This window comes from Melanostigma gelatinosum (genome assembly GCF_949748355.1).
Source record: "Melanostigma gelatinosum genome assembly, chromosome: 9".
In the NCBI taxonomy this organism is placed as follows: domain Eukaryota; kingdom Metazoa; phylum Chordata; class Actinopteri; order Perciformes; family Zoarcidae; genus Melanostigma; species Melanostigma gelatinosum.
The window spans coordinates 5,285,700-5,403,227 of record NC_136642.1 but is presented as its reverse complement, the minus strand read 5'-3'; the positions used below and the strand labels follow the sequence as shown (position 1 = coordinate 5,403,227).

The 117,528-nt window shown below is 42.8% G+C and overlaps 5 protein-coding genes across 6 annotated transcripts in view; 3 read left to right on the top strand and 2 right to left on the bottom strand.

The window, feature by feature from the left end:
* Positions 1 to 15,802: 15,802 nt before the first annotated feature.
* Positions 15,803 to 33,291, top strand: sv2a (synaptic vesicle glycoprotein 2A; the record flags this gene model as incomplete). The annotated part of the gene is made up of 12 exons (XM_079275103.1): positions 15,803 to 16,418; positions 24,171 to 24,351; positions 25,553 to 25,704; positions 26,178 to 26,311; positions 26,644 to 26,733; positions 27,317 to 27,424; positions 28,160 to 28,248; positions 28,751 to 28,915; positions 29,312 to 29,445; positions 31,758 to 31,964; positions 32,355 to 32,514; positions 33,108 to 33,291. 12 exons carry the CDS (start codon positions 15,803 to 15,805, stop codon positions 33,289 to 33,291), a joined length of 2,220 nt encoding a protein of 739 aa, XP_079131229.1.
* An 8,190-nt stretch (positions 33,292 to 41,481) lies between these two features.
* Positions 41,482 to 43,133, top strand: LOC306782036 (uncharacterized protein; the record flags this gene model as incomplete). Its single annotated transcript, XM_079275184.1, has 3 exons — positions 41,482 to 41,533; positions 41,929 to 42,079; positions 42,872 to 43,133. The coding sequence occupies 3 exons, from the start codon at positions 41,482 to 41,484 to the stop codon at positions 43,131 to 43,133; spliced, it is 465 nt and encodes a 154-aa protein (XP_079131310.1).
* Positions 43,134 to 68,312: 25,179 nt separating this feature from the next.
* ntrk1 (neurotrophic tyrosine kinase, receptor, type 1) lies at positions 68,313 to 95,525 on the top strand (the record flags this gene model as incomplete). Its single annotated transcript, XM_079274919.1, has 17 exons — positions 68,313 to 68,509; positions 74,007 to 74,081; positions 75,283 to 75,354; positions 78,370 to 78,438; positions 79,705 to 79,859; positions 80,526 to 80,671; positions 81,019 to 81,157; positions 83,357 to 83,689; positions 84,462 to 84,479; positions 84,571 to 84,629; positions 84,743 to 84,845; positions 86,004 to 86,159; positions 86,765 to 86,895; positions 88,132 to 88,304; positions 91,668 to 91,908; positions 92,598 to 92,756; positions 95,340 to 95,525. 17 exons carry the CDS (start codon positions 68,313 to 68,315, stop codon positions 95,523 to 95,525), a joined length of 2,412 nt encoding a protein of 803 aa, XP_079131045.1.
* Positions 95,526 to 98,940: 3,415 nt separating this feature from the next.
* On the bottom strand, positions 98,941 to 114,275 carry paqr6 (progestin and adipoQ receptor family member VI). 2 transcript variants are annotated; one of them, XM_079274545.1, is made up of 8 exons: positions 114,147 to 114,275; positions 108,106 to 108,377; positions 107,653 to 107,780; positions 106,774 to 106,979; positions 104,663 to 104,789; positions 103,755 to 103,851; positions 103,330 to 103,474; positions 98,941 to 102,324 (listed from the first exon to the last, which is right to left on the bottom strand). In XM_079274545.1, exons 1-8 carry the CDS (start codon positions 114,160 to 114,162, stop codon positions 102,059 to 102,061), a joined length of 1,257 nt encoding a protein of 418 aa, XP_079130671.1. In that variant the 5' UTR covers positions 114,163 to 114,275; the 3' UTR covers positions 98,941 to 102,058. The 2 variants fall into 2 exon arrangements, with proteins under 2 accessions (XP_079130671.1, XP_079130672.1); XM_079274546.1 differs by lacking the exon at positions 114,147 to 114,275 and adding an exon at positions 111,668 to 111,715.
* A 2,753-nt stretch (positions 114,276 to 117,028) lies between these two features.
* smg5 (SMG5 nonsense mediated mRNA decay factor) overlaps positions 117,029 to 117,528 on the bottom strand; it is an 11,636-nt gene continuing 11,136 nt past the window's right edge. The window contains exon 18 of the mRNA XM_079274536.1: positions 117,029 to 117,528. This exon is cut by the window's right edge and continues 867 nt beyond it. The gene's annotated coding sequence lies outside the window, so the exon portion shown is untranslated.

Here is a 117,528-nt window from a genome sequence, read left to right as displayed (position 1 = left end):
ATGTACCAGTGTATTTCACATTTAAGCGCCTGTTTGCTGCTGTGATTCATTACATTACGTTTACAGCTGCAGATGAGGGCTGGCGGAGTCATTCGGCCCTGGCTGCGTTATTGTGTCCAGGAAATTTGATCCACGTCTGGAGAGCAAATTGTGTGTCAACCAGGCGTGACCTTGCTGTTTTGTTAAGGCAGGTAAAGAGGACACAATCAACAACCGATTAAGAGTCAACAGCTGCACACACACACACACACACATGCAGTGTAGAGCTGCAGTTGGTCTCTGGAGGTTTATTTTGGTTGTGTGGAGATGATGATGTGGTGTGTCAGGGCTTCAGCCGCTGCAGGGAGACGCGTGCAGCTGCGTTCATCTGCTGTGTCGCATTACCAACAGGTTCTCTTTCTGCGGTGTAGAATGTCAAATGATGATTGGTTCATTGATCACATGCTGAAATCCTGAAACTGATTCATTGACGAAACGTTTCAGTTCTATACATTCTCCCAGGGGTGGACTCGGGCTGTTTGAGGGGCAGGGCCGAAAAAATATAAAAAGGGCACCGGCAAGCAGAAAGTTGCAACACAGTGTTAAAATGTTAATTGGGGTATATTCAGAACAAATGTACATTTCTAAATATCAAATGGCTCAATAAAGCGTATCATGTTGAGTTATTTTCAAGGCTGTATCCCTCCGTCTTTGTTATCCTTGTGCAGCCAGAAGTGGAGTGTCCCTCTGGGCCACCGTAAGGCTGGACGGGCCTTAATACCTCCGCCGTGTCGATACTCCTGCATGCTGCTGTCGTTCTCTGATCCCGGGCTCGACAGGTTGTGACTGTATGCTGTATGTGAACTGCTGCAGATGTTCATTTTAGCTTTTAGGTTGAGGCACAAATGCTGTGTGTTTTACCCTCTGATTCACAGTCTGGGGTCTCTGCTTCAATGTGACGAGCCATGTGGATGTTTCACAGCATTCAGACATGAGAGGTAAATTGCGTTTGTTTATTTTGTGCATTTGTTCAACAACATGTTCATTCATTAAATCTGCGTTATTTGTGGCTGCTGTTTTTTTGTGGTTGATACAGCTTATGTGTTTGTTTCGTGTTATATTTTCTTTGTCTTTTTGCCTTTATTAGTTGAGACAGAGACTGGAAAGTGGCGGGAGAGGGGACGACATGGAGCAAAGGGTTGGTTCCGATTCTAACCCCGGCCACTGCGTTAAGGACTGCGTTAAGGTTTTCTCAGATCATTTCTTAAAAAAAGCTTTCTTTGCTTTCATGGCTTGTTCTCTTCATATCCCAATAAATACGTTTTTTGTTCTTTCACACTTTTCAAAACATTGTCAGTTATTATTTATCGCACTTTAAAGCAATTAATTTTGTTTACAGCACTTGAACATTTTGGGGAAAGACCTCCACTAAAAAAGCTCTAAACTCACCGTATAGCGACCTCTCCAGCTCCAAATCGCAGTTGACGACATAGTGGAACATTCAGCAACTAAAGATATACTGGTACTCTGCAGCCACTGCCAAGGACAAGGGCAGACTGCAGTGCTCCGCGGAGTTCACCTTATTTATTACGATATCTTACTTTGTTTATTTCATGCACCAATACACAAAAGCAAAAACGTGTATGTGAGAAGGTACTTGGCAATAAGCTGTATTCTGATACTGATTCGTAACCCCTGTTCTTTTGAAATGTACAGCCAATCAATTTAATTTGAAAATCTAAAAATACAAATACGATATCCGACACCACAAAGTCACATTATCAATTTTCACAAATATAATCAAATGTATAATCTACAGTAAATATCACTGCTTATATATCAGCTTTATTTCTGATGCATTGGCTCATTTATTGGTTTTAACTATAGTTTCAGTATTACACGAACATTCAGTATTTGTCTCGATACCTAAATTTAAAAGAATTTCAGTCGTTTTCCACCAGGGGCATCCTTGCAATTTTTTTCTTTTTCTTTTTAACATGGCCAATTATAGGCACGAGCCCAAGCACGTGCAGGGAGAGGCTCGTCTTGCACGGTTCATTGCACCAACCATTTGGTGCATATGGAGCCAGTGGCAGTCGAACCGAGATACACTGAGCGCGAGCGTGCAGAGCGCATTTCCCTCCACCTGGCTGTGTGAATCACCTTTAAACAGTGTCACCTTGCAATATTAACGTTCACCTGTGCTTTGAATCACTGACGGGACAGAAAAATAACTCGCCGGCACCATTTCAGGTTTCATGCCAAGCCAGCAAACCCCCCTCTTCTTTCTGAGGGGAATGGTGTCTGCTGGAGGAGGGATGGGAGTGGAGGAGGAGGAGGAGGAGGAAGAGGAGGAGGGGGCGGTGTCTCCATCCAAGAGGGATGTTGTGTAGTAAGTGAAGGGGGCGGAGGGTGCAGCTCTCTGCTACTACGTCAGTGTACATCACAGGATCTTGCTTCAGGTACTCCGGGGTGACTCCCTGCACGGAAAAAAAAGCGAATCCCGGTCACCCCTGAAACGCGCCGACATTAGCAGCAGCAAAAGGTAAGAAAATGCATAATCCTCCTCAAATGTGCAGTTTAGGCTTAATCTTCAATTTAAAGCGTTAATGGGCCTAATTTCCTCGACTGCTGCCGGGATATCGACCGTGCATCCAGGAGCATGAGATCAGGGAGATTTGCATGTGTTTATGACATGAATCTATCACTAAACACGAGTTTGAAGGCCTTTGCGCTACGCGATGACCCCTAAACTGGTACGCGACGGGATTCAATGAATACAACCGATTTATGGATGAGAAAGTAAACTATATTCGTCCGATTTTTTGCAATTGGGCAGTATTTTAAGATTTCAGATTGGGGATTTTGGCGAAACGCTGCCTTCGTTCTTGCTCTTGCTGGGAGGTCTTGTGCGTTAAGAGCGATCTTTATCATCCATCCGAGCGCACAGGATTGCCTGTAAGGAGGAGGAAGGGCAGGAGGTTACAAGTGTTGTGATTTAATGTCATTAAACAGCACATTAGGTCCGGCTTCCTGTCATCGATCCAGTTCCGTTTAATTGGCGATGGTTTGGGCACCGATGCCCTTGTCCCTTCTCTGTCGCCTGTTCCTCCTCCTCCTCTCTTCAGTACACGGCCATACCTTTTTTTTTAAGTTCTTACTCAATCGTCACTGTCAGATTATTTAAAAAAAAGTTGTCCTTGTTTTGTGTTGTTACATTAAATTAGTACAATCTCAGGGAACGCGCCAGTGGAGCTGGGCGTCCTCTCCTGCGTCGTGCGCCAAAATGACCTTGTAGAAACCCAGCGGGGAGAATGTGATGGAGCAAAAGAGTGATGAGCAATGTTCCCCCCCTGCTTTCCTCTGCGTTGCGGTGGTTTCTGTCAGTGGTGCTGAAAGGACTATGCTCAGAGAGGGACGTTGTTTGATCATGTGATCTGTCCTTTGACTCTTGTTTTGGAAGAGTTGGAACATGATGGATGGATTCATGGTCTATTCCGGGTTGAGAGGCGATGCGTTTTTACAACTTGGCATGTCTGATGCCTTGTCCCTGTGGCAGCCATGATTGCAGCTGAGGCCGTTTCTGAGCTATGTCTGCATCGCCTCACATGATGGGTGGCAGTGAGGGGAGCAGCTCCTGATGCAAACCTGGAGCACTATACTGACCGCTTTGCTTCAAAAACAAATCTGATTTATAATTCAAAACCCGACACACTTTCAGCCTCTTAATTATCTGGAATCAGGTTGTAACAAGAGCAACATCTTAACCATGACATACAGTTTAGCAGCTCCTCTTTAAAGGGCTTCTGTTAGAAAAATTCACTCGAGACTGGTGTACAAATCATTCATCACTGGACATTTATTCTTTGCAAAGAAGGAGACAGGGCTGATTCACATACAGAATGTACATCAAGACCGCTCGAAGATCTGTCTCCGAGTCTCTGGTATTCATACTCAGTAAACAACATGCAGTGGGCTGCACAGGGTAACACACACACACACACACACACACATTTCGCGTTTCACACAGGCGTCTACGTATCTGGACACTTTAACGATTCGTTCTAGTACAAAGGTCACTTTCTATCGCAAATCAGCCCTGCGTAAGTATTGACGCTTTCTACACGCTTTCTACACAATCAACTGCTTCTTAATAGATTAACCATTTGCTGAAGACCTAGTGTCAGTGAAAGTTCACACAAGGACACAGGCCTTAAACACTACAGAGGAGATGAGCTTCTGTTAACCAACAGCTTCACAGAGATCAAACGTATCCTCCTGACAGTTTTTGTTTTGGCTTTTTGCTTTTGGTTGTGACTGGATCTTGAGTTGGTTTCCGATGCACGCTTACGTTCTCCAGGAAAATATCATTTTGTTTGTGTTGTGGTGATTCAGTGCTGGTTCTGGGATCCGTCCTTCAGTCCATTTTCTGCACCTGTGCAGTGTCGTCCTGAGCTGGAGTCGTTGGACGTGTTAGTTCCGGTGCAGGAGGAGAACACGCCCACATAGAAAGGCCCGAGCCAGCCGTGGGATATGAACCCCAGAGCTTCTTAACGGTGCAAATCATTGAAGGTTTTTTGAATATGAATCCTATTGAGCTGCTACTTAACATACAGCAAAAGAGGCCGTAGCTATGAGATGCCTGCTTCAACTTCGCAGTGGTGCAGTAAAACGATTTAGATTGCTGCAAATAGTAAACCCAAATCCATCCTCCAGAACAACGATGAGTCGATTTAGCCATTTGTAGTAAATCAACCAGCAACGATTTTGATAATTATCAATCGTTTGTCACTTTCAAAATGCAGTGTATTTGCTTTCAGCTTCTCAACTGTGAGGATTTGATGTTTTTCTTTCTCATATGGACGTTTGGACCGTTGGTTGAACATAACAAGCTGTCCAATCCCGTCATCCTGAGCTGGTTAATGGCAGACACTCGTCATAATGAATGATGCCACTGAAAACATGCCCATGTTGTTCCACAGTCTGGCTAAAGATTGAAAAGATGTTCGATGATGTTTCTTTGCCCTGAGCCTTCCCTCGGCACAACAAAAGCAGGCCGACTTGACATCAGTCACAAGTTACAGCTCGCCTCTCCCTGCAGCTGGGAGCAGTGGAGCCGGATATATATTAGCATAACAGCTAAAAAGCAAAACAAACTGTCCAGTAGCGCACAGGTATCCTCTTCAACTACCCCATCAGGGTGTTGTCAAGCTCGGCAACAGCAGCTGTTTCAACGTTTCGATCAGCGCTTGGAGGAAACGCGGGTTCATTTGAGCTGCATGGTTTTTGTGACGCTGCCACTGAGATGTTCCTCTTCTGAAGATTGACTGAGCGACTGAGAGACAGTCGATGGCCTTCTCTGTCGTCCCCAGATTGGTGGGTCGAAGCAGCAATTGGTGTCAAGCACATAACTCTCCATTAACAGCTGACGGTGCATTTGTTCCTTATGTAAAATATGAGGTGTCTTCTGCTTTTAAACAAATGCATTCATATTCATTGGCCCGGCCTTTTTTTTGCTTGCTTTTTATATTTGAGAGATTTCTTTATTGCAGTAGTTTTGGATTGTCACCACTCTCGTATCTGTGCGTTAAGTATGGAGCTGGAGGCAGTTAGCTTAGCTTAGCATAGGGACAGCATGTAACTCTCATTAAAACCACAACTTGTTACGGTCCTGTTTGCACAGATTAAACGAACGACCACATGTTAATTGGTGAGCTTCATGTGAGCTGGTAGATATATTGTTTAGCTTTAGAGCGAGAGGTCAGCTGTTTCCCCTGCCTTTCTTTATGCTAGGCTAAGCTAATTGCAGCCATACTTCACACAACACTATGCAAGAAAGCACAAAAGCATATTTCGTAAAAACGTTGTCATTTTTCTTTAATATGTGAACGGTTTCTATTTCCCTGTGTTACCTAATCACAAAATCTTTTCAAGAAACCTTCAAGGAGATTATTTAGAACTCCGACTACCTGTTAAATCGAGCAGCTGCTCTTCTCCACTCCACGACTTTAACGACAAGTGTTCGGTGCAGTGATGAGATGAGACTCGCTCCGGCTGAAACGCAACTGGGTTTGATGCACAGGGAAGCAGGAGCAAAGCTTGTCGTGGCAAGAGTTTAATTGAAACAACCATAAAAGAAACGCAGTGTTCACTGAGAGAGTGTCTGCAGTGGAGGTGATGTCTGCAGAGAGAGTTTGGCCTACATATCCTTTGGTGTCTTGGAAGAATTCACCTCCTCCTCGGAAGTATATGTTGTTGTCTTGCAGTCGATAATTCACTATTGCACAGATCATGTTAATCTGATTTCTTCTTATTGTCACGATTCATTTGTCACATGTTCGTAATGAATTCAGCTTTTAACTTTTTTTTGCAGTGGTGGGATGTAATTAAGTAGGCTACATTTACTCAAGTACTGTTAAGTACACATTTGTGGTACATTTCCTTGTAGTTTTTCCATTTTATGTTAAATTTCTGTCCCACTTCTTAAGCTAAATTAACAATTTCAAAAGCCTCTTGGATCAGCTGAAAAAATGCATCGTCACAGACTCGTAGGAAGTTGACTTTTTAGAAATAAGTAGTTTCAGCACAACCTTGCACATCTACAGCAGTAAATGCATCATAATGCATGAGCGAGTATTTTACTGCACGATCATTACTGTTGGTACTTAAAGTACATTTAGCTGACAATACTTACACACTTTTATTTAAGAGGTCTTGAATGCAGGACTTTTACTTGTAGCGGAGTATTTTCACAATCCTTCTTCCACCACTGGTGATTTTGCGTTTTCTACCAGGTCAGTCCTTTTCTAACAAGCACACCTTCAGTTTGAGACATTTTGAGATGACTGCAGGTCACAACACCATCAACTTGTGGAGACACGTGTGGTGAATGCTAAAGAACGACACATTAGAAATTAAAACTAATGTGAGCAGTGAAAAAAACCCACACGGCTGTATTTCGCACACCGGTTTTTCTCTGCCGTGCTGCAGGCTTTTGAACTGCGCCTCTCCGCTGCCCTCAGTCTGACTCCTCTTTAGTCCATTTTGCAGCGAGCAAAGCCAAAATGGATGCAGAGCTCACCAGGGTGACGGTGCGCGCTGAAAGCTCGAGCAGGGGAACAATGACGTGACTCATGTTAGGCTGCAGATTCTCCCAAAGGGGACTTTGCAGCCGGGGAGGAGCTATGACCCAGTGAGCCTCACAACCAATCATCACACCCTCCTCTCAGGCTGCTGTTATCTCCTCAGCCTGGATGGGCCTGAAGCCATGCAGAAACGTGGTGCAGCTGAGTGAACCTGTCACTTCCTGTGTGACTCTGCGCAGATGTCACACTGTGGTCGGTGCAGATGAGCAGGACTGAGGCTGCTGTGAGGAGAGGGTTGTTGTTGTTTTTTATCGCAAACATTCATCACTGCTGACGGGGGGGAGTTGATAATTGATCCTTCACACAGCCTCAGGAGGACTCCCCTGGAAGCTCAGACCAGAGCAGATAGATGGATGAGGACGGATGAAGAAGGCTGGTTGATGGCTGAAATTCAGAGCTACTACAAGAGGCCTTCGCTGGGTCAACATGATGAAGCCAGACTGTGTGTATGTGTGTGTGTGTGTGTGTGTGCGTTTGTGTGAGAAGTTCAAAAGAATACTAAATTAGTAAAGCTCCACCTCCCCCTGCTTCAGTCTAGAGGACGTTTAAATGACTTCCCCGGTGGGGGGGGGGGGGGGTTAAACCAACTTACACAAAGAGTTTATATGATTTTGATTAGTGTCAGAGGACGATATTGATTTAACCTTTGACCCCGATACAAATCATTTTTAGCAAGAAAATTACTTTTTCAGAACTTTCAAAACACTTGCTTCCACAAAGATCTAAAGGGAACGCTGTTAATTTACACAAAGTACGTCATTAAATATTTAGTTGTGGTGAGTATTATGATTTAGCAGAATTGATCCTTTTTCATGGTTTGGCACAAAGCTTTGTCATGTAATTACTGCACAGCCTTCACGTTCAAAACATCCATAATCCGGTCAAATCAGTTTTGATTCAGTTAAACAAAATGAATGCTAGCAGTATAGAGTAGTGTGTAACTTCCTAAGGGACATTGTTCTTGGGTTTTCACTAATATTCCACAGTCATGATGGTGTGTATGTATGTATATATATATATATATATATATATATGTGTGTGTGTGTGTGTATATATATTTTGTTTTTATTTATATTTATTTATTTATTTATATTTATTTATATTTATATTTATTTATTTATTATATATATATATTTTTTTTATTTTTTTATTTATATTTATATTTATATTTATTTATATTTATTTATATTTATTTATTTATATTTATTTTTATTTATTTTTATTTTTTTCTATTTTTATTTATTTATTTATTATATATATATATATTTCTATTTTTTATTTTTATTTATTTATTTATTAATTAGTTAGTTACTGTATCAGCTAGCTTGTCTCACTCTTTCCACATTGGCGAGCTGTTTGTAAATGAACATACGGCTGAACGTAATCTCCTCCTGCTGTCTGAGCTCGCTTTATTATGAGCGTAGGTGTTTGTTGACTGAGTCTTGTGGGGGTAAGTCTTCAAACAGACCAAGCGAGTGGGCTGTGCTGACCCGACCCAGAATGCAACGCTCCTGAATGCACTCATGAGAGCAGAAAAGACTCTCCAACGGAGATATTAGCGGCCATCCAGTGGATTGAGCACACGGACGAAGCCAGATTTGATCGTTGTGTGCGTCAGGAGTGCATCTCAGTGGGCTGTGAGGAGTAATTAGATGGACGTGTTTTCCGTTGGTCTCAAGTGGCGATTGTGAGGACCAAATGCCCTTTGTTTACGTGGAAAACAAAAACAAGCACGCAAAACTGCTGAAGTTTTGCTGTTAGAAAGAACTTCTCTCACCAAGACGACTGCTGTGCTTTGTTCCTTCCAGCCTGCATCTCGGAAAAATACTGAATGTCAAACTTGAGCTGATTAGTTGTTTTGTCAGAATGGATATGTGCAGTGGCGTTTCAGGAAAGGAACTCGTCACTCGTCTATCGGAGGAGAAAAACTCCCTGCGTGCGTCACGACGAGAAATCATAGATGTCAAGAGAAATGAATTACCAGCCATCTGCAGCTCTGAGGATTCCACTGATCTAATCATCACCATCTCTCTCTCAGACACACACACACGCTGCATTAATCTCTCACTTTTGCATACATGCATTTCTTTTTCACTCTTTGGCACACACATCTATGTGCGCGCACACACACACACAACACTCACAGACACAGACTGTCATCACTCACGCTCCTCTCTGTCACACTCGCCTACTGCAGCGTTTGTGCTGTCAAAGTGAGCATCAAGATTTAATTCAGTCTGCAAATGTGTGAAGGAAAAGTGGAGAAAACACTTCGGCAATGAAACCAAAATTGCATTAAAGACACAGTATGAATGCTGCAGGACCAAGTGACATAATGTGATAATAATTCATATTTATCGACTTTCAGTGGAACTTTATCTTGGTCATATGAGTGTGTCGTGTTATCTTATCACATAAACCTCAACTGCACAGCTTTGTTTCTGTAGATAAGAGCAATTAGTTGATTTATAATAATGACAAAAAAACGATCCCAAAATCCCCGTTGCTTCCTGGTGGAGTTTGTTGCTGCTCCCTGGTGTTGCTGTGCGTGTTTGTTGTTCTCTGTTGAAAAGTCTTTCCACTATTTGACTCGTTACAATATGTTCTTGCCGGAAACTCTGAAGGCTCTCGGGTATTTTACCAGCAGCCTTTCATTTCTGTTCCATGAAGCCGTCTTGCTTCGTGTCAGAAAGAAAGCCAGGAGGTGAATATAAATACAGTTTCGAGGTGTTGTTTGTCACAATGCGATGCTGTATTATTTGGGTGCTGGCCTCTCGGTGGCAGTGTGTTGACATATTATGACCTTATGGAGTTGAAATGGGGGATGTGTTACACGTCTAGCAGACAGGAAGTAACATCAGCATCTATTTGGAGTTGTGTTTAAATCATTTTAGTCCTCCCTCTCTTTCATCTCTATTTTCTCCTGAGGGAAATGTCTGGCTTTTGGGCTGCAAAATGCTCCATTATTTTGACCAGCTATAGTATCTAACTAAGCCAGTCTGCTGGTTGGTGTTGTGCAGGTAGTTTTGCCTTTTTGGTGCTGTCAGACATGAGTAATGTGGTTAAACGACTCTACAAACAGATGCAGTGACAAAACCACAACGTTGACATCGGTTTATGTGAACATGCTCGTTAACAGTCAAACTCAGGGACAGCAATGAGTCGTGATTCATCATCTACACCTCTCTATAGGTCTCATTTCGGCACGAGGGAAGAGACAGAAAGCAGAAGAAAAGATGGTAACACTGTGTAACTCATGCTGTCCAGGAAATCAGTGTGAGTGTGATAGGCTGGTTTATTGCGAGGACGTTGGAGTGTGGTTTAAGGGCGACGGTGGCGGTGCTCTCTATGAACTGCTCACTGGTTTCTTCCTCCTCATCCATCTTCTCGGAGCCCTTAAACGCTTGTCTTTTTCCCTGCCGAAAGCTGTCTGCTGCTAAATGGGGCTTGTATTTCCACTAAATAAAACGTCCCGCTCCTGTCATCGAGTGCATTTTGGACAGTTTATCAGATGCTCTTGACGTTTGAGTTTGAGCAGTGCGGTGAAGAGTAATTGATAAATGCTCAAGGCTATCGGTGACTTGTGACTGGAGGTGATGCGCTGGTGTTGAAAGAACGACTGTCAGAGTCGGCTTCATGTGGTTATAACTCCTCCAGTGGTGCCTGGAGATCTCTCGCGCTTCTCTGAAAGGTAAATAGCTGAAAGGTAAACAGTTGAGAGGTCTATTCACAAATGAAATGTAATATTCCCAATACAATACAGCACTCTACTGAAGAATGAGACGGTGTAGTAGATCTAACAACACTGATGGAATAGGTGAGAATGAACAAATAAAGTGTGAAAGATGCAAGAGAGCTCCATAGAGCTGAGGGTGATAATTCGCTATGAGTGACCCCTCTCTCTTCAGACATACTCATTTGATCCATTGTGAAAATAAGATGATTGAATACAGTGAAACTATAAGTGCAGTTGACTTTGAGGCGTTTACTGCTCATTCCTTTATGCATCCAGGCCTTCGTGTCCGCCAGACAGGACCACGCCCCTCAATGTTTCCATCGCCAGGCGATCGGTAAAACTGTGTGATGATTCGGTGCAGCGTGGACTGCGTGGCGCAGCTCCGAGATGTCACGATTCATTTAGCTCCCCTGGTTTTCCCTGCCATCTTTAGCCGGCCACGTTGTATGTTGCACGTGTGTTGGTGTGTGTGTGTGTGTGTGTGTGTGTGTGTGTGTGTGAGGCTTCCAGTCCCTCTGGCGTCTTCTCTGCTCACTAAAAAGAAAATGGGATTACATAATTAAGTCGTTCAGCATTGGCAAACGACAGCCCACGCTTGACTGATAATTTATTATCAATGTACACTTCATTACAGATGCCAGAACAGTTTGGAAACAGTTTCCACAATATCTTTTTCTATCTATCTTCTCTTGATCCTTTGGGCTAGTTGCATACAAAGACATTATCAACATACAATGTGTTTATTGAGAGCACGCTGACATTTTCCCTGCAGCAATGAAGCAGCCACAGTAACCCTACATGTGCACTCAAGGGTTTGTTATTCATAGGCAGAGAGACCACCAACACCCCCTCTCACCTCAGTTGGTTGGCTGGTGAAAGGCTAATCGGAGGGCGATGGGCTGCCTCACTGCATTCAGATGAGTCTCCTTCTACAGAGGCTGTGAGGAGGACCAACCAATCGGCTGACTCCTCATATAGAAATAGAAATTGTATAGACTGTGCAGAGATGGATGTAGGGGATTTCAGCTGTACAATGTCTAAAGTTAGAGACAGGAAACACAGGTTTATTGTAGGCAGCATACTTCACAATATGAAATGAAGCAGTTGTACTTGCTTGGAGGCAGCAGAGCTCTGGTAGTTCACGTTTCACATCTATACAGAAAATACCATTTACGAGTCATGACGGATCAGATTCAGTAAATATTGCGACCTGTTATTTAAAGCACCATGATAAGTCGTGTTGCATCCCTGATAATGCATGTGCATCTTACAGGTGGCATGATAACGTTATCAGCCATCACACACACACACACACACACACACACACACACACACACACACACACACACACACACACACACACACAGTAATCCTGCTCTCCATGCACAACATATTTACACGGCTGTAAAACCCTCCTCTGTTCCCTTAACATTATGTGTCTTTTATGGGAGCAGTGCAGGCTGGGTAAATGTCAAAACTGGTGAAGATAGAAACTGAACTGATTGATTATTTTAACTGACTGCTGTCATGTACTGAACCACAGTCTGTAGGCTACAGAGTGTGGATTTGAAGCCTGGAGTTTGAGTTCATCACGTGGCAGTTTGTCTTTGAGCCATGATGACGCCCGTACCACCACATTTGTGTTTTTGAGTGACATATCTTCAACGATGATTGGATCAATTGCCATGAAATTTGGTAAAGACATTCACGTTCCCCTACGGATGAATTCTTGCAACTTTAGTTATCACTTTGCATATTGTGCCATCATTAGGTGAACATTTTATTTTGTTTAAAATTGTTTTTAGTTCATGGCCAAATACCTGCAAAACGAATAACTTCCCATCAGCCTTTGCTCTACTGTTGTGTTTAGTGCTAAATAGGAAATGTTAGCGTTCCAGCACAATAATCTAAGAGACCTTACATGATACCCCAGCATGTTTGCTTTGTTATTGTAAGTATGTTAGCATGTAGCGCAGATCTTTCTCAGGTTCTCATTAATAAGCAACTCTGAATATTTGTTCATCTTTAAATAATCAGAAATCGAATTAATGACATTGTCAGTTCAAACTAAAAAGGATGAATTACTCATATTAGTACACTCACGAAATGACCATTTGTATATCAATTACCCTGTCACCTTGAATCTGTGAAGAAAACTTGAACGAAGAACAATAAGTTTTGATCTAAACGATATCAAAACATGCTCAGTACTAATATATGAGACACTGTGCTGACACGCAAAGTTTTCTTCAGGAATTGAAGCCAACATGTTGAGAGTAATTGAGATGCGACTGGTCATTTAGTGGTATTCCCGTTAACATGAATCCTTATTTCTAGAGCTTCATCTGGTTGCATAATGCCAAAGCTGTCGTCATTACACAAACTATACAGCAGTTTTGTGTTCTGTAATCTCGGTATTATAATATCCTGACAAGCCAAGTGAAGGGAGCTCCACAATAAGAGAACCATTACCAAAACGTTCCCCCTCCTTCTTGGGTTTTAGTTTCAGCTGGCGTTTGGTGAACGTGTTCATAGAAACTACTGACTCGGCAGTAGTCCGTGTCTGTTCAGCACCCCGAGGTTACACAGGAAGCGTTCAAAGATTCCTCCCACTGCCTGCTACCCGTCCTCCTCTTTTCCGGGTACATCTGCTGTCGTTTTCTTGCTGTAATAAAATAGTTTTGCTCAAATATTGTTACACTAATAGGTTAAACACATTTTAATGAACAGGAACAACGTAATAATAACAAGTGTCAGCAAGGTTAGTCTGCAGTTTATTGTCACTTATCCGGGGTAATGTAACACCTCCCCTCCATTGTAATTACATGGCTCATTGATTTATTGATAATTACGCTGCCAGTGCAGTCTGATCACTTCCTAGACACGAGACAACAATAAATATTGAGCACTTGGCCCACATTGATACCATGATGTTGTCAAGATTGCCAAGATAAGATTAAAGGTCTGTGTGTCACCCATTAGTACCATCTGCAGTCCGATAGTGTTGTGCTTCTGAGTTTCTTAGATAAACACTTATGTGACGCATCAACCGTTAAATCAGCGTTAAGTCAGCGTTTGCGGTCGTGTTGTTGCGTGCTTCGCTCTCGCTCTCTCTCTCTCTCTCTCTCTCTCGCTCTCTCTCTCTCTCTCGCTCTCTCTACTGGAATGATTTCAGTGTTTGCTGCAGTCGATCCCCAGAGACTCGCTCTGTGGGGACATATCATCTCTGCTTGGTCTCATGAGCACATGCATGTTGGAGATGTGTTACCGTGGCAGGCCCGCTGTCAACAATTTCCTCTCTTGGCTTCAGGAGACCAGGGTGTGCAGCTGGGTATTCACTGGCCAAAATATGTCCTTAACATTGACAGCTCAGCAAAAGCTGTGATTTCCAGAAAGTTGGCAACAGTTGTGTGAATTTAAATGAAAATGTAATGCAACATTAATACAACATTTATTCATGATTAGTACAACAATGTTTGAAGACATATTCCTCAAAGAAAAATATAGAAAAAAATGTGTAAAACACATTTTTGTCTCTGTGCGCCATGCATCACGCACAAGTCTGCCACACAGATAAAACAGTCTGCTTGACCTGCTTAAACACATCAGTGATTTATCTGCTGCTGTTGATGAACACATCTGGGCCGGTGTGTTTCAGTGTAACCGGCTGGAGGGTGATCTGAGTTTCACTCTGCCACTTCTTCCTCATGAGAATTGGGTCTGTGTTTGATTCGTCACTAGATTGTGCCGCTGTGAACCGACCAGGTTATCTTTGCATTCTTTGTCAAAATCAACATTTGTCTGTTTTTCGCAGACAAATGTTTGTGTCAAAGCTACATTTTAAACGATGTATAGTGCTCACTGAAACACATATGCTGCTGGTGTTTTCCCCGATTGCATTTGTTTTGCCCATTTGTAGTGCTGGCGGCCTTTTCTTTGGCGCAGCCAGTGAGACAAACAAGGGCAGCACCACAGTGACATAAGTGTCATGGAAACTAGCAGGGTGGCCTGCTGATAGATTTACAATCGCTCTTGTTTTGCTCTATTCTGTTTTCTTTTCTCTTCTCAACTTGATGCGTACTAAGATAATGGAGACAGGAAATTAAAAGTAGCGATGAAAGGGTGTGTGTGTGTGTGTGTGTGTATGTGTGTGTGTGTGTGTGAGAGAGAGAGAGTGGGAGGATGACACGGGATGGACGAGCAAAGGGAAGGAAGATGCATTTAAAGGTGTTGAGATGTAGACATTATGTTCTGACTCCCCAGTAATAGATGTGTGGTTTTAAGTCAGAGTTCACAGATTGTAATCACGAGTGTCCACAGCGGGAGCTTCAATCTGACCTGTAGTACCTTCTATGTGCATGGTCCTATACAGCACCGCCCTGCTTGGTAATCACAGATGTCTGTGTCACAGCATGGATCCATCTTGTGAAGGCTCTGCCGTGTGCCACAACGTAAATGCCACACTGTGATTTGAGCCGGTCTGAGGAGAGAGAGCCGTGAAACGACTGCTGTTCAACGAGCTCCAAGACTCAGACGTCAGCACCTTAAAGCTGTTGTGTCCTTCTTTTTCTTTCCTGGCATTAGTGCTGAGATAAGCAGGATGATGAGTCCTGCAAATGTCAACGCGATGTGAATGCCAGCGGTCCTTCAGTATGAATTGGCTCTGATCTAGATTGCGCTAACAACGGATGTCTCTCCCTCACGTGCACCAGTGTGATCAATCGTGCTGACACAACCCCTTTTTCTTTGCTTTTCCACAGGATTTGGTATCCGAGTGCACGCTGGCCACAGACCACCAGCAGCAGTGCAGTGGAGCAGGGAGCTGTCCGCGGTGCTGAATTCATCAGCTAACAGAAAATCCCCCAGTGCACACTCATGTGCTTGGGCCGCTCCTGATAGCTCCCATTCCTAGCAGTAACTGACCACCACCTCCGCATCCAAGATGGACGACGACGCGCGCTACAGAGACGGGCGCTCGGACTTTGTCCGCGGCGCCAAGGACATCGCCAAAGTGGCCAAGAAACAGGTCGGCAAGAAGATGGGGCGCGGTGCGGACAAAGTGGCCGACGAGTACACCAAGCGCTCCTACAAACGCTTTGAGGAGGAAGATGATGATGATGACGAAGACTACGCCGGCGTGCCAGGCAACGCCGGCGGGTATTATCGCAACGACAGCCGGGCCAATGACGACGAAGGCCACAGCGACTCCACTGAGGGACACGACGAGGACGACGAGATCTATGAAGGAGAGTACCAGGGGATCCCGAGGGCTGACTCGGGCAAGGCCGGCGGCATGGACGGGGTGACGGACGCCCAGGCGCCGCAGTTCAGGGATCCGTCGGCCTACGAGGCCGAGAGGAGGAAAGACCAGGAGGAGCTGGCCCAGCAGTACGAGACCATCCTGCAGGAGTGTGGCCACGGGAAGTTCCAGTGGACGCTCTACTTTGTCCTGGGGCTGGCGTTGATGGCGGATGGCGTGGAGATCTTTGTGGTCGGCTTCGTGCTGCCCAGCGCAGAGAAGGACATGTGTCTATCTGAGCCCAACAAGGGCATGCTGGGTAAGACTTCCACATATTTTGTTTCTTATTTGAATGGAAAACTTTAAGATGGTAGTCATAGCGGTACCAACATTGTCTGGTGTTTCTGTCCACTCAGCAACTGTTTCCAACTCATCTGCTGTCTTCTGTGCCCTTTCTCTAACATACATACAAACATACATATAAATCTAACATACAAAGTTCCCCCTGGGGATAAATAAAGTACATATCTGTCTATCTATCTGTTTGTTTTTGACTCAGTGCCTCCTTTGGGAGTTTATGCCACCGCTTCACATTTCATCTCTGCCTTATCTTAAGTTACCTTTGCAGTTTATCCCCCAGTAATTGCTTTTCTACAGCCATAGTTGGCAGAGGAGCTGCAGCTATTTAAGATTCAACTGCCCGTGCAGACTCTGAACAGCCGTAGAATTCTAATCGAACCCTTCAGCCTCTCCGTTCTCTGCTTCAGTGTGTATTATGTCTGTGGATCTCAGGTTGTGAAGGTGATTGTGGGTATTTTTAATTACATTTCTTTAAATGCCAATGTACTCTATTTGTCTTCCTCCTGTTTGCCTCTTCATAGTTTGTGCGGCATGTCTTTGGCTTTGCCCACTTCACAGCATACAGAAACACAGAGCTCGTCGTGGTCGTTTTCCTATCCTCAGCGCCAATGTCCAATCAGAGTCCACACCCTGCCTCGCCATCTGTCATTGGCTGCCCAGCAAGGACACCATGAACAAGGGCCAGAGGTCTTCCAGAGATGACAAATTCAAACGCACTGTTCAGTTTCCATAAAGAACTTGTAAAATATGTATTTGATCAAACGTGTCAGGAGATACAAAGAGAAACATCTTCCCCATAGAGACACCCAGAGAGAGACTTAGTTCCAGTGGATGAAATATCGATCGACATCAGTGAGATATTCTTGTCCAGATTTGTTGGACATGAAATATTAACGCGACATTTTCACAGCATGCGAAGCTCACACCCATTCTTTGGTGTGTTGTTGAAAGAAGAAAGGATTCAGTAAATGTCCTGACATGCTAAACGTAGCAGCAGGCTAATACAAGCTGACATCTGCAAATACATTGACTTTGATCGTCTCATTCAGAGGCTGCTGAATCCACATCATCCAACTTAAAAAAAGGATTGCAGTCGACCTGGTCTCAAAACTGCGTTTGCGTTATTTCGTTTTGATGAGATCTGATGACGTCATTTCCAGTGCTCTCACGGGGTTTCGACTGTCCAGCTGTGCTGCTGCTGCTACGTGCCTGAACATTGTCCGCCTGCAGCTGGGGATGCCTGTGTATTGAGCGTCCGTGCTGTTGGATAATGGAACATCACGAAAGTGCACTTGTGCTAACGGTGGCCCTCATGCAACCCTAACTATCGTCATCCTCTGACGGATCGATTCAGAATGATTTCTTTCTTTTCTCAAAAGGTCACAAGTTTAGATTTTCTTTTGCTGATCAAGTACAGACAGTGTGCTTGTTTTCAGCTCGAGCACAAGCTGGTCAGTGAGCTGCTGCTGAGTTACAATGCCAACGTGGGCATTAGATCTTCTATTTTCCAGTCTGACCTTTAACTGGGCTATACTCCTATAACTGTGATACGTACTGTGCAGTGTTCTATTTTTTTAAGTGAACTGAAGTAGAGTTTTACGTAAGCACGCAAACATTTGGCAGGCATCCATGCCTTTAATTGGTTATTGGGATGTGTGGTTTTCCCGGTGGTCCATGCACGGCACGAGGTATGGATTGCAGTGCCGACATGTTCGGTGACCAGCCTGTGTGTGTGTGTCTGGTCGTACATCCATAACAATGTTGACTGTGTGTGCATGTGCGCCATCTTTGTGACATGTGTTTGTCCATTACAATGGGGACAAAATAAAGCAACAGAGGCAGCAAGAATAGCACTGTGCAAAGACGCTCCAGTAAAAGTCCATTCAGGAAGGAATAAATGAAGCAAAGACAGAAAAAAAATAGTTTTTTTATGAAACAGTTTTTATAAAAAGTAACTATTTGCCTCTGTAATGTAGCAGAGTATAGAATGACTAATTCCTATAAAATGGAAACATTTTATACTTGGTTACTTCCAGCTTCTCTCCCTCCCTCCCTCCTATCTCGCTCCCTCCTTTCTATCTCTCGCCCTCCCATCTCGCCCTCCCCTCTCTCTGCTGGTTTTGTGTCATGCCAGTAGGGAGACACGACCGGCCCCCTGATTCCCTCCCCTCTCTCTGTTACGCAACACGCCTGACTCATTCTACAGAGCCTCCTTTGCTCATGCCTCTCTGCATCCCACGATTCCTAGTGTCCTCTTCCCCCAACCCCCCACCCTCACCTTCTTCTTCTTCCTCTTCCTCACGAGGTCCATAGTGCCTGTCACTTTAACCAGACGCACTGTGGTGGAATCATGTATTGTGTGTGTGTGTGCGTCTGTACTGTAGTGTGTGTGCGGTGTGGGACAGATAGCGCCTGCACATGTGTGAGGGTTAATCGCCTGCAGAATATTAACTCCCTCACAGCAGAGAGAAGGATTCAGAGGCAAGTTCAACAAAAAAAACCTTCATCCACATAAAGTAATTTCCTCTCATGGCCTTTTTGACTTTCTTAGATGTGATGTGTCACAGATCCCGTATTCATTGCATGTTTTCACCATCGCAGAAAGGAAGGAAATAAAAAGCAGAACAAGCGGAGAGAGGCTTTGAAATGGCAGCAGTGATGCCTGTGTGGTGCAGCAGTTTTTTTTCCACAATGAGCTGGAGGAGACGCTTTCCCAGGCAGCAGAGAAGCGCCGAGTGGTTGTCCATTGATTTGTCCTTGTTGTGAAGCTGCAGAGGTTGCATCTGCAGCGTTGTTGTTTTGCCATAATGGGAAAAAGAAAGTGTGGTTTGTTCCATGCAGCAGCTCTGGAGGGAGGTTTCTAGAAAAGCGCTGGAAAAAGTACTTTAATGTCACGATTATTTCACACTGTTGAGCCTTCGGGGTGCTCTGCCTGTGACTACTTTGTTGACAAAGGGAAAGATGTCTGTGTACCGTCATCCTGTTTGATATTCTGCTGTAGATTGCAGCTGTGATATTTGATCTCTGCATTGCGCCTGCATGCACTATTAGCTTGTTTCTTTGACAAAGCTATATTTGTGTATCATAATGTCTCCTTGGCATTTTAATGAACATGGAATAGAGAGCTGAGATCAATGAAGACGGATGTGATGAAGAGAAGATGGGAGAGGAGGACTGCTTGTGTCAGTTTGATTTATTAGCAGCTGGGAGACGCTGGCAGAGGAAAATGTAAACATTTAGTCAAATTTCATTTTGATGGAAATGAATTAAGCTTTGATATTAGCATTCAGCTAAGATCTGAAAAGAAATATGCAAGCCATCAGTTGACAGCTGGATTCATTTTTCCCCCTGTGTGTTGGAAGTAATGTTCTGAAAATATACAACTTTAGAATTCTGAGCTTTTTCTCTGAACATGAAACGGCTCCATAATAAAAAAACAACTGACGACTCACAGATACTCTTATCCAGAGTAACTATAATAAAGCCTGTTCATAGAATACAAACCTAGATTCTCCTCTAAAATGAGGACAAACAGTGACGTGAGTGTTGCACTCCCATTGAAGGTGTCATTTCTCACCATGTGCTAAATAGAGCTGTATGTACGTATATGCAGGTGATTTGAAGGTGTGTTGTAAAACCTGCATTCACGTCACATGGTAGTGCAGCCCTCACTGTCACAGGGCGAGGCATCCGCTGCTTTCAGCGGTGAGGAGTGTGATGGCTGACTGGCCAAGTCAACTGATGAGTGCGTGTGTTCTCCTCTGGTGCTGACCAGCCTCGGCCTCCCGGCTCATTCAAAAAGCCCTGTGCGCTCTGGCAGAAAGGGAAAAGTGGCTATTAATAGTGCCCCCCCCCCCTGCCCCCTCCCTCGCTCATGAACACAGACACACACTTTCTCTTTCCATGTTCATGCACACACACACACACACACTGCCCAGCATCCTTTGGGAGCTCTGTCACAGGGCAGACTGGCCACCGTCCTCCTCCTTTCTTTCTTTTTTCTCTCTCTCTCTCTCTCTCTCTCTCTCTCTCTCTCTCTCTCTCTCTCTCTCTCTCTCTCTCTCTCTCTCTCTCTCCACATCCTCCCCTCCCCCCGCTTCCTCCCCAGAGTGATGAGGTGCTCAGCTGACTGAAGACTCCTGCTTCTCCTCTCTCTCTCTCTTTTGAATACCACAACATGCACATCCCCAACCCCTTCAATGTGAAGCAAACACTGCAACGAACGCCTCGCGGGCTTAACAAACATCCACCAACAGGAAACATATTTAACTGAACAAAATGCACAATCTAAGGAGTCTAATAAATACAACATGAATCAGTGGTTGACAGCATCACTGCTGCTGGATGTTTGAAAGTGCAGAAATCCTCATTGTCGGCAGAATAAATATGTCTCCCTCAAACCTCATTATGGGCTTTGAACACTCATAACAAATGCCAGATGTACACTGTACACTCCAAATACAGCAGCTTCGTACTCTGGAGTACTGTAAGAAATTTGAGCATAGAACTGTGTGTTTAGTAGCTGTAATAAAAGTGTTCAATGATTCATATTTAAGAATTCATAATTTGTCATAATCATAAGTGTTTTGGAAATGCATAATTAAGATAAGCATAAAGTGTTTTAGGATTAGTAGCTAGATGGAGAATTTGAGACATGAAGCTTTTGCCAAAAGTTGCAAAGTCTAATCTATTATATGGAATGTTTGTCATAGAGGGATTAAACCATAACTGACAGTCATTGAATGTGTTCGTAAACTCAGGGACAGAAAGGCAGACAGGCGAATACACTCCTGGAGTTAGCCAATAGGAATCGGGATAAACGGAAGAGGAGGTGTTTCGAACGGATGTGGGTGGTTTCATTTCAAGTCTTTTTCTCTCTCACGTGATGGCTCTCAGAGGACGGACGGGTTTTATACCCGAGGAGCTGAGTTGAGTTTTTTGCAAACGGGGTTTCATTGATTTAATATTTCATGGAAATAGTGTACTTCACTGTAAATACTGTACTTGCATCAGTGGGATTAAATTCCTGTTAATTGTAAAGCAGTCTTGGTAGATTTCTTATTGCAGCGTGTCGACTGTGAACAGCAGCGGGACACGCGCTCTGGCCTCCTCGCTGTGGGACAGACTCAAACTTCCACAGTACAGAAGGTTGTGCTGTTGCTCAGATGTTAGCGACCGTTGCTTTCTTAAGCATCCAGCAGTTAGGGGACCACAACAGAGTTACTAACTGTTCCGTCTGCTGTTTGGTGCTGAGCAGTACAGTTTTAATGGAGTGAACTAAAACAATGGGCTGAAAGCCGATGAAGCCCACAGAGTTAAAGGGAAACTGCAGAGTTGGGTGATAATTCTTTGTGGGTTCATCAAGTGGCCTACTGCCGCCTACAAGTTAGTTTCTAAGACTACAGAAACTGCTCGGTACCTTTTTTTTTTTTTAATGGTGATCATTCGGTACAAGTCTCAAGAGATCCCATTTTGTTCCTGCGTAGGACGTCTGTGTAAAATGTACAAACTGTAAAGTCACAAACTGCTTTGCCTTTGTATCTTAATAACGGCACGCTTTTGCTTTTGTACAAGCTTTGCACTTAAGTTCATCTCCTGATGAATAAAGAACAGTCTCTGGACAGTTTCCGTTGTCTTACAAGACGGTACTTACTACGGTCTGCTAGATAACGCCTCCTACTCGCACCCATGAGAACAAGGCCACAAAGAGGGGTGTGTGTGGCTCTTCTCTGGCTATCTTCTCCAAACACCAGAATCCAGTCAGAAACAATTACCAACAAGCATACACCCCAAGCTGTATGCTGTTCTCTGCTACAACTCCCAATCAATTATTTTGCCCCTCAGTTAAATGAGATAAATTGGGACATGTTCTGTCCTTGAGCCAGATGCAGCTGCTATCAAGCCACGCAGATGGAGAGACCTGAGCCGGCTGTTTGTGATGACAGAGGGAGATTGGGGGGGGGGGGGGGGGGGGGGTTGTGATTCTGTTGCAGTGAGTGCTGAAAAGGGTGACCGGTCATCCCAGCAGATTCCCGGACCTCAGACTTTAGAAGATGCACTTTAAGGCCCATCCTGGTCACCGTTGCTGTTTTTCTGTCTGCCTGATCGTCACCAAATGTTGCTGCATTGCGACGACGGCTATTGAGCCCAGTCGTCATCACCGTCAGCCTGCCAGGGTGAAGCGCGTGCAGACACAGTAGGAGCACACACTTGCACTACATGAGAACATGGGAGTATTGACACAGACTCGCAGGAGCAAACACGCAGATGTGGGACTACACACCTGCTTTGCCCTGCAATCAATCAAACAAGGGAATGAAAGTCGCCTTCTTCCCCGATTCAGCACTGCAGTGTTGACACAGAAACAGACAGAGGAGAGCCAGAGGGAACGAGAGAATGAGTCACAAACACACACTGCTGTGAATGCATTCAAAGGTCTTTTCATCCAAAATAGAAGGGAAAGCCCTCTTCATATTCTACCAAGAACATCCGTCCTCAGTGCTATCCTCTGCTTTTCCCCCTCAATATTTTAATTATGTGTTCGATTTCATCATCCCAGCAGTTGGCTTGTTCGACTGCGTGATGGATGATCTTAGCTGAACCAGCTGATCAGCTTAAAGCCCACGTAGGCGTCCTCTTTTGTTTTCTCTCTTAATGATGGCTTATCTGTCGGGTTCATTCACACCATTTAGTGGTAAAGAAGCATCTTGTGCCCTCATTGTCGCGGCTCGTCTCCTTGAATGTTGGTGCGTTTAAGCAAAAGGCAAGCTGGTCGACATGTCACTACTTGATACACTGCAATAGCTTCAAATCCGTTGTCCCTCTGCAGGTCAAAACACTAACGGCACACGGCTGTTAAGGTCAGGGAAAGATCTTGGTCCCCTCCATCCACCCCGACCTCCTTAGTCACTCAATAATAACGCCACCGTACTTATAACTTACCAATTACTACGACTTCAGTGTAAACGTATATCTTTTTGGGGCATTTATTAAAACAACTCTGTGTATCGCAGATATTGTAGATGGCGAGAATAAAAAAAATGTCAAAAAGAGCATTGGTATCTGACGTTAAAGACTTTGTAACTGAAGATAATCCATGGTTTTGCAGAATCAACCAACATTGGTGCTCCTGTTCAGTTCAACAGTTCGTCATTTTAGGCTTTTTAAAACAACAGTTGAGAAAACAATCTCCAAGCAATTGAAAGCCGTGGAACAAGTGTACATTGAGTTGAGATTGCTTTGTCAATTTGATCAGCCGTTTGTTTGCCCGCAGTGATGAGGTGCTGTTGTCTTATTGGCAGAGGACAATGATCGTCAAGCTGATTGTAAATCCACAGAATCGACTTGTGGCCTTGACTTTGGTACAGTATGATGAGCCGTGAAACAGTGTGTTGATTATCCAATCAGAATGAAGTATTTGACAAAGCTGTGGGAGATGCATGCTGGACACACTGGGTTGTGTCCAATGCAGTCCAATGGAGTCAAATGAGCTAATTTACTCGACATTGGAAATCTATTGAGAGTGGAAGTGAGGACTGGAAGTAATATCAATGAGTTTACTGATGAATAATAACTCATTATCATGCCCTTTGTCTCTTCACTTCCTTGTTATCTCTTCCCATCACGCTGCCCTGCCATTGCTCTCTCCTCTTTCTTATCCATCGCCTCTTCCCTCTCTTCCGCTGCTTTGCTTCCCTCCTCCTCCCTCCAGGTCTGATCGTGTACCTGGGGATGATGGTCGGGGCCTTCGTGTGGGGCGGCCTGGCCGATCGGATTGGCCGACGGCAGACCCTCCTCATCTCCCTCTCCATCAACAGCGTGTTTGCCTTCTTCTCGTCCTTCGTCCAGGGCTACGTCTCCTTCCTCTTCTGCCGCCTGGCCTCTGGTGTGGGGTAAGAAGGCCGATGAGTCAAAATAAGGGCCCTTGCTTTTTGCAGGGGGTCCGACTTTAAAGCACGACCGTCACCGGGTTTAAGATGTTATCGATTCAGTAAATATTAGCATATGTTTTAGTTTTAGCTTCCTAATAAATATGTCTTTACGACATCATGTTGTTTAGGTTTTGTCTGTTATTTATAGAAGAACTGAAAACACCAAAAAAGGGAACCTAGAATACACTGCACTTTGTACATGTACTATTTAGTTTACTGTGTGTGGTGTTGATTTAGGGACGGCAATATCAGCTGGTCCACCAATTTGGATCAGACTGAAATGTCTCAACTGATATTGGATGTATTTCCATGACATTTTGTTCAGACATTTTTCCCCCTAAGAGAATGAATCGTAGCGCCTTTGTTGATCCTCTTGAAACCAAGTTTTTCTTTTTTAGATTTTCCAACTGCGTACAATTGGGCTTCTTTTAATAATATTTGATTGAAATAGCTTTATTTTCTTCAGCTACACTATGACTTCTCTTCCCACCCTGCCTTCCAGTTAAAAAGAATCTGCAGACCGTGAAACTGTAAGTGTCTGTCATTCTGGTGAAATGTGCATCGTGCCCTCTTCATTGTGGATATTCCTGCCATTTGCAGTGTGGTGAACTTTGGGCTTTTTCTAAATCGAGTCACGGTACTAACAATCTCTGCCCGTTTGACTGCAGAGCTCTGAGTCTGGCATCTGTTCCCATCGGATTGTATGATGTTGTGATGGAACATGTACAGAGGCCATACATATGGTGCTATTGATTGCAGTCAGCTAGGCCATCATCGGTGTGTGTGTGTGTTTTTTTTAATACTTTTAATCTTCATCCTCAAAGCTGCTCTATTGTCTCTCATATCTCCTGCTGTTTTTTGTTTTTTTGTAGAACCCTCTCTTTCAATTCATTGTGTTTTTCTCTCCACTATCCGCGCCTCCCTCCCTTTGTTGTATTGTTTTTCTTTCAACTCTTTTCTTTCTTCACCTCATTTATTTTATTTTCCTCTTTGCCAGCTTTTTAAATGACCATTGTCCTCTTGCTTTTGTCCTCCCTCTGTTCTTGCTTCTCTCTCTTTTCTCTCCCACCATTTTGCTTCTCCTCCATGCGGATCCCTTCTCATGCTCTTCCTTTAATTGTCTTTCCCTTTTTTAATTCCCGCCTCCCTCTTTACTCCACAGCATCGGCGGCTCCATCCCCATTGTGTTTTCCTATTACTCTGAGTTCCTGGCCCAGGAGAAGCGAGGAGAGCATCTGAGCTGGCTCTGCATGTTCTGGATGATCGGTGGTATCTACGCCTCCGCCATGGCCTGGGCCATCATCCCACACTACGGTATGAAAAACAAACGGATCACTCGGTCAGGAAATCATTTCCCAAGGCAATATGTGCGCTGAATGCCTGTTGGTTCATGTGTCACTTAGCTAAACAGTCATTTAAACTCTTTTCTGCAGAGATGAGATGCCATGTTTGTTTCCATTTGACAGTGGTGGGAAGTAACTAAATACAGGAAATGGAAAATGGATGTAATAACTTTATTTTTGTGTCAAGCCCAGCATTTTGACATTCCTCAATCTTTTTCAACCAAAAGTAAAATAGTGTTTGAAAGAAGAGCAACGTAGCCAACCAAATGGAGCACCTGTGGTAAATCACTGCAATGCTCCAGCCAGAGCAGTACAGTATCAATGGAGGAAGCTTCTTGTGCACACAATTCAAGTCCTGCAGCTGCTTGTAGACCTCCCCTCCCCCGCTCACCATCTCTTTCTGGCTCTCTCTCTCTCTCTCTCTCTCTCTCTCGCGCCATTCAGGCTGGAGTTTCCAGATGGGCTCGGCCTACCAATTCCACAGCTGGCGCGTCTTTGTGATGGTGTGTGCCTTACCCTCTGTGGCGGCCATCTCTGCCCTCACCACCATGCCCGAGAGCCCTCGCTTCTACCTGGAGGTCAGCCCGTCAGTGCTCCCCACGTTCAGTGGATATATATATATATATATATATATATATATATATATATATATCTCATTTAAATAAATGTTGACATACTGAATGCATAAACGGCCTGAAACAGAAAGCATTCTTGCACTTGCAAAGTGGAAGATGCCGTGCTGGAGACAAAGTGCTGCTTACACACTTTTCTGGAATAATTTGAACAAGTAAATAAATATGTGCATATATACATACTGAAGCAGGCTGAACAGCGAGGTGCTGTATGATCCCTGTTGCTTCAGTACAACATGAGCGCTGAATGTAAATATGCTTTTGTTTCTCTCCTCCAGAATGGGAAACATGACGAGGCATGGATGATTCTGAAGCAGGTCCACGACACCAACATGAGGGCCAAGGGTTACCCAGAGAGGGTCTTCTCTGTAAGTCGCACTCAAGAATGATATGCGTTCCACTTTTGTCTGTAAGCAGGAGAAAATGTCTTCACACAGTGTGTCTGTCTGTCTGCAGGATAACGCAGTGCAGCAGGTTTTAAGCTCTGCGCTGCATAAATTAGCATATTAATTACGTTAAAACAGATTTTCTTTAAACTACTGTAATCTCTGAAGGCTTCAAGCCACACAGTACATATTAATACGTAATGGAATATGGTGACAAAAAGACTTTATAACCTCTTCCTACTCCATTATTATTACCATAACCAGTCATGTTTGATATATATCAGTGTTGATGGTGAGGCAGGCAGATCAGGTGCCTCTTATATTGCGTAGAGCCTTTTCATCATCTCAAAGGTTGTGTAATGATACGGAAAGAAGATTAATTCTACGGAGCATCTGTGATGTTTCAAAGCAAATGTTTGAGAATGAAATGGTGTTGTGTGTCTGTCGCATGCAGGGTATAAAGAAAAGCATGTGTTGAGTTTGTGCCATCTAGAAGAACACCTTTAACAATCATTAAACGCATGAATGAAATCCAAATATTGGTTGATTGTGCTGTTGCTTCCAGGTGACCACCATCAAAACAGTGAAGCCGATGGATGACCTGGTGAACTTGGGAGACGGTGCCGCCTGGCATCAGAAATGGAGGATCAAGCTCACGACACTTTTCCATCAGGTGACCGTTTCTTTTTTCTTTTACTGCTTTTTATTTCGGAATCTTTGGTAATCTTCTAAGACATTTTATGCCTCCGTGCCCGCAGCAGCCGTGGCCATAGCCTTCCACAAAGCTTGAATGCTTTCATTGGAAAGAACTCAGCAGCTTATTTCTTCTTTCTGACGTAAAAATAACCAGGAATCCAGAATATGTCCCATCTTAAAGGAAAGAAATACTTTTGATGAATTAGATGAGAAGATCGATACCATTCTTGTATCTTAAATAAATATTAATATGGTAACTAAGCCAGGAAGCAATAAGCCCTGTCTTAGCCTAAAATCTAGAATCATTGGGGACAACAGCTAGTCTGGCTGTACCAAAACGGGGCGTGTCATCACGGTGCACCATCAAGAACAGGCATCATGATGAAGGGAATCAGCGTTATTATTTTAAGCAGTGTTAAATAAAATGTAATTTATAAGCGCATTCAAAAAAAACAAAATACATATCAGTCAGAATTTATTGCTGTTATATTCTTGTTTGTGTTTCTCAGCTTGTGCTGCCGAGGTTTGTTTACTCGAAGCGTGGAAAGGGATTCTGGGACATGGTGTTTATTTCCTGCAGCCGATTGAAAGAAACTAGTTTTCAGAGACGTCCGGTGTATATGTATTTATCTGATTGTACAATATGTTTATTATTATCTGTGTTTCCCCCTTGTCTCCGTGTGTGTGTGTGTGTGTGGGTGTGTTCCTTCAGGTGTGGCATAATTTCCAGGCTGTTTTCTCCCCCGAGTACCGCCGCACCACCTACATGATGATGGCCGTGTGGTTCTCTATGTCCTTCAGGTAAGATGAGGTTGAAGAACGGCGCTCTTCTGCAGGTATTTCTGGGACTTATTGAGACATTCACCAGCTAGTGGCGAGAGTCGTACTCTGCAGTATTGTGTCGTTGTCTGTTGGCCAAACAGCTTGCTGTCATGCAGCTGTGGGCCATCTGAATGCAGAGGAAGCGCGCATTTGTCCAACATTATCTCAAGCCCAAATGACATGAGCAGGTGTCAATACAGCTGATACACAGCGTCTGTCTTGGTAGGTCAGAATAACATAAGGAAAGAGAAGCAAAAGCACAAAAGATTCAAATAGAAGCTTTTGAAACTTGCAGTGGGGGAAGATAAGTTTATATCCCAAATTGTTGACCGATTCCTTTAAATACAGTACATGAGTAAATGTACTGAGTTCAGTACCCTAGAAGACAATTTCAGTTTGATACAGTATTGCTGAAGGGAAAACACAACATTATTGGATTTCCCTCTGCACTCTCACTTTCTCCGTCTCTCTCCTCGTCCAGCTACTACGGTCTGACGGTGTGGTTCCCCGACATGATCAAGTACCTGCAGAAGCAGGAGTACGCCTCGCGCACCAAGTTTTTTGCCAAGGAGAAAGTCAACCACGTCACCTTTAACTTCACCCTGGAAAACCAGGTCCACCGGCAGGGAGAGTACTTCAACGACAAGTGAGTCAGCCGCATCCTCCCGTGAGCGTCGGCCTGTCCAATGAGGGCAGAATTACACGATGGTCGGTTGCCTTTTATTCCAAGGTTGATTTTTATATTTGATATATCCAATACCTGGTGGATGAATTTATTCACAAAGTGTAAATACTTTGTGGCGGATAAAAACAAACCAATATGAATGCGGCTTCATGTTTAACAAGCCGGACTACGATGTTTCCTCGGACCTTGCCTTTGCGACCTGAACTCTGCATGAGATTTCAGTTGTTCAAATTCAAACGGAACCCCTCAATCTCTTTGCATCTTCCTTTCGTCTCCCTCAACTCCCCGCTCCCACGCTCCATCTATTCGTTGTCTCTATTTCTTGATCCCACAATCCCTGCGTGTGTTCGCTTGCAGGTTTATGAACCTGAAGCTGAGATCCATGGTGTTTGAGGACTCGCTGTTTGAAGAGTGTTACTTTGAAGACATCACCTCCAGCAACACCTTCTTCAAGAACTGCACCTTCATCGCCACCCTCTTCTACAACACAGGTAGGATACGCACGCGCGCACACACACACACACACACACACACACACACACACACACACACACACACACTAATATGGCGTAACTATTGCCATACATCAGTGAACACCAACAAAGAAATTATAATCAACATTGACTATGTTTACATGTACAAAATATTCTGCCCTTATTCCGAAAAAGACAATATTCCTACTAAGCTGGCTAATTAAAATCAATATTCTACTAATATTCCAGTTGAAATGCAGCTGTTCATTCTCCGATTAACGTAACCAGTGGCGGACCTCCTCCACAGCCTCCCTCTCTCAGTCCTTCAAGCAACTTCTCTAAAAGGTTGGCGTTGCGATACTTGTGCATATCCAAAAACCTGTCCAAGTCTTTCATAAGGTAAAACACACACAGATTTGAACACAAAACATAATGTAATACATAAAAAAACAAAACATCAGGGTTGTCTTCAACCCACAAGATGTGCTGTGTGGATGTGGTGCGGTGCAGAGAAAGAAACCAAGTGTCAGCATGCGAGCAGTGGACGACGGAAGACTGGCCCTCCTGTCTCGGCCCCTCAGGCTCCTGCAGGGAGAGCTCATGTATTTGGGAATCCTGTCATCAGTTTTTTTTCAGGAAAAGATGTTACCTTTTTTTTCCCCCACAACTTAAATCAGTTTGATACAAAATTGGTGAATAAATTCCATTTGGAAAATCTAAATGTGGTGTGAGCTGTGCATTGAACCTCCATTAGACCACTGCTCATAAACGATCATACGCCGTGAGTGTGATTTTGTCTTTCTCTTCTCTCCGTGTCCTTATCCTCTCTGTGCTATTGATAGTATTTTGAAAGATGTCCTTATAAGCAGAGCTAATGGCACAGTTTCACTCTTTGGTGTTTGCTGTCTACAAATGCAATCTTATCAAGTGTCGTCTAGTATAATGATTCTATTAAAACCTGTAAAATCTATTAGCAATAGAATAGCTCTGGCCGTCTTTTTGTATCTTATAATATTCTGTTTAGGTAGATGCAGTATTTTCCTACTTTCCTTCTCCTGATGTGTAAAAGAAAAGTAAAATTAACTCCAACTGTTTGTCAAAATGGCTCTATTGCTCTCCTCTTCCTCTCTCAGCGCTGGTTGATGGCACTACACCAAATGCAGCATCGCAGGGCCGCAAAACGTCTCCTAGCAACCCAGGCTCAAGCCTCCATTATTTCAGCTTTAAAATTGTGGAGCCCGTCGCTCTTCTCCGACTACACGATTGATTTTTCTCCACCGAAATGACAACGCAAGGTGTCAGATGTAGAAAGTGGATGGGAGTTCTGCCTTTGCACATTTTAGAAAATGGGCCACTGTCTCCTGTAGGTCCATCCACACACACGCAGACGCTGGCATGCAATCGCTATTTCAGCCAGACCTTCCGCTGGGCTTTCTCAGGTGTTTGCGGTCGCAACACGCGTCCAGCAATCACTCACTGCTGCTATCAGTGCCGGCCAGGAGTTGCTCATTAGAATGGAAATTAGAAACGTGTTTGCTTATTAATGCTTAATCTGTTCTTTCGGGCTCGGTGTTCAGAACTTAAGGCTGTTTGATAGTTGCCATAGTGCACCTTTATTGTCACAGTGTTGGACTGTACAGGTGACATAATGTCTATATGTAATTAGCTACAGGCTTAAAGGGCTTTTCTTCACAATGTATGAACTCATAGTGTTGCTTCTGCCAGATGTCAGTAACTGGGAAGATGGCATTCACATTCATCTTGACTGCAATATTTGTAGATGCGTCCTATTAGTCCAAATAATCACTTATCTGCCAACTGAAAGATACAATTTCATTTACTATAGACCTTTTCAAACTTGATGACATAAAAAAAAATCTAAACCGGTACAATATGATTTCTGATTTTGAGTTATTGAGTTGAAGAAAATGTTGCAGAGGCAGTTTAAAAACAGCAGCGCGGCTTCTTGGCTTATCGGGCAGGCAATACAAATAATCAAGTCAAATAATAAAATCAATAACAAACAATGTTTGCGTTTTTTTCTTCAAGTTGTTCAAAAATCCTGACTTTGACTATTGATAAAAGTGTGATAGTTCATATGATCGCAATCGGAACAAATGATGGGGCATTTTTCCATATCGTGGGGCTCACGAAATAATCTCACTTTACTTCCTGCAGATGTTGGGATGGATTAAAGCTACAAATGTTATGATGGGCATCCTTTTCCCCATCCTGTCAACAAGTTCACTAATCAACCCCTTCATTTCTGCTCTCTTTCTGTCTCCCGTCTCGCCATCCTCTACACCCCCCCCCCCCCCTGTTCTCCCCAGATCTCTTCAAGTACAGGTTGGTCAACTGCAAGCTCATCAACAGCACCTTCCTGCACAACAAAGAAGGCTGCCTGCTCAGTGACGTCAGTGACGAGAACAACGCCTACATGGTCTACTTCGTCAGTTTCCTGGGCACCTTGGCGGTGTTGCCCGGCAACATTGTCTCCGCGTTGCTCATGGACAAGATTGGACGGCTGAGGATGCTCGGTAAGGGCCACGCCGCCAGGCACCATGTGTATTGAAAGAAAAGTAGAACAAGAGTTGGAGGAATACTTCACCCACTAAATGACCATATGTGTATCAACCCACCCTGTGTTACCTTGAATTTTTTACGAAAACGTTTTCTCGCATTCCTCGCAAGTTTTCTTCAAGCATTCGTGGTAACATGGGGGTGAGTTCTTGATATACAAATGGTCGTTTTGTTGGTGAAGTATTCCTTTAAGTTTGTGCATCAGTGGAAAATTGATGACGGGACTTTTCTCATTTACTGCAACAGGCGAATGCTCATTTTCAGTTGCTATCTGCAGGATTGCCTTCCTTTCTTCATAAGTCACTCTTTCCCTCCACATTTCTCTCTCTCCCTTTGTCCACCTCCAGCGGGCTCCAGTGTGATCTCTTGCGTCAGCTGTTTCTTCCTCTCCTTTGGCAACAGCGAGTCAGCCATGATTGCTCTGCTCTGCCTGTTCGGGGGAATCAGCATCGCTTCCTGGAACGCCCTGGATGTGCTCACCGTCGAGCTCTACCCCTCTGACAAGAGGTAAGCATGTTCGGCATGTTCTGAAACCGCCGTGAAGACACGGTCGGTGGTTCTGAATGACGTGTCGCATGATGTCATAGGAGTTGCTCGACAGTGACTGGTTGGCTTACAGGGATGGATGACATTGTGGGGGTGAAATCATTGGTGGTGCATGTGATCTAAAGCACCCAGTTATCTTGTTGCCACCTAATGGCTGAAGTAGGACGCGCCCCTAATGCGGTGCAACCTCAATGCAACCTCATAAGATATGAGTATTTGTGGAACATATTTCAAGCATTTTAGCACCGCAAGAACGTGATTCCTTTGTGTTGCCCCTCTTGAACTTTTCAGTTCTCATTTTAGAAGATGTAGCTCCATCTTCTGGCTATATAGAGCGCTTGCAGCCGTTACTATGGATTAGCCGTAAACGCAGACTCACCTTAACTCTTAATATCAGAAAGAAAATGTCTGTATTTGGGATACAAAGTGAAAGATGAATTTTCTATTGCTCCATAAGTCCACTTTGGTTGTTTTTTATTCCTTCTTGATACATTATCAAACAACAGACACTAACCTGACTCTTTACTCTTCACCTGCCCCCTCTCTTTTCTCAGAACCACGGCGTTTGGCTTCCTCAATGCCCTCTGTAAATTAGCGGCTGTTTTAGGCATAAGCATCTTTACCTCCTTCGTTGGTATCACCAAGGCTGTGCCCATCATGTTTGCCTCGGTGGCGCTGGCGGCGGGCAGCTTTCTTGCCCTCAAACTACCAGAGACGCGGGGTCAGGTGCTGAAATAGTGTGACGTCAACAACTTTCCAGAGGGGGGGGGAGAGGAGTTTTCACCACACTGTGAACGAATGGCTAAAGAGCCCTCCAAAGCCTTCCCTCTAACCCCTCTCTCACAACGATAGAGAAAACGCAGAAGAGCGACGCAGATCTGCTGTACATATTTGGAATTGGTGATTATTAGATAGGCCTGATTAAAGGTTGAGCTGAGACAAAAGTAAAAGAGTAACAAAAGTGATATTAACATGTTCAGTGAGAGAGTGACATTTCAGCCCCCTGGGATATAATAGTAAATTTAGATGCGGCCCCCTAATATAAGTACATAAACCTGGGGTTGGAAGTCAGGGGATGGGGCTTCTTGATAATGAGCCATGCAAATAGACTCATAGAAATGACCACTAGCCATTGTTGCAGAGTTCTCTGTAGTCACCTCCATTCGTCTGAGCAAATTCAACTCACCATCAAGTCTTGAGTACTTTGCCATTGTTGGACGTAGAATCAGAAATGCGACATTTTATGCCTTGATTTGAAGCATTTTTAATTTTGCAGGGTAAAACCAAGAGACAACTCTCTTGGCAAAGACCGGTCCTCATTCATCTCCTGAGGTCTTGTGTTGGTGTTCAGACTAACTGCCATTCTATAGATTATAGAACATTCCAGGTTTGCTTTTGCTATTGTTAAAGAGTGCGACGAGGCGATCAATCGAGCCCCATCTCCCTTTAAAGCGTTGTTTCCGATCACCTCCAAACAGCAGTGAGATCATTCAAACCAGTTAATGGACACGTTCCCCACGCCAAGTGGAAATTGTGTGCTGTCACGATCACCATTTCCTCGCAAAGATTAAGCAGTTTGTTACATTCAAAGCACAACCGTTTGCCGGTGTGAATGCCCCTAACATGTTCTTGACCTGATGAAAATGTTAAGATTCTCGTACTCAATCACCATTTTTCAATCATACTGTATATCCCTTTGTAAGAAATGCCTTTTTAGTACCTCTCCTCCCAGGCTTACGGTATGTTTGTCTCTAATGATATATGGGTTGGAGGGTGTTGTGCATGTTACAAAGTATGTATGTGTGTATGTAAATTTGTGAAAACTGAGAGTACAACATGGAAACAGCGTAAAGGGACAAGTTCGTTCGTCCATTAGTCTGGCTCAAGTCCCCATAATATCTTTGACTTTTCCTGCACACAAGAGACAACACAGTGCTTTTATTCTGCTGTTGGTATAGCAGGGACACCATGAAAGTTGATGAACCCAAACTGTCCCTTAGAGCACATCCTACAGGATGATCTCAAGATGAAAGTGTCCCTTTATTACCTTAAATCATACACACACGTGGAGGAAAAACAAGTACCACAAGAGACAAAAAGGCTACTCTATTAGTTTTAAAGGCTTCAGCTGATAAGTTATATTTTAGCATCAGTAGAGTCAACACAACAATTGTTGGGAAATACTGCACCCAAAGTGGAGTTTTATTTTAAATTCTCTTAATTTGGGATGTCCTTGGGGCACATACCATGTTGAACAGTGAGGATTAATTGGCAGTGGGAAAGGATTATTCTGCTGTTGAGGGTCTGGATTTTGAGTGCATTTGAGACGTTTACTTGTGCTTTATTATACACATTTAGCTCGATACAACACGAGATCCACCGTAGGGCTGATTGTCATGTCTCCCACACTGGTAACAGCACAGAGTGTTGGCGAATATTATCGCCACATTCCCCCCTGATCTAGAAAAGCGAGGGTGATGTGTTCACAATTGCTTGCTGAAAGAAAAGAAAAATCATGAACATTTCAGATTAACAAAAACGGTTTTGCCCAAACTGCCATTTTGTAGGATAGCAGCCATACGTAGACTCAAGACAGTTGAATAAACCCCATTGCACTAAATGTACACCGGCGTACATGCACAATTGTGAAGGCCTTGAGTTCTTCAGCACGCACTCGGATGCAGCCTTGCTACTGATTTCATGGAGAACAAGGTGAGCACAAAGACCAAAACCTACCAAGTGACAAGATTGTGACCGCGAGTGCAGTTGTGAACATATATAGGCGCTTCGAGCTTTGAAGACATGCCCCTTTGAATATCGCTCCCTCCGCCTCACACTGATCCAACTCCAAATTCTCCATCCGACCCATTATCTTTGAGTGTGCCATGAGTACCGCCTCGCATTACTTCTTGCCAAATATTTTGTATGGCCTGAGTTTATACATTACACCATCAATGTTCTGTTATAGATATGAATATATGTAAATAGAAGTACTTACAATGTAACTAATACGATCTTCAAACCTTTTGACCCCCCCCCCCCCCCCCCCCCCCCGGAAATAGATAGCAGTCAGTGTTTGTAGGTCTTCAGCCAACAACTGGACTTATTATGGTGATGCAGACTTCTCACAAGAGTCCAGGTGTTTTCTCCTGTTTTGAAGCTGCAATAAATGATGGCTTCAGAAGCCAAAATGACCAACAAGTCAGGAAACAAAATGTGCCCAGATTCCCTCTCAAGAGCACATTAACAGTATATAAATGCACATTAAATGTACTAAAAGCTGCGCGTCAGCGGTCCTATTCTCTGTATGTCGTCCTGTGTCACCCATGAAATTTAAGACCAACGATGTCAAGATAACTGTTGTACTTGTTCAACATGGAATGCTGTTAAAACGCGAGCCTGTCTCAGTGACTCGGTTCAGGCTCTGTCCAAGTTCAAATCGTCTCTCGTAGATACATATCTTAGCTTATGTTACAGGGTTCTTTTGTATGCCGGTAATTAACTTGTTGCCTGAGCAACGGTCAATCGTAAGTGCAAAAAGTTTAACAAAGCAATAAGTGTTTGGGTATTTGTCTTTTATTCTCTTCTTGGAAGCTATTGGGAATTGGAGGACATTACTATAAGCTGGCCTTGTCAACTAAAATGCTGTGTTGGCTTAATAATGACACAGGACTCGAACAGCGAACATCCGTGTGTACTCTCTAAAACTGCCCGAAGTCTTGAGGCTTTTGTCAATAAGATTGCATTGCCATGAATTAAATGTAACAAATAATGTATCACCTTTGTCATTGTACCGTGCTGTAGAAACTGTAGTTGATTGTTTGAGTATAGAAACTGTTTATGGAACCATGAATATAACAAAAAGGTATAAAAAGAAGTGTAAATGAACAATGCTGTATGTTGTCTTTGATTTTGTGTATTTTGTAAATGAGAATGAAATATAAGTAAATACATCAATGTTAAATACCGGTTATGAATCATAGTTAGCCTAAATGTGACGACATCAGTTCTGTTAAAAGGTGTGTGAGATTTTTTTTCTTATATTTTCTCATTGTTGATTTTTGATTGGGTTTGCACTACGCTGTGCAACCGACCCCTTTGGAATCACAATGGATAACAAAGAACCATGAAATAAACAAAAAAGAGAGAAAAGTCAATCTTTGTTGTTTCTTTATGTCCTATGACGATAAATATTGTTTGACATTCACAGATGATACAATTTCTTAACATCCTGCCGCTGCCAACGATGCTGCTGCGGGACTGCAGGATGTGCCTTTGTCTTTATTATTGTTGTTTTCTTGACCGGAAGTTGAATTGGAAGGTGTATTTAACAATAAATCACACCTTGACTGCAGACACCTCATCTCCATTTGATATAATATGCAACTTCTGTAACAGAGACTCCACTAATGGTGATTCAGACATGTTGTTGCAAAGGCTGTTTAAGATGGCTGAAGACAATTCTGCTGTCAATTTTATGATAATTAGAGATCAAAAATATGTACAAATTTGAAACTTTGCAGAATCAATCCTTTCATCTGATTCCTGCGGTCGCTCTACCGTCAATATATGATGGCGGGGTGCAATAAATAAGTGCAATAACAGATGATAAAAAATGAAGATGCCTGCTTTACACACTCTTCTCTTGCTTTTCTTCGTCTCAGATTATAGTAATATATTTCAAACTAAACAATACTACTGAAACAAACGACGCATGTGCACATCACCTTAACCAACAGGTAAGCTTGCAGGGCTAATGCTAATAGCTTTACATTGGAAATGACTGAGTATATCCTTAGTCTTTGCCAAAGAGAGTTACAATCTCCTCCAACAATGCGTGCCTTTCCAAAATCCCCCAGGTGGTGTGATGGCGACATCTGCCGGCCATTATAGCATTGCACACATTAAAGTGGCGTGGTTATTTAGAAAGTATTTGAGTGAAAACGATGTAATTGTGCTTACAGTTTACACGTCTGGAGTTTTTGGCTGCGTCCGAAATGACTTATTTATATGTTATTTTTCTGAATTGTGTGCATAGTTCCATATTATGTGTGTATGTAATGGAGAAAAAGTGTAATCGAGCAACTTTATCACCACACACCCAGTTCGTAATACTGCATTAAATATATAAATACTGCAATACTGTCATTATTTGGCTGTATGCTCGATCATCATTGTGTTTCCTCCCTTCAGCGATAGACCCTTCTATCTAAATGAAACACTTAAAGATTGTCCCTTTAAAACATAGAAAGATTAGTACCTCGTGCAAAATATCAATGAAAAAAACCCCCAATTGATAAAGTGTTCAACCTAGATTAAGATGAACTGGCATTCTCACCACAAGTTACATACATCTCTCTCACACGACCAGTGTGTAAACGACTGCGTTCATAGGATGGCATTGCGCGAGAATGTAGTTTATAGATGAACGCTAGAGTGCGGTTGAGATGTGAAGCTGGGAAAGTTCAATTGAAGCTTCATGCGGGCTCTGTCCATGGTGCTGAAAAACCAACACTGCAGCCTGCATGCGGTGTGATTCCCAACCGGGTACAGAGCCTACCCTGGGAGTACTCCTGCAGTACATTTAAGATGAAGGAACTAATTGAAACAAAAACAGATCCACATATTTGATAATAAATTGCAGTGGTGCTGATCTTTAATAATCCACAATTTTGCTTTATTTTGGCATTGTTAGTTGATGACCAGCAGAGGGCTCTCATGCACCCACGCAGACTGAGGCTGCATGTTGTGGACACACATGAAGAGATGTCATTTGATCCCCATCTGGTGGTGAGTTGGATCATAGTGCAGTGGAGATGGACAAAAAAGTGACTCCTATTAACACATGGAACGAGGGTGTGCAGCAAATGCGTTGTGAAAGACATGCATGTTGAATCAAAACAGACTATACAACGCCTCTGTTATGGACTGGGAGGCTGATGCAAGATTTAAACATGTTTGACCCCCCCTGAAATACCACATTAAGACACCAAGACCTTAGAAGAAAATTCCATGTTTTGATTTGGTGTCGGACTTTGGAGATTTGTGCAAGAGTTGCATTTTTCATTGATTGCTTGAGAAACCCCCTTATTTTCAATATATCTGAGCCGCACATCCTCTGAAAGCCACAGGTCTGTGGTTTGTGATTGTAAAGTCACGCCATTTTATACAGTGAGGTCAAGTTTTTAAAAACAATGGTCTTACTATACAGTGAAATGACCATTATGGGGACTGACATCACAGACAAGAGTCTCAGCTTTCCTGTCATACCCAATTTCTGCAATTCCAAGACTTTTATTTTAGTAATATGACATTTTTAGAATGGATAAAAACAGCACAATTATAATAATACCATAGGCAAACAAACGGCATGTTTTTTCCCATACCAACGGATTCCCGAGGTTTTCTAGTTAAATATTTTACTTCACTCTAAACTGAGCCTTCTTCAGCCTCTGAAAGACAAGGACGACCGAGGACGCAAGGCGGCCGCAAAGAAACAACTACTTAAGGTCACATTTAAGTGGGTAAAATTTAGTTTCAACACAGTGTGGCAGGGCTCGCTTTCCGCTGAGCAATTTCAAAAGACTGCTCTTATAATATTGCCGTCTAGCGGCGATTGTCAAAGAGAGTTTATCTGAAAGCTTTACCAGAGGAATCCTTGGAGCTTATAGGTGAAGAGGACCAGGGGGGCTGCACTGCTTGCCCTGTGGCCGTGGGAATCTAAAACCACGATAATCAAAAGGATGGATCGACAGATGAATGAAGGAAAAGCGTATCGGTGGTCAGATAGAGAGACAATGGTTTGGTGTCGAGTTAGGAGCTCTGTTGAGCACATAGACCCAGTGAGATATGTCACGTGGTGGGTTCACTTATGTCTAACTGAAGTGAACTCTGTGGAGATCAACACATTAGTTCTGTTTTATAAGTCTGCAGTTCGATACACTATGTCGAGTAATGTTGAGATGCATACATGTGTTACAATAACACAAAATAATTCAATTACTGGTCTAAAGTTAATGCATGCTCAGGACAGATACAGCTGACCTGAACTTGGATGTTAAATAGCCTACAGTGACATCACTGATCGGCCATGCAGCCATCAAACCGTGCAAATGTGCAATTCAATTGTTGTGGCAGGATCATTTTTTGAAAAGTCTCTTCAAATGAATATTCATTCTGAATGGCCGCCCATTGTAAGAATCCATTTTAGAATCCCCATCTATCAAGTCAAACAAAGCACACTGGTTATATCTGAAGCTGTTGCGCCGTCATTTTCACGCCGTCATGTTATGCTTTTGAAGGACAGAATCCAAGATGGCATGCGGAGCACTGAAAGTGACTGCAAAGCAGACGTGAAAACACTGAAAACAACATAATCAACATTTTTGTTCACACAATGTTCCTGTGAAGTCTGCTGAAGACATGAGACTGTCTCTGTAACCACTTTACTGCACCTCAATGTCCCCAAAAAAGGACTCCAGTGTTCTTTCAAGAGGTACAAAAACAAATGGGTTCAGGAGCAGCACACAATGTTTTACATACTAAAGGAATTGCAAATGAAATACACAAGTAAACCAAATCATTTCATTTGATGATTTGTAGAGACACTAGAAAAGATATGAAGCATCAGTCAGAAGAGTGATGGTGCACATGGGAACCGCTGTATCTCCTGTGACGAGGTTATCAGGAGCTCCTCACACTGCTGTAGATTTCTGCATACAGTGTGGGGCAACTGCTGATCGGATGAAGTATCCAAGGCTCAGTCAGCACAACTGAGTAACTCTGTCCCATCAACTGACCCTCTGTGTCGTAGATAACCATGAATGAATGAACCTCTGCCATCATCAAAAACAACAAACAGGCCACATACAAAAATAACTCAACAACAATGTATATTGTTAAAAAGGAAAGAACTCACACATAAAAGGGAGAAAGCATTCGTGAGAAATGTAATATGTATTTTGATATATCTTTTATATATCAGTAACTGAACGTGTTGATACCCGTGCAGTTGTGGAAGAAGTATCAGATCTTTTAATTAAGTAGAAGTGGAAATATCTCAAGGGAAAAAAAAGACTTCACTACAAGTAAAAGTCCTGCTCTCACAATTTTACAATAAGTAGCAAAATGTACTGAAGGATCCAACACTATATTTAATCACAATCAGAATCAGAATCAGCTTTATTGGCCATGTGTGCTGACGCATACATGGAATTTGTCTCCGGTTTCCACTCCGCTCTCAATGTGCAAACAGAAATTTACAATAAACAAGAAAATATATGTACAAAGAATAAAGAAGGGCAGCACCTTTGGGTCAATGGCGGTCGCTATTAATGTGTACGCAGCATTCTTAGCTGTAGACGGTTGAAGAAAAGCTAATTTTTACTCCTTCATGTGTTACTGGGCAGTTTCATTTAGAACAATAACAATACATCATATTTCAAGTTCTGTATGTAAAACCTTGATGCACGCACGCACGCACGCACACAGTGGACTTTTGTCTTTCTTGTGGCAGCCATCGAGCATCAAGGTTCAGCCAATTCCCAGATTGTACTTATCTGCACTTTTTGATGAAATTATGATTAGCTGTGATGAGCTCATCCTGTGGAGCTATAAAAGCCTCAGTCTCTCTGACAGAGGGCACAGTTACGTCCGAGAACCCCAGGATTTAAGGTACGTCTCTGGCTGGTTGCATTGCGTTGGTGTTTCTGATCCTCTGTAAGGCTGCAGACAGAAATGTCTCATTCATTTGTTTGAGGAAAACACATTTGACTGCCGGTACTTCAATTTCTTACTTGAAAATGTTTGTGCTTATAACTGCTTTACGACAGTTTGCCACCATTTTATTGTAATCTCTGCAACTTTCAGTGTCATCTGAATAACCTCTTTAACTTTTCTCCAGTTTGCTCTTGCTCATCATCTGCAGCCATGAAGTTCTCAATCATTGCCGCTCTTGTCGTTGTGATGGCTGCTGCCCATGGTAAGACATATTTCCCCTCATTTAAAAAAAAGCAGTATTTTATATGCGTAATGCATTTGTAAGATCAGGCATAGACTATGAAATATATGGAATTACATCCGAATATCTGCTTCATTTTCTGCACATCAAAACCTTTTCTCTTTGACATTGAAGAAACTAAAACTAAAAACTGTTTTAACTGTATGTCACACGCATTTGTAATAAAAGGTTAGACCTTTCTGAACCCAAAGTTGACCGTGCACCTTTTCAAAATTTGAAAATCAACCAAATGCAAAGGGTTTTGTGCAGGCCCACCCTTCATTCTGATGAATAGGAGGCATTACTTTCCATATTCGTAACTGTCTTGTCCCTGCACTGTGCAAGTTTGATGAAGATGAGTCAACGTGTGTTCACAGGCACTGAGGCCGGGTCACTGGTCAAGCGTGACGCACAGACTAACTTGTCCCAGATGACCAAGCTCATCAAGGACATGTCGGCCAGCATCACCAGTGCAACCCAGGACATGGTGGACAAGGTCAAGGCTCTGGAGATGACCAACACTGCCCAGTAAGTATACGAACTATACTTCTTTTAAATCCAACAACTCGCTGCTGTGTTCAGTGTTCCTTGGCCGTCTCATGAACACAATTATGTTGTTCTATAGTTTTGTCAAGATGCAGTAACTTTGACTTTGCTGTGCTTGTATTTGTGGGGATCTAGGAATTTAAAATCACTGTTCCCCTCTGTGTGAGCGACAGGTTGGAGAGGGTGAAATGCTTCAAGCATAAACTTAGAATGTAAATGGATTCAGTGTTAACCTGACGGTACGGCAGCTTGGTTGCTCTTAAAACAATATGGTCAAATCGTCATATGGAAGTTCCAGAAGGGCTAATCTTCCTTCTGCAAACTTCATTTTTTTTTTAAATCTAATGTACACACCAATACTCACTGTCGAAGTTTATTTCTTTTAATTTGAACATGTAGAAAATCTCATGTAATGGGGAAATTCAACACCTGAGATAAACTGGCTCTAAAAACAACAAATATGTCACTTTTCTGTCAATTGCCAAAATGAAAAAGTCATATTCATGATACATGTAAAAGGCTAAAGGCTTATCACCTCTTTGGACAGTAAATGGCTGGTTTATTTAGATTAACTCACATTATCGTGACCTAAAACCAGGACAGTTACACATCATGATTCTCAAAAGATTTTCCTGAAGAGTCACACCAACACATTTTCAGGCAGTTCCAGTTCATTTTTCTTTATTCAGATTCAAATAAACAACAAATAATACACAAAGCAGAGTCAGCAGCAGTGATTGACGGAAAACATATTGCTTCCTCTTCCTCCCACAGGACTTACGCGGAGAACGGCAGGTCCCAGATCCAGCCTCTGGTTGAGAAGGTCATGGCCGAGGCCACCAAGCTGCAGGATCAGGTCAAGCCCTTAGTCAGCAACATTGAGGAGCAGATCAGGCCCATGATGGAAAATTTCAACACTCAGGTCAAGCCTCTGACCGACAACTTCTACGGCCAGGTCAAGCCTCTGACTGACATTATGGAGAAGTTCTTCCAGCAGGTGATGGACAGCACCAAGACCCTGCCGGCCCCCCAGTAAAGCACACTGCTGGTTCTGCCCACAACACGTCCCTGGTGTTTATCTGTCGTACTCCTCTCGGCCTTTGAGCCATCTGACATGTGATGCTTGTATGTCGTCATTAAAGGGGTTCAAAAGTCATCATTTTTGAGCTGACGTATTCTTTATTCTGACTGATATGAGCAAATGCTTGATTTGCATTCAGAGTACAGAGATTAATTTATGAAAAGCCAAAGGGCAAGTACTCAAGTTGAAATGAAATATCCTGTAGCAGAATCTGGTGAGAGTTACTCATTGAAGTGGATATCAACATTACCTCTGACCTTTGGGTCAATGGTGCTTTCCATCATTCATGGTCCAATATTCTGAAGTAGGCTGTCAAATAGGTTGGAGTCCAGCTGTAAGATGAGATCGATGAGATCAACCCAAATGAATGGATGTTCTGACTTTAGGTCAATAATTACCCCAATATACAATCATGATAACCAGAACAAACCGTGTAAAAGTCCACTTTTTAATCAAAACAACCTTTACGCTTGGGTGGAAATTGAAATTAAATCACATCCACAATTAAATAGATGAGCAGATTAACAACGGATGCATTTTAAAGTTGAGTCTACCAGTCGAGTCGATCAATATCTCAGAAATACTTCAAATATCATTTTATCCTCTCTCCGTTAACACAAGAATTGCTAACAAACCTGAGCATGAGCTTTTTCCCATTAGGAATAATGAGATGACATATTTCTATTTGAAGCACAGTTTGAACTGTGCGTTCAACATTATGATCGTTATTGTGAGGCTAATTTGTTTTGACAAACTACTTCACAAAAGTGTTTCTTACTTGTGTCTTTCCGTCTGCTGCCATCTGATCCGCACAGAGGGGCCAGAAACAGACTCACGGACCCCGCTGGCGTGAGCCAATTACATTCAAAATGAAATGATTCGTTGGAAATAAATCACTCTTAAACCAAACACAACGCTAAAGATCTGCAATGATTTTTAGACACACACAGTTAAGAATAAGCTAATTCTTTGGTGTTCACAGACTTGGCTTGAGTTCAAGCTTGTGTCTCAAAGCAGCGAGGGAGACAATGACTTGTTGTCAGTTTAACAACAAAACAACAAAATCACGAGTCTTCCATGCTGCCATGGACTCCCTCATCCAGACAGCGAAGGCCATGAAATGTACCTCCTTTCCTTCCAAAATACATTCTTTTTCTCTGTAAATTAAAAACCTGTAAAGCATTTTATTTCAAGCCAACTTCAAATTAACTCATTTAATAATTACTGGGGGAAACAGAAGGATATATATATTAGCTCTCTCAATAAAATATATAGCACTTATTCTCTCCAGTGATAATCTGTCACCACACACTCCTTCCCAGTCCTGTTGCCAAGCTACGTGCCGTACTCAAGGTGGCCTCCTTGAGCTAAAGTAGGATCCTGTGACGAGGCGGGAGGGCTGAAGGAGCTTCACACAAAACCTCCGGTCTCGGTTGAAGGCCGGGGCCTTTTTGTCACTGAAGAACTGGCAGTCCTGAGCGGCCTTCTCCTTGTGCTTGTGGAGATTAAATGAATGGGTTGGCAGCCTGTCAAGAAAGCATCTGGAAAAGTGCTCAAACTCATGCTGGAAAGAAAAACACTGATAGATGTCGTTCTGTTTCAATCCCTGCACTTATCTCTGAGTGACTACTTCATTTTGCTTCACATTTGAAAAGAGTGATGAAGTCACGGTGGAATATTCTGTTCCCGCTCGCCTCTACATTGTATTCAGAAAGATATATATTTACACTTCTATGTGCTGAAACCGTGCACCACAAATGCAGTTCCTCTACCTTGAAAAACATGGAGCCGACAGGTTTGTGGGAACCTGTGGAGGGTTCAGTGTGTTCTGGAGGAAGGACGAGGCAGAGGGATGGAGAGGCTTGAAGCTGGAGTCAGGGTCATCCGCCGGGACAATCGATGTGGTCCAAGGCTCGGTGCAGCCGGTGACAACCCCGCACGCTGAAACTGAGAGAAGACACCCGCTTTGCAAGCTGTCGTTCAGTCACTGTGCTGCGTTTCTTTGTACCGGCGTCAGTGTTAATAAGTTCAATGTCAGTTTTATTCAGCTGGCAGTCAGCGACGCTGCAGCGGCAAAGCACTTGAATGGTGAGGAGAAAGTATGCTGTGAGCATGTTGACATGCTTTCCACTGCAGGATTCTAAAGCTCTGCTATACTCGTTCAGCCAAGTGCTTGTCTCTATTAAATGACGAGATTCAATTCTACAGGTTCCAGGTAAAGTCTGTTGTCAATAGGGATCAATAATTTAACATTAATAATCGTGTTTTAGACCTCTGAAGTCAGCCTTTGAGGGAAGACGCATAGTCAGTTTCTTACTGGCACTTTGCCATTTTGTTAATGCTTCAGCTGGACACGTACTGTATCACAGTGATGGACACATAGTACAGTGGTGGACACATAGTACAGTGATGGACACATAGTACAGTGATGGACACATAGTACAGTGATGGACGCATATCACAGTGATTGACACAGCACAGTGATGGACACATAGTACAGTGGTGGACACATAGTACAGTGGTGGACACATAGTACAGTGATGGACACATAGTACAGTGATGGACACATAGTACAGTGATGGACACATAGTACAGTGATGGACACATAGTACAGTGGTGGACACATAGTACAGTGATGGACACATAGTACAGTGGTGGACACATATTGCAGTGGTGGACACATATTACTGTGATGGACGCATATCACAGTGGTGGACACATATCACAGTGATTGACACACAGTACAGTGATGGACACATAGTACAGTGATGGACGCATATCACAGTGATTGACACAGCACAGTGATGGACACATATTGCAGTGATGGACACATATTACTGTGATGGACGCATATCACAGTGGTGGACACATATCACAATGTTTGACACAGTACAGTGATGGACACATATTACAGTGGTGGACACATATCACAGTGGTGGACACATATCACAGTGAGTGACACAGTACAGTGATGGACACATATTGCAGTGATGGACACATATCACAGTGGTGGACACAGTACAGTGGTGGACACAGTACAGTGATGGACACACATCACAGTGAGTGACACAGTACAGTGATGGACACATATTGCAGTGATTGACACATTAAACTAGTGGATACATATTAAAGTGAACAAACGATATCATATTCTTCATTCATATCAGAATAAGCACTTCTATTTTCGGAGATGTACCAACATGTCACGTTAAATGATCACTTATTTCATAAAATCACAAACAGCATATTAAGCGTATAGGAATTGGTATTCTGTCTTCATACACGATCGTCTTATTCTTCAGCTCTATCTGATGAAAACACATTTTTGTTCTGGTAACAGAATAAAGGATTGAAATAGAGCTATTCTTCAATCTCTTCTGTTGCAGCCTGAAGAAAAAGTGACATATTATTTCTGCATTTACGGTCGTATTTTTGAAAAATGTCATTGTGTGAAACTGATTCCTACTGACCATGAATGCAGAAGGTGATGAGAGTATGAACTGAAACTTGATAGGATGTCAGCCAACAGTGCTGCCATCTCACCAGACGCTACAGACAACCCTCTGTGTGTGTGTGTGTGTGTGTGTGTGTACCGCACAGGCACAATGGAACCTGATCTGCAAGTGTGTGTTTGTGCTTTTGCTTGTATGTGTGTGTGCAGACATTACTACAGTACAGTCAATGGGGTGTGTGTGCCAGTCTAAGGTGTGCATGTTGCCAGATAACCGCCGCTTTGTGTGTGTTTTTAAATCGGAATGTGTGTATTTGAAGTGCTTTTCAAGAGAATGATTAAGAAGAACCAGATTTGTCAGGATCTTAGCCGCAGTTTGATGTTAAACGCAGGGACACGGAGACGGAATGGACCGGTTGCACAACTGAAAATCAATAAGAGAAAGCGGGTGACAGAAGACAGTCATGAATTGTCGGAAAATATGTCTTTGGATCAGCAGAGCAACATTTTTGCAGTAAACACGAATAATTGGCGATACAGAAACTCTCGGTACGTCTCGGTCAAAACAATAAAATATATACACAATATAATAATGAGAGACACACAATCAATCTGAAGGTAAAATCGTCGACACTTACCATTTCTGAATTCGGCACCTGGGGTCATCCACGAGGGCGTTGATTGCAGGTGCACAAAAAAAAGCAATTTTAACGGCACAAAGAGAAAGCGGAGTCTTTATCAAAAAAAAAAGAACTAATTTGAATTCACAAAAAGGATGTTTAAAAAAAAGAAAGAATCTAGGCTCAGAGAAAAGATGCTAAAATACTTCGGGGTTGAGGAGATAGAGGGGTTGAGGGGCCAACCTCAAACAGCCAGCGGTTAAAGACAGAGTCGATGTTGGCCTCTGAGGGAGAAAAAGAAAGTCTGTCTCCCATGGCCAGTGGAGAACACTGATAGATATGTTTTTGCTGGCATGGGTTATGTTTTTACTCAGAACTGACAGACTGACAGCCCCCATGCACACAGGTGCTATTCAAGGAAACTGTGTAAAAGTGACGTCACTGAGAAAAATCTAGCCCACAAACCTTTTCAACACTCAAGTCCCGCCCACTACATGTTGCTCTGTTCATATTCTTTTCCAATTTTCTCCTTTTTTCCTCTCTCTCCCTCTCTGCATCTCCACTTCTCTCTCCTTTCTCTCCCTCTCCCTCTCTCTCTCTTCACTCTTTGTCCGCCTGTCTTTGTGGGCTTTTATCTCCATCATTTTCTCCTACAAAGTGCATTTCAACAAACTATGAAGCCATAAACACACGACTACTCACAAAAAGTCTGACAGGCGTCTCTATATATCTCTATTCCAGTTCCTGTCAATGTCACTCACTCTCTCTCTCTCACACACACACACACACACCATAGGTTGAATACACTATATGCATCGCTCAGTGTTTGTTTTCATTTTGCTGAATGCACAATATGCTCAGGATGTCTCCGCCTCGCCGCCGTTTGTGTTGCTTTTGCAAATGCGCGCAGCTTCCTGATGTGAAACCACCAAATGAAGCTTCTTCCAATTTGGAGCACGGCCGTCTCTCTCTCGCTCCCTCTCTAATGCTGAAACACCACTTTGTGAAATTACAGTACAATTTTGAAAAGTAGAAACAGGCGGCAGGCAATGCAGGTGCTCAGCCTCCGCAACAATGGAGTGCCGGCCTTGGTGATGGTTGCTAGGCAATGGAGGAAATACAATGGCCTCCTCTGAAACCAAAGGCCCTTAAGTGGACTGACAGGAGTGAAAGCACAGACACACACACACACACACACAAAATAGAGCGATGCAGGGAAAAGGAGAGTGTAAGTGAAGCTGTGCACCTCTGTGTGTAGACGCTTGACCGAAATATTGCAGTTGCTGTTTGGAACACAAGGAGGGATCGTACTGAATAGGAGCGAATCAATTCTTTTTATTTTTCTTAAAGCAAAAAAATTGCAAAAAACCCCCCCAAAAATAGACTTTGTGCATGCTTTGTGCATGTATCGACTATGCAAGCCGTTGCTTCATGCTTGTATTAGATAAATACGTTGTGGGGCCTTTTATTTGTTTTCGTAGACGGCTTGGGACAACCTGATAGTGGTAGATAATGTTTCAGACGGAGCAATGTATTGACCAATCACATGGTCAATAGAACAACAATCGGTGGCTGCTCACGTCTGGCAGCCTTGTCTGCATCTCCATCTGTTGGTTAATTTCGCCGTCCGTCCCTCCATGACCGTCCATCAATCTGTTGCCATGTGTCCGTGAACATCCATTCATTCCTCCACCTGTCAATCCATCCAGTCAACTGGCTAATGAAACAACTGTGTGTCATCGTTTCACGTCCATCTGTACATTTTTACGCTCAGACAGTGAAGAGACAACATGCAGTAAAAAAAATAACAACGGAAGCCTGACTCTGTAATCACTCAAATCTACCAAAATGATGAAGCAGAATTAACATTTAGTCATTTCCCTTTTTAAATTGTTAAATTTTATTAAAAAAGAAAGAAAATAATAATTTTGGGAAAATATTAAGAATGCTGTCTGGTTTAATGCGGGGCATGAGGATATACTTTTATTCAGCAATATATTTCTGAAAAATAATCAAGCAGTAAAATGAAGCCAAATTATAGAAAAAACCCCATCATCCTCTGGGGATGACAACTGCCAATGTACTGCATTTTTGTAGCAGCCCAATCAGGCAAGTGCACTTTGCCAGGAGGTGTTTGACTGACTGAGAATAATAATGTAACATGTAGAAAAAACACCGGGGGTTTTTTCTCTCTCTCTCTCTCTCTCTCGCTCTCTCATTCAGTGACCCTCCTGACAAACTGAAGCATTATTATGGAGGATAAACTTGAGCCCATCAGTGAAAATAACCTTGTTAAATGTCTATTGTTGGTGGGGGTATATCAAATACATTTCAGTGAAATGAGCTGCATTAAAGCAACGAAGGGCGCATTTGGGAATGCAACCAGACCAAGGGTGATATCTTTATTTCTTTAACAATACACCAAACACAATTTGGAGGTGCAGCTCGGATAATTACAGCGTGGGGGGGTTCTGGGCTGCCTGGCCACGCCACGAACACAATAGCAATAAAATGAGTCGCCAGTCACATGCTGACCTTTTGAGGCATTTTTAACAACCCTGGAAATACTAAGAAGGGCCGTATCTCTCTGAAGTACTCCCCTTCCCCTTCAATCCCCCCCCCCTACACATCTCCCTCATCTGCTGGAGAGAAAATGAAGCACCACTTCAAGCCAGTGCTATTATTTGCTCCTTTCGGGGGCCCTGGCCCCTGAAGTACTGCACTCAGTTAGGACATCTAATGTAGATTCCATTTCAGCTGCTATTAGGCCTCATCCGTTACAGCAGAGCGGCCTGTTCGTTATTCCTCCACTGCTCTCTCCATCCTCCGTGCCTCCCCCCCCTCCTCTGTTTTTCGTTCTGCCTTCCCTCCACTCATCCTCTCATTCCTCCTTGCTCTTTCATCCATCTGTCCCCCTATCCCATCCTGCCATCTCTCCACTCCAGCACTCATCTGACCACCCCGGTTTCTTCCTCCCTCCCTCCCTCCATCCACTCCACTCCACTCCCATTCCCAGCCATGCCCCCAGGGGAGCCATGCAAACTGCTTATTCAACAATCGGCCGCCATAAAGATATGTAATGACATTTTCGAAGGCAAAGAGGCCTGTGTGGTTTTTAATTCATATTTAATGGCTGTCAGGCTAAATAGCCCACTATCCTAAATGGGAGAGAGGCTGCTGCTCTTCCACTTAAGACTGAGGGCCGTCTGCCTGTGGATATCTGCTGGCTGTCCAGAGCCACTGCCTCTTTCTGGTTGTTCTCCTTTTGGGTCATCACTCTCCATACGAGACACAAGCTGATGAAGCTTGAGAATGCATTATCTTACAGCAAGAAGTAAAAGAAAAACATGTCCCACGTCGTGACCCAATTCCAATTCCACATCCCCGCTATCTGGTTTGGGATGGAACTAAATATGACGGACCCTACACGCGAACCCACAAGAGGAGTGGAAGTGGGTAGGGAGAGGGTGTAGGTTCAGTGGGGCGGGGGGGGGGGGTCATTAGGCCCTTCCCGATAATTACGCCGTTGACTTATCGTACGATACATTGACATGACCTCGATCATTTTTGCTGACCTCGTAAACAACGTAACACAAGTGCGGAAAACACGTACGAAAAAATCCCAAACGCAACTTTAAAGTACAGCTCAACACTTTAGGACATGAACATGTTCTCCTGATTGAAAGTCCTGTGTTTGTCCGACCCGCCCTGTTTGGCTTTTTCAGTCTTTATTATACGTTATTACACACACACAGTAAAAACTACAACACCTTCCTCTGAAATGTGGTGAAGCGTCAAATGGATATACTCAAGTAAAGTACAAGTACTTCAAAATTGTACAGCGCTTGAGTAAATGTACTACCTCGGTACATATATGCACCGATCGGTTTCACCAAAGTCATTATTCCAGAAACTCTGCCAGTACTTCGACTTCTACTTTAAAACCACTCTGATTATTTGTTTACCCTTTCCCAAAATTGAATGTGATTGCCATGTAGCATTAGAAATGAACTCATAAGAATCAGAGTCATTATGTTGGCTTTAGTAGCTGCTCTTATTGACCAACAATAGGTAAGTAGGTAGTTGTTTGGTATCATAATTCAGCAGGATGTCTCTGTTCAGTCTGGTCTTGTGCCTTTTACTATCCGTTCTGCTCCTCAGGGGCAATTATTTGCTGTTATTTTCTGACTAATAGTTCATTTCCTTTCCATAGAAGCAAAATTACTACATTTCCCTCATTTCCAGCATTTTGAGGTGACACAGTCAACATTTGTGTGCTTTAGTTTATGTACAGAAACAGCTTTTATGTGCCGTTCATTTTAAACCTGCGACAATTCCGTCTTTCCAGTCAATGAAAAACAAACCGAAAAACATTTTAAACGCGCTCAGCTCTACAGATGTCAGTGTTGGTCGCTCCACCACTTTGGTCTACACTGAAATATCTCAACTATTGGATGGATTGCCATGAAATTCTCACATTCACAGATCCCAGAGGATGGATCCTATATTTCTATTGGTCTTTGGTTGATGAAAAAATGTTCGCAAAACTAATTACATCCTCATCAGCTTCTTTCGTACTTGAGTGCTAATTTGCAAAAGTCAAACTAGATGGTGAACATTGTAAACATTATACCTGCTAAAAACCGGTGCGTTGACAGATTTGAATGAGCTGCAGACGCTGAATCTTATTTCAGTTTTTCCAGACACAACAGACGAAGGCTCACATGTATTTTTCCCGTCATCACTCTCCGGGCTTTTCTCTCTCACTGTGAGAGCTCAGTCGATGCCCGCCGCTAACCTCAGCCCAGGCAGGAGCCCCTGAGGTTTAAGATGTTGGACTGCGTGTGGACTTTTTCCCCTGGCCCACTGGAAAATATGAGGGAGGGAGAATTGATCTCTTCCCATTTAGGAGTCACTGCTCCTCAGCATGGCAGCAATGAAGGTGCAAAGATCCAGCCCGGTACCTTTTGGCAGTTTGAGAATGAAATGGTTTCGAGTGCATCGACACAAATTGTCCATTTTTTTTCCTGTCGCTCAGCATGGAAACAGTGCCGATGGAAAGTCAATTATAGGACCCTTTTTTCGCGGTGAACAATAATTAGATGCATTCACGTGACTATGCAACGGTAAAGTTACGTAGTATTAATCATCAACAAAGACAACTTGTTGTGGGTGACAGGGGAGGTGGATGGGTCCAACACACACAAGACTTTCAAACATCGCGTTGTTGTTGTGATTTTGTCGTCTGAAGCAATCCTTTTAAGCCCAACCATGATGTTTTTCCCACACCTAGCCAGGTGGGCTTGTTGCAGTGACCTAACTTTCGTTTTGTAACGTCATGCGGTCCCGAAAAAGAATAACACTGAACATGTTTTGTTGGTAAAGTTAACACGACACAGAGATGCAGTCTCAAGGCTGCAGAGAAAGCGTGGCATCCACTGACTGATTTCTGGTAATTACATATTGGCAGAAAGGAAAACCCTGAGGGCCATTTGTCATTTAAATTGAACATTTGGTCTAATATTTGGCACACCAGGGGTCCTGCACCAATGAAGCGACAGCCTTGGAAAGCCTTGAAAGGAACCATAGTGGTGCAACAGCTGAGAGAAGCGCTGTGTGGTCAATCAGATGTGATGCAATCAAGTTCATGAAATAGCAATTGATTAAGTGTTAGTTAAAATTAATTAGTCAAAAAAAAGACTCAAGTCTGTCAGCCATTAAAACATGTATATCTAGAGGTATTGTATATTATAGATGTAGACTATGGATATAATAGCCAGTAAACCAATTGTGTCCATCGTAGCCAATGGCTGACCAGTGCAACATGCGGCATCACCAGCAGCATTAAGTCATCGTCATGAAACAACAGAGCTGGGGGGTTGCAAGTGGGATCATCGCCACTACAAAATATTGATGCCCCGGCTGCCTCGTATCATTTTTTTTTTTTTTCCTGAGTGGAGTCCAGGCGCTGAAATGTAAATAAATCTATCAGGGCAAGGAGCTGGGGGCTCCGGTTACCACTCCTAACAATCAAGAGGCTTTTCATGCTGCCCTGGAGGGCCATTCCTGTAACGCTAGCACACTGGAGAGCCACAAATCATCATCTCTCCCTCCCTCTGCCGCTCTCTCCTCCTCCCGCTGCTTCTTCTTCTCGGACTTCTTCCCCTTCAGATTTTTCTCTTTCGCTCACACCAAACACACCACTGTCCTCATTTTCCTCTTCAGCCTTTCCCTTTCTTTTTTTCTAGCGCCTCTCCTTTATTCCTAATACTCTTCATCACAATCCCCTCATGCTTTCTGCTCTCACACAGCTCTGTCTTTATATTCTCACTCCTACTCTTTGGTTCTTCACAGCTCCCGAACGCTCTCCATTGAAGCTCGCGCTACAGTAAAATGAAAGACTAGAGTGAGTCTTACAACCACATTTATCAAGCTCTCAAACATGTCGGTTTTCAGAAAACCACCCATCAACATGTCTTTTGTGTAAGAATATGGCACAAAATGTGTTGCTTATATCACTCTGTATATTTCCCTCACTTACTTTCATATTTTGCGCTCTGCAGTTGGTGATTTTTGTACGTCAAGAATTTTAACTTTATCTTTTATATGTGATTCGTTTTCTGATTCACCATCTGGTTTACATTTATGTTCATTGTAGGTCTGAACATCAAAAGGACCACAAACAACTTGCTTCATTTATTAGAAAGATTTGTGTTTTCATGATCTGATATTTCTCTCAATAACTTTTACTGTGGATACAATTAAACAACATGACCAAAAATCATATGAAAAGAAAATAAGGCTCTGCACATGTCGATCAAATGCAAGCAATTAATAACAACGCCAAGCTGTCGGTCTGTAGACATGAGGACAAAGATTATTGTTCCTCATGCCAAAAGGCTCGTGCGTCAGTTGCAGGAATCCCGCAGATTTAAAGAAACGATTTCACTTAAAATAATGTTGAAATGCAGAAAATCTCTACAGGATACACGATTAGTTGCAAATGAATAGAGGGCAGATTTATTTGATCATCCATCAGCTCAACCCTCACGCCACCATATTTTAGTGCCAGCTGTCTTCTTTGTGCTGTTTACACCACACGACTCTTTTGTGGTGCAGAAATGGATTTGCTTTGAAAGACGGCATGCTCTTTTGAGGAAATTTGAGGAGAAATGTAGGTGAGGGGGAGGAGGTTTTGTTCGCAGGTGAGAAAGGAGGTTTTCGCAAAAAAAAAAATAACTTTACAAACCTCCCTGCACACATCTTGTCATCAACTACGGCACTAAAAGTCTTACTTGCTGCGCTTTGAACGACCTGCCTGAGGAGATAAAGCTCGTAGAATCGGTAATCTCTTTTAAATCACTTCTTAAAACACATTTTTATAGACTGGTTTTTTCAGTGATGTCGTCAGCTTTTCCGTTTTTTTTTTACTACATTTTATTTTACTAAATTATTTTATTTATTTCTCACTGAGCTTTCTGTTATTATTATTGCCTTGCTTTTGCGTCTTTGTCTGTCAAAGCACTTTGTAAACGGTTTTTAAAAGGTGCTATATCAATAAAGTTAACATTATTATTATGTAAGCATTATGAAGACATAGGTGTTGGATGTGGATGCCATCTTATTCCAGCCTTCACACGACTAACATGTGTAGCTGCTCCTTGTTGAGTGGCGATGCCATCTTCGTCCCCTGATCAATGATGGCCTGTGCTTGTCATTGATCTGTCTGGCTGAGGCTCTGGGACTCGGCCCGTTTCTGTTCTGACCCACAGAGGCCTGCCGGGTCACACAGGTCACCGCCACAGTTTGGACTGATACCGCCAGAGGTTAATATGCAGCGGGTAAACATGACAATGTGACACCAGGAGAGATTAGGCATGTCGCTCCTCGATGATTTTTCTGAAAAATCAATTGGGAAAGCAGAGTTGGAGGCTATTCTAACTGTTGTTAGAAACGATTTAAATTATATTTCATTGCATTTATTATGTGATTACTGCAGTCTGCCAGAATTCAGATATTTATGCAAAGCTGATCAAGTGAGTGATTTTGTATTCTAGATCAATAATAGGTTTACAGAAGTGAGCCTCTGCCCTGGGTTATAATTTCATCCTCATGCAGAGCGTAAATTCTCATTACAGACGCTTACCCCTACAAATTAACCCCCAAATGGCCAAATTACGGCCAGCGGTGAATTGTTCAAAATGCACTAGAATACTGCATGTACGTTGCACATCTTAGTTCACACTCTAGATGTTGTCTAAATTTACTGAAATGATCCCGGTCTTAACCTCTTGTTACAGAAACCATTTTCTGGCAATATAACTGGTTGAAAACTGTGGATTTGCCATTGTTTGCCCTGTTACTCCTTATATTCTTCTTTCTGTACAATTAAAAGAAGGTTTGGCCACCCCTGTATTAATCTAATGGCAATTCAACATGTTGGTCTCATGTCTGAATAAGCACTATGGTCACCTTTACGTTCAAGTCACTAGCAAGTAACGGAGCGTTAAGAAGGAGCTGAGCCGAAAGGCAAAGCTCTCGATTTACCAGTCCATCTACGCTCCGGACCTCACCTACGGTCATGAGGTTTGGGTCGTGACCGAAAGATTGAGATCAACCCCGGATAAGAGGAAGATACTGGATGGATGGATGAAACTACACATGACACAGAATACACAAGATGAGCTAAAGAAAGCCGAGAGTTGATCAATCACATGTGACAGACAGGGGACAGTGACTCTCATGGTTGAGGGCAGGATCTTGTGGTGAGTAGCTTCGGTCCAAACCACTTGACAGCACCTTGCACCACTTTGCTGATCAATGTCCAACTGGTTTGGCAGTGAGCTTGCACCTGTGTCACATGACACAGCCTGACATCCGCTGAACCTTACATTTCACCTTACTTACAAGTTTGTGAGCGTGGGATTTAAACTTTTTATGATGCAATGCATGTTCCTGATCCTCTGACACAGAAACCATCCACCATCAATTTACTGTAATTACGGGCAGGCCTCTGGTGGGCCACCTCTCCCAGCCTGGTGACCGATCCCCAGCCATCCTGCCAAAATGGCAGCTTTATAGCCCCCTTCCAGGACCGTCCTCGGTCGGCCAATGGGATGGGGCAAGCCTCTGCCTGAGCAAGGAGCAAACAAAGGGATACATCTGGTTGATGAATTAAGATGTTGCCCAAGGGTTGTTGGTTGTGGTCTTGGGTCAGTACACTCATTAATTAAATCATTACCCAGCAGTCATTCATGCTGCTCCAGGTCTGTCTCTCTCCAATCACGCTAGTCAGGATATTGCTAATTACTGTGCTGATAAGAGTGTTTAAAAGCTGTGGTTGTAAATACAGCTCTTACCGATTACAAGTCTTACTATGTTGATGATGTAAGATCGAGTCTGAATGGATTACAAAATAATGCACGCGCTTATAGAATTCATCCTCTTGGGACCATGAAAATCTGTACATCACGGCAGTCCATGCGATAGTTGTTGAGATATTTTAATCTGTATCTGAGGCATTGCCGTCCTAACAGCCACGCCGGTAATATGGCTAAAAAAGTGAAAAAATTGCGAGAAAACAAAATACAGTTTGTGTGTCTGCTATATACTCACCCACAAATAATGTCAGCTTTTTATTGGTTGGCTGGAATCGTTGCAGTCGGGCTGGATGGTATACTATATGAAAAATGACAATACCAGAACCAATATCAGCACGCTTAAAGTGATACTGATGCCAATAGAGTACTTCATTTGATACCCATAATGTGAAAGGAAGCTGCATGTGTGTCCCACTAGCGGCTCGCTAATCAACGCTGCACTGTACAGCGCTCAGACAGCGGTTGCCGCTCATACCGCTGTCCCCCGGCCCACAGTGGCGGGACCTCGTTGGTGTGGAAGCGTATTGCCCACCCTCCGGTTCCACCTCAGGTAAACAGCGTTAGCTCTGTCAGCACTGTTGCCATTGATAGTGCTGTTCACACCGTTAGCTGCTAGCAACCGGCCTGTTCTTTTTTGTTTTGGTACAAAACAGATCGATTACAGGTATCGTTTGGCTGGAGAAGTTTCAATACTACCTGGTGTTATTTCGGGCGATACGCGATTCCCCGTAAACAGTGAGTCAAAGTATAGGTGCAGATAGTTTCTCAGAACACATTATTACAGTACACATCAACACACGTCACAGACCGTTAGGATTTGGTTTTTGTTCAATCTATATGTACTGTACATATACGTATGTGGACCACCTCAGAGGGCTGTTGTTTTTCTCCATCACTTGTACCACTGTGCTCAATGTTATGTTGTATTTGGACTTTATTTTCCACTAATAACTCGTGGCATAACAGAATGAGAGTGGTCCACGATTATAATGTTTCCGCTGTGTGTTTCACTCGATTATTGACTGTTCCACAAACCTCTTTATCATGAGTGGACCTGGATGTAGAACAGGTATGAGTCACAAAATGACTTTAATGATAATGGTACAAACAATTGTGGCCGTTCTGGGAAGTTTTTCTAAGTGTGTGTGTGTTTGTGAGTGATGATTTTTTACCTGATGAATCATCTTCACTTCACTTGCCTAAATGAGTTTGACTGTGTGTTGTTGTCCTGCACGGGTTTTCTGGGAGGTTCTGAACGTGTGTCTCAATGACAAAACTGCTGAAAACATGACAATAGATGGCAATCTATGTAATTTAGACATTTCAGTTTACTTTGTCATCTCTTAGCAGTAACACTGAAGCGTCCTCTGCCTCGGCGTGAACTGTAGTGCATGAGATGAATAGAGGGGAGTTATGGCTGTGTATTGTGAATAAAGTGGCACTTTACTCTCATTTTTCAATTAGGATAATGGAGAGCGGCTTTTTATAAACATGGATATGAGCTGCAGACGTGGCTGCCTGGAGGTAGGTAGGGAGGGAGGGGAGACAGAGCGAGAGAGGGACAAAAAGAGAAAAACTTTATTTTTTATTCAGATTAAAATTTTTGAAAAAAATCCCTCATCTATCTTATTTTGAAAATTTGTTGATTTGGCCTTTCACGGTCACTAATTGATTTTATTTTCTATTAAATAATAATAGTAAGAGAATCATTTTATCCTTTAATTTGAGCTTTATACATATATAAATATCTTTCTTTTGAATATTAAGCATATAAAATTGGATATAAGCTTCAGACATAAAAAAACATGTAATTAACACTTTTAGCACACATTTTGTGTCTAATTTAACAATAACTTTGTTTCGTTTTTTTTCTTACCTAAAAGGAAGTCTCTCTGCTTATTTGTGCTTTCTCCCATTCGTTCTTGCCAGAATCTTTTATGTAACTCTCAGCATCACACAAGAATCTTGACCAGCGTCTTCTTGCAGCAGGAAACATCATTTTTGGGTGCACAGGGACATAAAATCAGGGTAAAAATGATTTCAAATGAATCTTATTTGAATGAGTCAAATTGTCTTCAGGGAGAGGGAGAATAAGTAAAGACAGGAAACACTGCTGATATAACAGATACAGCTCAGAGTGTGCCGTGTGCATTTTGCTGACATGACATTACAGGATGTTTCTGGGTTTTTTTGGATTCAGAAAGCACATACTGTACACTCATTGAGAAGTCTTTTACCATCCGTCTATGTGCCTGCCAGGTCGACTGCTCTTGACCGGTTATGGAGACTACTTCTTAACGCCGTGGTGAGAATGAAATCATTGACGGTGAGGGCTGACTGCTGTAGAGCTACAGCCAACGTGAACTTTCACCAAGTCCTCCAAATTAAACTACAGAACACGTCGTTAATAACTGCGATGCTGAACGACACATGCAACCGTTTTCTGAGCTCAAGGCCCGATCAGAAGGACGATGACATTTTAAAACATAGATCTGTTTCATGATGTGAATGCGACAACGAAGGATTGGGTCAAAATAGTTACAAAAATACAACGCGGTCTCATGGTGTGTTGAACTGTCCAACCAGCCCGACCTCTTCCTTCTGTGGACCTTTATGAGTCAGACTATTTCCTCCCATCGTCATAATTCCTACGCTCACTTGAATTTTGATAATGATGTAATTAGAGCAAACCTCTAACTGAATGAAAACCATGTAGAAAGCATAACTGAAATATGGCTTTTATTTGGTTTCATGTATTCAATTAAGTTACGATACAGATCCGTTTTGCTCTGCCGCCATTTTTCGTCTCTCCCTTGGACGTTTAAGTCACATGCATAATGTTCGTCATTATTTATTCGCAAAGTCTGTTACATTGCTTTGTCACATTTTGTCTCTACCAAAACAACTTTTCCATCTCAGCCAATCAACAGACATTCTGATTTTTTATTGTCTGCTCAGGGCTCTTATGTGCAAATTAAAAACATACAAGAGACAGGAAGATGGAAACAGTTATTATGAACTGTAATGCTGTGCGAGAAGAGAAATTTTGACTGGACAACAAATAGATCTGTGAGTCTTAGTGAGTGGGCACTTGGGTTGTCTTTGGGTAAAACTAAATAAAAAAGGGTCTCCATGAGGCCTTTTTGAGAAGAGAAAAAAACCGAGACGGAGAAAGCAGGAGGAAGACACATTGAGAGACGAGGACAAGACACCAACTGAAAGACGTTCAGCAGCAACAGAATGATAGAAGAGGACAGAGGGACAGAGTTGTCATTCATTAGCTCCTGAGCTAACGGCTGCTGTCTCGCCCACCAGCTCCCACCACAGCTCCTCGGGTTTCTGCTCATCTGCATGAGCCTCTCGAAGGCCTCTGGTGTCCACAGCCCGGCTGCTAATGAGAGGCTGAGACGGGCCGATCCGGTTACACACACACACACACAGACATGTAACTTCTTCAACCCATTGACTCTGGGTTTACCCCTGTGATCTGCACACACACGCATGCACATTTCCAAGCAGAGATCGACAGACACACACACGACAATAATGGATGGAATAAGCTTTCATAAAGTAGTTTAGAACATATTAAGGTACTCATCAGTGTACACACACACACACACACACACACACACACACACAGGGCTAAATGTGAGTGGCTCATCCAAAAGCAAATCCACAATAACACACACACACACACACACAGGTCTGGGCTTTACTGGCTTTGTGTTGATGATCCAGCCACAGATATGGGGGAAGGGTTGGGTAATAAAAAAATAAATAACAAAAACGAGAGGAGAAGTGATGAAGAATTTGAGACGGCTACACCCAACACCGTTGTTTTGCTTGGTGGTGTATCGATCAGGGAGGAGAGGATTTTGTCTGACGAGGGGCTGTGATGTCCAGATCTGCAGATAAAGACAGTGTAGTATGTGCTGGCTTACACAGAGTCCCCTCTCTGTATCTTGTTCCATCAGCTTGTACTGAACGGCACCTCGTCTGATATGAGACAGAGGACATGTGCTGCCGCAGCTTGTTGACATGACCCGGGCTCAGTGATTTTGGTTTTCAGGCTTATGAAATCTGAAATCTCACTGCTAGTGTCTGATGGAGCTCGGTTATGCTCAAACCAAAAGAAAACAAACAAATGCATCTATTGAATATGAGTTTGTGTGTATTTTACCGCTTTGGCGTTCTCTTGTTTTGAAGTTTACATTAGCACTAATTTAGCTGCATTAATGGGATCATTGTTTTTTATCAGCAATAGTAGCAGATGAAACTATTTCTCGTGCACAGGTTTAAAGGTGTTCAGCTCTGTGGTCTTTTAAACTCTCTGGATGAAATGAAAGAAATGCAAATGTAGGGAAATGGCCCCGGATTTAGAAAAAAAGTTTTGCTGTTGACAACTGTTATTGGTTCACAAGCTTGTCGAGGGTCTCTTCAGGAGATAAATAGACCACACGTGGCTTGTTTATTACATGAACCATTATTTTTGCTGCATTTGTGGAACATTTCTAATGACAGAAAGACATAGTGGTTTGAAAGCCTGCGGATGCTAAAAATCCCTGTAGCATGAACTGGTCAGGTTGAAGTGTGGCTGCTACTTACAGTAATGCAATGTTCACACTATGAGCGACAAAAGCAACAAAAAGGCCACGTTACATTACCGTTAAATAGCACTGTGAACTGAATAGCGGCATTTTTTTGACGGAAAGGAACAGGGTGATACAAAAACATATGATTGGTTGACACTTCACTGCGTCATTGTAGCTCTGAAAAAAAGTTGAGAAGTTTAGACCAGCTCAACTTTTAAGAAATTACATTTAAAAAAAAAAATACAATCCTTGAGCCCAAATAAAAATGTAGAATGCAGACTTTTTTTTAAAACCTGCATTGTTTACTCCGTTTTTTCTTCTTCTCTACGTTTGCTGCATTTCTTTTTACATTCGCTCCACCTGTAGCTAAGTGGACGAAGGTACTTCAACAGTGACTTCAAGTACAACACACAACGTGTTTATTTTAATATTTAGTCAAAATGCACGCAATCAACCATACACTGCCGCAATTCTGCAAATACTCGCACACAAACCACGTCTGGAAAAGATCTCTGCCGATCTGCGTTTTATAGTGTACTTTGCCTTGCACGAACTCGGTCCTGGAGGAAATTACGACATATTGTGCACTTTCTAAATTTGAATCGATGTCTCCCTGAGACATTGCGCTGCACGCTAAACAGAAATGTTTTACAAAAGAACCCTGAGGACAAAAGTTCTTATTCAGGATATAAGTAGACATTATTTATCAGGGCTACAGGCTTTTCAATGCAGATACAATTGATAAAAACAGAAAACCTTAAAGACACAGGGTCATTACATGGAAAAGTGTACTCATGGGCTTTTAGAAACAACTTCAACCTCCTGTTGAGCCAACCAAGGCTTCCACTTCACTGAACACCGTAGAGAGGACAGGCTTTTAAAACGAGGGCAATGTGAAAGGATTTCATAGATAGAGTTACTGCAGTCATTTAGTTTTACACTTTCATAAAGTTGGGGGACTCACAAGAAGTAGATTTGAATTACAGGATTACCAAAAGCAGCAGCAGAGGTTGAAATACGCTGCCTTTCAGTCCCAAATATGGTTTTAATTCCGAAAGCACAGGAGCCCTGACATTGTCAGGGTCATTTATTTCAACCTTCGATTACATAACCTTCATGAGCAGATGAAGTTTCCCAATTGTCACAGCATTCTAGATGTTCAAATTTGCATTTTTTTGTGAGTAATGTATTCAACATCTTTCAAAAGGCCCTTGAAGTGCTCAGAAAATGAACATTTGAACGTCTGAAATTCCACAACTGGGCAAACTCCACCTGCTGATGAAGGCCAGGCGATACAATCACAAGCTCCAGAACAGCTGCTGAATGGACATTAAGATGAGATGAGGAAATATGTATGAACGTTTACACTGTGAACAACTGTGATGATCCACGTGAAAGGATTTTTATTTTAAAATCGCTTGTATTTCTTTGATGTCCGTTGATGTGGGTATTTTTGGAAAGAAAAGTTGAAAATATCAACATAACATAAGCCATCATATCAGTGTTCTGGACACAAGTCGATGTACAGCGAGTAAACGGCAGCCAGAGGAAACACAACTGACATACAAACATGGCAGCTACGTGCATTTACCACTTAATGTGTAAAAGCCTTTCCTTGTACTTGGTCCAAAAGAGCTTTTACTCACCCGCTCATTCTCTTGTTACTCTCTCTCTCTCTCTGTGTGCACGTCCCCCACTCTCTCTCTCGCTTCCTCTCTCTCTCTGTGTTCGACACCTTGAAAGTGTTTGAGGTTTGTTATGATGATAGGATGAAAGACAATTTGTTGATAACTTTCACAACACATTCTGGAGGCGTTCCACACAATAAAAGCATAATCGATCTTTTCTTTTATATCAACAGTCTTTTATAATGTAGTTGTCAAAAGAATGAAATGTTACTTTGAATACCTCATCCAAAAAGGGACTCCTTTGTCCTGCCAAACAAGTTACATTTAGATTTTTACTGAAGACTAAAAGGAAAAGTTGAAGTTAAACTACAGTATTTTGGTTAAAAAGCGTAACCACAAATGTCAACGTCACGGTGGCCGTAGAAGAAAAATCATTAGAATACTTCATCTGGGGACCATGAATGTCTTTACTACATGTTGCGCTAATCCATTGAAAATATGTTGAGATATTCAGGGTGGTGTCTTCCAGCTACACCTGAGAAAAATGAAATGAAACGAGAAGTCAACGTTGATGTTTTTGTCACGTATCTTGCGTACTTCCGCAACAGCACTCATTTATTTTAACCCAAACGATGATCTATTCCTAAACCAAAATGAGTAGTTTTGTTGCTTAAACCTAACTGAGTTTCCTGTGAAGACGGAAGTTTATTTTGAAAAGACCGTATGCGCTTAACAATTGAAAATTGACACGTGGCTTTCGTAGGACAACGCACGAAAAATTAGTAACTTTTCATAAGATAACACACAAAAAGTTGTATCAGAATACATCGAGATATTTCAGAGGATATGTGGAAACCTTGACCTGCAGGTGGCACAAGAAGAAAAGTGCATTTTTATTGCAATACATCTAGTAGTTTTTAAAATATTTTAAATGACATTGAAATATTATTTACACAGGTGGGCACTGTAGTTTTTAACAGACATCACTTAAACAGGAAGGAATCGCATATCTGATAGGGATTATTTTCAATTGCGGATTAATGGTCATTTGGTGTCCAGTGAGCATTTACAGCTGCAGGACGGTGTATGTGGGATTGACTGAAATGCTACAGTGCCCATGTTCATGATAATGAGGAACATGTCACCCAGTACAATGATGCAGCTCACTGATGTGTTTTCAACAACAATGGAGCTCGGAGGAAAAAGATATCTATACGACTCTCTCCAGGGGATTTCTTGCCTTATCATTTCATCTCATTGTGTGGATTGATAGATTTCATGCACTTGCATGTTTGTGTGTGTTCCAGGCAGATATCGAGAGGAAGTGAGGGACACATGGTGGAGATATGGCTGGTAACATGGTCAAGTCCATAACACAGGATGCAACAGCGGCTGTGTCTGTTCCCTGCGAGTCCTAACCACTCCATTTATCTTTGGCGAGATTGGTTCAAAAGCCAAGTGTCGCAATTAACCCCTTCTCTGACCATCAATCAACATAAGGCATTAAAACAGTAATCTAATTAGATACCCAGATAGACACGAGGCCATTATTATCTGTCAAATGTCCACTATAGCACCAAATGATAGGGGGCTGAAAATTGTGATATGGCTCCTGGGAAATGATATCATCTGTAAATGAATTGTGCGGATTGAAATAAGAAGGAGGACGGACAGAAATGAGCATGATTTGGTAAACAAGTCGCATTTGAATAGTCTGCCTCTCTTGGAAATCAGGAGACAGAAGAAACCCAAAAATAAAAACATAAGGTTTGAAAAATATCAGCCATAGAATGAAAAGACAGAACATTTTAGTTTACCATTATTCATCATCATGAATAGGCATGAATAGACTCTTCCTACCATCTCGTCTCATGTTCATTTATTGTTTAGAACAGATGTTTTATTCTAACCGACACCTTTGTGAAGTTAACAAGGACCTCTGCAGGAACGTTGTTTGATGATGCGTGTGGTCGCTAACTGCAAATCACCTGATTGGTTATTGTTTTATCAGGACGTATTGTGTGTCCCACCTAACTGCAGATGTATGATGGAGAGACTCTTTATAGCAAATGATGGTGTTGCAGTTTTCAAAAGTTTCAAGAATATAAATGGATTTAATTGAGAAAAACATTTTATCTTTCAGCTCTCACTCGTATGCAAAGCAGGCGACAACGCTGTGGGAAAATAACAAATACACTAGAATAGAGCTAATACAACGATTTTAGCAAGTATTTACATTTTACAGGATGTACTGAGGGTGTGTGACATGTCTGCTGTTGACTCTCCACATCAAGCATATATCACAAGTGTACCGCTGTCATCTGTTCACAGAGAAACTCACATGAACTGGAATATAAGATGTGTACAGTAAAGCTGGACAATTAAAGGAAGTAGTTGTAAAAACAGATCAGAACCAGATCCAACATCATCTCCTTTGCATGTTCGTTTTGTGTGATTGCTAATTACACCTCCCAGCTAATGCTTCCCATTGCTTTTTCATCTTTCAACTGGTCTGATTGAGCTCTCAAACACTTTCCCTGCAAATAAGCGTCTTGTCCATTCACAGTTTTTGCTGAGCTAAGACTCAAGAAAAAAAAAAGGGGCGTAAAAGGAAGAGTAATTAAGCCACCAGATAATCCTGACGACGGCAGCAAAAATGGCTATTCAGCTTATGGCCAGTAATCGTGGTCGGGACACTATGACCTTACTCATGTGCAGAGTGACTGAGAGGAATGGAGGAGGGGCACAGTATCTGTCCCATGGGAAGAAACCGTCTCTGCATGTAAAGAACATACAGCAAGCTAATGTTGGTAGTTACAGGATTAGAGGCAGTCAGTGATATGTAGAGTTCACCTGCTCGCATGGTTTCTCTTTGCGTACGAGTTCACATAACTCTATAATGTGGAAGGTGGTTCGGAAATAATGTTTCAATTTACATTTTGTCATCCTGACACTCCAGCCCAGACCAGCACTCATATCAAAGTGCTTTGGATTAGCCCGCCTTTTTCTTTATTCCAACAAGTTTCTAAACAAGCGAGATTCATATTATTTTATTTCTAAAGCCTTCCCCATCACCCGTTCACGCGTACCCTCAGTGGCCGGACTGAAAGATGTGAAAACACAAAAGTTTACAACCCCTCCTTCCTGAGAGACGTATTTTGCCACATCCATCATTTCTAGTTAACAAGCTTTAAAACATTGAAATAAAACTGTCAACAGCATCAAAGCGTCTGGTTGTTGCACCTTCAGTCGGAATCGATATTCAGCAGCTGACTCAAGTTCTACAGAATTCTGTTCAGGGTCACGACTGTTTCAGTGCAACAGGTGTTTCAGTTCAACAAGTGACCGTGCTAATTGGCGACTTGGCCGAATGCGTAGATAGTAAAACCCAGATGAGTATGTATTTAAAATTGATCGAAGGCTTTCACACCTACATGTTCGTTCGTGTTTTCAACAGCTGCCGTTACGAGCAACCAAGACGCATTTGACTGAGAGTCACCAGTTAACACGTTATTTATCTCTTCATTTGTCAATTGACAGGTTCTAGCGGTCCCTCGGGGGTCTTCAGGTGTTGATATTGGTGCGACTCTACCTCATACACATTTTAAACTCACTGAACCTTGACTCTGCAACTGCGTCGAATTTGTCATCAACTCAAACTTCCATTTCACTAAGGCCATTCAAATTTGAATCGATCTTTTGAAGTGTCGCAAAAAAGAAATGCGAAATAAGCGCGTTCCCATCACCTAGTTTGGGGTCAATGAACTAGACGACAGTGTAGTTTTGTCAAACGGCACTGAAGGCTACGCGTGGCTGCCCGCCAGTAAACAGAGTAGAAGAAAAGTAGAAGTGGAGAACTGGCCACAAAACAAAATGCCTCGGCCATCTAACCAGTGTACAGTCGAATAATGGAGAGGGGTCTTCGGGAATTGTTCAATTGGGCAACTTGTATTGGCTCTCATGTTATTAGCCATGTTTCATGCTGTCTGTAGACGAAGACGAGCATTGTCACCTGATGGGGAAAAATATCCAAGAAGACGCAGAACCAGCTGATCAGTCATACGAGTTAAACGTTCGCTACGTCTGAACTTATTCAGCAAAGGTGTTTCCACACCCTATTTAGACTCTTTCTACAAAAAAAACACCTCAAGCGAGCGTAACAACATTTTTGCTAATTCCATACAGCTTTTGTAATGCGAAACTTCAAAATGTGCATAAAGATATGCGAGTGGAAACAAGATCACTGTGACTTTCAAAGAGCTACTCCACCGATTAAGCATTACAACTTCTATAACATTGTCGGATTCATGATGGACAGCTTTAAATCAAAAGTGTACAAATCAATGTCTTTTAATCTTCACATTCTTCTTCCTTGTCAAAGCCTGCATTACCCACAATGCAACTTGATCACTGACGGTTCAATCTGAGATTTAGGTGCGTTATGCTTGTCGCGGCTGATGTAGCCTCAAGCTGCTAGCCTCAAGCCTGGTCAAGTTTTCAGTGGAGCATTTAGGTCTAAAATCCACAGTAGTTTTTTCTGCTTGAAAATCCTCACGGTGGTTGTCCAAGTCATGTGTAGCAAGAGATCATGCTGATGTTCCACAGAGAGTCAGCAGTTACTTGACATGAGTGAAAGTGTGTTGCCTATCACACTGAGCGAAATGCAAAGTGTGTGCAAGCCTTGCGAGGCTAACAAGGCTGCATGTTCCTGTGATGTAAAGTAACAAACTTCAGAGTTCACGCTGTTGAAAAACAGCTTATTGCAGATAGCCTGTCTCCCCCCACTTTGCTACAGCCATTAACTTCATCTGACCTCCTAAGTCTCAACAATCACGCACCTTCCAAACAATCGATTCTCCAAGAACAGAGAGATCCACCCATCTGTACGGCAGGATGTTACAGTGCTAGTGCGAGAGCGCTGCTGCATGCATCCAGGCCCCCAAGAGCCCCGACTTCTTGGCTCTGCTTGAACCTCGAGCTACTGGAAGGACACCTCTCACCCTGGGAGGGGGAGGGGGGCAGGGGAGGCAGATGAGATCTCCATCACCCATATCCCATCTCTTCCTCGCATCATCATCAACACACACCCTTCATCCCCCACAACCCCTCCCTCTTCCCCCTCTCGCTTTTCAGAGGTGTCTGGTGACTCTGGCCCATGTTGTCTCGCCCCTCCCTTCATCGTGGAGGACAGAGGGAGCAAGCGAGAGGCTGCAGCCCACTACCACCGTGTCCCCAGAGGCCCCTTGCCTGCCTGCCTGCCCCTCCTGCTGCTCAGTACAGCTGTGGCTCAGCACCAGCTGGAGATCTCAACCCCTGCCAGAGAGCCACGCGAAGAGCCACAGTGTGTGAAAGCTCCTCACCTCTCTTCGCGGACTCTTCATTCGGTGAAGCACACAGACACCAACTCCCAACTGCCAGCAGCCAAGCCTCTCCCGCTGGTGCCGAGAAGATCCTCCTTTGAGCATGGCTCTGGCACCGCGGGCCCCGCCACTTCTCTTGCCCCTGGTGCTCGCCCTGCTCAGCCTGGCGCCGGCACCCGCCTTGGGAGGCTGCCCGGTGGCTTGCCGGTGCTCTTTTGCCATGCTGCAGTGCCTGGAGCCCAATGGCATCGTCAGCGTCCCGGCACTGGCCCCGCAGGAGAGCGAGAACGTGACAGAGATGTGAGTATGATGGGCCACCTGCTTTGCATGCGTCTCTGAATCAGCATGAGTTCATCAGACGCCTCGATATCGGTGGTTTGCAAAGCTTGATTTTGTCTGCTTGTGTTCATGTTATCAGTCTTTGGCTGACGTTGCATTTGTTTACGAGGGTCTCAATGGCAGAGTTTGCCAATGGCTTCATATGCGATCTGCATCATTGCTTATATTTCTGGGTTTTGTCCAATTGAGTTAATCTAGTCCAGGCGTTAAAATGTAGTGATCATAGAAATCACTCTACAATCATTTGTGAAGTTTTCCGATTGAGTGATATAGAAGCAGTGGACGAAGAGGTCTCATTTAAGGTTGTGCCATAAAGTTGCTCTCCATTGCTTTGACTCAGAACAAGTGCTTTTCTCATGGTTGATAGCTTTCCAATTTGTGCGGACATGCATTTGTTTATTTCTCCTTTTCTGTTGTCTGTTTTCACACCACGAGGAGAGTTTGTTCTCAGCAGTGTTTGTCCAGTTGTGTTTAGCAAGAGATAATGATGACGTCTCACCAAAGTGCAAAGGATTCAAGAGTATCTGTCTCGCAAAGCTTTATTTATCTCTCATTATTTGATACAATCTGTTGAGAGTAGGAAGAAGTTGTTCTTTGCGTTAGCCAAGTCCAGAGGCAGCTTGATGGAAAGTCAATGTACTGCTGCTTGAGATGCATTAGCGTGGCAGTAATTTTGTCACTCTGGTCATTGGAAATCAATTAGGGATTGCTACTGACAATAACTGGCCCAGAGTGACGGGAACTGATGTCCTATTATCCATTGTGCCTCAACGTGTGGCCTCGGGGTCTTTAAAGGATCTGAGCACTGTCAGCTCTTTAGTATTGTGGGAAACCTCACTTTGAAAACTTGGTGTTTTTTATGATGTTGTGATAGCTGCAAGTTTAAGAGATGGAAAATCTGTCCTGAATGTGTGGAAATATACTTTTGGTCCGGTAAAAAACATGTTAGAGTTCATAAACTCTGTGACTTTAGTTCTTCCTTCTTCCGTTTTCTTTTTTTAACTTGATCTTGATTTCAAGTTGTACTTTTCTTTAAAACATTAAGTATTCAAAACAAATTAAGCACTTAGTTGATGATTCAGTTAAAAAAAAGCATCTTTAGATGTAATTTATTATGTTTCGAACACTCAAAATATCAGCTTCATCAGGAATGTGTGGTTTGATGAGGTTTAAGTCCTGAAATGTTGGGAAAATACCCTTTTTAACTTATCTAATGATGCAACGCCGCTATGGCGAGGTCCAGCAATACTTATAGAAGACCTTGTTATTGTTTAGACCATTCATTAAAACATTCTTAGGAAGTTATTAGGGCGCGCCACACAAATTGTAATAAATCACTCCCATTTGTATCCAAACATTTCCCGTACACGAATCGTGTGTTCTGACAAAAGGTTATCGTGATCCAAACAAAGTCATGAGAGCATGACATAGTGAAGAGACCAGATGTGCTCTCTGTGGTTCAACGGACTGGTTTGAGTGGTGGAAAGTGACTTAAGAGGGGTGACAGTTCCATACACTTTGTGACTTCAAATTCTACGAAAAGCCAAGATACATGTGTACTGTGTTCTTAAGGGTAACAAGTAATTATTTCATGTACAAATACCTTGCTGTTATTCATGGTGGTGACCCGCATGCTGTTATCTAAGATACACGCGGCTGGACTGGAGGAAGAATTTTTAATTCTTTGAGGCTCTCATGTAAATTCCACTTCTTATGAAAGATCTGCCGACCTGCGTTTGTCACTCAGGTTGTTCTGACCCAACTCATGTCCTGTGGTTCAACTGGTGCTCAACAGAGGAAGCCGAAGTTCACGTGTTGCTGGGGTCTGGAGGCTGGTTCGATGTCGGTCTTTACAGCCATACATGCCACATGTTTGATTGACACATATTCATGGCCGGGCGGTCACTGCGGGGAAGGTGTTTGAACAAAACTCCTTATGGCTCAGAAGAACTAAGACTTCTCACTCAGCTGCAGCACGTGTTCAGCAAATGACTGTCATTTAACGTTGGCTTTTTAAAACTTTGTATGAAAAAAGGTATGCAGAAACTGACCACCTGTGATTTACAGACGGCTGCTGTATTATTATGCAACCCACCATCAGCTCCAGTGTGGAAAAAGTAAATGTCACTCTCTGCACCGCCACGCTGTTCTCTCTTTGTTCCCGTCCACAGAGCGGAGCAATTATCACTCGGTAAGAAGGAACTACGTTTGTGAAATGCTATTTCAGTGGAGCAAGTCAATTTACTGCTGCTTTCTGCCTCTACTCACCTACAGCCCGCTCTCCTCGCCCCCCTCTCTCTTCTCGCAGAGGTATTTCCTTGTACCTGCAGCTGAACATGTTCCGTAGAGCTCAGGGTGAGGCTTGACATTCTCTCTGAACCGGTCGATCAATAAGTGAGCGGGCCTTTCGCCGGCTGCTGTTTACCGCGGTGCTCTACATGCCAGCAAACAACAACACTTCGCCGAATTGGCAGTGCGAGGGAATACAGCCGATACGCGGAACAAACAAGGGGCCATTAACTGTGGAACGGGGGCCAAGATTCATCATACGCCGAGTTATAAATTAAATTTTGTGAATTGCCAGTCAATGCCTCCACTCAGGAACAATAGATGATATACAACCCACTTGGCTCAATCCAATAAGTAAGGGCGATGGGTGATCCTGGGGCCCACCTGGCCTGTAATCACATTATTGCTGTGTGGGTCAATCAGACATGAATAAAAAGGTTTGTGTGTTGCAGCTGACAAAGAGGACTGGAGGGTTGAAACAATGCCACATGCTGAAAGTGGCTGTCATCAACTAGAAATTACTGCAGGTATTTTTTTTTTTTGGCATATGCACTAAACACTAATACCATGGGGGGAAAAAAAAAAATCTATATTCAGCCAACTGCTTGACAAAGAGCTGTCCCCATGGAAGTACTGTATCTATATATCCATCCATGCCACTTTATTCTTCTACTTCACTACATTTCAGAGGAAAATACGACACTTCTTTCACATTTTTTTCACAGCATTCAAGTCAGTTTGCAAGTGATTTTTACACATAAGAATATATTTCTTCATGTAATCATTAATCAATTCTCTGTCATCAGAAACGGCAGCGACAGTACCAGAGGCAACAGATGATGCTTTTTCTAGAGAACAGCACCCACAGAAACCATTGAAAGTGCTTTAAAGTCCTGATACGTCACATGACCCGCTGTCCACTGTCCTCAGCACCTGCCGTCTCAGCAAAGTGTACCTTAAAAGCATTGTTTTCCACCATATTTAAAGTAATAACTTCAAATATTTTTGTCATTGAAAATTCTCCACTAAACAAACAATAATCAAAGTTTATATTTAAACATGCATGGGCATCAGTTTTTGAAAATGAAATACTGAAAAGCTCATTTAGTGTGCTTCATTAGGACTGTTTGGGTGTTGTTTAAATGCAAACAAAACCACATGAAGCGCAAATGTCCGGGTCTTTCACAGCTCATTCCCCGCTTGCCCATGCTAATGTTGCTAACAGCTTAGCGCTTTGTTTCAGGGACCCAAACTACAGTGACCCTGAGAGCTCAACGTGTTGTCATGAAGGGCCCAAATGCAGCCTCAGAGACGGGCTAACACAATGAAGATATTTTAATAAAGCAAACAAACAGTCTTACCAGGTCAAAGTCCCAAAGGCAGGCAAAACTCCACACAGACACAGCAACGCAAAATCAAACTGACCAAGAGCAGAGGAACAGGGCTGGTATGAAGGCTGAGGCTGAAGGTGAAGGACAGGTGAGTGCAGAGCTAATGAGTGACAGGTGAAACTAATCGGGGCGGGACAGACAATCAACGCTGAATAAGTTGTTGCCCTCAGGTTCTATTCCAACAAACTAACCTTGAAAGGTTCTATATATATTCAGAGCATCAATATAACAGCCAGCGACTATTTGCAAAGCGAAGATATATTGGTGTAATGTAGACATGAAGTTGCTCTCCCCCAGTCAGTGCATGTTAGTGCACGTGAGCGTGCCCCACTGGTGAGCTCGTGGTCGGCATTCTGCGCTCCTCTCATACGCCGGTAACAGCTGATAACAACTGTCCCAACCGACGGCATCATCCCAGAAGCGTAGCGCCCAGCCTCCTATCCCCCCTCAGGTTAACACTGCAGCGCTGCTGCCGTCGTTTGTACCGTTAGCGCTGTTTGCGACGTTAACTATTAGCCGGCGGCTCATCTGTCGCCATGTTGAGAGCTGTCAAGAGACAACATGCTCTTTGTTTTGCCTGAAGCACCTTTAAGTACTTCCTGCTTAGTTTATTTGCTTTAAAAATATGTTATGTATTGCTAATCTTCAAAGTTGATGCATTTCTATTTTTTCAATCTTCCATTGGGGTCGTCTAAAAATAAAATGAGGTTATTTTTCATAATTTGTTTTTATTACGCTTTCCCAAGGATATGTGTTCAAGAGAGGGCTGAATACATGCACGTATCCTTCCGTATTTGAATCGTGTTAATGAAGAGTACTTCTGGGCTAAATGGACGACGTCCATGTATCGGGTGGAGTGAGAGGTGGAGGAGAACGGGGCAGACAGTTTGCGCTGGCGAGATCCTTGGTGGGTCCGATCAAGCCATCTATTCATACTTCCCATGAAAAGAGCTGTCTGTCCTTGCATTGAGTGCTGAATTGATCCACAGCTCACTAGTTATTCTGAGGTAGGCTGTCTGGAAAAGTGGAAAATTACTAACTGAGGAGAATTTCCCATCAGTCTCGTCTACCCGGCGTCTCTTAAGGCATTATGCTTTTTTTTTTTCCACATGAGCAATTGATTAAGTTCTGATACGAGCTCTGTGGCTGGCGGTTGGTTTTGTTATCCGTTTGTTCGGTGGATGTCGGGGAAGTCAGACATGTCAGTGGGGGTTAAATTTGAATGCTGCCCTCCTTCTTTGATGCCATTGTTTCAGATCCCCGCTCACTCCCAGTCTTTCCTGTTCTTTCTCCCAACTCTCAATAATAACACCTTTTAACTGAGGCCAATAGTTTGCAGTAATTGGCTGCTGCGTATTGACACAAAGGTTACACAGGTGACTCAATTCAGCCTCTTTGGTCACATTCAGTGTTTTGAGGATTATCATCGTCACTATATTTCTCTGGTTCACTCTCTTGGGTACAAAACTGCCTTAAAAAAAAAAAGAAAAAAGGCCAATCGGTCTTCTTGTTGTCTGGTTGGAACGCCCTAAATGATGAACACGAACGATGATAAACTCCTCTTCATCATTCTTTTGTGTGTCCCTAAAGAAGGAACTCATTCCCTTCTTTCTGAAACTCTGTAAGTGGTTTGTGTCATTTATTTTCATTCAGTGTCTAGATTCTATATCTACACCGCAACAGGATGAAGGTCACAACAAAATGTATGTATTTACCTTGCTTCTCTCTCTCTCTCTCTCTCTCTCTCTTTATCTCTTACTCTCTCCTTTATTAATCAGTTACATAGAAAACCAAGCAGCCCTGGAGAATATAACAGAAATTGATCTCGCTAACTACAGAGAGCTGAAGAACCTGTAAGTAATGCTTTTCTCACTGAGACAATATTTAAACACTATTTCATGTTACCTCATGTTACATGTTGTAATACTGTTTCAATGCAATGTACTGAATACTGTTTGTTGTGTCCACAATTCTCAATACATTATGTAACTCCATACAACTGGCCGCTCAGTAACCCCCCCCCTTTACTTACTGTTGCTATGCCGATCAAGCTTTCTGCTCCGGCACAGCACAGACAGTATGCGTCTTTTTACAACGAGAAGGTAGATTTAACCCTCAAAGCTCTTAGTCATTTTTCAAACAATCAGTCCATTAATTTCAGATGGAAGGTTGAAAAAAGTTGAATCCATTCATAACACTGATGCTTGTATTTTTCTTTTACATTTACTCCAAACCCTCTTTCCAATTAAAGCAAATTGCCCTTACTACAGCCTCGTACACACCACTTTCAACATGGCGAAATCCAAAGCTCTCCGTGCCTGGTTAGGGTTGCTGAGCTCTGATTGGACAATAAACAGTTTGCTGGAAGGGTTTCTAAGAGGTTGGATGCACACTATGTTGTCCGAAAAAATATCACCGTACGCTGTGGAAACCAGATTTTCCTGAAATAGAAGTGGCCTTGAACAAACCATGAAAAACAGCTCCACACAAAAGGTCCACAAAAGTCTGAGTATGCGGTGTCCACACACGCTTGTCCGCCATCTGAAAAAGTATCTGAAGGTAGTTCCGTCTGTAAAAACAACTCTCGTGACCTCAGTGAGGACAACGAGTTTGTCTCAGAAAGATAAAAGTCAGTTCGATAAGAAGCTGTTAGATAGATCTGAAACATTCAGTCAATTAATCGATTAGTTGAATCGACAAAACATGTATGGGTAATTATTTTAATGGTAGATTCATCTTTTAAGTCCCTTTTTAAGGAAAAAGAGGTTTTAACCTGTCAATTGGGAGCGTCTCTACAAAAAGCGAATTGAAGATATTTGCGAGTTTGTCAATTTGGGGTTTATTCACATGATTTCCGACACTTCACAGAGCGAACAATTTATTGATTATTTGAGAAAATAATATTACCAGGTTAATTAATGAATAATGACAATAATGCAACTCCTGCATTTATTTAACTCACACTCTATTTGATTACCGGCGTTGTGTAAGTGCTTTATTTCAGTCTAAACAAACCGTCTTCCCATGTTTGTTGTGCTTTCTCCCGCTCTCCAGCACGGTCACATTGTGTAAGCTGAGGCTCATCTCTGCCAATGCCTTCCAGCGCAACCTCAAGCTCCAGTATGTGTAAGTGTCCTTGTCAATACAAAAGGATTGTCATCCGCGTGTCATGTTCTGACCTGTATGTGGGTCAGCCTATTTGTCGCTGTCAGTCAGTGCTCAGCCGGACCTTTAATATTGCTGCATTTCTCAAAATCACAGTGACTCAATCGCTCGTTCAAATGGTTGTTACTCATCCACGGGTCTGGTAAATGTCTGAGCTCATTTGTAAACCACAAATTGCATTTATTAGAAGTCGTCTTTCTCGATGGGTGTCATGTAAAATATAACATCCAGCTGTTTTGTAACAAATTGTAACAGACAAATTAGCATACTTCAGTATTAGTTCCAGTTTCTCTCATATGAGTGTTTATCAATTTCATAATTTGGGGTTTTGAAACGAACAGGGAATTTCAAGACATTGGGGTCTGGGGAATTGTGATTTGCATTTTTCACTGTTTGATTCATCAATAAACTAACCTGAAGATTGAAGCAGATTAATCAATGGTGAACGTAATCTTTACCAGCTGAAAAATCAATTACTTCAGCTGTTATGTTATATTTTTAATACTAATAAATGTGCCAAATACTGTACCATAGAAACATATTTTATCGTAGAACAGTAAATACATATTCAATAATACCCGCCTCCTTTTTCAACAATCATCTACAAAACAAATTAGCAGGCAGCCTGAGTTTTCACTCATTATTTCTAAAAGTCACATGATGTCATTTCTTTCGGCCTTTACATTTGTGATCAGTTTGGCCTCTCACGCCAGGCCCAACAATTAATAAAACCACGAAGACTTATCTGGTGGAACCATCAAATCTGTCTATTCAGCAGCAGCTGACCCTTATCGCCTCCATCTTGTCCTCATCGTTCTGCTGAGCGTGTGCGACATGTCCCACATTGCTTATCTGAAAGACAGCAGTGTTTTCGAGGAACAGAGATACAGAGGTGGGGGGGGGGGGGTGGAAGAGTTGGGCGGGGTGGGCTGGAGAAATTGGAGAAGACATCCACCAGTCACCTTTTACTCGCTCACTTTGGCGGATTATCGACAACTGATGCATAATAAATACACTCCACTAAGGGTCCATTATCACTTAATCAATACTTCACTGTGGAGGGAGAGGCTGGGCCGGGGTTGGGGGGAGTATAGGGGCTTCTGTGTGACAGATGTATTTCTGAGATTAAGAGGGAAAGACTATAACCAAACTAAGCAGTGGACATGGAGGCTTGGACCACTTTCCATTTTCTACTTCTGCTCACGTCTCCACCCACAACCCTCACGGACCTCTATTATAATATTTTATTAAATTCAGTACTTAAGAAAGGCCAAAAGAAAACGAGCTGCTATTCCCGGCTCTGCTCTCCCCCTGTGGGCCCGGGTAGGAATTGAGCTGGTAATAGATAAGCCCCAATGGCTAACCCATCTGACATGAACTTTTGGGAGCAGGGAAAACAAATAATTGAACCCTTGGCCCTGCCAGACTAAATATGTATTGGCTTCCATGTGGGCGCTCCCCAGTGTGGCTTTTTGTCATCTTCTGGGGGAGCTTCATTTACAGCCTGGTCCTTCGGCTGTCTGAGGATCATTTGAGAGGCACTGTGATGATATTTTAGAGCCCTGAGAGGATTGGCAAAACGATATGTAGCATTCACCCATGACAGGATTACAATAATGTTTTTTAATGACTGTATTCAATATTTTTGAAATCTTGGAGTGCACAGCTATTTTAGTGTACACAAGCACAGTGCGGTTTCAAGCTAAATGCTAACGGCAGCATGCTAACATGCTCACAATGACAATGCTACCATGTCTATGTGTAGTATTTACAATGTGCCAATTAGCATAAACACAAACTAGAACTGAGGCTGATGGGATTGGCATCAGTTTTGCCATCCCGGTCTCACTCCTCAACTCGTCAAATACCAACGTTTGGTCAGTGTCCAACGGTGTCTGGTGTTTGGTTATAAACCAAACCAAAAGTTTTGGAGAACTTAAAATCGTGACCTGATTATGGCGCTAGATGAAAAGTCAGGGGATCACCAAAGTGATTTCAATTTATCCTGAGTGGAGGCATGAATATGTATACCAAGTTTGGCAATCCACCCATGATAGAAAATAGTTGGTCAGACACTTCATGTCAAACCGCAAAGGTCTACCTCATAGTGGCGCTTGAGAAATGTCAGGTTCAAATTCATGAGTATTCATCCTCAAGGGACCTTGAACGTTCATACAACATTTCATGACAATCCATCTCATAGTTGTCAAGATATTTCAGTCTGGACCAAAGCGATGGACTGACATTGCCATCCCTAGAGCCATGAAGCTAACATGGCTGAAAACTACTTTACTACGACACTGTACACAAACAGTACATTTTCTACAAAAAGGGGAAACTGTTGTCTGCGTAGCCGAGCTGCGCCCTTCCTCCGAGAAGTGTTTGTGACTCTGAACTAATCACCTAATGTACTGAAGACTGAGCAAACACGGAGAGAGGTGTGCTGCAACTGTTTGTGAATGTGGCCCCTGGCTAGTGTGAAATACTTGCCAAAGGTAATTGATCAGAACCCATTTGGATGCATTGACGTTTTCCACTGAGGGTAATTCAAAGCAGGTAAGCATCGCTCTGAAAGAGAGCAATCAAATCACACTGCGACTCAACTGCAAAACAATGAAAGTACCATTTTTACTTTCATTCTTCTTTTATTTAGCCTGACAAAAGTTATTTTCTAAAAGATGTATTGTACTTTTTTCTCAAAGCAACATTTGAGCAGACAGCGTGAATACAAAACTCATTTCAAATACACTGTGAAGGTACTGTTACCTTATTGATTATGTGCAGACTTCTTTATCTGGTCAGGTGGTTCTTTCCTCTCATGCTAACTATTAAGCACGATACGTAAAAAGCTTTCCTGAACAAGGTACATCCATAGACTGTATAAAATAGTGCGCAGCATAAGTTGACTACTGAATAGCGATAGGACAACAAAACAAATGTTGGTCACATTATGTGTCTCCTCTCATCTTTTCATAGGAACCTGGCATCAAACTCTCTGGAACACATCTCCTGGAGGGTGTTTCACTTTCTGCCCCTGCTCAACCTGTGAGTCCCTTTAAACTCTCTCATTCATTCAAATACCTTTGATTTTCCAGGAGGTCAAGTTGGCTGTAAAGGAGGAATTCATCTTACTTGACAAAGCACTTTACACCATATGGTTAGGATTACGGCCAGACACTACAAGCAAAAACATTTTCATGCACATGGTCAATTTTGAGAGTGCGTGCTAGTTTTCGACAAAGAAACATCCCAAATATACATTTCAGTGTTTATTTACTACTTTGCCTATTTGCGGCTGTAGATTTCTTCTAAATTCACCAAACGTTAGCATTAGATGTTGCCTCATTTTACATGTTTAAACATAGCACTTTAGAGCACTTTAGAGTTCCATGATTAAATCTATTACTTAGATTATGTTTTACCCGCTTCACCTGTTGTGCCTCCTCTTAACCTTTTGTTCGTTGCAAGCCGCAGATGGCACCTTGTCACCGTTAATGGCAGAGCAGCGAACTACCGTACCTTTACAGCCATAGGGGGGTACGGCTGACTTTAACTTGAAAGGTCAAGCCCAATATCAAACCTGCGTCACAGTCTGACTAACTTAACACAGCTTGATAATCAAGAAATCCTGCTGCTGCTGCTGCTGTATTTCAATTCTCCAAGGGCAACAGTGTTTTTTTAGTTCTAAAAAAAGACAAACTGTGAGAAGGAGGCTTTTATGATGTGCTAAATCTTAAGAGTAATCTCTCGGTCGGGAGGCCTTTCAGTGTTCTCGTGGTCATATAGCATTGTGCTTTCACCAACAATTTCCCAGAGGTTAATTCACGGGTGAACATAATTAGCTATTGTAAGAGCAGCTATTGCTGCCTTTTACAAAGTGATTGACTTATCAGTGCAAAGCATCCCCCTTTTCACCATACTGCGCATAGCTATTGAAAGCTATAGAAAAATATAATCATTATGAAGAATTTAAAGTTAGAAGGAACAAAAGGTTATTTTCCATCTAAAAAGGTAAAATTCTTCAAGGATTCTTCAATATTGCAAAAGTTTCTTATTCTTTTAATTGTTAGTGGTTTTTAAAAGTGCTCCGTAAGTGTTAATATAATAAAAGAAGCCAATACTGTTATGCTTTTACATAAAACGAGCATGTCTGCGATGAAAAACAAAACAACCCATTCATTCGTTTCTCCTATTTATCTTATTAATAATGTGTCACGGTTGAAGTTCTTCCTTGTGTGTTGTTGACGAAGAAGGAATTAGAAATTGAACTTGTCGCCAGCAGAGATGACTTTCGCTGCGTTTGCTCCTCAGGGTTTTGAGGGACAACCCTCTCGTTTGCTCATGTGACCTCCACTGGCTCCAGCAGTGGCAGCGGAATGAACGCGGCGACGTGGACAACCAGATGCTGTCTTGTTTCTCCGACGATCAAGAAGTACCGCTCAACTCTTTGGTGATAGATAACTGCAGTGAGTGGCTTCCAGACTTTATTTTTGCACTGATGTTATAGAATGTTATCAGTAATACTGCATGTCAACAGTAAGATGTGCAAAATGTTCCAACCAGAGATCAAGGCCAAAAAATGTTTGCATATTCATCGATTCTGGATTTTTTTCAATGACAGAAAAGTAGGAATTTTAATTCGGTAATTAAATAAAAAAATGATGTTGTTTTTGGAAAAACACATGAGACACAATTTCATTCTGTATTTTTCTACATCTTAAAACATATCTGGAGAGAATATTGTTATATTTTAATGTAAAGTTCATGACATAAGTCTCCCTCTCATGTGGTGCTAAGAAGATGTCAAAAGAACACAGCTTCATCCTGTTGAAAAGGAAAAAAAAATAATAACCATTTGTCATCCACTTCTGCATATCAATGCCTTCAAAGAGCAGGTGCAGTGAAATGCAGGGAAGAAATTGGTTCGCCAGCGTTGCCGTTTTAATCGCATAGAGCGGGAACATCTTGTTGCCAGGAAACATATGAGAGAGTTTTTGGCCCTGCGGCGCCGTTTCTCTGAACTGCCAAAAGAAAGGAAGAAATTATTTTTTTAAAAGGCTTGGCTGTCTTCACTCAGTCGTACCATCGCATTAGCGACCCGTTCTCATTGCCGTCTCCTCTGCTGCTCTCAGGTCTGCCTGAGGTGATTATTGTCCCCTTCAAAGATTCAAAGATTCAGGAAGGAGGCAACCTGACATTTGCATGTCAAGTGACAGGAAGTCCAACTCCCAATGTGAGATGGCGGACTGATGAGCTCCGCTCTCGCTTCTTTACCCAGGTAGTGAAGTAAATTCAGTAAATGTAAACATACATTAACAAAACATCATTTGCTATCTATTGCTGGCTGTATTTGTCTGAGGCCACGTGTCTGTGTGTAGATTTCATTTCACAGTTTCCTTTATTTTCTGCTTTTCTCACTGTGCTGTAAAGCTCTTTAGACAAACTGCAGCTTAAAGCCGTTTAAATAAAGTTCAGTTGGCTTCTGTAATCTATTGATCTACAGTATAGTAAATTGGATCCCATTTCACCCCTCTAACCCGTATCCCTCTAAGTGATTTATATGCAGTTGTGACCGGGCTGCATTAACCTCCTCTGCTCTTTGTCTGCACCGTTGACTGCTGACAGGAGAGAATCTGGGGCTCCACATTAGAGCTGGTCCTTTTCCTCACCAACGCTTCATCCAACGACAACCTGCACAACCTGACTTGTGAGGCCGAGAACCAAGCCGGGCCCGGGGAGGAGATGGTGCAATTGGACATTGAGTGTAAGTGCCTGCAAAATAAAACCACACTCTCGAAAGCTCACGGGCTCAAAGCAAGTCGTCGGGGCTTAATGGAGGTTAGGGCGAGGGCACACTGGGGCCATTTTTCAAGTGCAGGCAGGGTGGACAGCCTGAGAAAGGAAAAATGCACTCCTGATTTCATCTAAATGCCCCCTCCACAAGCACGAGCATGTACCCGTGACGCTTCTAATGGAGCTCTTTGTCATCTGCCTCTCACTCTGGCGACTGGCGAGAAGTGTTACAATAGTATGAGTGGAGTGCTGCAGGTATGGCTAGCCATGTGAAGGAGGGATACAATGAGAGGACAAAAGAGAGTGCGCTTACCTCTCTCCTCGCTCTTAAAGAACTCCTTCAATTCACATTCACACTGTACTTCTAAACTACAGTTGCAGCTTGACCCAGGAGGCTTGCTGTTGTTTTCGCCATTCAGATGCATTAGCGCATCTCCGAGTCGAGCAACACGGAGGAATGACAGCACCCAGCGGTCCCACGGAAAAACGCTGTCAGATGCATTAGCGATACATTACTGAAAAAATACTGCCCAAACAATATCGTCTATCACCAACTCTGTGACACTCATTAGAAAATAAAGGCAAAAAAAGAGCGGGGGCGCCAATCAGCTGAGGCCAAATGCACGAGCATCGAGGGACAGATAATGAACGTCAGGAAAATGTGGCTGATAAGCCGTGCTAAGATCTGATTTGGAGCCTGTGCTAATGGACTTTTCCCTCCTACTCCGGAAAACCGCTTCATCCGCAGTGATTGGCAGTCTGTAAATGCGTTAGTGCAGCTAATCTATCAACATCAGCCCCCCTGGTGGACGGACACTCGTTAACCGCTAGCCCTTTAATTACTCTTAATTACCTCCCTGAACAGTGGGTGTTTACTGCTGAGTGGCTCTCTGTGCCATTGATTCATGGCGCTCGTGTGGCTTCCCTTTCATAAAAGAGCATGAGTCTTTTTTTGCGATGTCATTTAAAGTAAAAAGGTGGATTCAGAGCACAAGCGTTCTAAATATCCATTGTCACAAAAGTTAATATTTTGCATCGAAAGGTTCAGGTTAACTGTGAATCTGGCTGGACTGAATCATTTTGTGTATTTCCTGAAAATGTTCATTGTCTAAAATCCTCCAGTGAGAGCTGGCAAGGCTCACTAAACACAATGCTAGCCCTCCTTGTATCCCCTGCAGTGAAATAGCTGGTGTAAGTTTAGTAGGGGTCGCTAATGGATGATTAGTTAAATGTGAATCACGGTGCTAATTTTCACCCAGTACAACGGACCTCAGCGGGGTCTGGATGAAAAAGACCTCAGTATCCCCTGAGCACAGCACTTTCTGAGGCTGGGTCATGGGTTAAGAGCTGTAGACTTGTGAGGGGTCTCTGCACTTGAGAGTCCGTGTTCGATCTAGACGAGGCCATTTCCTGTAACCTCACGTCCTGCGCAGCTTCCAGGTAGCTGTTGTGGTCGGGGCCACGACGACGACCGGGATTCATTATTCATAGCAGGTCAGCACAGGTTCGATGTTCAGATGGAGAGCATTGATTCATGGAAACTCAGAGAGGAACCTTTAGGACGCTTTACCAACTGTCGACTTGCACATGATGAAGGTGCAGATTCAGCATCCAATTGTTGTCTGTAGGCTTGTGCATTTAAAGGACCATCTCCGTAATCATGTTTTGATTTATTGGCAATGGCCAGTGCAAAGTACTTTTATTATTATTTAATTTTTTTTGCTACTTTGTACTTCCACTTCACTACCCTTCAGAGGGAAACAACTTTTTTACTTAAATTAACGATATTTTCTCAATTGATTGATTAATCACTTGGTTTTTGAAATCTCAATAAATAGTAAGAGAAAACATTCTCATTAGTTTCCTAGAGCTCAACGAGACGTCTTAACTTTGTCATACGAACCCCAAAACCTAAATGCATTTAATGTACAGTGATGTAAAAGCAACAAACCGAAAACCGATTAATTGCTTACTAAATAGATCCATTTAAGGACCGTGTTGCTACCTTTGGACAGAACCAGGCCAGCTGTTTCCATCTGTTTACACACTATTCATTTTAAGTCTTTTCTTTGCAAGTTGACATTCCAAATAAGAAACACAAAGTCAGGAGCAAAGGAAGCACTTTCCCAATCACCTACTGCCCGTGAACTCTCAAAACATCTCCCATCAGTTCCAGTCAGAATCATCTACCTGAGGGACGCCGTGCAGCAGCACCACTGGTGTTTCCCCTTCGTCGTGGATGGCAACCCTGAACCAACCATCTCCTGGCGCTACAATGGCAACGAACTCAAACAGAGCATCTTCATGTACACCCAGCTCATCCCCGACTCGGGTGACGGATCAGTGAAACACGGATGCCTCTTCCTCAACAAGCCCACCCACATGAACAACGGCAACTACACTCTGATCGTGCAGAACAAACTGGGAAGAGATGAGGCCACGGCCATCGGGATGTTTATGAACAACCCGTTCGACCCGCTCGATCCTGAGGGGATATTTCCAGGTGAGTTCCTGAAAGTGTTTTGGAGCCGCAGAAGGTTATTGTTTTTCCGAGCAGCATATCCCATAATGAGCAGAGGAGGCCATTAGGGCAGCTAAAAGAGGAATCTATCTGACTATCTTCTTCAACACGGCTTGTGTTGAAACACTGATTAATCTGCAACATCTTTCAACAAGGTCCTCAAAACACAGAGTGGTTACAAAGCAATGGATGAAAAATAAAGGAAATGTTCCTGAACAAGTCTGCATTGAGGACAATATAGATAGTTATAAGTTCATGAAACATGATTAGCTCTTAGAGATCTGGGTCATTCCTGATTAACTCTGAACCAGCTGTTGAGCAGCTTAACACTAATACACACTCATTTACTACCAATTACTAAACATTAGTTTCTATTTGCTCCCTCAAGTAAAGTATAGAAATAAAAATGAATTAATAATCACCACCAAATGTCATATTCTGCCCTAAAGATCGATTGCATAGATACATGTCTGAAAGAAGTCATGTTATGGAAGCAAAATAGCCCAAAATCTCAAAATTGACCACTGCATTAAAAAAAAACGTTATTCACTATTTCTATAGAAAATAATAATTGGAAAATAACCAATTTGTATTCATCAGCTAAAGGTTCAATATTGAAACAGTGCGTGTGTGCGTGTGTTTGATAAGTTGCTACATTTTTTTCAGTGCACCCTTTAATATCACCGTTTGCTTCTTCGGTTCTCTTTAATGTGTGTCCATAACTGTGTTTGTGTTCTCGCTTCCCTCACGCCAGTCCCTGATATGAATCCAAGTAAGTAACTATCCTCTCCCAGCATGTCTCCTCAACACTGCATAGACTTGATGAGCAGTCCGTCTAAACAAATCTCATTCCTGCCCCTCAGTTCCGACAAACAAATCAAACATGGACGTCACCGAGAACCCGGAGAGTCGAGTGTTTGTGGTACGTCCGTGCGTCGACATTCCCGCTACAAATATGACGATCAGTTGGTGTTAGTTATCAGACCGTCAGTGATGCGACTGAGTGTGACTGTAAATCTGTCTTTGTTTGAACAGGTGTCTGTGGCTGTGGGTCTTGCTGTGTTTGCCTGCACTTTCCTTCTCATCATGATTCTGGTTATTAACAAGTGTGGCCAGAATTCCAAGTTTGGTATTCACCGTAAGTTGAAACATAAATTATTTAATTCACTGCACGCATAATTCAGCCGCCAGTTGATGAAAGGAATAATTTGACTATTTAGCTGGATGAGAAGCAGATGTTTCCTAAAATGTCGAACTATTCCTTTAAATCAATTATATGTAGCAACAGGTGCTCACTAATCTCACTAATACATCAGAAATGTAACTTCCTGTCACTATTTTGGAACTTTTATTTTGCTTTCGAGCTTTGGAAGGAGCCAGGCTAGCTGTTCCCCCGGCTTCAAGTCTTGGTGCTAAGCTAAGCTAATCAACCCCCCCCCCCCCCCCCAGTTCTAGCTCCATCGTTAACACACAGGCATTAGAGTCGTACATGCGAACTGGAATGAGCCAGAGTCAAAACGCTCTACCGAGTTATTGTTCCACATCGCCCATGGTTCTGTCAGGCTCTCAGAAGGCAGTCTGCAGCAGAGAGCGACTAATATAGGATTTCCACTGAGCTGTAACTTTGCACACGGGCAGCCGCTGTGTCGGCCGGGCTAAAGTGCCTTAATTACTGCATGAGAATGGCGGCAGAAACCTCCCTTGGCCACTGCCACATGGTGAGGGCCATGAAAGAGGATGGATGGAGGAACAGCTAGACGTGATATAGCTCCACTTTGACCCCCCCCCCAACAACACTCACACACACATCTACCCTTCTCAATCGAAAAGTGCCTAAGTGGGCCTGATTGCCTAAGTGGGCCCTGCTCCCTCTTTCCTTTCCTCAATCGCTTCTGTGCTCTCTCTTTGTTGTTCCATTTTCTACCGTGCTGGACTCTAGGGGTTCTGTGGTTTGCCTTGCTGAGTGGGGTTTTACAATTTGGGCCCCACTTGTTTGGCTTTTAATACTTACTGTAGTCAGGGGTTGCGAACCATTCAGGCTTCCTTCCCCCCGTTTTTCAGTTCAATGCGTCCTGATTGCTGCATGGTTGATAATGGTGATTATTAGAGCTTGTCATCATCTGTCACCACGGCACCGACAAATGTGCAGCCTAGCTGGTGGCGGCGTTGATTCCTCGGTGGGGAAAAATGAGTTCTGAATTTTCTTCGGATGGCCAAGTGGTTGGAGGCTGATTAGGTGTTACGCACCCCTCAGTTTTGAATCCCTCTTGTTTGCATCTCTTCCCCGTGTCATTAGGGTCATCAGTTTTGGGAACTGAGGATGACCTGGCTGTGTCGCTTCGTTTCATGAACTTTGGAAGCAGCCCGCCTTCCTCAGATGAAGACTCTGGTTTATCCAGCTTCGTAGAGAATCCACAATACTTCTGCGGCATCATCAAGGAGAAAGACATGTGTGAGTGTTATTGCTGAACTTGTTTCCACTCTGATGATGTTTGATGGTTCGTCACAGCATACATACTTATGATTTTTCCTGAAATACAACGACATTTCAGTGTTTTTCACTTACTGACTCGGCACTTACATCTCCAGGACAATTACCTAAAGTTACACATCCTTGCACAACTGTTCTCTTCAAATATACACATGGCACTTCAATAACATACTTGCTTTAAGATACTCTTAATGTGTTTTTTGTTTAACACATTTTATTTTATATTTTTAAATGATGTTTTTTACTATTGCGCTGATTATTGTCACGCACCAATCGCTAAGCCACATTCCTTGCATGCATATCGTACTTGGCAATAAACCGTTTCTGATTCTGATACAAACACTTTTTCAAGTGGGGTGTTTTGGTCACTGTCTGTTATTTCTTTTTATTAATATCTGCAATATGTTGTTGTTTTTGTCTGCTAATTAAAAAATGACAGAATAAGATGGGTTTAATTAATAAGGGACAAAAAAATAAACTGAAGGAGTGAAATCTTTGCCAGTTTGTTGCAAACAGAAACACATTCCACCAAGATTTTGAAACCTTTTCTGTGTCTTAATGTTCAGGCGTCCAGCATGTTAAACGGCAGGACATCGTGTTGAAGTGGGAGCTGGGTGAAGGAGCGTTTGGCAAAGTCTACCTGGCAGAGTGTGCCAACCTCAGCCCCGACAGTGACAAGATGCTGGTGGCCATCAAGGTGAGTGAATGGGCATCATTGTTCACCATCTCAACGGCACTTTCACTATTAAAGCTGGCGTCCGCAACATTGGAGAAAACAGGAAGAGTAAGTTCGATTTTGAAAGGAGCCAACTGAAAAACTCAGCCCTGTGTTGCCATTGTTTTCCAATGAAAGTAGCCAGCAGCACCAGCTCAACAAGCCGCTAAATAGCGAGAAAGTCAGCAACACAGACAGGCCGTCCCTTCAGGCCTCCTTCCAAAGCCACTCCCCCCAAAAAAATTATCATTATGAACGTTGAACATTATGAACGTTGAACATCATATACATTATGAACATTATCAAAGTTTATTTATATTGAAAATGTTGCGTGTCCAAATTGCACCAAATTATACAAAACACTCCATGGGGTCCCAAGCAATACACACACCAAGTGAGAAGTAGGTCGGATGAGCGCTTCTCGAGGTATGCAAAGAACACACAGACAGAGATGTTGTGCTTCATAGTTAGATTGATTGATTGCTGTCGGGATGTAAACAAAAATTCTAAAATTCATGACCTACCCTCGCTTTGAAGTGGTTTTATTCCCTCATTAAACAAAAGAGAAAAACAGGAAAAAATGCTATATTGAAGCAGCAGCCAGTTACTTTTTTATCTGTATTAACTGCAACACTTTCCGTACTTAAAACAAGTCACATTTTGCAGAGTCCAGTTTGGGACCTTTGTTACACGCCCCCATCTCTCTCCCCTCTTTTCCTGTCAGCTCTCTGCTGTCCACTATCTAATAAAGACAAAATGAACACTCAAAAAAGCTGAAAGTACTCTTTCAAAATGCTACTTGATACCACACCAACAAGAGTTAAAGTAAACACACGGCACTTACTCTTAAATCCTCCGTGCACTGAAATAGCATCCTGCGGTTTCAGAGTGAGATGGCTTTATGGAGGACAGCCAGGTGGTTTAATACACAGCTCATGTTACAACAGGTTAATGCAAACCACAGCGAATAAAAGCAAGAGGGTCAATCCGGCTCTGCTCGAGTTCATCTTCCCATTAATCTGTGCTTTTATTGCAACACATCATCACTCATAAGCAGGGGCGTAGCAAGGAATTCTGGGCCGAGCGCGACACACAAATCCTCCCGCAGCTCTGTTAGCACTGCTTTTAATGTAGTTGATTTAAGAGGCCCACTTTGATTTATAAGCCCAGTAACCAGCAACTTCATGTAAATGCCCCCCCCCCCTCGTGTGGTCACAGACTCTAAAGGACGCCAACGAGTCGACCCGCCAGGACTTCCAGAGGGAGGCGGAGCTGCTGACGGTGCTCCAACACCAGCACATTGTGCGATTCTACGGCGTCTGTACCGACGGAGAGCCGCTGGCCATGGTGTTCGAATACATGAGGCACGGAGACCTCAACCGATTTCTCAGGTAAGCAGACCTGCTCGTGATGCTCGAGTTCAATTTCAGCACAGTTGTATTTCTTTGAACCAATCACAACCGTCCTGGGCGGCGTTGAGCGCGTGATGCGGCGACGCTGCCCTTATAGAATAGATCAGGCAGGCTTATGCATGCTGAATGTGAGCCAGCAGCTCAATTGGAAATGGAGCAATCATCATTAAGTATTTACACTCGAGCAGAAACAATAAATCGATCAATAAAATATCCATCCATAGCTTTTTATTTATTGCCAAAACGAGTCGATGAGCATCTAGAAGTCTTTTATTATATCTTTGGGTTTTAAACTATTGGTCTGACAAAACAAACAGTTAAAATATCTTTGGCTTCAGGATGTGGACATTTTTTGCTATTTTACATAATTTCATAGACCAACCAATTCATCATAAAATATAAAAATGACAGTGAAAGATATGAATAATGATCCCAAATTGAACTTAAGGGGTAATGAAGATGGCCGTTAGTGGCAGCCTGACTTACACCTGCGCTTTTCCGAAAAAGACCAGTGGACTAATTGTCCTTTTTGGACTTCCAGTGATCTCCATGAATTAACGTCTTCCTCCTTTCCCTCAACAACAGCTTTAGTGTCCTTGAGCAAGGCATTGAACCCGCAACTGTTCAAAGTCTGAATCTGTTTTCTCAGCCACACCAATAAGTGCCTCTGGTTATTTAACGACACTGGGAGCTGCAGTGATACTTCACTGTCAGTCAAACCTGACGTGTGCTTAAAGGTTGAACCCACTCAGCTGACCTCGGTGGCCTGTGTGGCTCCGGTGGTCACTCAGCGTGTCTGTGGATTATGTGTGTTTAAGTACATGAAAGACGGCGGCTGTGGAAGTGGTCACTGTGTAGACTAATAGTTTGATGCTGCTGCTTTTCCTCCGTCTCTTAAAGTCTCTAAAGTCCTATTTACAAGAGCTTTAGATGATCTGTGGCCCTAGATAATATCAGCCATGAATTACTTTTTCCTCCTCCTTTTTTCCCCCACTGGCAGCTCATGTCACCTGTCTGTCACAGAAGATTTGAACACTGATGGACGCAGTAAATAATCTGATTCAGCAGTTGTACTTCTAGACGTGATGTCTCAAGAAGAGCATCATAGCAACAACTCTAATTTTTTCGTAACGTGGTGACGGACGGGTTTTAAAATGTGTCGTTTGAATCGAATCGCAACAAGTTCAGAAACCTTCGGAGGGAGCTGAAGGAGTCACTGAGGACTGAGACTGGGTTGACCTATTAGAGCTCTCTTTGGCACCTGGGAAACCATCTGACTATTAGAGCAGACGCAGTTGATGCTGTCTGCCAGGTGTCCTCCACGGGAGACAGATTGGGAATGAAACACACACACACACACACACACGCACGCACACAGATTTTGCCTGAGATATATGTTCACCAATGGATGGAAATCGCATTTCCAGCAGACAGAATGGGTGAAACGACTGAGGGCCCCCACAATGCAGCTGCTTTCCCACCCTGCCACCTGCCTTTTAAACTAATAGTGATTGTATAGACAACTTCCTTTGTAAGGAGGGGACAAAGTGGAGAGGAGAGATATTAGGATGGATGGAGACACATCATCTGGGATTTGCTCATTTAGGCTGGAGTCGGACGTGAGAGTGGGTGTTTATGATCCACGAGAGTCAATGTGCTCCGCATCTCCGAATTGCATTATTGCAAATCAATTGTAGGCATATTACAAGCCTTATGTTTTCTATTAACCGTCCCTGTTAAGCGGCTTTATTATGGCGTGGTCAGGCCGACCACGTCTGTAATGCCCTCGAGAGTTCATGTATGTCAGAAATGTTTCAATCTGCAGATTGCATGCTGAGGTCATTGTCCGTCAGGTCACCCACGGTTGATGCCATAGTTACCAACATACCGGGAGCCCAATCTCAGCATTTCATTAATGTGAACAGCCAATAGAGGCAGAGAAGAATAGCAGAGGCCAACATGTCCTGTTCTTTACAAATGGAAATATGTGTGATCGTAACGTAACCCCTTTGCACTGCGCAGCGGACGGGAAATATTCTATTCTGGCATCTACCAATCAAAAATGTACAACATTTATTGAAACTGGCATAAAAATCGGACCACTACAAACATATCTTACTTCAGAAATTACAAATAGCACATTATGGACAAGCTGAGTCCTCATTAAAAACGGCTCACTCAATTATCAAGTATTTTCTAGATTTAAGAATCTATTTTTCCACCGTTTTTCTATTGTTATAATTAAGACCAACTAGGTTTTACATGTAAATAAAATACTACACTGCTTAGATAGTTGTTGTTTTACGGAGGGTATCAGTCGGCTAGTTTTCTAGTGCTGTAGAAGTACAACAGCGGTCGTACAGTGATGGAGAAAAACAGCAACAAATCCTGCAGGTGACTTAGTAAGACGCTATCCAACAATTTTGAAGTGCTAAAAGAGAAACGAATAGTTGTTGTTTTTTTTGTAGTGACAAATGTGCAACTGAGCTATAGAAAAATTAAAAAAATTTAAGATATTGGTAATGCTGTATTTGTGCTCTCGCTAAAAATTGAGTGATTCACTTTTATGTCACAATTAGTGCGTGACAAGACAATCCTCGTGGCAGTTTAGTGGCCGAAATGAAATTGTCAGGGTGTAACTGATACACTCTGGGTCAACTGGTGGAAATCCAGAATGTGTACATTTACTTTGAGACTTTAAGGACATTAAGGACTGAGAAAGAGAGAGAGAGAGAGAGAGAGAGAGAGAGAGAGAGAGAGAGAGAGAGAGAGAGAGAGAGAGGGAGAGAGGGGGGGGGAGAGAGGGAGGGAGGGAGGGAGGGAGGGATGGATGGATGGATAGATATGTACTTTATTTATCCCCAGGGGGAAATTTGTATGTTACAGCAGCAAGACACACCAATTAGCAAGTAGCAGAGTAACCAAAAATATTAAGCATTAAAAAAATGCACAATAGAATAACAGAGTAGGACAAATGAAATATCAGAATATAGAACATATAAGATAGAACAACAAAAATGCACAGTATATACAATGAAATAGAATAGTGTTGAATTATCTGACTAGGTGAAGAACAGTAGTGCAAAAGTCAACCCCAGCAAACAACAAACTTGAGCAGGATTGTGTAAGCAGGACTCTTAAGTGCGTATTTCCACATTGTTATATGTCTACATTTACTTGAGTAAAGGATCTAAATACTTCTTATCATCGCACATATTTCCCTGTCATCTGTTTAATAAAGCACAAAACCCCCCATTTCAATAATCTGGAAGAAAAACAGATGTGGAATCAAGCAGCTTCGATCCAAAAAGCACTCACATGTTCCTGGCGTGTCCCCTGTAGAGCTCACGGCCCCGACGCTCGTATCCTGGAGGAGACCAAGATGCTCCCGCTGGGTCAGCTCACTCTGCCTCAGATGCTGCACATCGCCTCCCAGATCGCCTCGGGCATGGTCTACCTGGCATCGCTGCACTTCGTCCACCGCGACCTGGCAACCCGCAACTGTCTGGTGGGGGAGGGCATGGTGGTGAAAATCGGAGACTTTGGCATGTCCCGAGACATCTACAGCACAGATTACTATCGGGTAAGTGGCTGAAAAAGATAAAGACGAGAAAGTTATGTTTTCTTTTGTCTGTCTTTAAGTATTGCTTCAGCCAAATTGTAAAAAAAAAAAAAACTTTCCACTCTGCCCTAATGTTTGTGAATCATTTAGCTTTTGGTGGATTTGGGCCTATTTTTCTTTAAACTATGAATTGAAGCTATTGCGGATGTTAAAACACTTATTGTCCAGATTGTCTGCGTTATATAAAATATACAGAAGGCCATTTCCACTACTGTGGTGAAAAAAGGACCCTGTGAGACATTGTAATGATCAACAATCCCAAAATACTGAGTTAGCATCTCAAAATAATGACTGACCACCTCAATATTATATTATCATAAGATTTCCAATTATATTGAGACGCTAACTCGTTATTTTGAGACATTAAATCATTATTTTAGACATATCAAGTTCTTATTCTGAGAAACTCATTCATTATTTTGAGTTTTTAGACATTAAATCATTATTTTGACATAGCTTGTCATTATAATGACAGTGGTGTAAATGGGCTTCCATAATAATCAGTTTGACATTTGCTTATAACTGTGTTACTCAAAACATTGTATTTTTGTTTGAATTTAATCAACAAAGTAAAGTGGTTAAATGCTCACCTTGAGACTTCCATTATGCAGCAACGATGAAACATTACATTTCCCCGTCTTCCTCCTAAGGTGGGCGGACGTACGATGCTGCCGATCCGCTGGATGCCCCCGGAGAGCATCATGTACAGGAAGTTCACCACGGAGAGCGACATCTGGAGCTTCGGCGTGGTCCTCTGGGAGATCTTCACCTACGGCAAACAGCCCTGGTACCAGCTGTCCAACAGCGAGGTGGGTTGGAATGAACAGTTTGTCACCAACTTTGATCTGCTTTGTTGTGGCCAGGAAACATTTCCACCAAAAGACAGACATGTCTCATTTAAAGGGTCAGTTTAAAAAAAAGACATGTTTCTTACTCACCTTTTGTGGTGTCGAGCTCAGCAGATCGGGTTTTATTTGTCCAGTTTTTTGAGACATCTGGAACTGTCCCAGGCGCCTCAGGCAGCCGGGGCTGGAGGCACGATGTTTGTGGGTTGTCCGTCTGTCCGTCCCGTCCTTGTGATCGCGATATCTCCGGAACTCCTTGGGGGAAATTCTTCAAATCTGGCTCAATCGTCCACTTGGACTCAAGGATGAAGTGATTGGAATTTGGTGGTCAAAGGTCACTGTGACCTCGCAAAAAACACGTGTTTGGCCATAGCTCAATAATTAATATGCTAATTATTATGTTAATAATAGGATGAGATGATGATTGATGACGTTTTGGACAGACGTTGAGGTAAACTGCAACTGACTGGAGGCAAACAACCTTGAGGCAGTAGTTCAATCATGGTGCTGATCGAGACATATCTGACCTCAGACTGTTGAGAGACTCTGTTCATGGATTTGTCAGTATTTTGCATAGTTGCAGTCCAGTGAAAGTCTTTATTTGAGTGTTTTCTCTCTGCTCTTTAGTCTTTCACTTCTCGGACTTAAGTTGGCACCTCAAGTTCAGACTTCCTGTCAGACATCAGGATACATCTTGGCATGGGGTAATTGAATTGAATCTCCAAACCTCGACAAATGAAAGTGGAACGATCTGCCTGGCTCGTGATTCGATACTTTTTTTGTGATGTGGGTGAACTGTCCTTTTAAAGTAGACCGATGAAACTAAAAGGAATTATCTTGTGCGATCGTTTCTCTTTTAGCACTTCAAAATTGTTGGATAGCGTCTTACTAAGTCACCTGCAGGATTTGTTGCTGTTTTTCTCCATCACTGTACGACCGCTGTTGTACTTCTACAGCACTAGAAAACTAGCCGACTGATACCCTCCGTAAAATCAAAACCTTTTTGTTTCTACACTTAATGTTGTACAGACTAAACAGATGGATACAACTTGTTTATTGCGTGAGCTTCAGAGGCATTGGTAGGCAAACCTTTTTACTTTGGTTAGTTGGTTAAGCTAACTAAGTTAGCTTAGTTTCTTTGGCTTTTTCAATGAAAAAAACTCTGAGCGTGAGTAAAAACTGTAAAGCTGAGGGTCCGACAGCTACATGACACATAAATAACTGTAAAGCTCCGTAAAGCTGAGGGCAGCGATAGATTGATAACTGTCTGTATGTTCTTCACTATGAGTCACCCCTTTCACATTGTCACATTGCTAAAACATTGTCATTTGATACATAAATGGTGATTGTAGCCGCTTTAAATCGACTGAAATATGTTAAATTATCTATATCCTGAATACGGCTGCCTGAAAGGCTTTAGTGCTTTCACATAGTTCAGAGTTACAGAACAAAACCTTTTCATTGAAGTCGTGGATACTTCAGAGCATATGTTGCTGAAGTTCTTTATGTCTCTACGCTCGTAAACTAATCAATAAATTCATAGTAATTAAGGGCAGTCCAGTCTAGCCTTTTCAGCTCGAGCACCGAGAAGTGGGACTCCATTGCGACCACAGCGGTGCTATTAAAGGCCCAAACCCTCTCTCCTTTCAAGAGAAGGGTAGATCACTTTTCCCCGGCACTCAATTCTAATCTCATTGGCTCTCATTTTTGCCCAGTGCCAATGAGCCATAACCTTGTTAACCTAATCTGTCTCAGGCCCATGAGGGTCAGGTGAAATTATCATGTTGCCTAAACACGCAGTGGCGGCGATAAATCATCCCAAAACACTGATTCTGCAGTGGCGTCAGCCGGCATTTTGGGGCGTCCGCCGTGCGTCTGCGTGCCGAGCCGCGCGGCTGACTGACCATTTGGGTGTGAATTGGCTGAGCGCTGACAGGACGCTTCTGTTCATTGGACCGGGCCAAGGTTAACAATGGGGAAGAGATTGAGTCAGTACCCCTTCAAATGGAGAGCGCAGCGAAACCCGCTCTCCCATCCTCGACAGTGATTTATTCACTGAGCGCGTGAACTCATGAGCCATCGGAGCCATTAGTGTCTCAGCTGAGGGTTATTCATATTTTGGCTGCTCTCATTTGTCCCCGAGGTCTCCGCTAATGGACACCTATCTGTAAAAAATGTTCATCCGTGATGATCCTTTGTCTCTCTGAATTCATTTTAGCACACTGAGAATTAGCCACCATGACGTTGACATTTTAGTTTTTAATTTGACATACAACAACTAGATTGATTGACATGAAATTTTGGTTCCGGCGTTCATGGTCCCCAGAGGTTGAGCTGCACAAACATTGATCCCTTGATCTTTGATCTAGCGCCATCATCTGGTCAAAGTTACTGTTGGTCCAGTTCTTTAGTTTGTGATTCCCATCAGCCTCAGCTGTACTTCTGTAAATCTATATTCTTTGTGAGTTAATCGCCGGAGAGCTGAGCTATGAAGTTGAACTGACACGTTACTGTACATCCTGTTAATATAACATTGTTTTTGAACAGGCCATCGAATGCATCACGCAGGGACGGGAACTGGAAAGGCCACGCACCTGCCCGAAGGACGTGTACATGCTGATGCAGGGCTGCTGGCAGAGAGAGCCCCAGCAGAGGATGGTCATCAAGGACATCCACAGCCGCCTGCTGGCCCTGGTCAAGCACCCGCCGGTGTACCTGGATATCCTGGGCTAAGGAGGCCGAGAACCAGCTGGGGAGCGGAGGCTGGGGAAGGTGTTGCTTTAATTCCATTACTCTAATCAGGGCTAATTACTTTAAACTGGTACCTTTTGGTCTGAGATTAAAAAAAAAAAATGTCCCAGCTGCTGCTTTTCCAGCCTCGATGCTTGATGGACGAACCATCCGCTGTAAGTTCGGCCTCGTCCCGGCTCGACCCCCCTTTTTTTACGGCCCCGTCCTTCTCTGGAAAACCTGTCAAATGTTTACCAAAGTGTTTAATGTTTATATCTGAAGTGGGATCAGCCAGATGGAGGGACATGCATGGATAAGTGTTGAAGTAACTGTATATGGGCTTTACGTTGCTGGGAGTGCCAACCTCAGAATGATGGCTTGTCGGGGGATGTTGTCTCTGAGCTGTGGTACATTTCATACGACTCGACAGCCGACACTTGTGTCGAAAGGCAATTAGAAAATGAAACGGATGATTACAAGAGAGGGCACTTCACATCATGAGGCAAGAGTGGAAACCAATGTTTTCAGATTTGGGCACAGCAGACAGTCACTTGTACAGTATAGGCACTGATTTTGGATAAGTTTTGATATGGAAGGTGATCTAAAGGCTTTCAGTAAATGTATATAAGAAATCAAAGTTGTACAATCAAAACCGTAAGCTTGTTTGTTTCTGAAATCCAGTGTATCATATGAGTATTTTTCAAAAGCAAGAACAAAATGTCATATAAGTGTGCGTTTACATTTAATGCCGTCAGTTTCGCTGTCGAATATGAACAAAGAGAGGCTTTTTGTACAAATTAGCGATGTTCAACAGGCTGCTGTTACCACCTTCTAAAAGCACTGCAGTGAAATTCGGTAAGGCGGCAAGATGGCGGGGAGGTGACGTGAGATGGGTTATTTTGAGGTAACAGATGGATTTAAGTGAGTGAAACTCCAGGAGGAGAGCGACAGATGGCGGTGAAACAGACCCTGGAGGTGAGGCCACCTCCATGGGAAAAACAGAAGTTTAAAGTCAACCAAATTTAAAAGGATGAAAGCCTGAGTGTACGAACCGTTGTGATGCCTTCAAGTGTAAATACTAAATGTACATACTCTGTATTAATGTCTACAAATATATATATCTTCATGTATTGTTACTCCAGCACTTTGTATATTGTCTGCCCGTAAGAATAAACAAACTTGATTAAAAAAAAAGTGAAATAGCTGCTGCCTGCATCCCTCGGCATTAGTCGATCCATCATTACCGTGTGCTTCAGAGCGAAAAATGATTTTGTGCCGCAGTCTGTTCTTAAAGTTAGACATCTTAACAACGCTATTCAAGAGCCTTTTATTGTTTTTGACGAACTAATCAGCATCCTGCGACGTCTCGACGGGATCCTCAGCAGATGGTTATTGAAAAGGAATAGTCGAGTTTCACATTGCCTTACCGCCGGGCCCTCCAGCACACAAACACCAACCGAACCCTTCCCTCTACCTCACACTACCACCCCCCCCCCCTCCTCCTCCTCCTCCTCCTCCTCATCGCCACCCTCCCTCCAACACTCTGTATGCAGCGCGTCTCCTGGGAGTGGTAATGGATTGTGAGTAATGCTATCATCCCTTTCTCTCTCTCTCTACACTACAATAACACTTGGAGGACTCGTGTCTGGCTTATTGTTTCTTCTCGTGTCCACAAGCAGATTCTGGGCCAGATAGGATTAGTACACTCTGTAGTGTTTGTCTCTGTTATTCTTAAGGGCTCCATTTGTGGTTTCAGAATGAACCCTTTTTAATAAGCACTCGAGTCTCCAGCCTGGCTAGATATGGGATATGACTACAATAAGAGCTGAAAATAAGGCCATTTTTTCAAATGTAACCCCTATTAGAGCTTTGCAGAGGGAAACTTTCCTTCTAGATCTTCCACCTCGACATATAATGCTTGTATGCAAGATATTGATTTTTTTTTTATGCTAATTATTTCTTCTATGACAATGCAGATTAATTTAGCTGATAATAGACCACTCTGTATGCTTTACTATGAACCCCGTAAGGCATTAAAGACAGAGTAGGAAGAGAACTCCTGCACAAAATGCTGAAAGTATTTGAGTAAAATACCAATCTTTACAACCTGATAAGAGAAAACAGAAGCAACAATGAATCAAGTTTAACGGTTCACACCAAAATCAAAAATACATATTTCTTCTCTTATCTGTATACTGCTACTTATCAATACAGATTGTTCTGGTGTGAGTTAGTTTTGGAGGGATCGGCTGTAGAAATGTTGGCCTTCTCATATATATATATATATATATATATATATATATATATATATATATATATATATATATATATATATATATATATATATATATATATATATATATATATATATATATGTGTAATATTATAGGACTATATGGCACTCGGTTTGTGGTGCTCAAAGCAGCAAAAAAATGAAAACAGCAATGTCTCTTTCCAAAGATCATGACACGGTTACCCAGACTAATCCTCAGACCTGAGCAGGTTCATGTAGGAACTATGGTTGAAAGAAAACACTCACTAATACTGGAACTGCATTTAAAAAAGGTCCTTTCATCCACAAGGCTTCCTGCATCCTAAAGCTTAAGGGAAGTAAGAGATGTATTCACATCAGCTCTTTTTGTAACATCTGGGAGATTGAAATTGAGTCTTTTTCTGCAGTGACGTGCCTTATTTTTGTTTTAACTGAGGATATTCATTCTTTACCTCAAACAGAAGCATCTTCACTGGGGACAAGTGGAAGAATCTCAGAGTTTAAGAAAAATCTGATTTGAAGGCTGAATATTGGACTCAATTTTTTTGTTACACCGACCATTTCTGCAGTTAGATTTTTCACCCGACTTGGGTTTCCTGCAGATAAATCTTTGGGGATTCACACACCTTTGCGACACTGCAGCTTATTTTTTGGGGGAAATATAAACTGCTCAGCAGACACGCTCTTATTGTCGTGTTCTGCCCTCTGCTGGTCACCCACACACACTGCTCAGACTCAGACTCGGAATGAAGGATTTGCAAAACAAAAACAATACATTTGCCCTTTCTTTTTTTTTTAACCAAATGATAATTTTGAGAATATATTTTAGTATTTTGCATGGTTATAGATATCTACGTGAGGACAAGTTGCATATCTGTGTGTTGTATGCAAGTATACAAAAGTAAAGCTGAACCGAATCATCAATGGTAAGAAAATGTATTTTATTTTTTGTTATTATATATTGATAGGGGAATGATTTGTTTCGGTCGTTTTTTCTTTGTCATGCACAACATTGAATTGAATATCTTTGTGTTTTGGAGTGTTGGTCGGACAATACAAGACATTTGAGGATACCACCTTAAGTACATGGTACAAATGTAAAAAAGCATCCAGTCTGTTTTAAGACAATTATTCCAGTGACAATCGTTAAACTCATAAAAGGTTTAATTTATTGCACAAGTCTAGTAGAACAAAGTAGCAAATTACAAATTATTCACAGCAAAGAACAAATAAGTATTTATACATTTTAAGAGTAGTTTGTTGCCTCGTACAAAAATAAAGGTTGTATAAAATGTTTTTTTAAAAAGGCACCAATGAATCTTTCAAATCCCGTTTTGAATTCTTGTTGCATCAAATGTTTCATCCCGGACTCATCTTTGCTCTGCATTCCACGTTTCCAAACATCCTTCAATACGCTGTATTCTGTTCTTTTAAGTTGTCAGAAGAAAAGTGCCCGGTGTTCCTGATCATTTAAACCTGAATCTGCTCGTCCACTGAGGAGTAAACCAACGAGGTTTACATGACAAGTAGCCTTTAAAGTAACCGTGAACTGGTCTGGAGAATTTCTGGGCTTGGAATTGATAATTTGGTCAAAAATAAATGTAAAAATGCAACTCAGTAAGGCGACATCAGCATCGACCTATTTGATGTGGAGGCCTTCATAACCGTCAAACTGCTGAGAAACAGTGCAGGCACCAGACGGCTGAGGATGAGAGAGATGACGGCGAAATAAAACAAACGACAACAGCTGAGAAATAAAAGAGTTCCAACGAGTTTGGGTCGATAGCAAAGAACCACAAGAGGAGCCAGTCATGATGAAATTCCAAGAACCAACAGGGTCAAAGCGAGGACCGCTGTAAGATGATGACCGGAGAGAAAATAAAAATCTATCAACGCTCGGCAGGGGTGGAGATAAAACAGAAAGAGAGTCGGTGGAAACCACATTGAGGACAAATACCACTCCGTTTTGCACTCTGCACACTAACCTTGAAAACAAATCCTCTGTTCTAATACAAAAGTGTGCGTTTTGTGATTCTACACATTCACTCTGACCTTCCTACTTCAGCGTCCAACATGAACCTGTAGCACACCGCATTCCCATAATAGCACATGCATTTCCCCTCTTACACCTCTTACACCAAAAAGACCTTTGTGTGTGAGTGTGTGAGTCGAGCGCCTCCTGTGGGTCGTGTGTTCGAACTACTGGTGTTAATGGTGGAATTAAGAGTAAACGTGTGCAAAACATGCTTTAAAAACTATTTTATACAAATGAGCCTTCCGAACAGTTTGTCAAGTAAAAGGAGCAACGTTGGAATCTGTGCCATGTTACAGCTACAACACACATGTCCTGTCTCCCATTAAATCCCATTCAATTTCTAATTTATGCATCTTATCAAGTCATTTGTGTCCATTATTGAGTCTGTAGAATGTTTATATTCTTAAAACAAGTGGAAAAATTGGAGATCATTTTGACCCATTGTTCATTGAATATGTTGGTTCTCTCTTTATCAATCGTTTGTCTGTAAACTATCTCAACAAAAATAATAATTAAAAAAAGAAACTGGTAAAATGAAGATCACAATTTCCATAGTTTTTTTCCGAGAAAAGGCCCAAAAACTAAAAATATTTAATTTATAATGATATAAAATAAGAATCTGGAACAAATGGAGCAAATGTTTGGCATTTTGGCCTGAAAAGTGACTCAGATGATGAAACTAATATCAAAATAGTTCAGTCAGTCAACTAATGGATTACTGAACTAAACTAATAATTTCAGCTACGGTATCTTTTTTATAAATATTCTTACAACAAGTTGACTCAAGTTGGAAACCTACTGAAATAATCCGCCTGCACTTTTTTTCACATGTTTTAAGGACATAACCGTCACAATAACAGTTCATTTTAAAAGAACTACAGTTACTAAATCTATTCCCAAAAAGAGAAAAACCTTCATCTTCATTCCAGTCTATGCAACTGAAAAAAAGAAGATAAATATCACACAATTCTATGAATATGTCATCGTTATTTCCGTGGTAAATGTAGCCTATACAACAGTCCCATGGGACAAGATAACCACAGTACATGAGTGGGACTGGTTTGTAATACTATGTATGCACCACAATACTGCAACACCACAATACTCCCGCGACATTAACACGACCTGAGCCATGACTAAACTTACTTTTTTCTGTCTCTCTCCATATCGCTCAATTCTTAACCCTTCAGTAATAAACCACAGGTATTGGAAAATTAACTGGAAACATTCAAAAGCTTATAAATTACAAAACAACCACTGAGTGTCAGTGCTGTTGTCCGTGATAAATGTTCCCAACAGGTCTTGTGATGCGTGACGGAAGAACAAGAGAAAATGGTGCCGTTTGCACGGGACGCCAAAAGAAAAAATACTCAAGACCTTCAGGGGGCACGAGGCCACCATGGCGTTGTCATGGAAACAAAACCCAAAATGGTACCCGTCTTTTAATCATCGTTGCGCTGTCATATTCTTTGTCTGAGGGCAGATTGTGGGGTTCACAACAGGCAATGAGGAAAAAAAGAAGCACGTGACCTGCAGATCAATGGCAGTCCCTGCTGAGTGGAATGAATACGTGGATATACTGTATACCAGCTGCATTACGTTACGGAGAGTTGAACGAGGGCCGTCTACGCTGAAGACAGTTTGTACGTAGAACAACCACACGAGCCAAGTAGTCCAGTGACAGAGAACATTTTCAATAAATCCTGGTTCTGGCCGAGCACATGCACAATAATAAACGTCAGTTATTCCAAATATAATCCCTGCAAACTGCGACATTAGATGTTTCCAGTTTTAAACTTTTAGTGGTCCACTGTAAACATCGGACATTAAATGTGGGTCTACAATAACGCACAAGTGTTGCAACAGCATGCGTCCTTCAACCCAGAGCCTTTTTCAAAATGCCCATCGAGGAACCGTAAAAATTAATTAAACAGACATTTTGTACACGGTAGACATACGAGCGCAACGTGACATCAGAAAAGGGCTTCGATGAGAGCGACTGGGTCCTCAGCTGCTGAGCAAACACATCAACAGATGTACCAGGTGTGTTAGACAAATGCTTGAGCGCTGAACAGGATCTCTCAGTCTTTACCTCTGAATGATAAGACACACACACACACACACACACACACACACACACACACACACACACACACACACACACACACACACAACTTTCCTTTGGAAAGTGAATGAGACATTTTGTGTCCGTTGGTGGGGAACTCGCCCTCACTGCTCCTTGCACTCGCTCTTTGACGTGCGCGGCTGGTTGGGGCCGTGGCAGGGCTTCCACAGCAGCGGGGCGCTGAAGATGCCGATGACGCCCAGGTTGAGGACGAGGCTGGCGACGAGTATGCCGATGGTCCCCAGGAAGGAGGGCACGGCTCCGTGGGCCAGCAGCCACGTCCGCCGCGCCGTCATGTCTGCTATCACGGCCTCCATCTGGAAGTGGGTCCCCACCACGGCGCTGACGTGGAAGAGCTGGTGGCTGTGGCCTGTGTGAGGAGAGAGGACACGACTCAGTGTCGGAAATGACGAGGTAATGGTCTAAAATTGTCTGAATCTCACTTCTGCACCGATATAACTCTGTTTTCAAATAGAGCTGAAACAATTAGTCGATTAACCAATAAGCAAATCTACAAATAATTAAAGCAAGGGTGGGCAATTTATGAGAAACCAGGAAACAGTTTCATTTTATAAGTATACAAGTGGGAAAAATCCCGGCTCCGCCCTCCAGCCCCTCCCTCCTAAAACTCCTCCCCCAAAACACATGAACACGCTGACTGCTGCTGGAGTCCACGAGACAGCGGCGGGGAGATATTTTGATCATCCTTTTTGTAATTTTTCAAGTAAAAATGCCGTCATTACCTTTCTCTGTTTTCAAAAACGTGAGGATTTGATGCTTTTCTTTGTGATTTATGAAGTAAACGGAATCTCTTTGGGTTTTACACTGTTGGTCAAACTAAAGCTATTTAAATATATATCACCCTGGCCATAAGAACATCATTATTATGACAAATTATTAGAGCTTTAAAAATACAACAGAAGGCGCATAGTGTAGAATGGTCAGATCACCGACAACATTAAACTATCAGTTGCAGATCAAACCATCAATAATTCATTCATTCATGTCAGGTTTTCTTAGATCAATGAAATGTTTTAAAGAGGAACTTATCTCACTGATGCTTCTCAAAAAAAAACACAGGGACAAAATGCAGTGAGACTGAGATGACCGAGGATGAAACAGAGACTTTAACCGTTCTTGAGTGAATAATTCAGTGCCGTATTTTGTTAAACTTCTGTTACAGAGTTATTTCTAACAGCATTATGGAACCATCTTCTCTCACTCTTCTCGTCACAATCAGTAACACTTTCCTACATGTACTTGTCGTTATTCCCTCAGTGAGGGCATTAACATCTGAAGCACTTATCAGCACGTGCTGCGCAAAGCAAAACAAGCCAGTTACGGCGACCTCGAACACAATCCACGGCGGACCTACCGAAGTAGTCGAAGCGTCCCGGGGCCAGCCTCTCCGGGAAGTTGGCGGTAAACAGGAAGCAGGTGAGCAAGGCGAAGACGAGGTGGCAACAGTGACTGGAGAAGGCGTCGCTCGGGACGCAGCTCCCGCCGCAGCACAGAATGATCTACATGCAGAAAAAGACCATCGTTGGAGACAAAGAAGTACTCCAACAAATGACTTGTGCGTTGCACAAACTAATCGTCGATGAGCTGATGGCAGCGATACATTTCTATTCGATTGAGAAAAGAAATCCGTCTCTGCGTTGGTGAGCTAAGGCCCCGCTCGTTGCACTAATCAGCTCTGCACGCTTACATGATGACGCAAACACACAACAGTGTGCGTGTCCACGTGCAATATCCACATTGTTTTCATATCTGAAAGCAGACCGTGAGACGGACACTCACCCGGTAAAACAGAGGAACCGTGTCGAATATAAAAGGGAGGACGAACGCTCCCGTCCTCAGAGCTTTGCTTCTCTGTGGGAACTGCAGCTCCAGGAACCTGTGGAGACAGACGGAGGGCAGCAATCAGCTGTTTTTAATCATTTTGATCGATACATCGTGAAAAGAACACACATTCACATCATTTTTTTTTTTGTTCCTTTCAGAAAAACTAAACTGAAACAATACCACCAAGTTAAACTATGAATTTAAATAAAAATGAACATAACTTCAGTTTTCTTTGCTGTAATATATACCACAGAAATTGAACAGACCCGACACTCCAGGAGATGGCGCTATGTGGCAATTGCTTCACAGTTTAACGCTGTTGTTTTCACATGCAGTGTAGTATTAAATAACAAGAGGGTGAACTAACCATTATTTTATCAAATGCCATTAAAGCAAGCTATGATTCTGACCCCAGTTAACCAACTGGGGTCAGAACGAAACTGCAATTTCACGTTAGTTTTATACGTTCATATGAAGATTGACCCGAGGACAAAACATTTCCTACACAGATAAATCTACGACAAGATGCTTTAAGAGCATGTTGAGGTGCACAAGCTGAGGACAGACTGATGCAGCAGTTCACCGTTGATCAGTGTGTAATAAAGTCAGTAAAAAGTTTAAGTGTCACATGACGGCGAAAATGCAGCGTTTCAATCGTGATAAGTCTTATTCAGTATTTGTCCTGACATTCGTTTTCAATCCTTGAGGCCTGATGTTCAAGAAGTAATTCATCGTCAACATCTGCTGGCATTTACCTAAACTCCTGGCAGTTATTCCAAAACTTAAATGTTGAAAAAAAAGAAGAAGAAAGTATTCTAGATCCTTGGCCAGAGGGGGGTGCACTGTGTGCAGCAGCCGCTCACCTGGAGTAGCAGGACATACTGGTACAGAACAGAGTGTTTCCAAGGGCGATGAGCACAAAATGCTGATGGAGCCAGCTGTTCACCAGGCACTCTGGCATGACGTAGTATCCGTAGCTTATGGCACAACCTGACAGCAAACACAGGACATTCAAACATAAATATGAGTCGATTTGATCCGAGAGCTTAACGTCGTTACAGGAGCTTCTTGTTTAATCGTTCAGCTTCCTACCTCTCCTGCATGAGCTTTTCTTTAAAGTCACGTATATACATCAGAGTTTATGGAGACGAAAGTATCTTTGCAGAACTGCAAATGGTGTTCTTGTGGCAGTGACAACATATGAGTGTGTTTTCTGAAACAACCACTAGGTGTCAATAAAGTTTGTAATTCCAAGGCAGGATCTCTTCAAAGCTCCTCAGTGGACTGAAAAAGACTCTGAAGACGTGTCCTTAAAGAGAAGCAGCGTAGCAGCTTCCTCATTGCCTAGAGAGCATCTGCTGCACTGTGTGCAAAGACTTCATCAGTGATGTTTTTGTTTTGTCCGTCCTGCTGTGAGAAAACCTTCTGACAGCGCTTATCCCCGAGATGGACTTTTGAACATTTTAAACTGGGCAAATCTTGGCACTAAGAGGCTTTGTGGTAGATTAAGGATCAGTCTGCAGGGGACCACCGCACCACTTGTGACGGGAACTGAAGAGGCCCTCAGTTAATGTTCGACTGCTGGTCTTATATGTAGGGGTGGGTATCGTTTGGGTTTTCTCCGATACCGGTGCTAAAACGGTGCCTGAACCGATACTTAAAAAAAAAGTTTAAAAAAAAAATAAAAAGCACAAAACGACGATTGACGACATTAAAGAAAGGCTTTTTTTTTATTGCCAAGGCAAAACAATTTCTTAAAATTGAACGATATATTAACTGTTTACAGTATACTTAAATAAATACAAAACACACACACACACACTACAGCTTCAAACTTCAGCAATTTTTTGCAGAAATATGAGCATATTTGCCTTCTCGGGCAAAATACGACCTCTCCTGGCAAATTTAATTTTGTGGCGCTAATGCGCCAATTCATCGTTTGCCAACCGCCACTAAGCGAAGACGACGACGACGACGATTTTCAAATGACCACATGTGCAACAAGTTGTGGTCATTTGAGCATCTGTAAATGCTGATACAGTGACAGGGAAATACTGTTCATCGGAGAAATGGCTGTCGGGTCAAACACGCGCTGCCCTGGGGGCAGATAAGTCATGAAACAGGAGGGAGGCAGAAAGGAGACACTATTGCATGGGCTTTGAGAGGATATGGAAATCAGACATACCGGTATACATGAATAGGCAACAGTGCTCTGAACGTTCTGCAATGTCATTCGCCAGGTAAATAACATATTATACTTCTCTTAAAAGATGCTGTGTCAGCGTTCTGAGGAATTGATGATTACTACAAAACGGCAAAATAATAATACGCCAGCTTAGAGTTTAATTCAACCTGCTGGTCTCAAGTAGTAAGGACAGTGATGTTGATAAGATATTTGCTCGTCAATCGACCTGCCAGTACCGTTTAAGTGTAAGAACAAAGTGTCCGCCTTCACGAGTCGGTTTGAAAAAGAGGCGGAACAACCAACTTTTACATCATACAGTTACATCCTGGACATTAAGTAGTTTCCCTTTTTTACATGATTTAGAAGACACAGTATTAGTTGGACCCGTTTTCCAAAGACAGTTGATCTCGATGTCCATTTTGGTCACAAGCAAATATTTTCCTTTGCACGTTGATAAACTCTTTCCCCTTAACATTTAGTTAAAATGCAACAAAATGATTTTTATCTCAACATACAGAGATTTTGAAATTGGTTTGAGCAGATTTTCTCCTGGATTGTAGGCCCTGAGACATGAATGCTGACCCCCCCCTCCCCCCCCCAACAGGAAAAAGGCTTTCGTGACATTCCAGAAAATCCCAAAGTAATAGGTAACGAGCAGTATAGGGGAGAAGACGCATATAAGATGCTAATCCTGCACCAAAGTCCTTCAAAATAAATGAGAAAAATGAGAAATATTAAAGTTCAGAGTGTTGTATTTTTAGGATTTCGGCATTGTGTCCGAGGACTTACCCAGACTGTAGAGGCTGATCGCTCCGTAGTCAAAGAAGTAGCAGATGTGTCGGGACTCTGGGGACATGGTGCTGAAGGTGTGAGCACAGCAGGAGGTGAAGGGGTAAATGCAGATGAGCAGCATGTGCACCAGAAGGGGCCAGGTGTAGCTGTCGCTCAGGAAGTTCATAGTGGAGCAGAGGACACATAAGCGCCACAGGAAGTACCTGCAAAACACCATTTTGTCATTTCTTTTCAGTACGTTTATGGCAATCAACTCAAACTGCTTCTGTCCGACTCCGTCCCACACTCCACTTTTCAGGGCTGTACTTTGACTTATCGGTCGCCCTGGAATCAGTCTCCTGTTTGTTAGGATTCAGGCTTATCGGATTTTTTGGGGATCCTGCCTCAACTTTTTTTCCCACCTTTTTAAAAATCTTGACAGTACATTTCAGCACCGGTTTATTTCCCCTCCAGCATTACGAAGGAGTTAAGGGATTACATCTCCGATAGTCAACAAAGCCCCTCATGCTTCTACTGATCCTTACAAACTCTGTCACGTTGTTACAGCTGGGATGTCATCGTGTGTCAGTTTTAGTTTGCTCCAGCCTCAGCCTTCAATACAAATCATTTGATGTCTTTTGTTGAGGGAAAAGTGTGAGTGTCGGAATATGTTAGGTTTGTATATGATTGTGATTTCTTTTTAAATGCTACTTGAAATAAAAAATATATATATTTTGGAACTAAGTTGCACATAACCGAATGATGAGCCGTCGTCATCGTCACATATTAGATGTTTTGGTACAACAAGGCAGTAACACGCCGAACAAAATAGACGCATTAAAATGCACACTTGAGAAATTTAAAATAAATCAATGACGGTCAGGTTTCTGCACGCACCATGTTGGGAAGAAGTGGGTCCAGATGTTGACCGTCTCGTTGTTCATCTGGAAGCTGCTGAGGACGCAGTCCAGCACTGAGCTCTGCGGGTGACGGTATCCAGAGGTGATGTTTTCCTCCCTGAACACCTGAGGACCAAGCAGACCCCCATTACAGAACCTGAAAGTCTGCCAACTCTCACTTTAGGGTGACTTTAGGGCACAGATGCTTGAACTGCAGGACTCTGATGAAGGACGGACTCTCTTTCTTCATTGAAATTGAATGAAATGAATTGAGCTCACAGCACCAATACCAATTTTACAATCAGTGATTGTTAGAGGATCTGCCTCAAGATGTGAGGGGAAGGTTACTTCCTGAACTGAGAATCCCGCCACAACAGGACATTTGAGATTTACAACAGGAGAAAACAAACTGTGAGGCCGAGTACGTCGTAAGGCCTCCTTCCTTCCCTACCGTGGGGATCTGGTGGCTGTCAAAGAGCTGGGGCAGCTTGATGTTGAGCATGTCTGCGGGCAGTCTGATGACATCCCTCCCTCGCTGACAAGCCTCCCAGAGCCTGGCGCGTCCCCCGCGACACAGGACTACCCAGACAGGGTAGTCAACCACCGGCATCCGGGGCCCTTGTGCTGGACCGTCAGGCTCCCATTGCAGAGAGCGTCCCCAGCCGTGGCTCCACACGCCTCTGACGCCAGTACCGACCCCGATGCCCCGCCACACCGGAAACACTGCAGAGACGACCGACAGAAACACACACAATGAGACACACACCCCAACAGTAGTTCGTGACTTTGAGATCTGCAGCAGCCCCCCCCCCATGTCACCAGCTGGTCCTGGTGATCAGGGGTTTGTTGGTTGTTCGTCGCTCCAGGTTCAAACTAAAAAAAGGAGGGAAGTGTGCTTTTTCTGGTGAACCTGAATGATTTCATCTGATATGTACAGAACGCGACCCGGGCCGCACCGATGACAAGCATCAAGAAGAACCACCGTATATGGAAACATCTGCGACATCTTCTCACTGATGGTCTCGCTCACTTACGTTGGTCATATAGAAGCATCGCTGTTACATCGAGACCGTTTTATAAGCAGTTAAATGCTCCTCACTGTAAAAAAAACTAACTTGAATCCAAGTAGCACAGTTGTATGTAAAAAATACTCCAGAAGTAAAAGTCCTGCATTAAGAATTCCTTATTAAATACATTAACACAGCTGCAACAAATTGGATTTCTGGACCTCGTCAGGTTCATCTTTGCAACGTTGGCAAATATTCTATCAGCATTAAAGTTGACACGACAAGAGTCCTCGAGTGTGGCGTCTTTGTTGACTGAAGCCGGCACGGAGAACAATCCCTTACTGTGGCCGCCCTGGAGACGCATCCACACATCAGCTCGAAGAATCCCGGCATTGTTGCGCTGCCACGTCCTGTGACTAAAAGGCAAGCGTGTAATAACATGTTTGAGAAGAGAGCCGATATTAAACAGTGCATTCCTTCTCTGTCAACAGAAAGAGAACATCATTTGATAAGTGTTACTTACACCACAATATGGTTTGAACTTTGTAGAACTGTAGCGTGACAACATCTGGATGTCTTTCTCTGACACGCTCAGCAGGTACGGACATTTGCAGTTGAGCGAGTAGCAGGCTGTCTCAAACTGAAAGCCGGCGTATAACCGGACTATAACCCTTGTCGTGCTATTTCCCTGCCCGAGTCTCACCAGAGTTTCGGTTACGTTCCCCCAGACCCGAGAGGGTCTCCTGTCATTCCAGCTCAAATGTGGAGGGGCTCCTCTCTCGCGGTGCGGGAGGAACCAAAGGAGGCTGCGACCCAGCTGCAGGCCCCGGCCTGTTAGCGGGGACAAAGTGAGCTTTGTGTAGGCTGAAGCCTCGAGAGTGCAGGGGCCAAAAGGACGACTGTTACACGCTGCGCTGGGTGGAAATGAGGCTGCTCACACTCTCTCTCTCACACACAAACACACAGCATCCTGTCATGGAGAACATGCACAAATGACATGCGTGCACACTGGTACAAATCCAGCATTCATCACGGCTGGATAACATCTGAGCAGCACACAACACCGACGCACACAAGACCACAGCTTGTGTGATGATGACAATGGCAACGAAAAGCCACTGGGTTCACTGCTCATTAGAATTCAGAGCCAGCGAGCTGCCGGTGATTGCTATAGCCGATTTAAAATCTAATCTGGATGTATGTTATTGCAAACTGTGCGAGAGATTTGAATGGTAACATCTGTGCATGCAGAAGATTCGATTATAACTCTATATAATATCATGTGTGTATTTATGAGCAGATGCAGGGCCTTTATAGTTGTTTAGCTTGTGTTTGTAGTCATTTTGAGTCTCTTTGAGGAACAAAGTCCTGGAACTCGCGACCTAGTCACTTGAAAGTTGCTGCAAACTTCATTCATCCAGCAACAAAGCTGTCCTCGTGTCTAGCTCTTAAATGTAATGTTTGTAACGTGAGCGTTATCTCGCTGGATCCTGTCTCACTTTTTTACCTCAGTGTTCTAATCTCATAGTTAAACGAAAGCCCTTGTAGGGACGGGTGTTGAAAATGAGCATTGGCGTTCAACAGGATACTTGCATTGGACAGCTGTTTTCAGTTTGTCTGTGTATTTTGCATCTGTCCCTAACAAATACACCATGAACAAATCTAGAGTGGAGTCTCCTTGTAGTCGTTTTGTGTCTCCTTGTGCAGCCTTTTGAGTCGCCAAATCATTTTGGACAGTTGACTCAATGTTTGTGGACATGAAGCAGAAAAACTCACAGGAGAGCACAGGAGAGGTCTGAGAGGGTGAAACCGTGCCCAACTTCAGACACACGAGTATTTTATCAGAGCTTCAAGCTCACGAGGACCAGAGCACAAACTTCAGCACGACATGCGGATCCTTCTATAAACAGGAAGTGATTGACACACGTTTGAAAAAAAAAAAACACTGACAACTTAACTTGTGTTAAGGCTCAGCTGTCCACGATCCCAAGACCAAACACACAAAATAAGTCGCCATGGATTTCCAGACGCCCAAGACGTAACAGAGTGTGTCATACCAGCATAAGCCAAAAACGTACTCCTCTTCACCCCAACCTCCTTTCTGAGGCCATGCTTCTCACTTGAAGGAATAGCTGAGTCAGCCAGTAAGCCGTCTGCTCCACTTCATATCACATAAAACACTTTGACTTGTGCAGAGTTAGAGAGCACAAACTTTTACTCTGATACAGATATATCAGACAGGGTTCAAAAGCTCAATTTGCCTTCTCTTTGTACAGCCTTTGTAAAACTTGGCCCGGGACAAATGCGTTATGTTTAAGTGGTTTATTAACTCTTGCATGAAGTTGACTGTGGTTTCCTGAGGATAGTTTGCTCCCGTTTGATGTTTAGCGCTCCGTAACGTGTTAGCAAAGCATTCATGTTTCCATAGAAACAGTCAAAGCAGAGCGGTTTCATTCATGATGTGATTTGGGCTCCGTCTTGACGGACATTGATGACTCTTGAATTGTTCTGACCTCTCTACGGTACGTGAGATAAGAAGAAGCCCAAACTGAAATCGCCCCTCCGCTGAACACACTCTACTTCACACTCGTTATTTTGTAAGACAATAACTGTGTGTTGACTCAATGAACCCTTCTGAACCTACTCAGCAGGAACGCAAATAAGCACATTTCACAAAATGTCTAATAACCTCTTTAAAGCTGAGTCAGCCCTTCAACCTCTTGAACCTTTTTATATCAAACCCGGTGAACTAGAGAAGAATGACAAACATGTTCGTCTTAAAAGAGTGCTCCGCTGACTCAGCATTGCAGTCCTATTGTCGATGGACAGTTGAAAAAAAATAAGGATCAAAATCGGTGAAGCAGAATCAGATTTCTTTTTTCTTTTTTTTAATTTATTCCAAGCATTCTTATTCCTTGTACTTCCCACGCCCCAGAATGCAACTCAACGTCTGACAGTTCAGTCAGGCGTTCGGTTGAAGGAGAGTTAAAAGACTGCTGTTGTTACCTGGGAGTTCTGCAGCGATTCTGAACGGACCCAAACAACTCTTCCTTCCTTTTTGTTCTTCTCTCGACATCCCAAATTCTTTCCCCCTCACTCATGACATCGATCACGTGACCTCTCAATGGGCGTCTTTATTGGCCGGCGGCTGACAATAAGAGGGCTGTGCTGGAGAGCATGTTGCCCACACAGGCATGTGCCTCGTACTGCATGTGCTCATTCTGCAGCTCAAACTACAGAGCATTCAACTGTCCTGCAACACATTCAGCAGATAACCGACACGCACACACGGATAACTGACCGCTGCTTGAGTTCACCGATTAATGCACCATTTCAGAAATGAAAAATATATTCATTTGGACATTGTACTCTTGAATTCGCAAAAGAAATAAAAATGTCATTGTGGTTATTCATAATGACTAACTGTCATCTGCTTAATGTCTGATTCACTGCAGCATTTTCCCTCAGTGGTTCCCTTTAGGCAACCACCCACAGAACACGCCTCCACATGCCACAGCAACCTGTTTGCTCTTCACACCGGTGAAGAGCGGACTATCGACTGAAGCAATTAAGAGTCATGAGAATGAAAGCAGTACTCGCTACATAACCACGTCTCTGGCTGCGCTGCATTGAGGCTACTGTCAGTGGAGGGATTGGGTCCTCCTAACATTTTTGTTCTTATTCTTCAACATGAGTAAATAAAGAAAGTATTGCTTTTTTATTTTGGGGAGACAAACAACAAAACCTGACGTCTACTGACAGTTCATTCAAATATTGCTCAATTACTGGATGCCAATGTTATCATGATTATGCTATGTCATACCATTGGCATCCAACAATTACATATTAACAATAATATTGCTGTTTGACATCACTTCAGACGACCCCAAATACATAAGAGAAAAGGGTTGTCCAAAGTATTAGTTTCTGAATCTTGGAAAGTGTGAGAAACAGTAATAATGTAAAACAAATGTTTTTACTCCCCCCCCCCCCCCCCCCCCCTTGTTTAAGAAAATAAATAAATAAATCATTTCTCCTCTTACATCCAGACCTCATGAGCTGGTTTTACACATTCCCTCTTTAGGCTTCAAGTCTGAAGTCATGCTGGAATGTGTGTTTTATTTCAAAATAAAGGTCTTCCTGCAGGAACAAAGAGGTAACCGTCACTTTCCCGTGCACCATCAAAACTGTTCACATCTACCAAAGTATCGATATCCGTTACTGTATTATTCAACCAAGTAGTTCATCTAAAACCTAAATCTGGTTTTGGTTTTTCTTTCAAAGAAAAAAATATATTTCTCCAACTGTCCCAGGACACGTATCAACAAGTTCCCTTTGGCTTGCGTGCGACTGCTTTTTGCTTTAGAAATCAGTTAGTCGAGTCATTGCTGATCAAATATGAAGTCATACATTGAAGCGGGAGACGACAGACCCAACTGGCTGAGTGTGCTGTGGAGACATGAGCACGCTGTACCCCACCCCCCACCCACTGCTGCACCCCACCCCCCACCTACTGCTGCTGCATTCCTCCACTGTAGTACTGTGTAGTACCTGCACACAACTAGCAGCACAAGGATTTATTGTCTTCCCAAATTCACTGTACTTTGTTTATCAGCTGCAGTGAAAGAAAACGACCCCATTGAACAGGTCCGGCTTCCAATTTTGCAGCAAAGGATTATTTTGTTTGTCAGTTAACCCGCAGATTATTTACCAGATTTAACGATCAATCTACAAAACGTCAGGATAATGTAAGAAAAGTATCATCCCCATTTCCCAGAAACCAAGGCGACATCTCAAAATGTCTTGTTGCTTTCCAACCAACAGTCCTTAAAAACCAAAGATATTCAGTTTACAACATAAAACAGAGAAAGCAGCAAATCCCCAGAAGAAGAAACTGGAATTTCCAGGAGAAACTGGAATTATGGAGTTTTGGGGAAAGTTTTGCATGACAAATAACTTTTAATTCATTTATCTGTTATCAAAATAGTTGTATGCTTAATCTGATAAGCGTTGCAGCTCTTGATTGAGATGAAAAAAAACAATGGATGCAACTGTGGAAGGTGACCACGGTGTAAATAAATGAGCCAAAGCACACAACACGTTCCCTGACTGACGCCCTGCGTGGGCTGTAAAAGATCAGCTCAAATCCATGCATCTGCTTACAATGTGGAAACATCAAAAACATCTACAAGTTGGGCTAAAAAAGAAAACCGGCACGTGTATTTAGCCTCGACACATCTCCAGAGCAACCATTTAGGAAAAACCCGCGAGTCACATGGCGCTAACGTTACTTCTCAGAATGACACCATTGTTCATTATTTCTATCTTTTTTTAAAACACATGTAACAGCTCCAGAAGACAGGAGACGAACAACAGCTTCTCCCGAAAGCAAAGACACTTCGCCTCAACAATGCCGCGATACACCGCGAGGGGAAACATCATGTTCGCGTGTTTAGTCACACAAATACCCCTTCTTTCGACTTACCGCGACCCTCCGGCATGCGGAAGTTGTAGGATTCCTCCCCGCGTCTGTCTCCGTAAAAACGCTAAAAGCGTCTCTCGTGTGTGACAGTAGCGGCTGTCCGTCTTTCTGCTCTCTCTCTCTCTCTCTCTCTCTCTCTCTCTCTCTCTCTTTTGTAACCAGCTCCACAGTCTCCTTTTCCCGTTCTTGGCACGCACGAGCCAGTAAGAAGCGCTGCTCGGTGCTCACGAGGATCACTGGAGCAGCAACAACACGAGCCATGTGTGATCCACGACGCCTCCTGCGCGCGCCCCAGGTGACAAGAGGAGGTGGGAAAGATTTGGAAGGATGTAAAAAATGTTAATGTGGTGGAACTGAGCAAAATCTCGGATTCAAACACTGCAATTTGAAATGCATTATTTAATGTTTTACTTAAGTAACAAGTTGCAATACTACAGGGTGGGCATACTCTTCAAAATTGTACTAGAGTGAAAAATATTTGCATCCAAAAACATACTTAACAAAAGTTAAAGGTACAATATCTGAGCTTTGGAGCGTTTTGATTGCCTCTCAACAGTACAAGAAGTTTAAGTTATCCCCACCTTATTTACCAGCTGCAACATTAAATTGAACATATTAACACGTCACTAATTATAATCCAGTGATAAATTATACTTATGAATCTGTAATGGGCCATATTACATAATAGATAGCTTACATTTACATTGTGTACATTAAGTCTATGAATGCACTTTTACTTAAAGCTACAAAGAACTTTCCTTGTGGACAAAAGCACGAGAGTTTCCAAACACCAGACTCCCTTTAGAAAACCTCTCATTATACTGCAGCAGGGTCTGCTTCTGATTTCACGCGGGATCAGACCCGGGGGCACCGATGACAAACAAAAAGAGTAACATGTAGAAAAAGCCAGTTAACAACGAACAGTGAGAGCAGTGATGAAAAACTGTTACTGAAATAAAATGAGCAATCCTCTTGGAACCATGGATGTCTGTAAAAACAAACAAAAAAAAAACTTCATGGCAATCCATAGAGTGGAGGACAGACCAACAGACAACCATTGCAGAGCTATGCAGCTAGCATGGCTAAAAACAAACTATATTGAACTCATGAAAGTGATGAACTCAGTGGTCAGTGATGACAGTCACCCACTGTGGTAACATACAGGAAGTTACGTCGCATCACTCTGGGATGTCCTCCAGGTCTCATAAGTCCAAGTTGCCTTTGACTCATTTCTACTGTACCACATGACTTTGAGGAATGAGCCTGTGGGGATCCTCCTTTGTCCACACTGTGACCAGGGAGGACATCCTGTTTTAAACTGCACAGAGAAAACATCCAGCTTGTGTCAACACAACTTTCTGTCCCATCGTATTTCTGCCAAGGTCTCGTTTGAGTCCACCCAAACAGAGAGTGACGTTAAACACCTGAGGGACACACAACCTCTCCTGTGTACCTCCAAGACTCAATAACTCGTCTGAGGAAACCAGGAAAGCATAAGCACATTTTAAAAGTTGCCTTTTCAGTCATTTATTTATAATATTGTTTTAGCTTACTTAGTTGTATCTTATCTTCAATATATCATTGTATTGTAAGGGACTTTAACTGTTAAGCTGATAATCATGTTAATAATATTCATAAATCACTTGTCAAAGTCAGCAAACCCCATTCATACATTCATACTATCAGCAAAATGTGCATGAGTGGGAAGGGAGTGAGTTTACTGAGAAAGAGAGTTGTTTTTTTAAGGGAGAGATCGAAACACTCAGTCACGGTCGGTGTAATGATGTCAAACTGCATCCAAACACGATCGAAGCAAACACAGAAACCGGGTCTGAACCTTTCAGCTTCACGTGTCCGACGGGCTCATTGTTTGCTCAGGTGAAGGGATTCTGCAGCGTGGATTGGGGAGAAGTAAGTTATGAGGTAACTTTGTGGGAATATAGATGTTATAAATCCATAATCAGTCCAGAGTTGGGCACTTTCCCCATCGCACCAAACCGCCCCCCTCTTCTCCTCTGCACATTCCTGCAGTAACCGAATAAAAACAAAACACCACTGCATCCCCCCCAGTGTCCAAATCCCACCCTCAGGACTGAGGCGTTTTTCCATTGTGGCAAAGAAAAAAAAGCCCTGTTCACTGTCAGGAGACAAGGCAGAGAGGACAAGAGCTCCAGCATCGTTAACATAAGATCAGACATAGCTTGCTTCAATTCAGAATGAAATGCATGACCACTTCCAAGAGATTATTCTGCAGGAAAATAATTAATAAGGTGCACATGTGGAGTCCAAACGTGTCCAAAAGACAAACGTTACTGACGCATAAACTCCAGACAGGCGAGGCATTTCCCCACCGCCAGCACAGACCCCTGCATGGACATTTCTCAGACAGATCACAGCTGCTTCTACGTTATGAATCTAACCAATGGGCTTTTTGTACGTTTAGACCTTTCATCCTGTCCCAGCAGCCACGCAGCCTCATGGGCTCACTGAAAGAGGATTGCCTTGGGTCAGTGAGGTTTCCCAACCCGCTTACTCAGCAAAAAAAAAAAGGGGGCCAGCGCCAGTGCCAGCCGTCTCCTGTTGGAGTGGCACTGACCCGGCTTCATGGGGATTGGTTATTTCGTGTGCTCGGTCAGTGGTGGGCATGCGGCCCGGGACAGAGAGGAACACAAGAAAGAACATGGAGACCTAGTTTGAGAGGCGGAGTCCCTAGAGAGACTTCAGACCAGTTGTGAGGGTTCAGGTCTCTTGAGTGTTATAAAACTCTGTGGCGTGTTGTGGCCTCCAAAATGGACTTCATTCCCCATGTGTCGTTGAGGACGTGGTGCTTTCACAGAGGGCCGGTCAAATGAAAAACAAAGAAGAAGTCATCATCTTATACGAGTTTCTTTTTATTGTTCAATGCATGGCCACACACATATACTGGTTTTCTTTTGCACTGTGCATGATGGGACAGTCACTATGGAAATGGTGATGTCGATGAGACACATTTCAGGAGTTTACAGGGGTCCAAACACAGCCCACAGTCCTCTGGGAGTCAGCCGGCCCCTCTCCTCCGAGCCTCCTCGGTGACTGGCTACAACACGGGGCTGATCAGCTTCGAGCTCCCTCTAACATGACACCCGGATAAATAAATTCTGGATTACAAGTCGTTTTTCATTTTCAGCGGATCAATGCACGGCAACAACCCCTTCCCTTTCCCTTAAACATTCTTGGAGATCTCGTTCAAATTTAACTTACGAAAAGCAAAATAAACAACATTTGGGTACAAAAATAAAATCCAAATTAAAACCTTTTAACAGGACACCACCTGTTTGTTCTTCTTCCTTTTCTCTTCTCATACACAACAGCACAATACAAAGTCACTGGTCACAAAAGTACACCG

Coding starts and splice junctions, on each gene's coding strand:
- paqr6 (XM_079274545.1), bottom strand. Junction 106,980..107,652: donor ACCCACTTCTTCCCAACATG/GTGCGTGCAGAA, acceptor GGTGTTTTGCAG/GTACTTCCTGTGGCGCTTAT. Junction 104,790..106,773: donor GATCAGCCTCTACAGTCTGG/GTAAGTCCTCGG, acceptor GTTTGCTGTCAG/GTTGTGCCATAAGCTACGGA.